Source organism: Megalops cyprinoides, chromosome 9 (assembly GCF_013368585.1).
Source record: "Megalops cyprinoides isolate fMegCyp1 chromosome 9, fMegCyp1.pri, whole genome shotgun sequence".
NCBI classification, from domain to species: domain Eukaryota; kingdom Metazoa; phylum Chordata; class Actinopteri; order Elopiformes; family Megalopidae; genus Megalops; species Megalops cyprinoides.
Window position 1 is genome coordinate 12,404,783 of NC_050591.1, and position 144,179 is coordinate 12,548,961.

At 41.4% G+C, this 144,179-nt stretch overlaps 3 protein-coding genes and 1 non-coding gene across 8 annotated transcripts; 1 reads left to right on the forward strand and 3 right to left on the reverse strand.

The window, feature by feature from the left end:
• Positions 1–5,021: 5,021 nt before the first annotated feature.
• Positions 5,022–51,501, reverse strand: LOC118782926 (metastasis-associated protein MTA1-like). Its single transcript, XM_036536550.1, has 20 exons — positions 51,289–51,501; positions 37,574–37,641; positions 36,112–36,205; positions 32,307–32,433; positions 30,732–30,795; positions 28,419–28,536; positions 26,397–26,499; positions 25,725–25,824; positions 24,324–24,512; positions 23,861–23,935; positions 23,070–23,128; positions 22,819–22,934; positions 22,011–22,162; positions 21,375–21,561; positions 20,200–20,286; positions 18,980–19,138; positions 18,433–18,468; positions 17,835–17,866; positions 12,022–12,176; positions 5,022–5,682 (listed from the first exon to the last, which is right to left on the reverse strand). The coding sequence occupies exons 1-20, from the start codon at positions 51,314–51,316 to the stop codon at positions 5,529–5,531; spliced, it is 2,103 nt and encodes a 700-aa protein (XP_036392443.1). The 5' UTR covers positions 51,317–51,501; the 3' UTR covers positions 5,022–5,528.
• A 4,228-nt stretch (positions 51,502–55,729) lies between these two features.
• Positions 55,730–67,171, reverse strand: yif1b (Yip1 interacting factor homolog B (S. cerevisiae)). 5 transcript variants are annotated; one of them, XM_036537361.1, is made up of 9 exons: positions 66,883–67,171; positions 65,070–65,115; positions 61,325–61,545; positions 60,226–60,330; positions 58,582–58,660; positions 58,242–58,299; positions 57,783–57,938; positions 56,800–56,893; positions 55,730–56,125 (listed from the first exon to the last, which is right to left on the reverse strand). In XM_036537361.1, the coding sequence occupies exons 2-9, from the start codon at positions 65,104–65,106 to the stop codon at positions 55,970–55,972; spliced, it is 906 nt and encodes a 301-aa protein (XP_036393254.1). In that variant the 5' UTR covers positions 65,107–65,115; positions 66,883–67,171; the 3' UTR covers positions 55,730–55,969. The 5 variants fall into 5 exon arrangements, with proteins under 5 accessions (XP_036393254.1, XP_036393252.1, XP_036393255.1 ...); XM_036537359.1 differs by having other exon boundaries at positions 65,061–65,115; XM_036537362.1 differs by lacking the exon at positions 65,070–65,115 and having other exon boundaries at positions 66,883–67,170.
• Positions 67,172–67,296: 125 nt separating this feature from the next.
• On the forward strand, positions 67,297–67,369 carry trnak-cuu. Its single transcript has one exon. It is a non-coding gene; the product is annotated as a tRNA-Lys (tRNA).
• Positions 67,370–70,917: 3,548 nt separating this feature from the next.
• Positions 70,918–92,766, reverse strand: si:ch211-136a13.1 (HHIP-like protein 1). The gene is made up of 11 exons (XM_036536582.1): positions 92,623–92,766; positions 90,627–90,635; positions 88,413–88,646; positions 83,004–83,650; positions 81,411–81,554; positions 74,998–75,326; positions 74,405–74,531; positions 73,864–74,009; positions 73,239–73,320; positions 72,121–72,203; positions 70,918–71,945 (listed from the first exon to the last, which is right to left on the reverse strand). The coding sequence occupies exons 1-11, from the start codon at positions 92,764–92,766 to the stop codon at positions 70,918–70,920; spliced, it is 2,973 nt and encodes a 990-aa protein (XP_036392475.1).
• Positions 92,767–144,179: the final 51,413 nt, after the last annotated feature.

The window sequence follows — 144,179 nt, forward strand, 5'->3', positions numbered from 1 at the left end:
TATAAGGCAAGCAACAACACTGGTCCTATATGTGCACTTTATAGACAGCCTCTGCCTTGAGCACCTATCGGCCAGCACACCATATTCATTCCATTGTCGATGCTAATGCCAAGTGTCTGGATAGCACAGATAGAAAGCTAGAATGTGATCACACTGCTACCACAGAAGGATACTGCTCCTTTTGTAAATAAACTATCACTGAGAAATGACATGCTGTTCGAACTCAGTGAATGAGGAATTACTACCCTGAATGTTCCCAAACAAACAAACAAACAAAAAATTGCTTGGCTGGGTGTGAGACAGAGGTTACTCAAAAATACCATCTAATTAGGTTCTGTCTAATTCATCCAGCCCAAGCTGAGTTTCACACCCAAAGATCAAATGACTCCCCCAGTCAAAGTGTTGCAAAATGGGGGCTGAGAGAAAAGGGAAGAAAAGACACTGAGGTATGCATGTCCACAAAATACTGTTTCACAGGATTTCACAGGCTTTTTCAGCATCATACACAGTTTGGGGTGATGAGAGATAATTAAATGAGTATCTCGAGAGTATTACTTCAATAGATTTTATGTGGGTATTAAATTAATCAGTGTAATGACAATGACTTAAAACTGCATCAAAATTATTTAAACTCCTGAAACTGTCACAGATACTGCTCCTGTCATGATTTTTTCATTCAGAACAGCCAAAACGTACATTCCAGGTGTTTGTGTATGATTCAGCATTCAGGACAAAAATAAAACCATCGGAATAATGACAGAAAGCAGCACTGCATTACATATTTGATAAATGGGAATATCTTACATTGAAGAAATTGCTGTAAGCATTTTGTAAATATTTTGTAAATATTAATCTGCCATAAAACTTCTCATTACAGTTCAATGTAATGTAATATACTGTACTTTTTGATGATCAAAAGCTGTTGTGAACAGGTACTTATGCTGTTTAGGCTGCATCATACTTAACACTACTTTTAAAGTAAAATGCCATTGATAAAAGAGGTATTATTTTCAAGATAAATAGAGTGAAAACAGGTAGAAGAGGTCTTTCAGTGTAGAGGAGATCTTTGGGAAATGGTAATATGAATGACCCTGTTCATATGTGGTAGACATATTTCATGACACATCTACTGATGGCTGTTTACTTTACCTCTACAACACTGCCTTGAAGACCTGAAAAACTCTTCATTCACAATATCTGGACAAAAAGCAAAATAAAGTGGAGAGGAAGACAGCTGCTCACTGGTAATCCACTTGCATCTCCTTTTGAGTGCTGCAGGTTTTAAACTGGCCAAGTAAACTCTGTTTATTTTCCATTGGCTGGTGAGAAATGGGCACCACAACTGACCCTGAAAATATGCTTTTTAAGGGTCATTTTGTAACATCTTGTGACGTTTGTGTCCCATAACTTTCAGACAGAATTTATTTGTGATAATTTGATAATTACAGCATGATAAATCTTTGATCACTGAATATCTTTCACATTTTCTACTTGTTCTTGGGTCCCTGTTGAATTTATTTATGTAAATTACAAGCCATCATCTATAATATACCCAATCAAGTTTTAAGTTTAATTGACATTGATTAACGTTAGACAAGAAAGAGTCATTCTTTCTCATTCATATTTGTATCATTCTGGCAAGATTACAATTGCCTCAGTGAAATCCCCCTCCACACACACACACGCACGCATGCATACATGTATGCACAAGCATGCAAACACACACATACACACACATACACACACACACACACACATACAACATACACACACCCCACCCCCTATCCCCTACATACACACTCCAAAAACAATGGTAAATGCTAAGAGATATTTAATGTCCAAGTAGACATGCCCATTGAGAACAAAGGTGGACACATTTCATGACCACATTAAAAAAAAAACATTTTAATTAAATGCATTTACATAAACTCGTGTCCTTTTAATTTACTGTCTAAGGGCAGACAAAAACACACTAATTCATGTTCCTGCTTCTTGGTTCCTGGTTTCTTACAAACCAGTGAAATTCCATTTACAAAATAGAAACCATAAAGGTTACATCTTTAAGCAAGATTTTTTAATGGAATTTTCCTGTTTGGCACATGAGGGGTAACAAATGGATTTTCTTTTTTATGCTTTCTTCCTCTTTATGCAATCCTGTTTTGGAATCACCAATTGTACATTAGGGTCATTCTACCATAACAACTTCACATGAGGGAACTTAGGTGTGCCAGATGACATCCTATGATACACTGGCACACAGCTAAAGGCTTTGTTTCTGCCCTGAAAGAGACACATTGAACAGGAATGCAGTAGGCGCTCACTGGAGGACTGACAGTACTCCACTGGTGCCAACTCAGAGGTGCCTGACAGTTCACTTTGTGCCTGAGGGTGGGTGTTGACACAAGGTGACCCTGGCCAACCCTATCCCCAGTGGAACAAAACCACTTTTCCCCACTGCTGTCCAGGTCATTGTCAGTAAATGACATGGTCAGTGTCAAACCTGGGACATAGGGCTCCAGCTCCTGGGTTCAAAGTGAACGCCTTGCTGACCGAGCCACTCGGAAACATAACAAATGCATCTTCAATGATAGCAGCTCATACAAATGGCAAAGAAACCACAAACATTTCAACTAAGTTCAAACACAATGAAAGTCTCCTTCATGAAAACCTACAGGACTCACAGGCAACAGCTTCCTACTCACACAGCATACTTGTGTACCATTACTGATCAAGATCATATGTTATTCTTACAGATGGACTATGCTTGGGTAGTATTTCATAAACACAACTTTCAGGTTTGAGAGAGAAAATAGGAACAGATAACATATACTAATTAAATCATAGCTAGTAAAAGAAAAAATAGTTAATACAAACAGGGCTGTCTATCACAGACAATAATTTGCCAATTTATGAAATGGGCTGGAATGCAACCCCTATGAAAAATGGTAAATATGAACAAAAAAAGGAGTATATTTCATATATGATGAAAATATGTCCAATAATACTACTGCAATACTGTAAAAAACACCAATTACTGGCCCTTTCATATGTGCAATATTAGGTATTATGGGTTTTAAATATCAGGTATTTGTGATTAACAGAAATCCAAAAGATTAACCCACTAAAGATAAAAAGATGATGAGTTACCCAAAGTTTCATAAAGATTTAAAACATACTTTACATTAACTTCAAGTGAGTTGCTTTTTCTGTTTGTTCACAAGTCATGCTCAACTCTAATTGGCTGAGGTGCTTAGTATAATCACAAATTCACTGTGTGTGAAAAGAACAATGATGCAACCTATAGGTAAGAGAAAATTTCAGTTCACAGGGAGTTGTCAGCAGGTCAGATATCCAATTATGTTTACCCTGACATATACTTTAATTTTTATGCTCAATTCAAACATGCAATTGAGCAGCACATCCAATGAAAGGTCTACTGCTTAGCTAGCTAATTTCCATACCGGGCTGTAGTGTAGGTCTAACGTTACGTTGTCATTCATCACTATCGATACCAGCCAGTATCCTGATTGCTGCATATATGGCTATCAATATTTGTAGTCATTCAGCTATATAGCACATCACAAACTAAAAAAAAACCCCTGATTTTCTTGGTATCTTTCAATACGTCATATTAGACTTACTAGCCTGTTATGCTAGGACTAAGGTTTTCACACAAACTGAATGCTCTTGGTCACTAATTAAGGATTTAATCATCAACAATTCTGAATAAAGTGAATTTTATTTTTATTTTGATAGTGTTGAATGATTTGAGCAGGGACTTCAATGTTAAGCTATTTTTGTCAGTATTGACTGTAAAAATTGATATCACATGAACTGATAGATTGATCTAATGCAAAACTTAAAGCAAAATAATCTAATAACTTTACTTGACTGACAAAATTGCACTGCATATATGAAAGTGATGATAATTGATTATTTGAAATTCAAAATATGATTCTTATATTTGTTTTGGTTCATATATTAATACACATTAGTACATGAAATTATTTCACAATGGAAACATGAACTTTATGCAGTAACAAACAAATTAACTACTGAGGTGGTGTAAGGTGGTATATGTGTATTTTCTGTCATTTTCTTTGCTGGAGATTTCATTCACTGTTTTGAGCACAATGAGAGTCCCAAAATTCAATCCCATTCCTCAACAATATAAACCAAATGGGTTTAACATACATTCACAGAAATAGTGTAAACAAGACAAAAAACTAGCAGGATACCTTTTCCAGGAAAATTACCTCACAAGAAAAGCATGTTCAGGTATTCAAGTGTTCAACCCAGACCACCGTCTTCACACTGCATCCTTGGACCAAAAACTCTGTAATATGTGAAACCTCTTGCTTATTCCTTGCTCATTCCATCCATTACAGTCGTCTGAGCTGTATGGCAACCAGTGACCTGGCTGTCTTTTCAAAATGTAGAGCGGGCCAAAGCAGATCCTGCCCTGCTTTAATTTCCTCTTCCAAGGAAAACCCCATTTCTGGCAGGGTTTGGATGTGACATGGCATGCAACCGTGTGTGTATCACCATGGCAACCGATGCCAAAGTACAGGATGTGCCCTACACTTTCAGTGGTAACAGCAAAAAATTGATGGGGATAGATGTACAGGTTTCAAATGCAGTAATACAAACACTGACAGTGACAACAGACAATTTCTGTAGAGCACTGAACTCCAGTACAATATGAATGCGAGAAGCAGCATTACATCGTAGGCATTGAACTGACAAAACCTTGATGACAGAGGCTATGGCCTGAAAATGCAACTGCTCTATGAGAGGTGCTGTGTGACAGTCTATTTTTAGGACAGGTTCAGACAAGAGGTATCTATAACGGACGAATGCATTTTTCGCACCAAAACAGGCTTGACCACGAATGTGCCGACACCTCCCTCCAAACATGAACCACTGAGAAAGCCTGTGAGATTTAGAGAGCATATTCTGTTGCCTTTCAGGTCACCAGACAACAGCTCTTTCCAAAATAGGCAAAGCATGATCAAAGGGAAGGGGGGGGGGGGTTCTTCAAAGAGGACAATCAATACAAAACAATCTTTCCCCGATATACAGGCAGGTTTGCCCCTGTCCTGGAACTCCATTCCCCAAAATTCCACTCCTGAGGCTTGGGCCATGTCACCCATTCACATCTTCCAGGGAAGTCTTAGCCAGCGGGGATTAGTGCCATATATTTTCTTAAACATACAGATATTTACATGTATCTCTACACAAATAATTTTACATTCTCTCCAACTTCATCAGAGGCGTCCAGAGGACAAATACTTCGGGCTGGAGTTGAGGTTACAAGAAGGGATATCCAACTCCAGTTTTAAGGTTTTTTGTCAAAACAAACAAACAACCAAAAACAGACCAAAAAAGAAAAAAAGCAGATGTTCTTCCCCACCAAACTCGAAACATGGTCTGGGGTGAGAGCTCAGGTCGGCCAGCTCCCGCTTCCCGGGGTGGGGAGAGGTGGGGGGGTGTGTCAAGAGCGCCCCGTATGGGGCTGGGCTTCCCGACTAATCCTCGATCACGATAGGCTCCTCGTTGACTGGCGGCCGCAGAGGTAGCGGCCGCTCTGGGTCCGAGCGGATGTGCTTGACGAAGATGGGCTTGTACGGCTGCCGGGCAGCCCTCTTGATGTCGAAGGACGGTAGCAGCTTGCGGACCTTTCTGCGTCAAACAGAGAAAACAGCAGGGTTATTGAGCACCGCACCGACAACAAACACGGGTTCCTCCACTACATTAACAAGTTACTATGCTGTTTGCATTATCAATGGGATGTGCATTGTCAGTTTGTTTTTGTGTGCATCCATGTCTCATCAACCAAAACAAGAGGCTATAAGATGATAGCTTGTGAAGTGTGAAGATGGGGACAAAATAATAACTTGTCAGACCAACACTTCAGTATATTACATGAATATTCAATTATGTTGCTGAGTTTGCTCTCAACCAGAATTTACTAGAACAGGAACCACCACTGAAGAAATTTTCATTTTTTAGATGTTACAACTGACAGACCAATCCTGACAAGTCAGTTCCTCGATTTTGCACATGAATTTGTATGATGAATTTGTATGAAACCTGCTGATAACTACTTGTTTTTGCATGTGCATGAAACAGCGTGGCAGTCATGTACTATAGGCTGCCAGTAGTATGGATACGACAGCACTCCTTAGTAAGTGTTAATTACAGATTTTCTCGACTGCTTAAACACAAAAAACTGGTTCCTGCAGCACAAAAACCCATACTCCTATGTCATTCCCAAAAACACACACACATTTCCCATAACCGTAAACACTATTCACCTGTTTCCACACGTTTCAATATTCAAAACTCTTTCTGCAGAACCTTACACATAAGTGGCCAAATAAATCATTCATTGCACTATATGTTCTTTCAGCAAACACATGCTCCTAATATAATTAACTCAAGTCATTACAACCTAAACTCAAAGACCACATCTTTCTCCAGGTGCACAATTGTTAGAATTGTTAACACACCAATCAGAATTGCAGGGTCAATAAATAAAACCTCCTGGAGGCAATGGTGGATGCCTGTGGTGATGTATCTGTGGAGTCTATCCAGGGTTGGATAAGGCACACAAGGGCATTTTTCCCACGCTGCCTGGTAAGAGCAAACATAATGTGTGATGTGTGACGCTACGGCCTGACCCAGACCTGAGACGAGATGATGAGAATGCTAATGCTGATGCTGAGTAACCTGTACATTTACTGCATTTGGAAATACAGTTAAGCTTTCGGAAATTGGGTATTTTACTGTGCATGGACTCTTCCTTACATGTTTTGTTAGTGTGACATTTCAAAAGTCAGGTTTTTGACCAAAACAGCATATACAGTAGTATTCCATTATCCACTAATGTACGTAAGAGGTATTTATTACAGTACTGTTTTGAATTTCTCTTGCCAGGGTGTTCCTGAAAGGGTTATCTGGATAGTCAATGCTGGGATTTTACCCAGTTCCAAATTATTTATCTGAAAACCTATTCTAAACATTTTGGTGGCATTGTTTTAAATTAATCCCTCCAGTGTGTCACATGCACTCATGTAGTCTGTGTTTTGACAGCTTGTGTGTGTTGTCTGAGGGCAAAGTTTGAATTGGGACCCAGAAGTTAGATGTTTCAGATTCAGATTTCAGATGTCATTTTATCATGCACTTGTGTACAGTCAAGAATGAAATAACGTTTTTCCTATACCAACAGTGTACATAAGTTAAGAAAGAGAATTTGAACAACATATATCTATGTACGCATACACACTGTACAAACAAGAAGTGTACTGTAAATTGTCTTTGAGTCTTAAAGCAGCATGTCTTTACAGTATATTTGGAGGGGAATAGCAGCTTGTACTGTCAATAAATTATCTTTATAATCTGTACAAAAAGTGCCAGGTACAGTGTGAAAAGGATTGCACTGGTGGAGAGAAGTGAACCATTAACCCCTATAGAGGAGTTGTGAATGATTCAGTGAGGGTTTTACGGGGGGGGGGGGGGGGGGGGGTGAGAGTGTTCATGATCCTCACAGCCTGGGGTATATAGCTGTTTAGAAGCACGGTGGTCCTGGTGCGGATGCTTCTGTATCTCTTCCCTGATGGCAGGAAGGAAAACAGGTTGTGGGAGTGGTGGTCAGGGTCCTTGGTGTTGCTGGAGGCTCTGCGGGCGCAGTGCTGGTTGAAGATCTCCAGCAGGGATGGGAGAGGGGCACCAATGATCTTCCCCGCTGTTCTCACTATCCTGTTCAGCTGTTTCTGTTCGGAGGTTGTGCAGCTTCCGAACGAGGCAGTGATACAGTAGGTCAGAACACTTTCAATGGTGCCCCTGCAGAAGGTGGTGAGGGCGGGAATGGGTAGGCTGGCCTTTTTGAGCCTCCAGAGGGGATGGAGCCGCTGTTGGGCCTTCTTGATGATGGCCATGGTGTTGGTGGTTGAGGACAGATCGTCCGCCAGGTGCACTCCCAGGAACTTGATGCTACTGACCCTCTCCACGGCTGCACCATCTATGGTCAGCAGAGGGTGGTGCACTGTGTGAGCCTTCCTGAAGTCGATGACCATTTCCTTGGTCTTGTTAACATTCAGGGAGGGGTTGTGTCTGTTGCACCATGCTGTCAGCTGCTCCACCTCCATCCTGTATGCTGACTCATCACCTTTGCTGATGAGACCCACAACTGTAGTATCATCAGCGAACTTGATGATGTGGTTGTTGCTGAATCGGGCAGTACAGTCGTGGGTCAGCAGGGTGAACAGCAGGGGATGCAGCCCTGGGGTGAGCCTGTGCTCACTGAAATGCTGCTTAATGTGTGGCTGCCAACTCTGACTGACTGCTGCCTTTGTGTCAGGAAGTCCAAGATCCAATTACAGATGCCAGTATCCACCTCCAGCGACCTCAGCTTTTCCACCAGTTTCTGTGGTATGATGGTGTTGAAGGCTGAGCCGAAGTCAATGAAGAGGAGTGTGGTGTACCCATCCCGCTTTTTCAGATAGGACAGGGTGAGGTGGAGGGTGGTGGATATTGCATCGTCTGTGGACCGGTTGGTTCTATAAGCGAACTGTAGTGGGTCCAGATTTGTGGGGAGACGGGTCCTAATGTGTTGCAAGACCAGTCGCTCGAAAAAAATTCGTATTCGAGTGAGAGCCACAGGACAGAAGTCCTTCATGCAGACTGGGTTGGGATTCTTGTAGGGGTTGACCGATTATCTGGTCATTAGATAATCTGGGCCAATATTTGCAAATATTTGATTATCCGTGATCGGTATATTTTTTTCTGAATTCCCGATTAAAAAAAACTTTTAAAAGCAATGCATGTTCTATCCCAACACATCTCCTCTGTCAGAAAAACTGCTACTGGTATGGCTAACATTCCACAAAATTCCCTCATTGGCCGAGACAAACAACGTTATCTGACCTTGACAATCAAACGTTTTCTCAGACCTGCTGCTGGAAACAAGGATGAAAGGCAAGTATCCAGTAAAAGGGTCGTTGTGCTCAAACCATGCCGTTAACCAAATTGCACTAGCCTAATTGGACCTTTTTGAAGCAGTGTAAGTAGTCTACGCTTAAGATAAAAAACAAGCTTGGAATATAAAAGACATAATGACTTGTAATAAGGACTAATTGGTGCACTTATGCTATAAGTTGCAACAGTTTGACACTGCACATTTAACAAATAGTAATGTATATTTATTCTTTCAAATGAAACATTCAAAGAAATTTACCAAAAGCACAGCCCTTCTGAATGAGAGTCATCATTTAAGCAACCGTTCACGTAATTAAACTTTAGCTTGCTTGCGGGTGCACTGTATGTCGGAACGTTGCGGCAAAGCTGAAAATACCCGTTTGCCGCTTTGATGTTTCTTCATTTGGATTCATCATCATCATGGAATTCGAGTTATTAAAATAAAAATTTGCAGCACACAGCTTGCACTTCACAGTATTTTGGCTAACTTTATCACAGTCCTTCAACATGGTACCCTACTTTTGTATGAGCTGTCCATTTTTCACATAAATGACTTATGAGCAAAAGGGCGCCTAAAATGTCCCCACGGACTCAGAAAAAGAGTGGATGCACAGGCTAGTTTTAAGGTTTGAAATTTCATACTTTATGGTGAAAATGAAGCCTAAATGATGCATCAATTTGCTTTATTTCTTACGCAATGATTGCCATCGTTCGCCTGATAATTGAATGCGTTTGAAATAGCGATAGGCATCTGCTGCCTAGTGGGCCTGTACAATATGAGGAAAATCTGCGATGTGTGATAACATTGTTCAATATTGTGATGACGATATGACTTGCGATAAATAAACAAATATTGAAGCATGCATATTAGCTCTACAGTTCTCTACAGTTCTATTAGCTCTACAGTTCCTGTCTTTCTGCTTTAATAGGTGCACTGCTAACATAGACCCCAAACATTGACTAGACTATGCCCATTGAATAAAGAAATGAAATAAATTATTTCGAACATGCTTTTATTGAACAAATTGCACATGAATACCCAACCAATTAAACAGAACAATAATTTAAATAAGACATTATAAGTATAAAAAATTAAAGTTTAATTTCCCCTGCTCCCATTAAAATATTTTCTTCTAAACCAGAGGTACCCAATTTCTTTTCTATGAAGGGCCAAAATTAATCTGGATGAAGGGTCACAGGCCAAAAATAAATGTTGATGTTATGTGAGATTACATTACATTAAAATGTATTATATTTTATAGAAAATAAATATTCAAAATCTAGAATAAAATTTCAAAATAATAAAAGCATTACTCTTTAATCTGCTTAACAGTAATTTTATTAATTTGCAGAGATGATTGTCAAAAACCTAAAACATCCATATGCTTATTATTGCGAGCATAAACATATTTAAAAGGAAAGACACCTTTCTGACAGAAAGTGCATGCAACTCAAGGTGCTTTACAAAATTAAGTTGAAAACAGCTGTATTGTCCACATTTGTAATCAAGAGTGGAAATGTGACTTCGACTTGAAAAATTGAAAAAAATATAAAGTTAAACATCATAGTGACAACACTGAATAACAAATCAATATTGGATATTAAGTTTACATTGAGCAGCGTATAAGTTACACATCATCACAAAATGCCCCCATATGGTAGCTAATGAGCCACAATATCAGCAAAATCACAAAAATATTAAAATATTTTTAATATTTTACAAAATGCCCCCATATGGTAGCTAATGAGCCACAATATCAACACGTATCAACAAATATTAGCTTCTCATTCACAGGGTCACTCGAAACGATTTGGTAGTTTTGTTTTATATAATAACGTTGGCTAACTAATAACACCAACAACAGATTATTGGTCGGAAATACAACAGAATCCGCTAACCAGGGCTGCCAGGTTTGGCATAATTGTTTTGCCTAATTGGTAGTGATTTCGCACTGATTTGTGTGACTGTAATGGCAATAGTCTGGTTTCCTTACTGAGATCGCGTCAACTTAACAAAATAAAACATGCATTTTAGCCATCAATTTCAACACTCGTTCCTGCACAGAAATAGCCACGGTTTGTTTCCACGGTTAGCAGTTTATTGTAATAAACATGTGGCAGAGTGTGGTGTTTTAGTGCTTTTTCCAAAGCTTTTTCCTAAGCGATCCCTAGTTTCTTGGGCACAGGTATGACGGTTGCGCTCTTTAGGCAGGTAGGCACTACTGCTTGGCTGAGGGAGATGTTAAAAATGTCTCTGAAGACATCCTTCAGCTGTTCTGCACAGTCCTTGAGAACGCATCCAGGTATGTTATCTGGACCAGCAGACTTTCAGGGATTAACAATAGAGAAAGCTCTCTTCACCGTCACTGGAGACAGTTGTAATACCTGTTCGCTGGGTGTGGGTGTCAATTTCTGTGCTGTGGTGTTATTAGAGGCCTCAAAATGCGTGTAAAAGTTATTGAATCTGTCTGGAAGGGAGGGGTCACTGTGGCATGTTTGAGGGGCTGGCTTGTAGTCTGTTATGGTACAGAAACCTTGCCACAAACGGCGTGTGTCCTTATTATGTGTAAAGTGACTGTTGAGATTCTGCCCATACTTCTTCTTTCCCTCTCTGATACCCTGGGACATATTATTTTTTGCCAGGCTGTACACTGCAGTGTCTCCAGATCTGAAAGCAGCATTTCGGATCTTCAACAGCAAGTGGACTCCCCAAGTCAGCCAGGGTTTTTGGTTGGTGCGCGTCTTGATGGTTTTCACAGCAGTCACATCCTCGATACACTTGTTAATGTAACCAATGACTCTGTGTATCACCCCTGAGTAGACCGCTCTATACAGATAACACATTTGCATGGATGGCATGGTTTTCTGTGGAAATTGTTCGTTTTTTCTGACCTTCTTTTCTGTTAGTGCTGCCCACTGAAGCTCCCAACAAGCCTCCCAGGGGTTAACAATAAAATTAAAACAAAATTAAAAAACGCCTTTCATCTGTTGCTGACCAGTTCTGTTTTGGTTCAAAGGAACGGCTCGTTCGGGGCCTCCTACCTTGTGTCACTGGTGGCCATGAAGAAGACATCGTCGGGGGCGTCGATCCAGTTCATACGGCGGCCCTTTATGGGCGGGAGAGATCCTTGCTTGAGCATGCGCTGGCTCCTCTCCCCGGGCTTGCCGTTCAGCAGGTAATTCTTATTCATTGAGGCCTGTGTGTGGGGACAGAGAGACAGCCTCACTAAGTAGTCAACAGGTGAAGTGACCCGAGTGTACTGCAAGTCCACTAGCGGAGCTTCAATCGGTGCCGTGGGTGCATAAATTCTGCAGTCACCGGCATTGGTAGCTTATATGATGATCACTTTTAAAGATATGTTCAACAAAGGTGTTAACCACAGTTTCTGGTGTATTTTAATCAAAGATTTTAATCGATAGTGCCCTCTAAAACTCACACACTGCAGAGGGAGAAATATGCTGCACTATGCTCTGTACCTGTAAACAAACAATGAATGCAACACTTCAAACCATTAAAAATTAGATAAAAAGTGTGGGATTTTATTCCGTTATCGTAGACTCTACAATTGACATTTCACACATGGACCAGTTCTCCTTATCCTTAACATACACTATATGGACAAAAGTATTTGGCCACACCTGTTTTTTTTTCTGTTCTTATGGACAGCTGTGATCAAGAATTGAGGGGTTTGAGATCAGATGATGAGTTCCTCAACATTGAAAGATTGGCCTTTGAACTGGCTGAGAAGGCTGGGACAAAAAGTATGTAGTAAAAAGTATGCAGGGGTGCGAGAGAGAAAAAGAAAGAGGGCATTTGATGAGGCACCTGACGAGCCTGTGCGAAAGCAGTCCTGATTTAAGGTGGAAACATATCTCACTGTGCTAGACGTATTCACAACACAGTTTGCAGAGCGATTTTCAGACACAAGATCTATGGCCAAGAAATATCAGGCGCTTAACCTGAAACACTTATTTAATTCCGAGTCAGTCCAAAGTACAGTAAGCCTATACTTGAGTTGGTAATATATTACAGTAGTGATGTTTCTGCTTCCGATGTTCCTGATGAATACTGCTCCTTTCGCGAAACGTGCGGAAGTCTGGAGATGGATGAGCTCTCCACTTCCAGGTTTTAGCCTTTCTTATAGCCAATGACATGGTTCGAGCGTTCCCACATCTGGCTACTCTTTACAAAATATATCTCACAATTCCTGTGAATAGCGCACCAGCAGAACATTCCTTCAGTTGCCTTAAACTCTTAAAAACCTACTTGCGTGCCACCATGGGTGAGGAGCGCCTCTCACAACTTTTAATTGAAAGAGAGTTAGCTGCATTTGGATGGTGGTCAAAAAGTTTGCAGGAATGAAATGTCGCAAGGTGAATTTGACAGGTTGATGTTGCTACAATTAATATGTTGAAAATTAAATCTGTTCTTTTTTTTTTCTTTACCTTTATCCTTTGTCCACAGTTCAGTTATTTGCACTTGGCGCATGATGATTATGGCTATGGCCTGCGTGTGCTGTAGCATATGTGTTTGTTATGTTTGCAGTAAATAAAGAAAACACACACGCACTAACAGATGGACATAATAAGCTAATAAAAATGTTGATTTCATGCAATTCACTGACTTTGAATTAGTGGATCATTGATTTCATTTCCCACCAATCAAATTGTCTAGCCTAAACTACGACTAAATTAGGGCAGCTGCAGTCGAGAAATAGCGTACTTCAGTGTGCAAACACGTTTTCCTTGGTAGTCTATAGACCATCAGGGACAGAAAGTGCGTAAAAAGAACACTCACTGTTCCACTGATTCTGATCATTTGCGCCCACCAGCAGGAAAGGCAAGCTCCGCCCCTGCGCAAATCTCCTGGTGAAGGTGACCAAGCTGCACAGTGCCTTATCTGGTTGAGCTCTGAGAACTGTGCACAAGCATCTCACTGAGGGGCGAATCCACTAAGAATGAATACAGAGTGCAGATCGCCTCAGTTTTTTACACCTCAGTTGTGATTGCTGCCTGTGAGGTCTTACAGGCTGACATACTCTGATATCAGGCACTCAGTCAAACTGCCCAAATCTTTAGCAGGGACAGTAGTGAGCAAAGACACAAACACAAACAGGGATGATACACACAACGGGGTTATAGAATTAGGCATCTTGCAAAGCTTAGTGGATGTTTTGTTTACTAATATTGAATTATTGTTTTTTTATTATGTTAATATGTAATATGCAAGTATATCTTCATTTTTTTCTGTCACTGATGTTTTATGTAATGACAAGCTTTAAGTCAGTAAAGCACTTTGCACAACTCGATTGTCGCTGGCTTGCAAGTGTAAGGTGGGAATGGGAGACGCCTGACAACATATGGACTGTGGCACACTAACTGCAGAAGAATGCCAAATGCAGAAGTAACAGTTGTTCGGAAAAGCCAGACACGAAATCCTACATTGCTGAAAGTAATTTATCAGTTGCAGTTATTGAATGCCTTCTTATGGTGGCAGGCTCAATATTGTGCCAATAGTGAGCCTAAACTGACAGCTACCATACTCATTGGCAACCTTGCATACTGCCAGTCTTAAGAAGTCCTTTGACAAAAAACCACGCTAATTATGAGTGGCAAGAAGATGATCTTTAGAGAGAGATGATCCTTTCTGTGGTACAGCATTACCAAATGGAATGTACAAACTTTACGAAAACTTTGTGATTTGGAAATTTAAGGCACATTTGAAGTTTCAGCCAGGTTATCTCCTTTACACAGCTTGGTATTTACTGAGGCAATTTTGGGTTCAGTACATTGTCCAAGGGTACAACAGTAGTGCTGTTACTTTTGGTTACAAGTCCTGCTCCTTACCATTATGCTACACTGCTGCCCCACATTAAGCCATTCTAATAACTTGCAATGGTAAACACACCCCAAACAGATACCGACTTTACCGCATTCCAATCCTCAAACAAATAGTAAAGAATGGTAAAGATGACAAAACACAAAGGCTGTATTTTTCAACACAGCCTACGCTCACAAAGTCTGACAAACAGGCAAAGTGTCAAAGTTAATGTCCCACACCTCAGACATAACAAAAAAGTGACGTCCAAACAATAGACACAATGAGACATGACATGGGAATATTCTTTCAAAATAATACAAAGAGATACTTTCAAAGCTCTAAATAGCACCCCAGTCTATATATATCCAGTTTACGTTAAATTTAACAAGAGAAACAAAATCCCATACAGGGTTTCTCTTGAACGTCTTCCTGCATTCTTCCTATTTGTTGCCTCGTCAAGCAGGAGTGCCAACAAAATGTCATGGTGTGACAAGGGCAGATTTTTCCCTCACAAGCCAGCACTCCCTTTTCAAAATAATCCACAGTTTTTTCAGTAATCATCTCCTGCAGCAAAATATTTTAAACATCATGCCCCATTACCTTTCATCGTTACTAAAGTAAACTGCCATTTTATTGCTTTTCAGGATGTCAGGCTTTGGCTCAGTTTCTGAACTGAATTGAGAAGTGCTGAATCTGAATTTGAATCGAAATAGGTGGCAGGATATAGAATTTGATTTTGAATTAGTGGAAATGGAATTTAATCCTGTGAAATTCAATACAATTCAAATGCCCTGTTCATTTCATTTATCTGCATGAAAATGTTTACTTTGATATATAAAAAAACAACTGTGCTATGTGGACATGCTCATTCTCATGCTTTGTGTCCAGGACAAAAAGGTCTCCAGAACTGCCACAATGAGAACACAGAGAAGAAAATAAATAAACAAATAAAGGTGTTGACAGGAATGAACAAATGTATGTGTTGACAGAAATTAACATTTATTTTAAATGTAGTCATGTAGCCATCTACATACATGTAACTATTTTTCATTTATTTATCCATGGGTTCCTCTGTTGATCATTTTTACATGGCTATTACCCCAGTAGTAGTAAACATGCAGTAGACCATTTTTGTTTAGGCACGAATCCCTCAAACAGATAATGTGGTGGTGCACATATGAACTGTATTAAAGCTGACTGCATAAAAGCCATGAATGAAGGCCATAAGTTCAGGTTGTAGTTCAGGGTTTGGCTACTGTGAACTTCTGAATCTCTGCAGGACTAAGCTAAGTACTACTTTTATATCTTGTGGTTATTACATTAAACTGTTGTATGCTGAAAATGTGCCACTTAGCACTGCAAGGATTCACTTAGTATCATATGTAGTAGCGTATTAACTCAGGTTTTGAATTACCTACATATTCAGACAATTACATTTTTAGACCTTTGCTTACAGTGTCCCAAGATAATTTCACTGAAATGTGGCCTAAAGACATGGCCCTTAAACTGTAACTCTTAACAGTGAGCAATTATGCATGTATTTTCAAATGAAACATAATTACCTGAAAGGGGAAATACATTGTCTGCTACTGTATAATGTGAAAGTGGGACATGTACACTACAGCTGGAGATAACCATAAGATAGATGGATGGATATAAACACGGGAACATGCAAGAAACATAGTGCTCATTAAGAGAGATATTTATTTGAATAATGAACTCCTTCAAGGTGACCCCCTTCCCCCATTTCCCACGTAACCTTTTCAGCTTGTTGGCAATGCGTCTGTTTCTCCCACCCAAGTTAATTGGACAGTAAAAGGACAATAAAAAGATTAATTCGATGGAGCTGGATGATCCACTTCCTCCCAAACATCCAGCTCTGCCCCATTCCACAGGCTGCAGCGAGAAGCACAAGGGCACCTTGTCTCTCAGCCTTGCCGTATGAAGACTCAGTCGTACAAAGATGCGGGAGTCTATCTGCACCAGTCATTCAAAGGAGACCCCTGGTGAAGGCCCTGTCACATCACTATTGCATATTGTGTCTGCTAATTATCCTTATTAGCTATGTACATCTAATCACATTCATTATGTGTGGAAGCTTTACTTCAGATGTTGTGTTGGTGTTGGTATTGGAATGGTACAGTTCTTCTATTGGGTAGTTTGTGTTGCACATGTGTGTTGGCCCAGATGCGCACTTGTGATTTTGGCCATGTGTTTGGGCACTGGCACTTGTTCATAGGTGGTGGGGTAATGTTTTGTGGAATTTTGTTGGATGTTGCATGTTTGTGTAATGTTGTGTGGACTTTTGTTGGATGCACTTTTTGATCGACTTTGGGAGTTCCTCTAGATAAAACTGTCTGCTGGATGTGGAAAAATGTAACTGCAATTTTAAATGTACTTACATCTTTTACCTCGCTCTGGATAGAGCATCTGCTAAGTGACAAAAATGTACATGTAAATTCTCTTTTCAATAACATGTCTGGCATTTTCTTCTCCAAATTCCACCCTTTCGTCAAAACTGAGAGAGTGCCATTGCCCTTGGAGTGAAAACCATGTCTCCTGAGGAACATGAATTGAACACGTTTCCATTTGTATTGCTTAGATTAATGATTGACTCTGAATTTCAGCATCTTAAGTAGAGCAATTTCATGACTGAATTTCACAAGATATTGGATTTCATATCTGAAATTCAATAAAGATGTATGTACATTTTCAATTAAACTGTATGCGCTTTCCTCAATTCAATTTCAAAATGTGAAAATTCAAATTCAAAATGTAAAAGTGACATACGGGGGTAGTCCAGAAAAGTAGGAGAACACTACTGCGACTCAGAATCCCTTCCATATAATGACATGATTGGCCCAAAAACCAGGAACGTGGCTATGGCATGCATTGTATTAGTATTTCACTCCAGAGGGAAAGAGTGGCAAGTGAAGCACGATTGACACTGACACTATTTTGATTCCATAACAGTCTTCCATTGGAACACTATAAACTACAGTCAAAATAAAGTATAACAGCATATAGTACTTACAGCTGGTCTTACTTGACTGTGGTTTGGAAACCCTGGAATGCAAAAGAAGAAATAGTCAGTATCGAATAGACAGCAAACCCAAATAAACCTGAGCAGTCAAATCCAGGCTAACCAGTTTTTGGATTTTCTCAAGTGGTCAAATCTGTGCCTATGTGCTGTTTACGTTAATGTTAAATGCCTTTAGTCCTGTTTAAACGTTGTGGGTTATCTGTGGGTGATTATTTTCAAATTTTCGGTGCCGTGGCTCCTATCCTTTCACCATGAAAATACTCGGCCTATGCATTTGAGCATTCTGTATATTTCCTTCTCTTCACATTAGTGACTACAAATCAGTTACACAGCAATTACACTATCTTAGGAGATCCTTTTTGAACATATTTTACTTCAGCTGAGGTGTCTGCTCTAAAAAGGCTCAGTCTTCATTGCATTGCTACCATTATCGGAGGCATTCAATACAGAACAGGGCCATGCATTTAATTTCTGTCATGCTTAATACAGGCTTATGTACATGTCAATTATAATGATAAAATGTAGTTTTTTTTTTAACAAATTAGCCCAAGAATGGATGCTTTAGAGGAGGCCAGGGATGGTATTTTACCTCGCAGCGGCATCAGCAGACGCTTCTTGATGTTTCCTATCAAGGAAGAACAAAGTACAGAATGGAAGTCCTAGATTTAGATTCATGAAGTACAATTTTTTGTAAAGCCTCTAAAGTGACTGATTCATGACACTTAATGCATTTAATATAAGTATGTGTTTTCTTATAAATGTATGGCAAATAAATAAATAAATTTGTTTCTAATTACCTTTATATGCACAAGGTATTCCAGATAATACTCTTGACCCTAAATACGGTCATATTCCTGAGTAAGATGTTTCATGCAACATGAAATATGACCACTGCCTTAATACTGATCAGAGTATTTCGAATAAGCTCTGTAAAGAAGAGGTGTGAATTTTCCCCTGAATTATCTCATTTGAGAGAATGGCTCAGAAGACCCTTCTGTGTTATCTGCAGTTTTCTTAGCACTTCTGCAAAGTGGCATATTGTGAATAACTGTCTCCTCGTGGCTGTAAAAATGAGAGGTTTCAGTGCTCTTATATGTCTGTGAAGAAAGTTTAAGGTGAGGAGGGGGGTTTCAGACCTTCCACCCCATTGTGCTGCTCGTAGCTGCGCTTGCCCAGGATGGTGGTGGAGCCGTGGTTGATGACCGGGACCACCTTGGCCAGGGTACCACCTCCGGCCTGCGAAGAGAGGCTTGAAGGCGCCTTGGATGACTCTGGCTTCACGTACGGGTGTGATTCTGAAGCATGGACGGACAGACAGGCAGACAGAGAGACAGACACACAGGGGCACAGCGGACATTAATCTAAGAATTGCTGAAAACTGCTGTTGAACCCATGTACAAAGCACTTTACCAAATTGGTTCCACAGGCATTCGACATATATGTCATTCGGAGAGGAGAATGTAAGCACTGAATAATACACTGGAAGGGAGGATTTGGCTCTTATAAAGAACCTTTCTCATATTACCTGCACTCACTGGGTGAGGGGCAGATGGCTGAAGTCTCTTATGGGGCATTAGCCTCCTTGTAATCTGAACCCTTCTAAGAATCACATATTTGAAATTACAGAGAAAAAGGCTCACTGATGAAAAGCCTTCTTTAGCTGAAGGGGTGAGCAAGCCTTTATGTAGACTCTCATGGCTTGAAGTAGTCAGGCGTATTTAGGGGGACACTCCTGCTTTTGACATCACCTCGAAGCACAGTTGTGACACCAGCCTCATGTCGGAAAGCCTGAACAAAAATGTTTGCATCTGAGGGGCTCCTAAGTGGCTCAGTTGTTAGAAGTGCTTGTTTCAAGCGCAGGATGAGCCCCTCAGTTTGATACCGGCCATGCCGTCAGCTGTCGAAGTCCAGGGGCCCACAGCAGAGGAAGATATTGGCTTTGTTTTGCCAGGGATATGGGGTGAGTATGTTGGCCAGGAATTTGTCCATCTTCTTGCTCACTAGCGACCCCTCCGGTAAGTCAGGTGCCTTTATGTGAGTCTGCATATAAAGCTGCACTTGAAGTGTCTTCCTCCGACTATTGTCTGTGCAAGCTTTGGCAGAGCGCACGTATTTATATGTGCCCTCCCAGATTGTCAGTGGGGGTTGCAGAAATGGGCATATTTATGACACAACCAGGCACTGAAAAATGGGAGAAAAAAATCACTGGGCATTCTAAACTTTACAAATAAAGTTTAAAAAGTCCGCATTTGAGGCTGGGGTGCTCTGGCCATCATCCCTGGACAAATTTTGCCAACACCACCCCTAATGCACAATGGCCATGCAAAGGCCTTGTGTAGAAAGATAAGTGACTCACCGAGGTACTTAACAATCATTTCCAGCGGCTTCCGCACGATGGGCTTCATTTTCACCGCCTGCCTGGCTGCCTCTGGTCTGGCTGAACCTGATTCACAATGAAATGAGAGTCAGACCCAAAGTAGCAGCAACACAGAAGAAAGGTTCAACTAAACTGAGCAAGCTTGACACCGGCAGAACCTCAAGGCACAACATTCCTGTCATACCCTTAAGTGAGGTATTTTTAGTAATATATCAACATCCGGGTTTGAGCATGACAGTAGGCTATTTTTTAGTTAAGGATCAGGCAGAACTTGTTCAGATGTGTTCTACCTGTTAAGACCTACAAACTTTTTTCAGTGCTTTTTTACAATTTATTAAAATAAAGGGAGCCACTCTCAGAGGGCACAGGGGAGAAGGTTATTATTGTGAAAATTACCTCTTTTATAATCAATGAAAAAAAATAAACCCTTTCATCAAACATTTTTATGATGTTTAACTTGCAGTGAATTATCAAAGACATCAGAGGGGTTTTCACTCTGATGGAGACTACTGAGCAACTAAAGCAGTGCTCACAATGTCAATGAATGCACAACCTGAATTGGACCAATCTGTAATCACGGTCAGTCTAATGGAGACCAGTTGGAATGCTTGCACAACAGGGGATAACATTCACCTGTAAACTGCACAACACTGGAGACATTTCACAGTCGCTGTGGCCACTTAGCAATGTGTATCTCTGGGACTAGGAAATAACACCAGTAGCGTGTTTAATTTCTTGTTTAGACCAGCTGGAATGAATGGTTATTCACTCTTATTGTTTGTAATCAAGGATTAGCTACACATTTTTCAATTGTGATTTGGAGAACCATGTACTCTGAACTTGTAGTGATTACAAGCACTACAAGTGACTCAGTACAAGGGTATCTACAAACTACTGAAGCAATAATTGTACTTCATCTGAGATAATCTGCATTAAAATGGTTGTTTTAAGTCATAAAGGTATACACTCTGTGCTAATGTCTTTGTTATCAGACAAGATGGACAACAACTAATGTAGATCAATTATTATTCAGATCAAATTTTTAGCACACTGCAAACTCTGCTTGGTACCAGTGATGGTTGCTTTTTTGTGAGTGGGATTGCTGCAGTTAGTTTGGGATTGTAATTTTGGATTAGTAGAGATGGCATCCTCACACTCTGCCTTGATGGCGGAACTGTTGATGGGTGTGAAGGGCCGGCGGGCAGCCCGGCGGGGCTGCAGGAGCGCCAGGCATAGGTGGCGGGCGATCTTGGTCAGCAAGGTGGTCTGGAGGTAGAAGGCCTGCTTGGTCTTCAGAGTGTACTTGGGATTGGTGTTCTTCACCCAGTAGCCGAATGGAGTCTGCAAAAAGTTAAGGGCCACCTATGACGTTTCAGCAAGCACGAGGGGACAGCAAGCTTTGCAGTACTGAAACAATGAAAGAGTCCTTTCAATGCACAAATGTCACCATGTTTCCTTATTGACTTTTTACGACAACATCAACCTTCACCCACATCAGCATCTAGGAGAGTATACCTTCAGTCTGAAATTAGCAAGTGTCTTAGCCAAAGAGGGAATGTTCTGCAACACCTGAGACATTGAAGGAACAGCACCGTGGCTTTCAATCAAAACACCTCCCAGAGGAGGAAGCTGGCCCTGTCATTGAAGTCACTCTTAAAGATCAGTGTTATCGCATCTAAGATCTGAGCCAGGAGCAGCTAACCAAACTATAAACCCATCCAAATATCTTCTATGCAGACAAAAAAAAGAAGCCTGATCTGAAATCAGTACTGGGCAATGTGTCGTTTTACCACACTGTTCCGGTTGGGGCCCGCCCTCTCCCCCTCGAGCCGCGTGGGCATCTTCAGTCCCCCGTACTTCTTCCAGTAATTCCAGCAGGTGGCGCACAGACGGCACTGCATGTTGGGGGGACCCCAGGAGTACCACTGATAACACTGGATCGCTGTTGGACAAGCACACCAACGCAAACATGACCAGAATATCAACAAAAACTTTGTCAGGTCATGTGAATGATAAAGAATGGATGTCAATTTCCTCATAGCTTCATCAACGTCTCACCACGTTCTACATGTTGATGTACTTGTTTCATGCACACAATCGTTCTGGGCAACATCCTGTGGTTTTATATATTTTTACTGGATCAATTTAGGTGGATGTCTTTAAATGACACATTTTAGTGTCACAAGTACTTCCCTCCAAGTGAATTGCTGAAACTGAATTTCTGTGGAAGTATTGAGCTTTAAGAAAACCAAAATTATTTGAGATGTGTCCAAGAAAGTAGCTGACATTACATGTCACGACACCTCCATCTGGAGAGAGTCATGCTAGTAACACTTTGGTTTCAGCAGTCCATTCTATGCAAAGTGTCTGATTACTAATTGGTACTGCCAGTCAATATTCAAATGTATCTAGGTTAGGACAATCCTGACACTGCCACACGGAAGGCCCTACAGTTCCACTGCTCCACTCTGTACATCCATTTGCACAGAGGGGTTGTGGCATATGCATAACAAATGCGTAACAAAATGGAAAAGGGACCCAATCCGATCACATTCTGCAGCAGTTTATCCAAATCGACACTTTAGGTGGTGCACTTACAGTAGCAGCTCTCACACGCCCACCCGGAGGAGCCCGCCTGGCCCTGGGACCCCGACCCGTTCACTAGGCCCGTCTTGTTGTTGCTGGTGCTGATCTGGTTGGGGTTTGGCTTGTTGCTAGGGGGAAGGAAAACGCAATCACTCGGATGAGCCAAGAACACCCTGGACTACAGAGTCCTGTTTCACAACTTGCATACATCACTGCGGTTTGGCATAGCCTGGCTGAATGCACCAAGCAGGGAGTGCACTTACTAGTTAGGGATGTAAACTTGCTTCAGTCGGCTCTCTGCCTCAGCAGCTTTTAAGCGCTTCTGTGGAAATGGGAGAAAGAATGGTCTTTGGTGATTTTACTGTTCCAGAACATATTGAGTTTACTATTGTACAAATTACTATTGTACAAATGAGTTGAGGGGATCAACACTCAACTTGAAACAGTGTGCAATTCTTGTGAACGTGGAATCTTCATGTAAAATTGTTTATTTTAAATTTATTAATTTGTATACATGACAAACATTTGGGTATTCATTAATTTGTTTTTACTTGGAATTTACTTGGAGTTTGTTGTTACATACAAATTTTGCAACTGCTCCAGGTACCATGTTTCAGCAAGATGTGTTTTTTTTAGCCATTCCAATAAAATTGTGCAACCAGAATTTATATATGAACAAAACAACCTATCACAGTTGAAATACATGAACATGACATACAATTCATTTTTAAATCTGGAACAAAACTGGTGGCTCTGTGTCTTTTATAAGCTTTGTCACTTTTTTGCGTAGAACATAATTAATTAATCTTAACTAACATTATAGATGAATAAGTCTCAATGAGTCTAGATAAAATGTATAAATTTTGCTTCAATAATGTCAAAATTCTTCCACCCAAATAGACATATAATATAACTGATATTTTTGTATTTTTCCATGTACATCAAATAGTTTCGTAATTTATTTCATAACTGCATGATGTATATTAATTTACATTTATGCAGAATTATATTATTATAATTACACAAATTCATGCACTAATTAACAAACACTGACCTGCTGGACATATCTGTCAGTTGTTTTCCACATGTAATAATACTCTATAATACTGGTTAGGGACTTCCAGGGCAGCTGAAAAAAGTCATATGTATAAGATACAACACAAATGGCATGCTAACAAACAACAGCTAAGATCAACAATGACGGCATATCTATGTTATGTGTGTTATAGATTGACAATGACATGAAAATACAGTGATGCAGTAAATGGATTCCACTCTTATATGCAAATGCCAGGCCCAGTTCCAATTATTCAAATTGCAACATTCACAAGGTATCATCTTTCATGTACGAGCTGTTGAAACCTGGAACAACTTTTGTAGTTCATTTGCCTAACAATAAGTAGGTTGAATTCTAAGTACTGGAAGTACAAAACTGCTTTTCTTGTATCATTGACCTCTCTGTTGAAATGGTATCCTGAAAGAGCCAATCAGAGTGCTCGCAGTTGTGCAGGACTTACAAAGTCCTGCCGGATGTCGCTGAAATCCTTGCCGTACTTCTCCAGCGCCTCCTCAAAGAGGCTGGCCTCCGACGCTGACCATTCCTCCATCTCGTCCCGGCACAAGACGGGCCCGCCCTGCGGCACTAGGGCAATGATGGCCTGGGACATGTCATAGGAAGTGGCATGGAGGGTGTCCATGGCATGGAACTGTCCAAGATGGGACACACAAGATGAAAGCAAGCTATGAGATGCCTATCAGACCAGAAAAAAATTAAAGTGAGAGGGATTACAGTACTTACTCTAATCATTAAAATCCACTAAAACTGTTATTGTAGTCCTCCCTACGCCATAACTATGTGCAACTTCCTATACTGTCAGGTATCACCATGTTTGGAATGTATATGTCAACGGATTTATGTCATGATTGATTTTATTCTACTTGCTACCTTTATGTGCTAACGTAGCTCACAGAAATGTTAACTACAAAGTAAACACAAAGACAAATAGGCGTAGACTCCGTTGGGACTAATAAAGTAAGCTTAAATGGTATTGAAAACGTTACTGACATACCCTTACTCACCTTTCATATTTGCATGTTGTTGTAGGGCTGGGTGATATATGGACCAAAAATCATAACTTGGTATTTTTAGGCTGAATCGCGATACATACGATCTCGTCTGAAAATATATCGATATACCCTAAAAAGTCGATATACCACCCAGCCCTATGTTGTTGATGGCAGCAGCATTTGAAAATGAATCACGAGTTGGATTCTGACCTGCACAGCAGTGCGCTGACACTGTTATACCCAAAGAAAAAAAAATGAAATTTTGCTAATTAAATACAAATAATAAAGACTTTCTTTGCCTTTTGTTAGATTTGCATGTACCTTTCCTCTGGCAGTTTAGCACTAGTTTAACACTGCTGAATTAGGATAAAAGTGATGTAAACCACCTGTTGATGTTCCAACTTTCACATCCAGTATGACTGGTCTCCTCAATATAATTACACCAATTTAATACTAAACCCTGACGCAAATCGAGCTATCCCATAGTTATTTTGTAAGGGAGTAGATCATGGCTAAGTTCCCAGCTTCTGATTTATGTCAAACCACAACCCATGTTTGCAATGAGATTTTTACAAATACAGTACCTCGCTAAGGTGTACAAAATTCATGCCCAAATGTGCTATTTAAGCGTGGAGCCTAGCTAAGTTCCCAGCTTCAAGTTTGAAGAAACAGTAGCTCTAACAACACTAATGTTTTCAGAAACAGGGGCTCTTGCTAAGGGAATGATTCTCTCTCAAGAAAAGGAGCTCTCGCACAGGGTAATGATACAGACAAAGGGGCTATAATGAGTGTCATGCCTCAGGAAAATGGGGTATTACCAGGGTATCATCTCTGGAGACAGAACCTCTTACCAGGGTAATGTCTCTGGATGCAGCTGCGGCGCTCATATGAAGGCTGGGCTGGCGGACAGAGCTGCTGCAGTCCAGGGCCCTGGCGAAGGTGCCCACCGAGCTGCAGAAATGAGTAATGAGGCCCCAGAAAGATTGTACAAGTGCTAAACAATGCATCTCATTCTGTCTTAAAATTTACCAACATACTACCATTCTATTATTCCTATTTTGAAGCTGATAGAGACTAAAATCTGACTCCGGGCTGGTGGGCAAGACCTTGATTTTACTTTACTTGATTTACAGTATAATATGAGTAATACAAGAAATGACATCATAGTACAGTATACATCATGCAAAATCATGTAATTCTTGTTTGATATGAGATATTATATAACTGTCACTTATCAAAGTCAGAGAGATGAATTTACTATTTTTCAGTCTTACAAATTCATATTCACATTTTTTTTTCTGCCAAGCAGGTAACTCAACAATGATATCCCACCTCACAAACTCATGGATTTGAGTCCAATTTGCTAAACCACTGCATCACATTGTTAAAAAATAAGCACACAAACCACAACCCTTGCTTGCAATGAGATTTTTACTGAGTATAGACAAATACAGTACCTTGCTAAGGTGTACAAAATTCATGCCTAAATATGCTGTTTAGGTTCAGAGCCAAGAGCTGCTTACCGTGCAATGACCAGAAACTGGTCGATCTGCTTGTCTGTTAGTGGACTCTCTGGTTCCCAGACCTTGGTCTCTAGCTCTGCCTGGTTCCTCCCATCATCTTCTCCTGCCAAAATAAGGACTGTTGTATCAAAAATCTCCTCTCTTGCTGTATCAGGACTGAGACTAAGTGGCGTACACTTGCGTGACTTCTGTTTCATGTTTGTTTTTGGTGCTGGACACCAGGGAGTTCCTCATCTTTGGCAGCAGAGGGAATAATCTAATTTTAAATTTGCTCTGGCATATTCATTACCACTTACAACAGCTGCTTTAAAAAGAGGGTCTGAGGATTCTTCTCCAGAAACAAAGAGAATTTTAGGGGATAAGCTGATGCTTGGCCACACACTGATGTTCCTATCCACAGACATACCAGTCAGGCTTCATGTTCTCTATTTTCCAGACAAAAATACAGCTGCAAAATTTCATATATAAAGCAAGCTGCACAAGTACCACTTACAGAAAGGCCAAGTACCACTAATGCAATGAGAGGCACAGTTTAGCAACCAGGGGTTAAGATCTTTTTTTTTTCAGACTGCACAACAAATCAGTGTTAGACATTCGTGACCTCATTTGCACAAATACCTCAATTCACTTTGTCTATAAACAGCATGAAAGAATCAGTCACGTCAAACGATCACAACCTTCAAAACATATTAATATAAGCCCATGCAAAATGCTCACACATTGTAGAAAAGGGCCACATGTCTTAGTCCTTGTTTGTGCACACAAGCCCCACGTCTCACAGATGCTTTGTTTACAACTTAGTTGAAACCTGCCCAAACCGGTCCTGCTGCTCCCCTTATCAGCAGGACCCCTGCAGGTTAACGCGGGGCACAGGCACACCCCCAAGGACGGCCCCCAGCTCACCATTTGCCCTCTGACCTGTCTGTATCCTTTGGCCACCAATAAGAACCCCAACAGGGCCAAGGATATGGGACAATATACAATGTATAGCTATCCCAGTGCAATGTACTTTGCAATATCGCCTGAATGCCTGCTTGTACATATCGTGCATAGATGGTAAATGTATATTTTATAATTGCTGTAATTGCATTATCATGTGGCATTGTATATTGCACATTCACAATATGATCCATCAATTCTTTTTGTTTTTGTATTTTTTGTTTTTCCTGAATCTTTCCAGGAAACCACACACACACAAATACACTCCACACATACCCCACGAAACCTTGAATAAAATTCTGAACCTGGAACCTGACTCCTGTGTCCTGACCGACACCCCACTGTGACAGCAACATTAGCCTGAACCTAATTCACGGGTGAAACTGCCCCCTCAGTTTCACACATAAAGGAATTAAGAGTCAAAATGTGATTCTCATAAATGGAGTGCACTCTACTTGGAGAGGTCCCATTCTTCTTTATTCTTGCATTTCTCCATGATCACAGATAGCAATGAAAAATGGTAATACATTACATTATTTAGCAGACACTCTTACCCAGAGCAACTTACATAGGGTTCTTTACAATGTTATCCTATTTATAGAGCTGGATATTTACTGAGGAAATTAAATTACTTTGAGTTAAGAACCTTGCCCAAGGGTACAGCAGCAGTGTCCTAGCAGGGATTGAACCACCAACCTTTTAGTCAAAAGTCTCATTCCTTAACCACTATGCTACACTGCTGCCCAGCCATGCACATGATTTTTGTAAAACTTATGAGAACATAATGTTAAACATCAAACACATGCTGAAATATTTCTAAAATATGAAATATGGTTTCAGCAATGCAAAATATGTTGTGCTTACATACAATTACATTATAGTATAGCACTGCAATGTACTTAATTATGCAATTTAAACAGGAGAACAGAAATTCAAGTGTATGACAATGGCAACATTTTAGACATTGAAAATATAGTGACACACATATTGATAGATAAAAATAGTGCTTACATTTTACACTTTCAGTACATTTTGGAAGGGTACAAATGTTTTTGTTTTTTTTTTGTTTATGCTGGGCCTCACCCTCGTTCAGCAGGTCAGTGATGTCTGCCTGAAACCGAGGTCCAACTCGAATCTCGCCTTTGTCGGCCAGAAGAGTCTTTTGCTGGGGATCATACACCAGGCAGTAGAAAAAACAGTCCTGCAATGAGAAAAAGACCAGGGAATAAATATGAGACATTTACACCCTAGTGCAGTGACACCTTTCCCATTCGCAACAGCTCCTAGGGCCCGCATTCTTTGCAGGAGTTAGGGCAGAGTGGATAGAGCCCTTATTCAGTCACAACAAACCTGGGAAACACCGCAGGATCAGTAAAGATATTCTGTCACCTGAGATGATCTGGCACTCCACACTTAGTGCTTTATGCTCTGTTACAGATTTGCTATGTTATCTCAGTTCTGGAGAAGGAAGTCAACTGTCTTTTTTTTTTTTTAAATCCAGTCTGTTAATCACATACTTGGCTCTTCAGACCACCATTGTTTTGCAACAACCAATCCTCCAGAGTCAAAGAATGACCCAGGCTATTCTGATCAAGAAGTTACTACAGTAGACAAGTGGCAGGCCCCCTTTACTGAAATTTGTTCAGTGTGGCATGATGCGGAAAGGCCAGAGTGCATGATCTAAGCAAATTTCTAGTCTTTGACATAATTTCCTTTTCCCCATGCACATAACACCCAGTGTCCACAGTGTCAGTATTAAACTGTTCATTGACATGTACACTGTTAGCTGGTGCTCATCTCCTTCTACATAACCCATCCAGTGGGATTGCTTTGCTTTGTTTGTCAGGCTTGAGCACTTGCAGCTAGTGGGGGAATCCAGCCTTTGTGAACTGTAGCGCCGTAGCCAATCCTCCACACCGAGCAGCATCTGAAACCATGTGACCAGACGCCTGGGGTGGGGGGGAGAGAAACCGAACCCGTGCAGAGAGGTGTCTGCTGCGGAAGAGGGAACCCCCGGCAGCAGGGAAGTGGAGCATCTCCCGGCGCCGTCTCCGGGGCCTCCAGCACTGCGCTATAAATAGCCGGGCGGATGGCCCGCCGCGGGTCGGCGGAGAGGAGCTACACAGCTGCCTGCCCCGCCGTGCAAAAAAACGTTTTGGAGTGGGGGCAGAGCGAGCATATGTCTGCAGAGGGGCCGCGACGGCGCCTTTGATCAAGGAGCCCTGAACGCTGAACACGCAGAACCTGGGGATTTCCTGATTTCTCTCTCCCTCCTTAACATCTGCCCCTTGGCAAAGCCTTCTTGGCATGGGATAGATTTTTTTACTGCTTGACAGTGAACCCTATGTGATAATAGAAAATATCCCATTGGGTTTATATGTACAATATGAAATACATAAAACATATATTTAGAAAATGTTATGTCCTTTACTTCATAGTTTTTCATTAATTTAATGCTTGGAACATACAACAAAACAGCAATTGAACAACTGAACTACCAAACTTTATATATCCAACAACCAGTAATTAACACCTTTGAAAATATTTTACATTTTAGGAACATATAAGTTACATGTATATTACATGTCTTATTGATATTTCAACACACAATACTTTTGATATGAGGCCACTGGCCAGAAAGACCAAATATGTTTTATGGTCGTTTATGTTTCCTGGAGTGTTCTCTCAGTGTGGTGTGTGTGATTGCATGTGTGCATGTGTGAGAAAGAGAAGAAGATACTCAGTCTTCATCCATTACTGAACACTCATGCCATTGCAACCATTCAATGGTCTTTCAAAACTTAGTAAGTAAAATGAATCAATATCTTTTTTTCTCTGGAAAATACCAAACACATATCAGATCCAACATGTGTACTGAGGCTTTGGAAGAGTAAACAAAATAGCCTGGTCCTCAGAAAGCCAAAATGTTGCTGTCAGAAATGTATTAAGACATGTGTATGAACAGTATCCACACAATTTAATATGGGATATTAGTACATCTGAGATCAATTACACCTTCTCCAGACGTGCTCCAAAAGTAGCACTTCTTTATGGCTGGATACATAAATATTTATGGAATGTATAAAAACAATTCTGTCAAGGTTTTCATGAACAACGCAATGAACTAATCAACAGAAATCATCTCCCGTGAGTAACGCACATCGTCAGTGTTTTTAAAATGGAAGTTCACTATAACGTGGTGAAGCAAATAACTAACAAAATTAAATCCTTTGGGAGATAAGCGGAAGTACTTCATGCGTGAGAAATTGTGAGATGAGAAATGATAACGCTCAAGAACAGAAGTGGCTTATCCTTGTTATGATAGTTACTATTAGTCTGGCTGCTGGCCTCACCGGCTGCAACCAGCTTGTGCTGGCTGGAGACCTGTATACATACCTCTTTCTCCAGATAAGAGAACAAGGCCTCCGTCTCGTTTAACAGAGTCACACAGCATTTTCCCCTATGGAGACAAACCCAGTGGTTATTGATGGAATGTTGTGCAACGCTATGTATTGAAAAGGGAAACAAATTCTGGAGCACAGAAAGACTGTGACAACAAAGTACAAAACAGATCTCGCATCTCATTCGAAGTCGTGTGAAAACTGGTTTCGCCTGCTTTTTCACAAATGACTGAGTAATGCTGATGTTATATGTTTGCATGCTTCCTCTACAGTTTACCCCCAGATACAGTTTGGGTATATTGTGATGCTTTACACTTTGTGCCAAATGCAAGGTCACCCACCGCTCTCAAAATCGCAGATTCATTCACAGGTACACTATTTATAAGGTTACGGAAAAGTAAACAAAATAAAACAAACCAAAAAGTGTTTGAAAAGAGGGTGGACCTCCACCACTTGTTTTCAGTTTGCCTTGACTGACAACGTCAAACATTTTATGTGCCTAATAATGTGGGGCGTAGCTGCTCTATTGCGGTTCTTATTTACGTATGCACAGAAATCACAGGAATCTTGTCACATGCAAGTCTTCATCCCCGGCGCCTGTGGCCAGGGTGTGGTGCCAATGTAAAATTCCATTCACTGGCACAGATTCAGCCGCTAAAATGATGCTCGAGAAAATGCACCGACTTGGTGAATGGGGGCCTGTGTGCGTCACGGTCAAAACCAGTTGCAAAATGCAGTTACCTCTAACTTGACATTTTGTCTTTCTAATAATGACATTTCTTTTAGTGCTTTGAACTCTGTCTTATCATGTACCGTACCAGTCAAAAGTTTGGAAACATCTGATTAAGGTAATGGGAAACACGCATTCAAAGAGACTTCATCTAGAGGCTTGTGCTTAAAGGCTTGAAATTAGTTTTTAATTAATTAGACAAATATAAATGGTGAAGTTGATGTCTATGTATAAATTTCCTTCCAAAAAATTTTAAATATAAAAATATATATTCTTAACAATATTTTCTTAAAATAAAAAAAAAAAAAATTAAAAAAATATTTTAATAAAATATAAGATTTAAGATAATGGATACAACATTTTAACACATTATAACACGTTTTTGGTCACTGCATATGTGTTATTTCATAGTTTTGATGTTTTTACTATCATTCTAAAATGTGTGAAAAAAAAGTAACAATAAAAAAAAGTGTGTACAGACTTTTTACTAGTACTATATATTCTCCAATGTGAAATAGAGTCAAAGAAAGCTACTGCATGATACACCACTGAAGTTCCAAAAGAGAGATTTCAGACCAAACCCCACTTGCTAATTGTGTCACTTTTGTGTACTTCTGCTTCAGTACAGCATCCTTCTCCACCCCATCTCCACCCTTGTTCCCTGTTTGACGTCCAAATGAGGGGGTCCACAACCTCGTCCTCTTATCCAGATGTGACCCCTTCCTCTATTCCTCCTCTATTTCAAACTAACCACAAATGACTACATGTGTACAATGGTGAGCACAATTGATATATTGATATATTAAGTGAAAATAATAGGGAAGGGGGTCAGTGCATTACCGTATGTGTGTGGCGGGAAGTGACTCCAGCTGTCGAGACAGAAAGAGCTCTCTGTGCTTCAGCTGGTGTCTCTGTTTATCACTCAGCTGCTGCAGGCTCTCCCCCTCCATCTCCTCTTCCAGGTCCTCTGTAATCAGAGAGAGTCCTCACAGTCCCCCTGTACACATACACATATACATCATAACACACAGTCCCTGTGTACTGCCACTCTCTCTCTCTCTCTCTCTCTCTCTCTCTCTCACACACACCACACAGTCCCTAAGTACTGTTATCCACACACACATATGTTATCATCTCACATACACCATCATCTTCATTATCATCATCACACAGTCACCCACATACATACACTTCACAAATAATTACATGCAGCGCCTTGTTCTCTTTCTCTCTCTCTCTCACACACACACACACACACACACATACACAGTCACCCTGTAACACCAGCCCCCCTAGAGTGGCATTCACACACTCAATGCAGTCCATTACTCTATTACACAGTCCCCAAACACTGACTCTCATACAGCTTGATTTATGTGCCAGGCGCTATCCAGTTTGTAGATGGAAATCAAACCATTGGAAAGGGGCCTGCATTTGAACATTCTAATCATGGCTTATGTTTAGCACAACACTGTTTTACTAAAGGAACCATTCACTGTAAAAAAAAAAATGTTCTATTTTTACATTACAACTCAATCTGACAAAGTAACAAACCTTTTGAAATGCCTGGTTTGGAACATGTTTCGATTCAACATTTTGTTTGGACACCTGACAAAACCATGACAAATCCAGAACCTGTTGTGGGTGTGATGTTATTCAACTGACAGGTTGTGTAAGTGTCTGTTTTTTTCCACTTCAGGTGAAGAACCAACGTACAGAATATTCTGAAAGTACCCCTTCCGGTGGTTAAATATGGCTGGCTCTTATAATATGGATGTTGGAAAGTGAAGCAGTAAACAGAGTTGATTATGTGGTCAGTAGGAGTCATGTGACTCGGAATTCTGTCATCTTCCACTGGAAGAGTGCCACGATAGCAATAGTAGGGGGTAGGAAGGAGGGAGGGACAGAGAGGAAAAAGAGAGAAAAAAGTGTGTATCACAGTGGAGGTCGGGTGATGAGGGGAGAGAGTAACCTAGTGTTTGCAGTGATGATGTAATGAATTCTCGCTCTCCCTCTGTGTCTGTCTTTCCCCCTTCCTGTCACGGCAGAGGGTTCATGGGGGACTGTGCTTTTTGCCAATGCACTACCCTGTCTGAACATGAAACAGAAAATGCAACTCCTGTGGCGTTTGTGTGAGATGAGCTGGTTCCAAAGCCACTGCAACATGAACGGACGGAGGGCCTAACAAAGTGCTGGTTCACAGTCCTCACACGCTGCGTTTTCCATATAGCCAGTCGCTTCCGTTCCTTCAAGTTTAGAGCACAATGGAGACCTGGCACAGAACCGACTTGAAGTGGCAGGAAGTGCTGGAAGGTGGCATGTCCCCACAAAGAGTTGGTGGACTCAAAGTGGCAGGAAACGCCAAGGGAGAACATTCCCCAGCCATGGGAAAGCTGAATCAGTTTGACAAAGTGTCTGCAGCTGGGAGGCAGACTCTGACACAGCGTCTGCACCCCATCACTGGCAGCGGGCCGAAATGACCCCGGCAGCTAACGCGGGGTGCCGGCCTTGCCAGGGCCTGGCGTGGCAGCTAGGCCGGGTTAAACAGCAGCCCACGGGTGGCCCCGTCCTGCATCCTGCCTTTTTAACAGTCATGTCGACAAAAGTGGCGCCCTCCTCCGTTTAGAGCGAGGGCAGACACAAACACTGCAAGCATTCCAGTGTTTTTGGGTTTTGGTTTCTGTCTGCTGACACAAACACATTTTTCAGAATTAGCCCGGAGGCTGTGGACCGCAAGAACTGCGATTCTTCAGTTTTGCAACACCCAGTGTGTGGAGTGTGCTTCCATCACAAGTGCATGCTTGACAGAATGATTTTTTTTCCTCAGACATGGAAACAAGGATGAAAAATCAACTGAACCTTGTCCTGAACAGAGATATGTGAGAACACCAGACCCTTCAGTAACATTCATCTAATTGGTTTTGGATGAAAAACCGTTGGTTAACAGCTGCGGGTAAATGTGATCCTTGAGGGCTCTGTCCAGTAGTTTCTCTGGGTCTTTGCCTAAGTCTGGCTTTTCAGAGCAAGAGCTAGGGCTGAACCAATCAAGCAGCTAATTAATTTAACAAAGTAATTAAGGATCCAGTTGGAACGAAAAGCTCAGCTTGGCAAAGGGGGGATCTCAAAGAAAACCTGCTAGTTTACAATCGGGCAAAATTCAAAGCCATTTTCAAATCAAGTGTTCAAAATCAAAAAAACATTATTTTTACATGTATTTGCACATTCAAAATACCACAGTCTAATAACTACCAATCCTGCTATGAGGCTTTGAACTAAAAGCATGTTATCACTGATAGCTATTATCATGATATAATCGTTGTAGGACCACAACAGGACAAAGCCCGGGCGATATTCTGTAAAAGACTGAGGTCCGACTGCCCTCTGCTTTCTGATGTCGCGCTTGATCTGCAGGAGTGGCCCCACCTACTTGACTGGGAGCGATGCGCCGGGTGCCCGTTTCCATGTGCACCTCCGAGCCCGCGAGCCTGTTTACACAGCTGAGAACGCGCAGGTTAAGAGCCTCGCTTGTCTGCGGCGTCCCACCTGGGAGCTCTGTCTGGCTTTGAGTGTAGGATGGTAACAGCTGAAGCGCTGCGAAGCGAGGTTGGGGGGGAGGGGGGGGGGGGTTGGCGGCAGGGGAGGAGCTTAGCAGATGCTGCTGGGACGCCGCCGGCCACCCTGGGCGGCAGATCTGAGCTGAAAGGGGATTACTGGCAGCAGCCCATTCGGTATCCCGGGGAGCTACAGGGCACTCCCACGCGGCGGATCTGCCAACAGGAATACCTGTGTCTTGTGTCTACTGGGCTGCATTTTTACTGGCAAACACACATACTGAAGCAGGATGTCAGTATGTGGTGGAATCTACATTCGTAAGAAGGAAACTGCTGTAACAAATTACGAGGTAACTAATTATTGAAAGTGTACTCAGGTAGTCTGTGTAGCAAGCGCTACATGGGATTGTAAAAAAAACCCTTACTATATCAACCATAAACATGCTTGTTCAAGTCAGATATGGCAAGGACTGACACCAACTGTCACAGACTTACGCTAGGGGTGCAGGTTCATGTAGGTCTGTGCCAATTTATTGGAGCTGTCATAAGCTAGTAACAAACATTCATGAATTCCACTGAATGTCATCCTCGAGTTGTCCAAGCTGCGTCCCTCCATAACTGACGTAAAACCGCAAAACGGCAATCATTTTCAAAGGGATGCAGTCTAAAAATTTCCATGAATACTAAGTTGGGCAAAAGCTGGTCCCTCTCAACCTTAAAACTCAGCCTTGTCTTGACCTGTCCATACAAGCTGCCAAAGCGTCTCTCCTCCTCCTGTACTTTGCTAGCCGTTACTCTCCAACCCACCCCACACCTGCATCCCTGTTGCTTCTCTCTTCTCCTAACACTAGTGGCGTGGGGCGGGGGTAGGATTTTATTTGACCTGTTATCCTAGTTGTTCCATTTTTCCATTCAATGACTTCAGTCAAGTAATTCAGACTTCAGCCAAGGCTGAAATCAGACCTATTACAGATCCCCCTTGCCCCACAACACGAAAATGTGTGAGACACGGCCACGGACCCCTCTTTCCTGCTCGCCCGGGCGCCACATCTGAACAGGTGCTCATGGCTGCGTGAGAGGAGGGGTGAACTCACTGGCATGTTTGTCGGCCAGAGCGATGAGATTGCTGGGAATGTCCCTCCTCCTGTAGAAGCACACCACCTTGGCCTCCACGTTTCCATTGGCCGTCTGCAAGAGGGAAAAGCAATTTAATTATTATATTAATTACTTAATTAGTTCATTAGCCTAATTAGCTAATCAGCAGTAAAGAATTACAGTGACTCATTTCCCAAAATGCACCAGACAGAAACATTTCTGGAGTACTGGACACAAATCAAATTTGTATAACAAATCATCAGTTGTGAAAAACCTTTGTGTGAATGTTAAAAAAGTCACATTAAGTAAAGGACTAGTGCAAGTAAGAGTAACAGTGGTTGTATTGAAAGTCAGCACATGACAGACTGCCCAGGAACAGTTCTGACACCCGTATTTGACTCCAACACCCCGCAGCCCTCGGGAAAGGTTGGCGCACTTCAGCTGATATGCCACATCCTTTGTTGCGCTAGGACAGCGGCTGGTTTGGCGTGCGGCGCAGGAAGTCTGTGCACACCATTGGCGAGCGGGCGCCGCCATTCCGATTCACATGAAGATTAATGCACGGATTGGGACCGGGTGGCACGAAGCCGGGAGGGCTCACCCAGCGGTCAATCCCTGTCAATTAAAACTCCACCAATCCATTGGCTGGACAAAGAGATGTTATCCATCTCCTGATCCATCCTCTGTTGACTTAACATGACAAAGCTATTGGCTTGGGTTACGCCACCTGATTTGAAAATCTTTAAGTGCGATAAATGCAAGGGTGGCAACAGCAGGTAGAATGTCCACCGAGACCAAGAAGTACTGCTTCTAATTCACCACAGTGAGTTTATGTCTTTAGCAATGATGCAAAGTATGTATCGCACATACTTTATGTTCTATATTTTCATTTGGAGATTCTCTTTTCCAGAGAGCCTTACAAAGCTCACAATTTCTGCATGTAATCCATGGATACAACCTCACATTTACTGAGGCAACGTGAGTTAAGTCCTTGCTCAACAGCAACACAGCACTGTCCCCACCTAGGAATCAAAGAAGCAGCCTGTAGGTTATGAGTCTTGCTGTTTACCACTACACCACGCTTGTCTTATATGTATATATCAATATACATATGTGGCGACATGTAGGAAATTACATTTTCCAGCATATTGATGGAAAGTGAAATATATATTTTGACTACACTGGATTGACATTGATTGGATTGACTGGATTGACACTGACATGATTTTTCTAGGAGAATAACTAGTTACTGGTTCTTTTCTGTTAATTACACACAGCATTACAATGAATGCGTGCTTTCAAAAGTCAAGCCATTAGAAAACTTTTGTGCAACCGTGGAACTTTCAGACAAATCCATCCAAGAAGAGTCACTGATATATTAGATCTCCTCTACACGGTTCAGTGGATTATGTACACTCGAAGAAAAATAAGGGCAACACACCACAGCAAAAAGCCATTTACCTTGTTGAGTTCCTCTATTCGTCTCACTGAATATGGATTGCTTGAGGAGTTTTCAAAGTAAACATAATCTGAAAGAAACAAGAGAGTATACACATTGAGCTGAGTTATGGTTATTGTCATTTGGATAAACAGACAAACAGATATGAGTGGAGCAGTGCAAATAATTATTTCAAGCTGTAGAATTAACTGTAAGAATTTGAGCTTTTGAGTTATGATGCACTGGAAAGCACATCTCCTTTTGTTTAAAAAGGAAACGTCAGAACTTCAGTGGTCTGCATTAACCAAAAAAAGCGTACAGTATGCCGTGCTATTAAACAAGGAAATCAAAGCTCCAAAAAAGCTTTCATTGATAAACTTGGAAAATCAGAAAGGACCTTGTTATCCTGACCTCTACAAATAATGCTGTGACCACAGCCCAGTCCAAAGCATATTAAGACTTTGCAGATACAAGACCTTGAATTTCTGTAACATCTATATCAATGCTATGCAGATGTACTGTTTTTTTTGTGGATATAGTGGGCTCAGAGAACTGGATGAGCCATCCACATGATTTAAAGATCAGTGCGTCTGTGCAGCATTGATCCAAAAACACAAACCCTCTGTGCTAACCACTGGTCTCAGTGGGATTGGCTCTGCAGGCATCACACTGCCATCTGTTTCCAGACCACCATCAGATGTTTTGGTGGAAACGCAGCCAAACCCCTGGAGTACTAGTCATGTAATCTAATTTGATATAAAGCTTTGGTGTATCTGTGATGTTACCCTTTATCTGGTGTAAAAAACAGAAAGAAGGTTGACTTGTCCAGTATGCCCACCTCAGTTCCACATATTGGAGGCCCTTTTCCCTTCTGAGTGCTAGACCATGGCAGATGATGGTAAACCCTCTCTAATACTCACTACAGGGGAAGGCCTGACTGTGGCTGAAAACATGTGCTCCACAAAATCCTGGTCATAGCACAAGGTGTACTAAACTAACAACGAGAGGGGTGGTAACTCCCCATATCAAGCAGCTGTTTTTACAGCTATTCAGAACAATTCAGTCAAAGGACTTTGTTGAAGTGTGCACCGACCACTGTGCAGACCCGACACATTCTATGGTCATCTGTGGGTGCTAGACAAGAAACCCTTCAATGTCACTGGCAAACACAAACAAAACATGCATAGCATGCCCACACAGGGTGGACAGATGTGGATTTTCCATTTCGCCAACAGCCTTCCATTCCAGATGAACCAGTTCTCCTTCAGATTATTTCATCCCTTATACTTGTTTAAGGAAGCTCTGATGCAAAAGCATAATGCTGGTGCAACTGGCATCACATCAGGTAGTATTATGTCACTGTATACGAAGTGTGAGCAAGTTTGATGCAATTCTCAATGATGCGCTTAAAATGTAAAAAAAACACATGCAACACACACTTTTAACCACATGTTAAATGATGAATGAAAAGTATAAGGAGCATATTTGTAAGGTATGTCAATGTGTATGTCATGTGTTACAAATGCTTAAATTATTGCCATTTATATATCTAATATAATAAGCATACTGAAGAGATTACTTTATAAGACATTTAATATTGCCCTACCTGCCGAAATATACTTTGGATTTAATTACTTAATGTTTTATTTGTACACATGATATTTATCACTTTTTTAATTGAAATGATTTTTCTCTCTAATCCAACAGTGTATTTGAGATCCGTTCCAGCCAATCTATTCCAGCTCCTTTCGTTGGCAAAACAAAGAGAGATTCAAAGAGAAACATACTAACACACCCAGCCTCACTGTGACATGAGGACAGAACAGACACCTTCATCAAATGTTCCGATCTTTCAGGTGATAGTAGCGCTGTGATCGCCAGGTCACGATGGACTGGCCTGTCTGGCCAGTCAGACAGTCAGACGCTATGCAACATCAATTGTTCTGCCTGACAAAAGGCAGGAAGAGGCAAGCTCGGTCCTTCGGCAAGGCCTCTTTCATAATTCACTCAGCAGACGTGAGCTTCAGTTATATCCCGATTCAACCATCTCATCCAAGTACAATACTGACAGGCAAGCATTGCAACACTGCTTTTTGATTATTAGCAAAGATTGAACTGATGTGCTACTTGGCAGCTCTTCAGCATTGTAGATTAGACAAAGGGTGTGCCATAGCGGTACTATGTATAGTGCACCTGGGAACATCTGTAATCCACTTAAAGGCAACATGTCCATTTCCAGTGAATAACTGTGGGAGCATGTGCTAAATGGGAGATTCATGAAAGGCAAGAGAAGGCAGACTCAAATCAAGCAAATATGATTCAGTAGGCGCTCCTGAAGAACACTATATGTACACAGAAAAGGGAGAAATTTACTGCATTATATACAATATTAGATACAATTTATCTTTTGGAAGGAGGAAAGGGGCACACAGAGCAGTTCAGGATATACCAACAATGTACACACATACCCTGAAAATATCAAAAGGGTGTAGATTGAATCAGTTTTGTGTAGACATTTCAGTGCTCCCTCTTTTTGCTGCCAGCAAGTAAATTATATTAAATTATAATAGAGGCCACACAATCTAATACTCTTCTTTTAAACAAAAGCAGTTTAGGTCAAAAGAGAAAAAAACTAACAAAAGAGATTGAAACGCTAACACTAATTATTGATGGCACTGATAATATATCAACAGATGTGTTAGATAAATTTGATGAAAAACAGAATGAACTTGAAGAACTTAATCAAGAAAGATGAAGTAATGCATATTTTAAAAATAAAGCAAAATGGATAGAGAAGGGGGGAAAATGTAACCAATTCTTTTTAAATCTTCAATACAGAAACACATCTAAAAAGAATATACAGAAACTAATCACAACTAATGGTGAAACTCTTGTGGCCCCAGCTGATATATTAAAAGAAGAAGAAAAATATTTTACAGAAATGTTTTCATTTCAGTCTCCACCACTGCCACTAAATGATGCTCAGTGCAAAGGCCAAAAAATCATGTAAAGCTTTCAAATAAACAAAGAGTCCTGTGAAGGCCTAATTACAAAAGATGAGCTCAGACAGGCAATAAAATCATTTCAGCCTGGGAAAACACCTGGCCTTGACAGCATCCCAGTTGAGGTGTATCAGACTTCTTACGATCAAATTAAAGAACCATTACTTACATGTTTTAATTATTCATAATTAAAGGGTAAGGGTGTACTGTCTGAGACCCAACAAGGTGGTTTAGTTTTGCTATTATTAAAACAAGAGACCAACGACCAATATAAAGACCCAGTCTATCTAACAAACTAGAGACCTCTTACACTTCAGTGTTGCAATGCTAAAATATTAGCAAAATGTATAGCCCATGGATGCAAAGCAGAGTGAAGAGTCACACTCGTGCAGATTCAAGAAGAGGTTGAGTCGGTGGATCATTTATTTTGGTACTGCCCCTTTGTGAACCCCTGTTCTGGACAGGGGTTCAGGGGCGATTGTCTCCATACTGTAGTCAGTTTACACTAGATTTGCCCACTGTGCTGTCGGCCAATCTAAGAAATGGCACCCAAATGATAGTTAAAATTATAATACTTTTGGGGAAAAATTTTATTTTTAAGTATTTTTAAATCTGTGGAGGCTTTGAGGACAGAGAGATTCAAACTCCTTGTAAAACATCACAGCACAATTGAGGGTTACATGGCACAGGAAAACAGTAGGCTAATTGTATATAAGGACAGATGCAAGGCACTGAGAGCAGCAGTAGGCTGGGAATAAGAACAACATATCCACGCATAGGTATGTGTGAATATTGATACATGATATGGATATGGGGTATAAGTATACTTACTGTCAAAAAAATAGAAGGAATGTGTAATTTATAAGCACAAACTGGAAAAGGCGTCATAAGTGGATCACAAAAATATGTCAAGTAGTAAAGAAGTGATTAGCTACAGGAAATATGGTGTGCCTGTAAGGGGGATTGGTAATGATGGTCTGTGAAAGGGAGGGGACTAGGGCATAACGAAAGAAGGAAATCAAAAAAGTATTGATTAATGTATTTCTTTCTGTTTTTTATTCTTTTTGCTTTTAAATGTATGTTTTTGTTTTGTTTTGTACATGGAGGGGGAGAGCGGTGACTAGAGAAGAGATTGGATTTGGGTGGAGGGATAGGTGGAGGTTCCTGTTTATTGCCTTTCTTCTTAAGCATTAATAAAGAGGTCCTCCAATGAGGGTTGTGGGGGGGGGGGGGGGGGGTGGGCAGGAAAAAAAGAAAATTATAACCCAATTTCATATAATATGATACAGTTTATTTTACATTTATTTAACACTGAATGACGCACAAAAATATCGGAGGAAGTCGCTGCTGTGCACACTGCCACAGCGAGCATGCATTGTATCAATGCAAGCAGTTTGTCTGGTACCACGAACAGACAGGTCGCACAAAATGTTGCTCCATTGGTTAAACACTGTGCCATTCCCTTTGGGCCGTTCATTTCTGAATTTAGATACAGAGCAGTTGAACAACTGTCCTTACGTGCCATGTTTGCCTAACACTCTTTAAGATAGTAACGGGCCCTTCTCTCCTATGGAGAATGAAAGCTGACTTATTTAAAAATATAAATAAATAAATACATAAATGGTGAAAATGAATGCACACATAAATTAATTAACATGTAAATGTTGCAGATACATGTAGAAATAAATCAATTAATGAATGTTGCTCATTTATTTCTGTATTTCTATTTTTATTTGTTTGTGTATTTCTACCCAAACCTTCTGTATTTTTATATCTACACTTCCCCTGGCCCAAGACACAAACATGAATACTACAGTTATTTTGTGTTTTGTTTTAAATTAATTAAAATATTTAGCAATGCTGTTCTGAAACACTGTAGAAAGCTATCTAGCTAACTGGAGTGGCAATCTAATGTGCAATTTCACATTGCTATGAACTTAGCAGTTAGTCAGTTAAACTGGTGTGAGCTGTATTCACAACACCTAGGAAAATTTGGTTTGGACCGCCAAAGGAGGATGGCTTGGCAGTGCACATCTTTCAGCAGCCTGAGGGAACACTAGAATGCTATGAGTGGGCGTGTACAAGGCTATTAAGCAACAAAATATTTGAAAATCTATTCCAAGGTATCCGTTGATACCGGTACATCTTAAAGTCGCATTTGTACACAGTGATGCAAAAAGCTGAAAATGTTGAACTTCTAGGCTTCTGAGAACAGACAGACTCCTCCCAATTCTGCATCTTTCTTGAATTTCAACTCTTGAAAATGAATAACTTATATCACATTGTTGTTCCTATGTTGCATCTGGTGTTAGCCTTGGGTGAGGCCACACAGGCAGAAATTGCCTGGGCTGATGGTTTGAATTGAATCTATGCGCAGGCAAGTACCAGCATAACCAAAAAACGGTTGCAAATAAAAAAAAAAACACACACACACACACACAAAGTGCTTGCCAAAGATAAATGGAACCTTCTGTTCCACAAAGTGGGACTTTCTGTAGCCGTATCTATGAGCATTTCAGCACTTTAAACACACATAAGGGAAGACCCTTTGTTCCAGGTGCTGTGGCCCTTCAAAATAAAGCATTTTCAACCTGGTCAAAAACATCAGTTTAGGTCGTTGCCATTATCAAACTGATATCATTCCCATGTTTCTCTTTAACCATAACAAATTTTCAACTTATGTCAAGCAAACATGTCTGTTACATTTAAGCTCCGCACATCATTTTTATTTTCCATAAACTAGCTTCAGATGACCTACACACAAGTTGGAAAATTCAACATACGCACTTGAAGAACAAAAGGATAACAGAAAATCCAGAATATTTATTCTGCATTAAGAGGCAGAATGTAAAATGAGAAAATATGTTTTTTTTATTAATCTTTGAAAGGAATCATCTGGAGTAAGAAATTTGTTCAATAAGAGAATGTCGAGCAATGCGCTTGCAATGCTGAAATAGGGAAAAATGAGAACTGTGTGGATTTTTTTTAAACGCTATCTGTGGACCTCACCTCCAATCAGCCACCTACTATACATCAGTGAAATGCTGCGGAACAGGTTGTATGTTGAACTCACCCCTGGTCCTTTGTGTCACAGACCCAATCGCAGTGTGGACTTACATTGCTCGGGAAACCATCGGACGCATTCTGCCGCTCTGCCTCAATGCCTTTTCCCTCTCAGGGAGAGTGTAGCCATTAAAAACAAATTTCAAACCAGTCTGAGCCACTCTTTGCATGTGTGAACAAGCCTGGTAATGCCATTGTGCTTGAACACTTGAGGATTCATACCACATTTACTGCTCTGGTAAGAAGTGCCATACTGTTTTTTTTTTTTTTTTTTTTTGTTTTTTTTTGTCATAAACATACTTTCAGAGTATCTGTAAATTAGACACCTTTACATAGCTGAGTTAATGTAATGCCTAAAATGTGTTAGGACACATACCTGCACAATTGTAAAGTTTAATTCTAGCTAAACGTTAAGACAATGTTTATATTTCTATTGATCAGTTGAGAAGGGTTTTATGTCGCGTAACAAATAATGTTGCATTGCATTAACGTTCATTAGCTGACTAGATATATGCATAAACAGTCATATGAATGCAAAGCTTAAAGTATTTATGAACAATTGCAAACATAAATAGTATATATGTGGGCAAAAGCCAAGATGATGTTATTTTAGTGAATTATAAAGCCTTAAAGTAAACAAAAATACTTGATCATAGTTAAAATTACTTATTGAAATTATTGAGCTCACCACTGAATTTCTAAACATCGTCAGTACAGGTGCAACTCTAAAGGCTGCATGATGATTAAATCTACATCTATTCAGATGGTGCCAAGTTGGCCTACATTTTGGACACTGAGACACAAACAATTTTAGAAGGAACTTTCTTGATGAGCGTAGGATATAAGGAGGGTAATATACAACGCATATACACAGAAAGGCCTTGAGACCTTGAGGAATTGACGGTAATGATCATCCAAGGCGCAAAGCACATTGGGTCATAGAGACACAGCTAATAACATAATTAAAGTAACCTGTTTGATACAGTATGTAAATCATCACCGACAGAATCTGGAAACTGAAGCCACTGTGTTTTAGTTTCTTCCTTTCCATTTCATGTCATTTGCTGTTGATGCCAGGCTACTGGACTGAACAGACAGTTGAGCTCAATAATAGCAGAACAAAAAATCTTGTAGACTTCACCTCGATAAGCTGGCACACACTCAGCCTCACGGCTTTGACCCGCGCTTGGGGGGTGCTGAGGGTTTATGCTAATTTGTTGAGCTGCCCCAGGATCCTGCAGGCAACGCTTCAACAGGAAATGCTGCACTCCATCACAAAATGTGCTTTACTATACACATTTTACATATAATTGCAGTTGCCCATTTTTACAAATAATTGCCGCTGTCAAAAATCAGTGCTCGTAGTGCAGTTCAACACAGCTCAAATGTAGTCCTTGCTAAAAATAATGGATATTGAAACCGGGGGTTTTGTTTGGCAATACCTACAGTATTTCCAGGTTTTCAGGGTGTTATGAATCCACATTTTGAATTATTCATTCAATAATATTGAACAAATACGTAACTTCTAAAGTGTTATAAACCACCAGGAATAAACCTTTATGCTTTATAAGAGGTTAACCTAATGCATAAGCACAACATCTTATGACATGTCATGTTCTTATGAATATCTTTCAGCCTGCCATCTGTAGTGAAACCATGAATACATAACACTTCCTATTCACACCCATCTAGGCAGTTGGTAGATGGCTCATATGCCATGACTCAACATTACACAAGGGGCATCCAGCAATAATACAATAACCCATATATTCTTCCTTGTTTAGGGGACCCATCTGAAAATATGACTCATGCCCGCTCCCTGACTCTGTCTGGACTGTGTCATTTTTCCATGGCATGGTCTGTACTGCCCATCATCTCGTGGGGCTACCAAAATGCCCATGCCAACCATAACAAGGAAGAAGCTGAGAGAATGACATAAGTTCACAGGTTAATTTTTACCATGTTTACTTTGTGTAGATCCACTGACATGCATCACATTTACATTAACGTATAAATTCATTATCTGCAGGCCAATAGGGAAGCCAGCATACCTCTGGTTTCACCTACTGGGGGTGGCAGAGTGCGGTTAAGAAGCTATATTTACAAAGATATATTAATAATAACATTGAAACAAAGCCTGAATAGGGCAGACTAACACCAATGATGGACCATCCATGTGACAGACAATGGACCAAACTAACTCATAACTCAGAAATGTCTAGCCTGTGTTCACCCTTGAACTCATCCATTACTGTAATTTATCAATGCAATGCCTAGAATCCTCAGAGTTCAGTGAGTCTGGATTGCAAAGAAAAAAATCAGCATTTTGGGATGGCCATCTCATCTCATTTGCATCTCATCAAATAACAAGCAGTCAATTTATCAGCACAATGACCTGCTACCAGTGCCTTAGATTCTCAGCCAGAACCAAAAATCACATTGACTGGCCACCAGACTGTAGCAGATTAAATATCTGACCATTGCAAAAATCCTGCCAATCAAACTTTTAACACATGACAACATGAAATGTAGTGCCAGTGTGTACATTGAAATACCCCTAGCATTACAGATGGAGCCATTTCTCAACATGGCATTGAGTCTCCAAGGTTAAGTGTCAGACGGTGGCCCTGGGGAATCCCAATGCTGCAGTCACTCTTTTACAAACTCATGTTTGCCTTTCTGTTAAAATGCCTGTTCTGCTCGTCACAAGACAAACCAGTTGCCTCTGGTCACAACTGTCAGCCCCCTTCTCAGATAGAGACAGTTCTTGCCAGGGACTGACATCTTTGCTAAAATTCAGCAACACACATTCACTTGAAAACCCCATTCCGTCAATTACTTTACTAACCAGCCAGACAGAAGCAGTCCAATTAGACAACTGTATAAACTGACTACACGGCCACACACAGCTCTGAGGAACATTGAAGGACCAAGATGGTGCTTTTGGGCTGCACAGCAAAATCTACACACCTCTCGTCACTGGCCCTCCATCTGTCCACAGTAATACCACATTAATATTTTTTTCCTCAAAAGCCTCGTATCATAACTCCCTCCATTGCCCCCACTAGATTTCAGTGCCTCTCCCACACTCGCCATCCCCTTATTGATATGCATGCATGTGGGTGTCTGTAGCTAAAAGACACAAAAGGCTCCAAATGTTGCCTGCCTTTGAATTAGCCAGATAATGACAAGGTTCACAGTGGCAAAGAAGGGCACTAATCATCAAACATCTGTCAAGTGGCAGACTTATGAGCACATTGGAAAGAGAGACAGGCGAATATGTTGTGAACAGCAAGCGAACACTTACTTGCAGCGCTGGGAGTTGAGCCAAACGGTAATGCATATAAGGATAAATGATGAAACGGCAAATAACTATGTTTAGAATTTAGTAACAGCATAAAATAAATATAAGTAAACCATATTGAAATCCAGACAAATTTTATGGCCGTTTTTCGCGGGAATTATTAACACCTAACACTCTTACACTCAAAGTAGCCTATGTTTAATTTCAGTGCAAAGCTTTATTCTCGCCATACCCACTTCTGTCGTAAAACTGAAGCCTGATACCCAGGAATGCCCCTACTTGCAGTCCCATACAGACAGTATGACACTGTTTTGATGTTACTCCTCTCCTGTTGCATTATTGTGTTAAATGGCGCATATTGTTCCCCCATCTGCGCACGGCTGATTCTTGGTACTTTCTTGGAAGAAACAAGGCAGGAATGATAGTAACAATCATAATAATTATGGATTGCTGTTGTTGTTTCCATTGTTATATTTTAGATATCCTTTAAATATTTTAATACAACCTAGTAACCACTAACGACGTTTTTACTATTCTGGTACAAAATTCATCACGATGTCTGTTCCTCTCTCTCTCTCTTTCCCTCCCTCTCTCTCTTTCCCCTCTCTCTCTCTCTCTCTCTCTCTCCCACACACACACACACACACACACACACACACGAAAACTACTACTCTTACAGAGTCAGACGGATTGAAAATCGTGCTTATAGTTACATACGCCACCAATGTCACCTCACACGAAAACGACACCATTAACTGCAAGGCGGTCGTGTCGAACTTTCTGGGCATTTGAGGATGGGGGTATGCATTTCTTTCTGTGCACATGAACATGAAGTTTTTCGTTGTTGTTTTGGTTTCTATAAAGCCAGCGAACTGCATCGCCACCGAAAACCCGAAGCGTTTCAATGAAACAAAATGATCAAGCTTCCAAACTTACCCACCTCCCACCCTGTACATGTTCGCTGCCATCTTCCACCTTGGCGGTAACAATAAACAAAATCTGACTGCCAAATGTTACAGAACACGAAGCGGCCGGACGATTTCGCTTTCTAACGGTGCCTGACTACCCATTGCATCAGCTTGACCCACCACCAAAAAAAATGCAGTTAAGCGGTTTCGCAGTTATTATGATTATTTTTATTATTCTGGAGGGGCGGGGACAGTTGTTATGTTTCATTCTACTACCCTTGCCTGTCTGTCCACGCAGAGTACCCCACGTTCTCTGTTCGCTTTATGCTAACGCTGACGTAAGATTCCAAGTCTAGCAGTCTTTACCCCGATTTAACCCTACCCTTCCCAGATAAGACTATTAGATATTTTAGATGCAAAAACAACACCCTCTTCTGATATGCCACATAAGAGAGCCATGGTGGCTGTATGAGGGGATACCGCCATTTTTAAAACAAACAAAAAAATAAATTAAAATACAATAACATAAAATTAAATAAATAAATTCAAATGACAGAGAGCGATGGAGGAGAAATCATCCTCCCAAGATGTCTTTAAACATAAGTTGCAAAGCTCACAGACGTGCTCATGACTTCATTGTATTCCTTATCCTTTCTGTTACGTAGCCTACAATATACAACAGTGTGTCCGTATAGCGGTAACATTATCAAAAGACAGCCTTGCAAATGTGTCAGTTAAGGACTAAGAGAATAACATAAAGCACTTTACGGCCTCTGATCTTTCAATTTTTAAAAGATAAGCCATATTTGAAATCCAGTGTCAAACACGTGGGCCTGCATTACGTATGAATATACTTAGCTTGCACATATAAACAAATTGGAAATTTAATTTTAAAAAATTGTGAAATTATGTGTAAAATTTGTAAAAATTATATCCAATTATATCCAATAAGTAAAATATTGCTACGTAAAAGTATAACATAAAACACCATTATTGTTCTTATCTTCATAAGAACAGCAAAAAAGATTGTGGCACAAGGAAACCAAAAAGAAAATAAAGCAATAGGCTATTTAATGATTGGACACGTCCAGGAATGACAGGGTCACCTGTAAATTGCTATTCATTTCTCTAAAAAAACATTTTTGCGCACCATCGATTTCTAGATTTAAAGATTTATTTCTAGATTTAAAGATTCTCTTAAGATTTCACAGGCGCCTTACCATTCGCAGAATAATCCCTTATAAAACGATTTTTTTAAATAAAAACATATCTGAATCCAAATATTACTCAACAAGTTTAGCCACATCGCAATTAAAGCAAACTCTGCAATGTCACGACCAAATATTATATTTTCATTTTCGACCATTTCGTATAATTAAAGCAAAGTAACAGTAAAATGTCATTTTATCAATGCCACGTACGCTATTCATGAAAACAGTGGTAAGATTTATTTTGTTCAAACTGGCCACGCTAATCCTATAAGAACAACACGAATCATTTCTACGTCTTTAAATACGATGTCTTATCTGGAGTGATAAGTTGCGGCTCACCAAATGTTGCGTAAATTATTATAAAGTGACCACACGTTTAACTCAATACTAGTCATCTCAGGATCGAAATGTTGTCAACCACTGCTTTAAAAGAAAGTAACTACCCTAGCAGCGAAGACAAACACGAAGCCAGCAGATCTTTGCCAAATCAAGCGAAGCTGAGGATGACGAGTAAAGGATAACGAGTAGAGGATAACGACGAAGGGATATCACAAGGAATAAGATAAAAGTGTGGCAGGGAAAGAGGGGAAATCCGAAATTATCCGTAATTTCGCGAATAAACGACCACATGAGTAATATTTTGAATCACCCTTTGGGTTTTATTAAGCAACAGCTAGCCTTCAACCTGTCCACTGTTCTTCTAACCCTCCAGTAATTTCGTAGAAGGTCAACAGCACGCGGGTAATAACTTGCATTCTGAATATTCTAGTTATCCTGATATTAATCAGAAGCTAATATTATAGGCTACAGTTATTCGGCGTTGCTTTAAACGAGAACAGGTAGTGTGGATTGGTGGTTAAGGAAGGGTTTAACCCCTTGCACAAAGATCTATGGTTCATGATTTGTCACAGTGGCGCCCCCTGGTGGGATTGTGTCCCATTCATTACGATTTAGTGCTACTCTGTTATTTAATTAATGGATATGGATAAGGCAAGTCTAAATCACACTTCAAAAGCAAAGTAAACGTTATGTAAATATTACAGCACTTATAATGTAAATGTCTCAAACTGTGTAAATATCCACACGATCCAGTCGATCGATTCTGATTTGTAGGATGGGACCAGTATGGGTCAACCGTAATATGTTGAATCCATAATTCGGCGGCTGTTTATTTGCCATCCCTATTGATAGACCTGACAAGGTTAGGGTGTGGATTTAATGTTGCTCATAGAAAATGTTTATAATTCAGCATCTAACAGGAAGTATTTAGAAATGTGAACGACAATTAACTTTGTGTTTGTGTGTGTGTGTCAGAGAAAGAGACTGTGTGTGATATATCGAGACAGTAAATTCTTTTAGTCATATCCATATTATCGTAACATTTCATGCTTGTCATTCAGATCGGTTAAATGTAAAGTCTTCACGATGAAAGGGTTCATAAATTTAAAACATCACAGACATCAAATACACAGGAGTTTCACATTTTTGCACTGCATTACCTCGTACGATAGCAGCTGTGAATGCGCTCCTGTCTAGCCGTCGCCATTAGGAGCACAGCACCAAGACTGCCAGAGCGATGCCCTCGTTTCACCCTGATCTTTTGTTATAAACGGTGGCACGATCGTTATATAACGGCGGCAGACTAGAAGACGGCTTTTATCCATCGTCAGTCCAGCCAGTGACATCCATTTTTTGTGATGGTGCATAACGCTGCTATCCTACTATAGTTTTCTGTTCTAATATAAAGGGAAATATTTCCAAAAGGGACTTGCGTTATTAAAATAGTTCGGCACTTGAAGAAAATCAGACATTTAAGTGTCACGAGAACTCTGTCAAACTGACTACTACGTCTAGACAGAAACAGTGAATTTGTTTACCCCGATACTGTTATTTGTTGTTTGAATAAAGCCCTTTCTAATCGGTAAACTGGGAACGCGCATGCAGCATCTACAGTTAGCTAGTAGGCTACTACACATTCGCTGGAGCACGGGCTTGATACATTGTAATGTCCCTCTGTGTGGTTCCGCCAGAAGAGAAGAAAAAAAGGGGGAAACAGTTACATCTACGCAACAATTGTACACGGAGGCTCTGGTTACTGTTTTAAAAGCATGAGCAAAACGAATTTTCGTCCATGGAAAAGTTGGGCAAGGCAAGAAATTTCTATTCAAAAAACTGCCAGCGGACCGCTAGCTTCACCCCTCCCCCTTTCCAAACCCCCGTGCAGTTTTGGAAGCATCCAAACTTACCCACCTCCAACCCTGTACATGTTTGCTGCCATCTTCCACACTTAAATATAAGTATACAAATATTATTTCTTTTATTTATTTTTTTTTTTTACAAAAATTCCGAACTTGAAAGGCTCTGAACTTAATTCCTTTTCCTTTTGTTGTATCCAATGGCACTATCGTTCTTCACCTGCTACAATATGCTACCCCGTTCGCTGCATTAAACACCGAACATGATTTTTTTTTACATGTTATTTATTTATTTATTTTTTTGCGTGTGTCTCTGTGTCCCACTGTCTTACCCCACTCTCTCCCCCTTCTCTCTCTGACGTCGAAACCATAATCTTCGACAATCTTGAATGCTTTAACCCCTTCCAAGCGTTAATCACAATCAGACCTCTATAATTTCCAAAATGTTATTCGAGGTAAACTAAAATAATACAATATAAGGTAAGAATATTTCGACAGCCATTACACTTATTTTTTATTGAGTATTGACGTGGCCCATTCTATGAACAACAGTTGCTAAATATGCAGCTATGCTTTCAGACCAAAAAAAAAAAAAAACACTGGATAAAGAATACATATGTATACGTGTGTATATATATATATATATATATATATATATATATATATATATATATATATATATACACACCTGCCTCCTTAACAATTATCCGCTCTACAGTTCTAAGTTCTCTCTATCCAACAACATAGCTGTTTCCCAGTTTCACAGCTGTCTCAACATCAGCATCGTGTAACTGCACGTTGCTGTAAGTGGGTAGATATGTAACTCCGTTTAGAATGAATCATACGATTTAAAGAAAAACTGGTAGAGAACATGTATATCTTTGTTTCATTGTAGGATTACGCCTGTGAGTTTTGACTTCACTTACTCGAGCACAAAAGACGTTCATGTGCTTCAGTTCATTTCATGACCCAAATTTGTGCACATGGGGTTAACTCGAGTCCCGCAGTTCACAATGACGTCCGTTATTCGGTGAGGTTCAAGCTGCAAACAACATATAGCTTACAATTGTTTATGGGGATATATAAGAATTACATAATAATCTATTTCTATGGAGCCAACATGGAGTTTCGTGTCACAGTTTCCTCGGTCAAAATATTGACTCTGCAAGCGTACTCCTAAAATAGAACAAAAGCCAGCCACGCCAAGTCATTACGGAAAGGAAAAAGACAGCGTGGATGAATATGATTATGGCCAAAAAGTAGTTAAATGGCCCTTTTCTTCATTGCAAGTGATGAGGCTGTGATCCGTCCGCGTCTATATGGAAATAAAGTAGTGCCCACTGGCACGGAGTCAATACTCATCCGGGTATCAATGTAGAAAAGCAACCGAGTATCCATTCAAATCTGCATGGTTTCTATTAGAGGGCGTGGCTACAGACCATCAGGAAAAGACCCCCCCCCCCCCCCCCCCCCCCCACACACACACACACACACACACACACAGGCACTCAATGCTGGCATACCATCATTACAGCTACTGCAGCACTAGAGATTGTGTAAGTTGTATCCATGTGTCACACAGAAAAATTTTGAGAACAGTTTCACAATATGTGTGTCTGTATCACCCCTGCTTTCTCACTTGAAGATATACAGGACAGTGAGTGATACTCCATCTTTATACAGAGTTCTGTAACGCAAAATGATTACACAAAACATGTTCTGTACCATTTAAAATACTTTGGAAGATCATTAATTTTGAATACAGTTGCCCCCTAGCACTCGCAATACACATTGCTTGAGTTTTATTACTTACCCTCAGATGTAACACGTTACATTACTGGCATTTACCAGACAGTCTTATCCAGAGATGTACATAGGTTATTATTATTATTTTACACGTTACCCATTGATATGGATGGCAATTCATTGTTGAGTACCTTGTCCAAGGGTACAACGACAGTTCCCCAGTGGAGAATTGAACTGGCAACCTTTCAGTGACAAGTCCTACTCCTTACCACTATGCTACACTGATGCCCCATAGATTGTACACTGTTTCAGCACCTCCTGCTGTCAAAGCCCGCTTAGTACATTAGGATGGCACACCTCTAATCCCTGTTCAAATGCCAATATAGGCGACTGGACACATAACAAAATTACAACGACAACTTCAAATCAGAGGAAACAGCATCAACAGACATTTCCTCATTATTTATTTTGCCACTTTGCTTTCAGGTATAAATACCATGTACAAAACATCATGGAGACATGTCACGATATTCACAGTTCATGTACAGAAAAATCACGGAACGCACTGGCAGAACCACAAATCATGACACTGCAGTTTTTTTTGTCTTTTTTTTATAGTATTTTCTTTTATGTTATAGCTCTTCTGGCCATTTACATTAGAAAGCAAATATGGGGGAAAAGTGAAGTGTTACTGAAAATAACAGACATGTACATGTATGCTGCTGTTTTGACTCGAATGTAAATTCCGGCAATTACTCTGCTGTGACCGCAAGAATTTAATTTTGCAGGTACAAGCTCATGTGGACGGAAAACATTTTGGTGATCACTAAGGTTAGTCGTACTTAGCAGAATCATCTGAGAAGGTGAAGCACATTATACTAGTTGCTTGGCAGCAACCTCATCCTGGACAACTTATCAATAGATATGTCCTGAGGTCCCTCTGGTTAATTTCCTTACTGGATGGTATGAAAGCAGTACCTCCTGACTGCAACCTCCTGGCCATAAGTCAAGTCCCCATGTCACAGGACTGCCCCTATCACCACATCAAACTTCATATAAAATGCCCCACATAGTAACCCTTGTGGTGGATGATGTAATGGATAAGCAATGGCATGCAGCTCAAGCATTTTCCACTGAAAAACAAACAGTGCCTTTCACTGCCAAATCTGTGCTGCGATCAAGAATATCACTTATCTGTCAAAAAACCCACCTTGATTTTAAGGCCGCACTACCAAAAATATCTGCCAAGCTAAAAAGTCTGCTGCTTTTGAAACAACTGTCAGTGCATGCAGCGATTTAAAGAATTCCTGTCAATTAGCGCTGCAATCCGAAGAGCAAGCCACGCATCTCCAAAGATTATGCATGTCCGGGGAAGCACCATTACTGTGGGGGTGGGAGATAATATACGGGCCAGGTAGCAAATTTGACCTCGAGCTCAGTTTCTGTGTGAAAGCATAAAATTGATGATTAGTAACTGGCTGCACACACTCCATGTTTACGTTAATTCTGGACTTTGATTTGCTTGATCTTATGAGTGGTTGGGCTAGAAAATAAGTGTCCAAAAAGATCAATGGAAGCACTTTTCAGCCACACCACTACCTTATTCTCTGCTGACCTCAGGTCTGTGATTGACAACTGATCACTTTCTGTGACCTGTAGAGCTCCGATTCAACTTTGCTACAGTACATAACAGTTTCAGTACATGTCATGTGAATTCAGCCGTTAAATGTATGGTGGCTGATAAAGAAATCCAGATTGCACTGGATTGAGCAAGTCGCTCACACTAAATCTACAGTTATCGGCTAGGCTACCTGCTGTGTACCCTTTCGACTGCTCTTTGTTCCAGGTGAACTCTTAATCACTTTTCAGATTTGAACCACCTATAATTTTTGATCATTTGAAAGCGCTTATTGGAGCAAAGGCACTGCACAGTCAAATCAAGTAACATTTACAGAAAATGAAAGGAAATTCTTTTGCAAGAGAATTTGATACTTCGAATCCTGTCTATGGCCTGGTTTTAACTCTGAATGGCAAACATTAGGAGAAGCTACATTGTTCTTTACTTTTTAGTAAATATTTTGTTCATTATAGCTTGAAATGGAACACTTTTCAGTCCAAGTAATTTTTTTGTTCATTATAGCTTGAAATCAAACACATTTCAGTCCAAAAAAAAAAAAAAAATCTCAAAACTATTCAGAGGCAGAACTGAAGACCTGAAGTCCATGTTATTAAAGAATGAGGAGAGACATTGGGGAAAACCACGCTATTGGCTTGTATATTGTTGTTTCACACTGTTGATTGCATTTTTTTGCCCTTTAGCAAGCTCAATCTCAGCACTTGTGTACTAAAATACTGTGATGAGTGTGAACACAATAATTCTTCCAGTATTTAAAAATCCATGGCAGGGCAAAATGAAGATGATCACACATTAAAAGGACGATTCTACCTTCATCTGGCTCACAAATGTTCAATGAACTGACAAGACTGATATGCTTTGTTTGTTAATTACATAACTTTAAAAAATATCAACTGTTGTGATGTCCAGTCAGGCAACTGGCACAGGTGTGCCTTCTTCCAGCGTTCACAGCTTTCCTTGTGAGATCATTAGAAGCCACCATCTGGACTCCAGCCTGTGTTACAGATCTCAGTCAAAATACATGAAAAAATTAACGAAAATAATTAATTACAAAACAAAAGCGATCACACTGTACATACTACACATGGAAAAAAAAAATCATCCAATGATTTACACTGAACATTTACATTATAAATCGAACATCATGGTACAAAATAAAAAGGGTTGAGATATTGTAGACTTGTGCTGTGAAACTCGGCAATGCTGCCTCTACGACGATGTTTGACTTCTTGCATGCTAGAGCCTTGTTTCTTGGGAATCAAGAAGGTGAGGGGAGAGTGTCTTTCTTTTTTTTGGTGGGGGGGTCTGGGGTTAGGGGTAGTGCCTTGTCGGTGTGTCCCTTCAGCCATCTATCTTATCTGACCAGGTGAAAGGTCAGCCAGTACATGAAGATCGGTTGCGCTGCTGCAATAGCCATGGTCAGGTACATCCGCAGCTGGTTCTTCGCCCCTCGGACCAGAACGCCTTCTGCTGCCGCTTCCGAAAGGATCTTCAGCCTCAGCGTGCGGATCTGTGGAACGACGGCAGCCAGGAGTTACCAACCACCCAAGTATGAAGGGCCAAGTATTCAGAAAGCTTCCACCACTGATTAACAAAATGTCATCTCTTGTTACTGTAATGCACTTGAGACTATTACATTTTTGTTTATAATGGTTTAATTAATATGAATCCTGTGTCAGAAGATCTAGATCATAAGGCCTGTATAAAAATGACTCCCCAGTATTTTTGTTTAATGCAGATACCGACTAAAGAACCACCCATCTGAAAAACCTGAGAGCTTTCTGTATGTATAGTTAATTGAGCCTGAGAATTTTTCCAGTCAGTTCAACTACTGACAGCACTCCCTGAACCAGTATCACTATTCTTCTCAGTTCTGCCTGCATGTTCTCTTTTAAACAGATCTGTCACGGAATAGGAATGCTGTCTCTTAAATGTGTATGAGGTACCAATGTACACTCATGTGCATGCACACAAACAGCTAATGGATAACTGATTCTCAGTTAAAGGGTGGGAGTGACTTCAACTCAGGCATCTACCAAATATATCACGTCAAGTATGTTGTGTCAAAGCTAAAAACAACAACAAAAAAAACATACAGTATTCCATTAAAAGTCTTTGACACAGGGTAATACAGAGGGACAGCAGGAGCCTTGCCTTGCCAGTGGTCAACCCCTCTTGACTCACCATAAACACAAAGATGGATGCACAGCACCAAAGCAGCATCAAGTAATACCCAGTCCTCCCAAACAGCAGCCCAGCCACAACTCCCACAATCATTCTGTGGAGAGATGGAAACAGGTCAGTCAACAGGCTGGTAAAGGAAAGACTAGGTTCGCTGAGGAGGGAAATGAGAACGAGGATGTGCTAAAGAGCATTTTGAAGAAGCTTCTTAAGATGGACTCAGATGGAGTTCAGACATCACTGTGCCTGGCTTGCTTTCATTCATTTTATCAAGTGTGTCCCAAGGCATGATATTGGATATGGGACTAAATCCTAATATATTCTACAACCTACTTAACCTAAAATTTAATTGCCAACCTGCATAATGTATATATGCTTGTGCCCTTCTATGCGCCCCCCTACTTTCTGGAATCGGCAACTGTATGCTAGGCTCATCTCATGGTGACAGCCACCGCACCTGTGCGGGAGAGCTGAAGTTAGACAAAGTAATTGTCCGATACACCTGTTGTAGCAAATGTCTACTTTTCACGCTGCAAGTCACCCAGCACGCTACAGCTGAGTGGTGCTCATTGGAGGATAGATGCTACTCTGCTAATCTAAGCAACCTGCACTTTCCTGGCAAAACATAGGGTGTCTGTGAGCAGTGAGATATACTGGGGACACCCTGGTGAAACTACGCCTAGTGGAATGAAGCCAATCTGTTCCTCTGCCCTGGGCCCCCTGTCATTGTTGGCTGATTTCAAGGCTGGGATCGAACCCAGGCTGTAGAGCTTGATACCTACTCACAGTGAGTGCCTTAACCACTGAAATACTTGGGAGCCCCTGGCTTTAATTAACTATATACAGTTAAGTATCCAGAGAAGCAAAAGGCTTGCCATTTGGTACATTCAAAGATAATTACTTCTCTAGTAAATGCTAGACAACATATTTCAATCAAAGACTTGATACAAGACAAAGGAGCGCACTAAAGGAAGCCCCTGACTTACCCCACGTACTTGTACCCAGAGAAGGCGATGAGGTCGATGGTGGTGAGGTCCGTGTTGACAGTGACCAGATAAAGGCTGAGTAAAGTGGCCAGGACCTCGATGATAAGCCACACCAGGGCCGAGCTGGCCTGCATGCCCAGGATCTCTGGGGTAAACCTGCACGCACACACCAGGGGACGGCGAGACAAAGCTAAGCATTAGCGACACAGTACAAATAAGCTCCTTTTCAAAAACAGCAGGCACGACTGTTTACACTGCACTGCTTTTCAAAAAGCAATTTCTGAAGAAGAGTAACACTGAGATGACGACGAAATGAAAGCGCGTAGCAAGTTATCTTAAGGAAAAAACAAGTGCTCCTTCTGAGAACGGCAACTACACAGATACCAAGCTTACAAGACAAGACATTGCCTTGATCTTGTTGCGTTGGAGTCATGTATTAGCCCGGTCTGGTGTGCTTACCTATTCTGAGTTCCCAGCGCTAAACCTGCCACCAGGATGTAAGTGATGAAAGCCATTGCTGTCAAAAGAGCAGGAAAAAGAAATTTAGAGGAATTGAAAAACCAAGCAGGGACTGATTCACTGTAGCTCTGTGTTATAAAACTAGCACTTAATTTAAAAGAATCTCTGCTAAAACAACAACTTGGGCCTATAGATTAAAAAAAAACATTTTGGATAAATATGCTTGAATCCACATAACACATCTTATCAAAATAATTAATCAGGAATATAATCTAAACCATGCTGGGCAAATGGACTCCTGAAAACTGGAGAGCACTGCAGTTCAAACTCACGTCATTACCTGGAATGTAGAGGTCGGGGGCGTTGATATCAAATCGGGGAGCCACTGGGGTGTCTTGCTGGTAACTCACCTCCCAGTTCTGAAGATCAAAATGCAGAGAGACCTCATTTACAGAAACAGGTTGGTGAAATCAGCCAGAAGCCAGCACACATGTGAATATCACAGGGTGTGCATCAGAGAAGACATGGGCATGGCACCAGCATTTTCTGCTTGAGGGAAAACACTGTAAACACTATAATCCTACAATCCCCACTGTATTATATGGTGCATGCTTGTTTCTTCTTTGCTATGAAGCATGCAAGACTTTAATTGTTAAACTTCATTGCCAGGGGCATCTACTCTCAGTCATTGAAACACCTATCCAAATTCCTGAACTAGCAAAAAATATACAAACACTGCTCAACATTTTAGGCACTAACACTGACGGAGCACCACTTTCAAAATGTGACTAGGCTCTGATATATCACTAGCTCATTACGCAGCCACATCACCATCAATCAACATACATAACTGCAACTTTTTCATGTGAATATAATAAGGGATCGATGTAAGTCTTACAGTCATTTCACAGTGGCTAGTGTACATTAATTCACCACCGATAAAAAGGAGAATTTTGTTGCAAGTACTGTTTGTCAACGGTAACACTGGCTCTGCTATTCAATAACAGCAATTAATTTGTCGAACATGACAGCACAGCTTACTGGTGTTTTTTTTGGTGCATAGTTACCTAAGTGAGCTAACAAAAGAAACAGAAGTGAATGAGTTTATTCAAAACTATTAACATCTGCCCCTGAACCATTGGGCATCTGCCACTGAATTCTTTCAAACCGCATAACATGCGGCATTGTCTGAAGTCAATCCACAGCATTGCAGCAGATTAGTTACCAAAGCAGGGTGTGCAGGAAAGCCTGGCTGGCACATACGCTAAGGAAAGAGACATGGCACACTTAGTTGCACTTCTCTTTATCTGCTGTTGCTGACTGTTTCACTTAGAATGCTGTTTTCAAGTTTACCATGGAGGTTATTTAATCAGTGTATAATTTAAAATGCCAAATCATGCCTGGATGAGGATATCGGTAAACGAGAGAAGGTGATGCAACGCAATGAAAAAGGATGTTTACATTCTCTGGAGCCACCAGTACAATTTTGCTTGTAGAGTTGAAATTGTTTTCTCACAACCTAGCTTTAATACACTTGCAAATAACGTTACAGATACCAGGAAGATTTAAATCAAACCAGTGCCTGTTTCAACAGCATCTATTCTTGCAGCTAGATATTTACAGACAGAAAAAGTGCTCCAGAATAAATCACACATAACGCTTAATGCTAATTACATCTCTCTAAGGCTGCAGTAGTTGCTAACTCAGCATGTAGGAAATATAATGCAATCACATAGAGACCTTTTAAAAAGACCTGTAGCCTTTCTTCCCCCTTAGACCAGGAATGTCAGTAATGCAGAGGCCTATGTTCCTGAAAACTTTGCAGACGGTGGATATGATTTCAGCTCTGGATACCATTTCAGTGGCCCCGACCCACGTCTATTCTCAGAAGGCTCTCTGGAAAGAATGTGTGTATCCCCTGCTAGCAGGAAAAAAAACGTTACTACTGAGATTATTACATAAACTCACAGACAAGCGGTACTACCTGGTGCATGTAAGGGAAGACGAGGAGGCCCAGCTTTTTGCCCACGTAAACAGTGTCCACCGCAAAGTAGTACTTCAACTTGGATATGGGGATGAAGCGGTCAAGCTGCAGAGTTCAGGAAAGAAACCTTTGATATTTTGCGGATGACACAGCATACATTCCACATGCACCGAAATAGGCCGTTACGCCTACTATGCATACAACTGGTCTCAATACAAATTGCATAAAAAAATGGCACACAAAACATAATCTGACTCTAGTTTCTCACAAAGAACATACAGTAATTTCTAATATAAATGAAGGTAACAATGGTACTGGAGTTTCCTGAGCCTCTAAACCAACTTTTGTCCTGGCTGCTTTGAAAACACAGCCAATGGTGTACTCACACTGGATTCAGTTTAATAGTTAAAGGTTTCTGGATGAAATGCGACAGAGGCATCTGTGTCACTCCAGGACCAGGATTACCTTTCCTCTGCCCATAATGCGGAACTAATTCTCAGCGGAACTCATCCAGATCCAGGCCTGTTATTTGTGTATTAGAAAGCAACAGAAATTCAGGAGCCAAAGACCAGGTTTTTCCAGATAAACATTAGTTATGTACGTATCAAAAAGGCCAGGGGTAATTCAACCTTGAAAAAGTTCAAACTGAGTTAATCTGAAGGCTCGCGTAGCCGAATTAGCACTCCTGTGGAGAAGAGTGTTGCACACTTCCCACCGGTCTGCAGGTCTCTCTCTGCCTGCATTCACAAACGTCTGAGGTTGATCTAATTTATACTTCACTCATACTTCAATTACTTTATTGGCTGAAGTTCACAGCTGATGTATTGTTCAATGAATGTTGTAGCTGTGTTCATTAGTTTGTGAGTGTTTACAATTTCACCATGTAAAACAGCACTTCACATCACCCTGATGAGAGCTTAGACTAAAATGCTCTGGTTATCTTTTTTTTTTTTAAAATATTGCTTTACCCAGTAGAAGGTCTCTGACTGTGGCCAAATTGTGTGCTTCTGAACGGCAGCTGATGACAGTACTGGCATCATGCTTTGCCCTTTCATTCAGCAAGCACTATATATTCCTCAGAGGGTGAACTTAACCTTACATTTTTGTCGACCATTTCTTTCCCTTGGCTAGCCAGACTGCTCCCGTAGGCCATGGCGAGGTTGGACATGGGGTCCGACAGCAAGGCCTGGCCTGGGTAGCCCATCCCTGGCGTTTCCTGGCCCCTGTAGCCAGGGGGCCGTGCCCCCGCGCTGGTGTCGTCAAAGAGCTGGGTGTGGTCCACCGCGTCTGACACCTGGTTCCTCATTCTGACTTTGGGCTCTGTGGACGGAGGTCACAGAAACACATACTCACCGGGAAGCATCTGAGCTGGGACGAAACTCCAACAGCCGAGATGCAGACGATGCCGGCAAGCACAGTGACGCTGCTGCTATGGTGTTATGGACTTCAGAGCAGAAGGTAAAGGGCTCAAGGGCAAAGCCGTAGCAAATTGGAATCAAGGGGCTCTCAGTCGACACAGAACACAAATGTCAACAGACAAAGGGCGAGTGTCAATAGACAATTCACAAACACGCAATGTGGGGAGAATGCTGCGCTCTCAGGACATCCATCAGCCACTATACTCGACCACAAACGCTCTCAACCCACAAAAGGAACACAAAAACTATTTTTCCCCCACACTGAACCATAGATGCATTTTTTTTTACCCTCAGTAGAAGAATGATCACATTCTGACCCAGTTAGCACAAGGTGAGCACAAGGCTGTGCAAGGGTTGCCAAATCCTCATGTGATCAATATCATTTCATTCGTCTATCTTCAAAAGGGCACCTGGAGAAGCATTTTTGAAGGGCAGCTTATTGATAGGTACCAAAATGTTTTTTACAACCTACTGGCCTATATTACCCAAAACCAGACACAGTGAAAAATACTAATAGAGTTTGCGGTATGGTTGTTCAGAATCCTCTCACTGTTCAACTGTTTCTCTTGCCATTGTATTGGCCTGCCGACATTCTCGGCCTTCAACAGTTTCCCCAACCAAGACGATATGTTGCTAATTTTAACTAAACTAGTCATTGAGGCAAAGATTTTAAACAGACTGATGTGTTTCAGACATAACCACATTCAGTCAAAATGGCTATGTTTCCAGCAAACAGACAGATTATTCATTCTGGGAGAAATGCTGGATCTCTGGCAATGAACCCACAGAAAACAAAGTCGCACATCCACAGTGACGGTCACAAGGAAGTTACATCTGCATTCCAGTTTCGATTTTGCAATTATTCTGCAAAGGAAAAAAGAAGTATAGAACCTAAATATCTGCATCCAGCTAGACTGCATTCTGTGAGTTTAGCCAAACTGACCCCAAGTAGGTTCTGGAGGTTACAAAAGCAATACTCTGAACCAGGAATGAGAAAAACAAACAGGAAACAAATTTTTGATCATTTCTTTTTATCCTCGATATTCAACCACATCAAGCACTTTTCTCCAAGCAGTTTTATGTATAACGTTTCTGTGAGAATGCCTTGCTTAATGTTCAAGCAATTGATTAATGCCAAATAATCAAGAATGCTGTCACATTTCAAAACTGTCTACACTTTATAGCAGTAAAATATACCACACTGGAAGTGGTGCAGATGTGAAGATGCACAGCTTGTGGAAAGACTTCAGATTTGTACGCCCAAGCATAAGGGCGAAGACTGAAAAAAAAGTGATATGCAAAACAGTCAATTTACCATTTTACCAGTCATATGTCCATTCTGTGCTCCATACATGGGCGCATTTTCATAGTTTGAAAATATTTCATCCAGCCAATGTGAGCAGCGTCTTCGTTAATGTTCAGTGTCAAACATGTGGCAGCGTGCTGTGCCTGTGATTAATGTTATGAAACCAAACTGCAGGACCAACAAGCAGTAACATTTGACAGGCGGCTCTCTCCACAGCACATCCATCGAGGCAATGCCTTTCGGTAATGCATGTGCAAACATGACCTACTCAGCTCAGTTCTGAACACTCCTCCCTGGGAAACCTTAAAGAGCGCAGGGCTACAATTCCTACAAGACATAGGTTTTCAGAGGAAATCTTCAGATCAACAATAAGGAATGCTCAAATGATGATGCACCGCACATGTAATGTGAATGAATACTGAACAACAAATCATCATAATAATGAATATCCTGGTCCGTCCCCAATACTACAGATTTTCTTTCTTTCCCTGCACTTTGCAACCAGTATATGTAAGCTTTACCCGATGTAGTGATCTAACTTTGGTAAGCTTCATTAGCCCTTCTAAGGCCTTGATGCTTACTAAATCATGTCAAAAGCATTCGCTCTTTAGTCCTTGGTTTATGCATAAACGCCTCATGTAAGCCTCTCAGCTCACACAGGGAAAAGGCTGATGAGCTTGTTGGGAGATAATGATGTAGTGGATCTGTGACAGCCAGAGGTTTACTGCATTCATCATTTCCTTCACAGGCATCACAGCCTGCTTTATTTAATCTTCTCAACATTAGTGCCCACTTTGTCTTTATCTCCAGGAGCTGAGGAAGCTGGACCTGAGAAAGTCTTGTGCAAGGGTAGCTGCGTACCACGCAGGTCAGAGAACTGTCATCGCAGAGGTGCGGCTAGCTGGAAAGGCTAGAGCCAGGGTGATGTCCATACTATTGTGTCCTTATTTCAAGGGGCAGTCTGGTTTCACAATGTCTGCTATGCTAAAAATGCCATTACCTTCCTGCGATGTATGCCCTAAATATCTAGGGCCTCACAAATGCCATATGCCCAGATGATGTAGCGTTTTCACAAGTGTCAATCAATAGGTAGACTCTCTTCCCCGCGGATTCTAAATTAGGGCAGACCAAAAGAGGGTGGTCGGTCTAGGATACACTAAAAATAGTCCTCGGCAAACTACTGAGCTCAGACCCTTCAACCTTTTCTTACCTGACGACACAGACAGATATTCCAAAACGAAAGAAAATTCTCTGCGGATTGTACTTCCTGGTAGAAGGCAGTACTCCGGTACTCACGCATACAATCACAATGAAATCGCAGCCAGGACTACAGATTAATCAAACCAGATAATTGTGCTTCATGTGAATGTAGAGTGGATTGCTAGAGCCAACCAGCTACGTAGCTAGTTGGCTACATAAATCACTTCGCTTCGTAATATATTAACCTAGCTATTAGGGCTTCTTCATTTAGCTATCGTTAATTAATCTTGATATGGGGACACCTCAACTAAAATATGCTAACGTTAGCCAAACTGTCGTGTAATAAACCGCACAGATTTAGCTAACAACAGCTATCAAACTAGATAACATTAATTCAATGATATAAATTTAAAAAAAATGATCTATTAGATAAGGTTAGTTTGTCTACATTAGCTATCTAATGCTGGCTAATTTAGCAATCGCCTGTAGGTATAGAATCGTGTTAGCTATCTAAGTTAGCTAACTAATGTTAGCGAAGCAGCATTAGTCAAGGCAGAAATGAAATACTGGTGTATCATTAGTTCTAATGAACATCATGTTAGTTTCACAGTTGGCTATCAAGGTAGCTAGCCAGGCTAATGGGCCCCTTTTAAACAAAACAATGGGTTACCTAGGTAGCTAGCGGGCTGTAATGGTAGCTACATAGGTTTGCTACTTAGATAACTCTTAGCAAGCTAGCTTCCTTCGGTGCTAGTTAACGTCATCAATGTAGCCCGGTAGTTAGTCCTGGAGAGCTAGCTCGCTAGCAGACGTCTGTCTAGTGTAGCAAGCTACCAAGATTTCCATTGAAGTGCCATGCAGTTGATTATAATAAAACACATAAAAAATTCATTTTAAACTTTGTGACGTACGTAACTTACGCTGTCTGAACCCACTCGGGGTCGCCGAGTAATCCATTTTGGTTAACTGGAACAATATAAACCCAATCAAATATCAGTAACGTTATGATAGGTACACGTAACTTTGTACAAAGACAGGAAACCATTCAAACTGGGCTCGCCCTGCCCCTTTAAAACAATATTAGCGCACCCTCTTAGGTCAGACGGGTGGCCAATCAAAGCACAACAAAGTATGAAAAGGCGTTACAGTTCAAATTATTAACCAATAGAAATAGAGTACATGATGTTTCCTTGAAGTGACTGGATATCGTAACTAGGAACGCGGCAGATTGACACTGAGCATAACAGTAAACGTAAAAGTTGATCGTACGTGAGAAAACGTATCCAATCAGAAAACGACAATACACTGTATGGGCGTCGTTAAAAAAAACGATCGACGATCCATTTATTTGTAAAAAAAAAAAAAAAAACAAAACATTATTTTCTGGATTGGGGTGACAGGTATGCCATTCACCACATTATGGATTAGCCCGGTACTTATGTGTGTATACACCAGTCCAATGTAATTTAGCAGCAATTATTTCGGGAGCTTTTCGCAACAAGGGGCTCTAGGTCACAACCTTGTACACGCACACGGATCAAGAACACACAGGAATATATAATACGCTACGTGCGCGAGAATCTTATTAGTTGAGTAGGTTGTAAAAAATGCGAACTCAGCTGTGTGCAGCTGTGCAGCTTTTGATCGTTCATGTACGGACAAAAGCTGCAGTGTGTCAAAAAACGACGGGAGCATAGTAAAACAGCGTCGCCGCTCTGACCCGACAGAACAACGGATGGTTCAGTAGGATAGCTGCTCTGTCCCCCAGTAACTTACAGTAAATACAAATACACAACACTTTACTAATATGTGGAAACAAACAATATTTTAACGCAAATAGATATGTGAAGTTACATATTTAAACCGTGATACTTATAGGAATGGGGATCTTGATCAGTCTTTCAGTGTTAAGTGTACAGTTTCTCAGAAGTAAGTTCCAGAATACGAACAGATCTGCCTTCTGCAATTTTACTGTAAAATGATTTGTTTGTGTTAAGAGTTTCCGTCATTTAACAGCGAGCATCCTTATAAATACTTTTAAATGCAGCGTGGGTACGTTTATGTAGAATAAGAAAGACTATTCCAAAAGAATAGATTCCAAGTCGCACATAGAATCGCACATTTCACTGTCAGCATGCACTCCAACTAAGCGTGGAAGCTACGCTAGCACCGCCACTTTTGAGGAGCAAAATGTAGCTAGGTCCAGTCAAGGTCCATGCACGGTGTCTTAGCCGAAGAATTAGCTGGCTAGGTAACATGCCAGACAAAATCACAGCATTGACGCCAGTGATATTTGTCCTTCCCGGAAAAGTTTAGCTAGACACGGTATTAGGAGGCTGGCAATAGGAGACCGATTTACCTGGTTAGCCTGCTAGCTAGCCAGTGTCACGTAACGTTAGCTAGTAAAATGCATCACCGTTTTCAGAATGTAGTTGCGATTTTAGCAATGAATGCATACTTCAGAATGCTACGAGCAAGCTAACTAACTGAGTTGTGTCATGCTACCTATGTAACTTGATGCAAGCGACAAGGTAGCCAGCTCGTTTTCACAACTCAGTACATCTTGTATGACGTTAGCTAGAACAGGGAGACCTACATCGTCACTGGCTACTTTTAGCATGCTATTGTTATCTATAACATTAATCAAGGCAATAAAAGAAGGGCTTAGACCCACGTTAAAATACATATTGTATACATACAGTATCATTTATTTCATGCTATATTGTTACGTACCTTGTTTGTACTTGTTTTCCAATTTCTATAGTAAAGCGCAGGTCGCTTGCTCAGACGCTTACATGATACAAGTCTATAGACAAGTAGCTAAATTTATAACACTGATGTTATGTAGCCATCTTGCTCATCTGAAATTCGTTTGTCACACCGAATAATACTGCTTCATAGCTATCTTAATTGTGAAATTGTTGCCACCTAAACTGGTATATGTGAGGCGATCAAAGACGAAGGGTAGCTAGGTAGTTAGCTTGTGGAATCAGGTCTTTAGAATTATGTAATGACGTAACTAAATCTCCTGCCTGGGTTTGTGCGGAGTAATTCCAGGATTGCCACATTCAATGCGCAGAAATCGGAGTAAATTGACACACTTTTAATTTTTAGGTAATATATGCGTGTGCAGGTGCTAGAGTAAGAGCCCGGCTAGCTCAGTCGGTAGAGCATGAGACTCTTAATCTCAGGGTCGTGGGTTCGAGCCCCACGTTGGGCGGATGTATGTTTTGTCCGTACGTTTATGAAATAATATGCCAGGTTTGCTAGCTCACTGAGCGTCGCTGAAACTAATGTAAACATAGAAATTTATGCTTTCCATGTGGGTGGGCCTAACTAAAGCGCTTTTGGACACATAAATAACTAGGTACTATATAAGAGTAAAATGAAGATATACACTAAAATAACAAGAATAAAAGAGAGAAGTATAGAAATAATAATTTCAGTGAAAATAAACGAGTGTAATAATAACTAGATGTTGGTCGAGGGTTTGAGGGAAGTTAGTGGACCTAATGACTTTATGCTTGTGTTTATTATTATCATTGCAGGTATTATTCTTACTGTTTGTGCAATGTGTATACTTTTGATAATTTTTCGGAGAACGGAGACATCTAGTGGGGAAAATGATTTTTAGCCAAGGTGTGAGATATTCGTGCAGAAGTTATCTTACGGTCACTGTGAAAATATTGCTCGAACCATCTTTCTTATTCTGACATAGAGAGGTTTCTTGTTTTAGAGAAAGGAGTTTCTTTAAAGAACATCAGTGCTGTCATATGAAGCATCTATATATTTTAAGTCAGAAAGTTCATCTTTTTTCTTCTTGTACCATTGGTTTGGGTAATTCTTTACTCCTAGTCTTTATATATAACACTAACTTTTTGTGCAATGTTGTGTTGGTGTATACAAAATCCAAAGCCCAGTCTCTTTTGACCTGCATTGTCTTCCCTTTGGACATTATTGATGTGACTCCTAGATGTTTAAATCTCAATACCTCTCAGGGATTGTCCTTGGGCACCAGCTTTCAGGTCCCCAAAGTCCCTTGTTACTCACTTGGGGAGTGACAGTATGCAGACCCACTGAGCAGACCTTTATCTGGTAGATCTTTCCTTATGAATGTGTGAAGCCTCATCTGTTCAGCCTTAGAAAACCCTGGCAGGGCATCACGGGTCAGGAATCCAGTGTATCCCATTTAGTGTCACATTGCTGCCAGGGTATGTGGACTCACTGACTTCCCCCAAGTCTGCTCTTTCCATTGTCACTTCTCTCCTGGCAGTGGAAATCGGTTTTGTGACATATTATATAGCTTTTTAAGCCAAGAATTTCACCATCTTTGGAGTTACTGATTTTTTTTTTCATTGATGTTGTTTTTGAGTCTCTGATAGAAAGGTGATGTCACAAAGTCTTTAAGGCACTTGAACAGTCTCAAGTTTCTGACTGTTATCTTTATGTGTAAAGTCACTTTCATCATGATACTAAAATAGTATGCATTATAATAAAGGAATACTCCTTTTAACACCTGGTCAGTGCCACCTAGTCCTTCACGGTCTTCTTCCAGCTTATAAAACTAAGCCCAAAATATTATCATGTGACCGTATCTGATAGAATGTGATTTGCAATGGAAAACATTTTTTAGGAGACATTGGGTCCCTGTTAAATATGGATTCACTTCAGCTCACATTGAAATTACAGTGGAAATTTACAGGTATTCAATCAGGCACAACACTTTACTGATGCTGAATGAGTAACATGAGAATAGCCTCTTTCACATGATAGGTTGATTGTGTTGCTCCATAATATTCGGGACACAGTTCCAAAGATTTGATTTTCTTGTTTTACTTTTTCAGTTTATCAATTACAAAGGCACCCGGTGCCTTAGGAGTACACAGTGTGCAAACAGTAGGTCAGCTTTTACAATAAAGCAAACAATGTCCAGCATTTTCTTCATTAGTTATGTCTTCTTTTTTATATAATCCAAAAGCAAACATTTCCATATGTACACAAGGATTTCATCAAAGCCTTGCTCCCAGTTGACACTGATAGATATATGTTTGAATACTTCTGGCCAATGGCCTTTGAGCTGATGTACTGGTGAGTGAGGAATGTCCCAGCCTCAGTTTGCCTAATTATTAATGTTAGTATTATTTTATTCCAAAATACTGAGTAGTGAAATGGTCCAATTGCTTAATTAAGCAGTGCCAGAGTAACAGATACTTTATGAGTTATGCGCATGAAATGTGGAATTAATGAGGTGAAAACATTAAAAATAACTCTCCAAGTGTCTTATTCATATTCTTATTCAACATTTAGTACCCAGGAAAAAATCAATTATAATTTGTAAATATGTCATTTTTGATGTCATCCATTCAGTTCTTACCAGCTGCAATGACAGGTCTAGACAATTAAATTGTGTTGGCTACACATAGATTTTCACTAGCTGCATATACTTTATTGCTAGCTGCAGTTGCAGTTAGATAGTAACAATTAAAATGTTAGTAACTGAAATCGGAAATTACATTGTTGATGCCTGTATATACATTTTTGGTATACACAACAGAATCATTGATATCGTTAAGTTGCCATTGAAGTTGCAGTTGATGTGAAAACTCCATATCACCAAAAAGCAACTTCAATCTGAAATACAGTTTTTAACATATGAATATACATTCTTGCTAGAAACAACTGAATGGTTAATATCTTTATCTGCAGTTAAAGCTAAAAATTGTACTGCAACGAGTTAAAGTAGCATGAGTAAGAATTGAATTGATATAATAGTTACAAAGAACTGAATTATTCATGTTAAGGTTTTATTAGTTGTAAATAATTATTATTAATGGTAAACTGGTATTAAATGTTGAAATTTCTTTCCTGCGGAGGTCCAGAAATAGTTTAGCTTTCATTATTGTTTTTACTCCATGGCCAACAGAGAGCACTCCTGCAATAAGGAAATATACATCTTCCTATGAGGTAAAAGGGGCAGTTTCTGACTTGAAATCATATCAAAATTATGTGTGTGTGTGTGTATGTTGGGGGGGGGGGGTTCAAACGTCTACTTTTTTGTGAGAGACAGACACACAATTTTTTATACTAGGAAGAAATAATTATAATAGTTATTAGATGAAAGTGTCCCTAATATTTTTTATTTTCATTTGGGGTCATTTGTCCCTGTTTTAAATGGTGCTTTCTAGCACTTTAATTCAGTTTTTAATTTAGTGCTTTTCCTTTTTACATGAAAGCTGAGCTACTTAAAATTTGATTGGATGTTGATGTTGATATGATGTGATGTGATGAAAAGCATGTTATTTCTTTTAAAAATAACAATTAATCCCAGCATTTCAAAATCAGATCCTGGAAAAGTGTTTAGTTGGAAGGTCCAAGGCCACGTTAAATGTATACTCTAGAAAAGTAGAGTTAAAGCTTAGTAAGTCTAACATGACACCTCCTAAATTAATGTAGTTGAAGATACCCCTGAGATTAATGGGAGATGTTGTCTGAAGGGCATGGCTAGGTATGTTACTCTGGTATATTGGCACTGGAATTTAAGATTGTAATATCTGAACCCTAATTTGAGACATTCCATAGATTTCACAAGCCTGACATATGGTAGGCTGAAAAAAACAACATACCTCTAAAGTTGCTAATTATTCTGAACAGGTTTAAGACAAATTGAAGGTTTAAAGGTAAGTTTGCAGCCTCCCTTATGTCAAGTTTGCAAGCCTCCACCAGGGGGCAGTAGGCAGCAACAGAGGCCTGGCACTGTGGACCTGGCACTCAGCTCTCCCCATACTCATCGTAGCCGCATACCACTCCCACGTCCTCCTGGTGCGAGCAGTTGTGCTTGCCAATCTTGGCCCGCTTGCACTCCAGCAGCGTCTTCTCCGTGCCCTCGCACTCCACGTCGTCCAGGAGGATGCTGAGGCCGTTGCCAGCGCCCATCTCGGCCCGCTTAGCCACCCGGAGAGCCACGGGGAAGCCCAGCTGCCGGCACACCACAGTGGCTGCCTTGCTGTTGAACAGGTCGTCGCACACCGTGCCCCACTCCCCCTTTATGAAGATCTCCACCCGGCCCCGGTCGGTCAGGTTCTGCGTGTTGACCAGGCGCACCGCTCCCATCCGGGACTTGCGGCGCCGCTGCCTGCCGTACTTGGAGCCCTGGCCCTTCTTGTGGACCCGGTTCTCCTTCAGCCCGTCTGACGAGTTCAGCTTGTCACCTTGGCCCTTCAAGGTCTTCTCCCGGGGCTTGGGGAGGGTAAAGTTGGGCCTCTGCGTCTTGAAGGTGGGCTTTGGGGTGGAGACCCAGTGCAGGGGTCTCGGGGTGGTCTGCGGGCCTTTCGGGTATGCCCCCGTGACCCTCTTGGCAGTTGTGGGAGGCTGTCGGGTGATGGGGCGTGCTGTGGGTCGGGGATACCTCCCACTGCCTGGAGTCTGGGGGACTCGGGCTGAAGCAGTGGTGGGGCCCACAGCGGGGACGGTGTAGGGGACTGCAGGGGTTGAAGTGGCATGCGCCCACGGTGCAGAGGTTGGGAGCCCTGGCCTTGCCGTGGTCACCTGGTTCCACCTCCCTGTCACCGGCGGGCTTGCTGTCGTGGCCAGCCTTCGAGGCCACCTTGGGGTGGTGGGGCCAGAAGGCCCCATCCTCGCTTTGCTTGTCATTCTTGCAGACGCGGTGGCAGTGAGAGGTCTGGCGGTGGTCTTCTTTACAGCCGGGGTGGGTGTCTTCGCAGGCCGGGCCGTAGTGGTCTTTGCCTTTGGGGTGGTGGGGGGTGCCGTTGTGGTGGTTTTCTTGTGCATCACATACTCTGAGGAAAGGTCAGCAGAAGCAGCATCCAATCATATTTTTTCAATGGCACAGAGCATGCCTGCACGTACTAGTGGTCATATACCAGCAGTCATATGCCCGTGACTGTATGACTCGATATTAGTATGACTCATTGTGTGCGTAGGAAAAAACCCAGAGTTCATAGTGTGGCTTACCTTCCTTGGGGTTGAAATGAATTAGCTTGCCTTTCACTTTGACAGGAGTTGGCTTGAAGCTACACTTGCCTGGAGGTGCTCTCCTGGGCAGGGAAGACCAATTTATTGCACATGCTCATTATTGCCTTCCTTTATCACTCATGCTAATTAAGGTTCCATAATTGGTATTATTATTCCTCTACATTATGACCATGTTAATTATCCCTGTGCATAATGTGTTTATTGCCACATTTAAGGACAGTTTTCTAAACATTTACAGTTATCGTTAGCATACATAGGGGTGGCAGTGTAGCATAGTGGTTGCCGGTTTTATTCCCTGCTGGAATAAAACCGGCAATTCACTGCTGTTGTACCCTTGGGAAAAGTACTTAACCCAAAATTTCCCCAGTAAATATCCAGCTGTATAAATGAGTAACATAAAAACTGTAACATATGTAAGTTGCTCTGGATAAGAATATCTACCAAAGGGCAAAAATGTAATATAAATTTGAGATCAGTATGACATTTTAGGGAAAAGGCCACTAAATATTTTAAAAGCATGCCTCTGGAGAAGTCCTTTGGTGGAGGCACACCAAATCCACCCTAGGTGCTTCTTTATAAATTATTTTGTATCCACAAAAGTTCAATTCACCATCCATATTGGATAAAGTGGATTTTAGTCTTAGTATATTTTTTCATATTTTCTTTTACACACTATGCCAATGATCATTATAAATCACAACTTCCTCGATTTTGACAGCAGTTAGATATAGCAATATGCAACCTGTAACAGAAAAGCTTCAACCTATTGTTTTGATTAGTTAGAGCAACCTAGGTTAAGCTCCAAGATCCAGGTAGCATATAGTGTGGTTCACCTTGGAATCAAACCCTTTTGGTCTGAAGCCCGAAGTACATTTTGGCATTGCTGCCCAAAAATATTCATGTAGTTTTGGTTCGATAAGACATAAAAGTGCTTGAGCACAGAAACCTGCTGACATTATGATATTTTCTGAGATGACAGGAAAAGGCCACACACTCATGCATGGTCAGAATCATAACACCAATCCATGTGTTATGCCACAGTATGCCTGAATTATTCATCACTTTTGTGATTGCACCACATAAAAGGTCTTTCTTACCTGGAGGGGTCTACTATCTTATACACAACCCCTGCTCGGGCAGCAGCACTGGGCACACCAGTTGACAGGAAGTACAGTTCTCCTGGAAAAAAGGGAAAACAATAAAATAAGGGCAAACGTATGCAGCCACTTCTTTAAGAAAGAAAGAAAACTGTGGTGATTACTGAACTCCTATAGGAGTGTTCTAGTGACATTCACCCTCTACAGTCATCCAAATAAGTCACCACAAACAGCAAGGCAATGCCACCCCGATGCGTTTGATGATGGCACTTCAGACACTGTGCCACATGTTTGCCAATAAAATGCCCAAGAGGAACGACCTAAAGTTTTTTTTTCTTCCATTAAATAATTTATTGGGTTGGCCAGCTGGTTGATCCACATTCTACCAAGCCATGCCTCTGCAAGTCTAACCACATGGGTACATAAGGCTAAGGAGAACCAGGGCTTGTTAACTTAAAATCTTAGCATGAACAAAGAGTTGAAATGACCTGTTACAAATGACAAGAGAAAGCAAGTCCTAACTAACCTACAGTAGCTCTGTTTTTCACTGTGGGATGGTTTTCTGCATGCTGCATTGCATCTCCCCAACATAACAGTGGAGCACGTGTGTAGTAGTCAAGGTTACCTGCCTCGTCTTCAGCGAAAGAGATGATGTACTTGTAGTAGCTGTTGATGAGCTTGGGGAAGTTGCACGTCTGGCCCTTGCCCATGCAGATCTCATTGTACTGCCAGTTCCCGGTGATTGAGTTCTCCTTGAGGGACATGAGGCGTCTACAAGGGAAAGGAACGCATCACACAGAGGCTTTAATTAGGGCCTTTGGCTGCCACTGCTGTGCTGTGGTTAAGCAGTTGGGCTTGTCCCCTTAAGACTGCAGGATCTTTTCAGCTGTGGGTCACTGCTATTGTAACCTCAAGCATGTTACTTGACCTGAATCACTCCCATGAATATGCATAACTATAAATAGACAATATATAAATTACCTTGGAGAAGGAAACCTGACAAAAAATGATAATAACATTTTTTTCTCGCATTAGCTCATCCAGTGATGCAACAGATACTTGAATTAGGAGCTAGGAGCACCTCTGGCACTCAAGGGCCAGTGTTGCCTGTTTTCTCAATTTCCTTTCAGATAGAGTAGCTCAAAGACAAAAGCTGGACCACCTACCCACTCATGAAGTCCCCAAAAATGTAGAGTCCATTGAGATTGGGCATCTCACAGCCTCTGTAGATGTACCCTCCAGTCACAGACTTCCCCACTTTATGGGGATAAGCGTAAATTGGCAGGATGTCATCTGAGGGAAAAAAAAAACTTAAAGCACCGCTGTCACCTTCTCTGAAATGCACCGTTCATTGAAAAGCATCACCTCCATCATGTTTTCCCCGATCACCTTATGTGAGTTGTTGCTGATATGTGGGAGGCCTTTTGTGGTGTAGGAAATGCTATACACTGGAAAAGTATTGCATTTTCTGTTTTAACTTTAGCGCCTGTGCTGAGTTCAAAGCTTAGCATAAAGCACAGCTTCTTAGTTACAACGCATATCCACATTTAATCACAAGATTACATCTTGCATGTTGCCTTTTTTCAAGTATAATTTGATTTTGTCTGATGAGTAAATCCCATCATATCCTGTGGTTATAATGGAACGGAGTACGTTTAAGATGTAACAAGTTTAAACCTATAATTAAGATTCCAACTGTTTAACTGCTAAATGGAGCTCTGCCACCTTAAAAAACCGTCAGCATGTCAGGTGCTCTTACCGAGAGAGGAGTTTTTACACAGCTGTTTATCGTAGCAGGAAAAGCCCTCCTTCGCCCTCCAGCCGTAATTTCCGCCTTTGACAATGAGGTCCACCTCTTCGTACTTGTTCTGCCCCACATCCCCACAGAACATGCGGCCGCGCCCCTTTCCTGAGACGGGGTCGCCCCGGTCGATGGAGCAGCGCCACATGTTCCGGACCCCGTAGGCGTAGATCTCGGGCAGGGCCCCCTCCACCCCCATGAAGGGGTTGTCCGGGGGCACACTGTAGGGGGCGCCGTCGTCGTTGTTGTCAACGTCCACTCGCAGCACCTTTCCCAGCAGGGTGGACCTGCGTTGGACAGAGGTCAAGCTTGTACCTTGTCTGGTCAACTATTGAAACTTGGTCATGTGGCGTTTCTAATACTGTTGACCCCTTACATGGCTATTTGCCTGTGTTGTACTCTGGCTCACTTGTCTCTTTGGATAAAAGCATCTGCCATGACTAAATGTAATTGTAAATGTAAATGTCAAGTAATTAGTGACGGATGGCAAGAGGATGGCTAGAAAGGCTCTGCTAAACAAACCCAATGACTGCTAAAGCTTTGTGTCCGTATCGCAAAGACCAAGACTCATTTCTCAGAGTCAGAGCAAATCAAAGAGGTACATAATGTGGACAACTGCTGTCAAACTCTCTATTAGTTTATCCAGAAACGATTGTTCCCCAATAATGTTTTTACTCAAACTAAGAGAGCACACGGGCAGCAGGTACACTTGGAGGAGGCCCAGTGGACAAAACGGTGTAGCTCCATCAATACCCTTAGTCTGCAGCTTTTAGATCCAGGGACGGATGTCCGGCTTCCGGATGCCACCTGCTGTGTTCATCAAGCATGAACGGGATGCTCTGTTTTGAAGCGGGCACTCCTCCCTCCAGAGCCTGCCCGCCCGCCTCCCCTTCCCTCTGCTGTGTCCCCAAGCCACCATGTGACTGCTAACCCTGCTTCACGCTGCATGGTGGAGGGTTGGCGAGGACAAAGCATTGCAGTGTACGGTGACAGGCTCTCTCCCTCCCTCCGCTTGCACATGCCAGCACCGTTAGCGGTGCGCAATGTCAATATTAGCCTTGGCACAGGCCCGAACCCTCACATCCAACGCCTCGCTGTCAGTGCGATCTCTGTGTGCTTGCCAGGGGTGCTCGTCAAGCGGCCCTCGGCCCCTCTCTTCTCCTGAGAAGCGTTGAAAGAGATATTTCCCGCCACGACTGTTAAAAGGGCCTCTGAGACCACATGCTCTGGTCACCTGCTTTTGAAGATCCGGAAAAGACCGTGTTGGCAGCATATCCAGCTGCTCTGAAGCCAGCTGCACTTTGACAATCGCATCTTTCAAGAGCACCATTGTGTGAACTTAGGATCAAATAACATAAACAGTTCCTAGTTTTGCTTGACTTAGCCATTTTTAGCTACTACTGCTGATTTAGCTGATTTATGACTATGGATATAAAGAGCTCTTAACAAAACTGCGTAACAGAGTAACAGGTCTAGCAAATGCAAGCTGATTTATGATAAAACAGTGCACAAGTTGTCTTCTGTATCAAACTATCTGTCATATATTGCAACAAGTCAGTTATGACCACTTCCATTTGTGATATTTAATGCATACAGGACAATATGCAGTATGCAATTCACTACATATGCAACAATGTTCTATGTCATATTTTTCTCAGAAGACCACCTCACACTGGGTAGTAATTACAGCTGTTTTTACTGAATCTCTGTGCTAAGTAAGCAAACCTTCAGAAGGGAGAAACCACAGTGAGATCCTTTGCCCTAGGCGTGCCAAATCACATGCTAGTGACAGATTTTCCACCACAGAGCAATCCAGGAATTTCTTCCTGGCATTGCTGGAGGTGTAGTGTAGATTTTATCATCAAGTGATAACCCTGGCTAGGTTCCATTTTTTTTCACATTTTGGTTGGGGTTAGGATTAGGTTTGAGCTGTCTGATCCCAGATCGGTTTTTAGGCACAGAAAGTAAGCAGTGCATTACTGCATTAAATCACTTTTTTTTAGGATTTTTAGAAATCAGCAGATTGCAGCCAGACAAACATGACCATGCATGTCTATCGTGGTTAATTCTGCCCATGTCATGTCAATTTATGTTGGGGTGAATAAAACTGTTACTGCATATAATGCAATACAAGAATCCGTGATAATTGCTGACTAAATGAATGTGTCTCCTAATGATCCAAATCTTCAGGACACACCAAAAGAATGCCATACTATAAGATATTGCACAATCAGTTTCTCATAACAGGAGTGCCAAAATTTGCCTGCTTCTGTTTCATAGAAGCCCACTCTATGGCATCACTATGGGACAAAGAAAAGCGTCTTTGTCATGTGTAAATTAACAACAAAATCTGGGTGGCCCAGAGCTTTCTTCCCTTGCCACAATTCAGGAGTCAAATCTAAACATTGTAAATATTGTTAAAATGAGTTGACATATAGCCATGCACATGGATCTGTGCATGCGTTGATTCCCCTTCCCTTTTTTCTCTGGCCATCTATACTATACTTTTTTGCCTAGGATTTGCACCTACGCCTCCAATCATGACACTGAATGTACATTTTACACATGTAAATCACCACATGCCACGCATGTAAGGGGTGTGGCTCATGTCTGTCTGTGGGAAAGGGCGAGGGAAAAACAGCCATGCCTGTAGAATACAGAAAGAACCGACACACCTGAGCAAGTGTGACATAAAGAGCTTTGTCAAGGGCGTCGGCTGAAAAAGACCTCTCTCATCCACAACCTGAAAACCCTACAGTCTGTGGTGCTCTGAAGGGGAACAGTATAGTGGTTCATTTCGCCTTTGTTGTTTTGGTTTATTGTTTTTTATTGGCGGACCGTTGAGGGCGAGCCCACAAAGACTTTTTGGTTGTTTTGTTTCGTTCTTCGACTCTCGGCTGCCATTCAATAAACACTGGCTTGCAGACTAGAAAACTTCAATTCCTGCCTCCGGCCTGATCACTCTCAAACTCTCAAAATGTTCAAATACACCAAAGGTCAGCATGTTCTGCATATAATAGTTGTTATAATAGGGCTTTCAGAGATTTCTTATTTTGCCATATGGACGATGGCATAAATCAAGACATTAAGTTACTGATTTACGTGTGTGGACAGAATTTGTTCTGATGATTTGAAATCATTCATTTATAAGAATCAAAGAGACCTGGGCAAATGAGATTGTCGTACGTGAACTGCACTGTACACACAAAACAAACATTTGCAGTCCTTTGATGAAGTATGTGGCCTAGACCTCCAGTATGGTTTTGTGACACCATTGTTCATTTAAGAACATTAAAGATGTCACTGAGAGGAACAATTCTTAGGCAGCAGAGTCACTTTTGCTAATTGCGCCATCTGTGCCTGAATAATAGGACTTAATCAGCATCTCAAACACAGAGTATGGAAAATCAGTTAAAAACGGCACTAATTATCAGGTTTTGCTTTTGCTGTTGAAAATTCCATGTGGGAAATGTAACTGAATATGTATGAAAGCATTGTTTCATGTGCTAAATAAACTAATTTTATCAGTGTGATCCATTTCTCTGCACCTAAACACAACATTTGGAGCACCCACTAATTACACAAATTGCTTTTGCTGTGGTGTTGCTATCCATTTCATATTGTAGGAGGCAAAAATGCTTATAGGAATCATAAATAGAACCAAAGAGTACATTTGTTGCTTTCAGTGCATAGATGGGTCAGGGTTTAAATCTATCTGGGAACTGAGACAAATATACTTCCACACAGAGCTCAGAAGTAGTATTAATGTTGAGGATATTGTTCTTTTGTCATATACGTTCCATTACTTCAGCCAAACCATTTTTGGAGAGGGTGTCTGTATCACTCCTTCTGCGGTCAGCATTTTAAATCAGTGAAAAGGGGAGTGAATGAAATGGTTGACGAGCTTAACTCCACAAGCTGCCTGCCAGAACAATAGTATGTAAAGCCCGTAGATCACTGTGTCAATTTGACCACGGCATTTGGAATGCGGCCTCTTTGCAATGTGTTGCTTGAGACATTATTCAGTCTCCGATCTTGCGGCGGGTCAATATTTGTTTAGTCTGTTCAATTCTCAGACGCACAGCCACGATGACGAGGCCAGAAATGCTTGGCTTCTCCGAGACATCCACCCCGGCTGACGATTGAAAGCCCTCGGCCTTGGGCGTGACTGTTGATAGCTACGCTATGTGGGCGCAGTCGTGACATCGTAACATGTCCCATTGTCCCTTTCACAGAAAAGAAGTGGAGGGAGGAATGAAGCTATTCTGCATTCAGCAGAATGCAGGCAATTTCTTAAACAAGGCAAGAAAAAACTGCATCAATAAACATATTAAAGCACACCCAACGAGTTCTGGGTTGTGCTTGGAAATTATTAAAAGCATAATCATTTCTACATACCACACAAACCTCACATTCATACCTGAAATATGTTATGAGCCACCTTGGAGGAAAGATCTGAGTGTCTGAAAAACAATAAAACAACTAAAAATTAGGGTAACTATCTGACTGACATACATGTTTTTTACTAAATGACTGCATTCTACTGGCTGATTTGTGCTGGAGGATTTCTGGAATGTTGTGCTTAAAGGCAAATCAGAATTATACCTTTTAAAATGGATTATTAGTAGTTCAATTGTCTGCTCACTCAATTTACAAACTGACAAGTGGTAATTTAATCTTAAAACGCCTAAGTTATAAGGTAGAAGGCAAGGGCAATTACTATCTGATACAGAGCTGTCAGACACGAGCCCTGTTAAATATTACCCTTGGCCTAGTGCTGCACACACACACACACACACACAAAAGACCAGCTCGCTATGGATGGAACTTGACGTGTTTGTACTCGTACTTGACGTGAATCTGCTGGTGTGCTCCCCTGGTTTCACTGACATTGCTGCATTGCTGTCAGCAAAGCATTCTGTGATACACGGCCACCCTGTAAATGATTCTTGTGTGTAAAACAGAATACCAAAATAACCCCTAGCCGCTGGGATGGCCCATGTGACAGGTGACAGAAGTGCCACTCTGCAGAGATATAAAGGCTGTCACGCTTGGGGGGAAATCGGCCAGACATTATTTCACCTTTCGAGCATTTATATTTGGTGGCCTCACAAACATTCAGCCTGAAGACCTGTGTACATTTCCCCAGACAGGCGCTGCAGCTGAAAATATTCACCTTGGCACTGATGGGTGAGTTTCCTCCTGGCACGGAGGAAATAGCGGTGCCCCGCGAGTCTACAAAGTGGCACTGAGCCACCCAAAGAGTCACAACAACCCCAGCCTCAAGCCTCTACAGACTTTGGCTGTTGAACCGGCAAGAGGGAGAAAAGAGCAAATCATAAACATTTCTCTACTTTGACCATCAACAGAAAATTCTTTGTTGCTTTATTATTTGTTGCTTCTTATTCTAAGTACAAGAGATGTGATCAGCTCTTGAAGATCAATGTTGTATGTATACCTGTTTGCCATGCTCCCACTTGAAGCTAATGGTGATGTAATGTTCTAGTGGAAAATAAATATGTGGAAATAATAATAAGTGGAAAATTAAATATACAACCCTTCCAAACAGGCGATACATTTCTGAAAATATCCCACATATATTAGAAAATACTTTAAGCAGTGCTACTGTCACTTTTAGGGTTTTGTATATGATATATTAAATTGTACAGATTGTAATCCGTACTCTGTATAAAAAGTTTACATGAAAAATCTTATACAACCATGGTGGTAAATTATGTATGTGCTTTCACACACCCTACATTTTGATGAATACATAAAATATATTCCTAATATTCCGGACTTCATGTTTTACAATATGTGGTCATACATAACTTCAATATGTACTTTGAGGGGTATGATGGCATTTTGTTAAAGAAAGAGAGTGTTGTTAGTGTGCTCTAAGAGATGATGCTCTGGTTTACCAGCATCTGTCCAGTCTGGGCTGCGCCTGCGGACACCAAGCTTACTGTCACAGTATCGTCTAACATTCAGTTGCGAGACAGCCTCTGCCGTCTATTCACACTAGAGGGCACTGCAGCAGAGACAGCAACACTGGTTCTGCTTAGAATTATAGTGCTGCTTAGGATTGTAAGAGCCATTTTTTAAAAGATGTTTCAGTGGCTTTGCTGCAAGCTCATCTATGTTGAATCTGGTGGGCTGCATGATTGTTTGTAAGCTAAGCACAAATGGCTTTGTGGAGACAGCCTGGGGGAATGGCCTGGCATTTGTTTGCTTTTCAGTAATATTTAGTTTATTTAGGCATCTGGATAAACTCTGACCCACCGAGCTGTCAAGTTCAAAACAAAACTCTATTATTTGTTTTTAAAAATTGCTGAGGACATGCTGCCATCACATTGTGTAAAAGCACTTACTTATTCTGTGAGTTTCCAAACTTGCCAAAGGGGTCTCCACCCCTGCCCCCATCTCCTATGAAGATGTAGAGGTAGCCATCATGTCCAAAGAGGAGCTGTCCGCCGTTGTGATTGGAAGCTGGCTCCACAACTTCCAAGAGAATTCTGCAAAAAGAAACACAGGGCTCTTTGTCGTTTCAGTTTTCACCGGAAGAGTACCACAGAGGCACCTGACGAAAAGGGTTAAAACACATTGACCGTGTTGACTAATCCTTGATGAAAAAGAAATATATGTTCACATATGTTAACAGAGTTTAAAGAACATACATGGCAGAAAGATCATTTTCTACACTTTCCCATGTGGCAAATCTTTTTTCGAAATGTCTGGAATCATGTTTTATATATTCTGGTTTTTCATAAAGGATTTTCTGGTGTTAAAATGGCTAAATCATTGTACTTACCCAGAATATAACTGTAGATGCCGGTTTCCTCATAGGACCTTACTGATTAAAAGGAAAAGAATAGGCCACACACTAATATCTCCAGTGTTTTCAGTTTTTGGGAAACCCATCCCTAGTTTTTAGGAATTTATGTATTTTCCCTTTTCAGTTTGTTTAGATTTTATTTATTTCTTTTTATTTTTTTGAATTTGAAATTAAAAACAAATACTGGAGACTTTAACCAAGACGCAAGTGTTAGGCCTATTATTTTATTTTTGGGGTTCCTGCTAAAAGCAATGATAGATGAAAATTTGGACACATCCATCTGTCTGGCCAAATGGACATTCTGGCAGTAGAGAGCAAGCGTTTTATAATTACTGTTTCCCCTCTATTGTATTACACACATAAAGAATCTGAAAGTTTAGTTTAGACCTATAAAGTTCAGGGAGGTGCATTTCAATGAGATTTTCTCAACCCTTTAAAGGAAATATCTCAGCATGCCATTTCCCATGAGTGAAGAAGCTATGTGGATGTTTATGGTCTGGGCCTCAAGGATTGGGAGAGGCAAAAGTTTACATGGAAATGACAGAAACTGCAGGACAGAGAAAGTCATTTCCTCCCTCCACCCTGACATTAAAAGCAAACACGCATAAGTTTCTTTATATACCCTGTCGATGTTTCAGTCCATATAAGTTCCTCCTGTGAGGCAGACCTAATAAGTCAAAAATAAGATGTTGGCATGGGAAGTATAGTTTTGTTAGATAATGAAGTGTGGTAAAGACACTCTTGGCCTTACACCAAGTAAGGAAGGTCAGTTTCCTAAGGACAAGCTGATAAATGCTATGCATGTACAATAAAATAGTTTTTACATTTTTTGGTGTAATCTTCTGGTGAACCACTCCCTTTGGGTATATATCAGACTGGTTATTTGTGATTTTAGTGTAGACTAAACTAAACCCAAGGGAGCTCTGAGGTACAGAAACCTCAAAGATGAGTCATCATTTCCTGGGTGACATGAAAGCTTAGGGTATTTTTAAGCTTCTCCAAGTAAAATATACTGCTGTTTGGAATATCTGCCTAGGCTCATGCATACTGACAGATCAGATCAACATTGTGACACCATGCGGCAGGTCGAATTGAGCGGCCCACTCTCTCCGCGCCCGGATATAGTTACCTCTCTGAGGAGTGATCAAGCATGTTCATATCGGTCGAGGACAGCGTGAACTCACTGATGCGGATCCTCTCCTCCTTCTTGACTGCGATCGAGTAGTACACGTAGGCCTTGCGGACAACGGCAAAGCGTGGGTGCAGGGCCAGGCAGAGGAAGCCCCTCTCATCCCCAGCCCACGGAGAGGTTAGCACAGCGCGCGTCAGGTTGAGGAAGGGCCGGTCCACGCGTGAACCATTGGGCAGGTACACCCAGACGAAGCCCAGCTGCTCGGCGACAAAGAAGCGGTGCGTGCCGTCGTCTGCGTGCACCATGGCCACCGGGTTGCGCAGGCCGTTGGCCACCTCCTGCAGGCAGAGCTGCAGACAGCCTTCAGGATCCGCCTGCATTGTGCCCAGGTTGGCATTCAGCTCGGCGTTGGTGAGCACGTTGGGGTAGCAGTACTCAGGGTCCTTGAGCTCCAGGAAGGCGCAGAACCGCTTCTGGTCGTCCTCGATCCCAACGGTGGCGTTGTTGTCCGTCAGGAGGCTGAGGACGTAGCGGCACTGATGCCAGAAGTCACCGCAGTAGTTGCTGCACAGGCCTGGCAGCTCCCTCATGGGCGTGTTGGCATCTTCCGCGTCGTACAAGTGGGCCGAGTACGGAGAGCATTCCTAGAGGAAGAGAGGAAGAAAGATGAATCCTTATTTCCCTCTGTTAACCGCCACCAGCAGACGGTACTTGGAGTAGAAGAAATCCTGGACTTTGCGGACTGTGTTGTTCTGAGCAAGAATAAATCCTGTGAGCCAATGTGGTTAGCCTGCCATCCCACGTAATGCCAGGTCTGTGTTTACCCTGTCGAGCTGCACTGTCAAACAGCTGCTCTCCGCTACTTCAGCGATCGACTTCTGAGAGAGAAACTTGTGATCGAGCACGTCGTCTTTTGGAGAAAACTTTCCAACATTCACCAGCTGGTAATAGCTATTTGCGTTGCGAATAGTGTATATTTAAAGTCCTCTTGGATGATATAATCCCTCATTAGGTCCAGGCCACATAATCCACACCCCTCTCACTATGTTGGTAGGCCGCTGGAACTGTGTGGCAAGGATGTAGAGGTACAAACCGTAACCATGATTGGACACAAATGTGGAGCCTGTTCCACCCCATTACAGGAATTGGCATAATGGCATAATGGTACCACAGTTTAGGCAGACGTGGCACCTTCTCAGAGGCTCTAATGAGGCCTCTAATGACGGGTGAGAAAACTCATCCATCCTTTTGCAAAACGCTCTAAAATTTAGCACAACATCCCTTAAAGACTATAACAGGCAATTCAAGGTTGAAACTAGAGGCAGCCAATTACATGCAGCGTGTAAAGGATTTTTTTACTTTAACCAGCTTTTTCTAGCAATAGCTGGATAATTTAAGAGCTAATCTTGTGTTCTGGAAAAAAAAGTTTCTTCCACATCAGTGCTTGATCCAAGCTGACCCATTTCTTTGATATTCTCCCCTGTTCATTACCCATTATTTTCATGCCCCATTTTTTTTTAAATCAAGGTTACCGGGAAAGTCAGGAAAGATAAATGACCGTAGCCATTGAAACTCCCTATCCAGAACACCTAAAACAACTTTCCCATGCATATGAAAAGCTTAAGTACTTGGCGGGAAAGCACTGGATGCCATCCCACATTACAGTTAAAACCTAAAATTGCAATTAGCTATCAGAAAAGGAGGGTCTGGAGGTGTGTGTGTGTGACCTTATGAGCATGGGTAGATGGCTCTGCCCCAGAGCTGAGCTGGCATGACGGTAATGTAAAGATGTTAGCCAGCGCTAATTTGAACACCCTAGGACGACAGACTACTTTCCATCATCCAGGGGTTCTAATTTGAAACAGAAGGTGATCTTAGACATGAGAGCATCACAGAAACATGCTGGATGATGGTGGCTGGACATTAGTTAATTGAGTTCAACAGTCAACGTCAATCTGTAATGGGACAACAGTTTCATACGTCCATATACTATGCAGTATGTTTAATAAAACTGCTCATTGTGCAGTTGTTATATCCACATCTTTACAGCCCATCATTTTCCCACAGATTAAGTGAGGGGACTGCCCTTCTACCAGCCATATGAAAAAACATAGAAACAAACATGAAAGCATATGTTTACCAATAATCACGAGTACGCTTCTTTCATAAACCTCATCACAGCCCCTGCCAGATGTTCCTTCATAGTGAAGGATTAATGACGTTACAGTCTGAATCAAGCGTGACCACAGCTATACGTGTGTGTGTGTGTGTGTATAAAGATACATATGTATCAACATAAAGACAAGGGCTTGCTCTTCCTCCACTCACTCTCTGTGAGAATTATTATTCAGCTCCCTGTCAGCAGCTCATGGCTTCTCCAGCCTCCGCTTCCTAGGTGTCCCTTTTTGAGAGGTTTCCACACACAAGCGCTTCTCTGTTTCTGGCGGGCTGCGCTCCCTTTGTGGCATCGCTTTAACGCATTTATTGCACTGAGCTAAGACATAATTAATTCGTATCTGTCAGTAAAACTGTGTCAGCCATAATTAGTAGCCCCGGCCTAATTAGCATCTCCTTTGAACTTGTGGTGCTCAGTTGTGGCTTCAACTGCATAGTCTGGGGTTAAAATAGTAGCAGCTCTCTCATGACAGCTAGAATTTATTTTTTATTATTTATTATTATTGTTCCTTTCTTTTTCTCAATTTGTCAACTTGCTGTAGTGGCCTGATGCTACACCTGCCGCCGTTGTCTCTGGCTCTCCTGGCCATGACAGATGAAGAGCGGAGACCGGAGAATGTGTCTGCTGCGCCAACAGTGGCCCTGGAATTTTCCCTCACCTTAGCTCGACTTTTATGCCCTGTTTGTGTGGTTTATGGACAAACGCTAATTTGGGGGCTTTTGCTGAAGCGATTGAGACCTCAGTGACAGCCGCCGTCTGGGAACCATTGTTCCAACGTGGCTTTTGTTCGTGGAAATAGAAACCAGATGCCGTGACAGCCTCTTGGTCTGCAGGGATTCTGCATGTGCCATTTGAGCTTCTCTTCTGAAAGCGCTCAGAGCATCAGTGCATTATGCTGGCGACATCTTAGGCTAATTGGGAGTGAGGTTGGCAACTTGCGCAGAACAACTTATTGTGGTGGCGGTAACAGTTTATATTAAGATCCACAAATAAAATAGGAGCTAATAAGATTAGCTGGTGTGAGTGCACACACACACACACGTACACACATGCGCATGCACACACACACACACCAACAAATACCGAAAAAAGACAGTAAAACTGTTAAATATATGGTGCAGAGAAAAGTGCCACATAAACTTGTGTAGGACTGCGCATCTGCGTTTCCTGTGTGACTCACCAAAGCCAACAGAAATACCCTCAAAGAAACCTCCGCAAAGCCTTTCCCCCTCCAAAGGTTGGAGGCTGAGAATAAAAACTGCGCGCTGGCCACAGCTGAGAAGCCCAGCCGGTCCCTCCTCCAAGCTCCGTGTACCCACCCACCGGCACCGTAAACACTCCGACCTGGGAGCGAGTGCCCCAGCTGACGTCCCCCAGTCTCGGAGAGCCATTCCCATAGCTGCACGTCTCCTGCTGCTTGGCTCCCAAATGCAGCATTTTGAAAAAGGGGACCAGGGGAAACGGCTGAAACTCAAGCGGAGCAGAATCAATATTTGCGCTCGTGCGCCCACGTCACCACCGGCCTGCGCGTCGCTGGCCCTCGGCTCTTCACCTTGCCTGTGGAAACTCGATACATGCTGTTCCTTGGAAAGTGGGAGGGAACAGATATTTGGCCAGTCAATGACCCTCTGATAGACTACAGGCAGCCCCTTTAAGCTGCGATAAATGTCCCAACAAAGCCGGCCTTTGACGTGAGCTTCCCCCCCCCCCAGAGGAGCCAAAATGGCACCGCGTCTCCCCTGGAGCCAGCCTTATCGCTTGCAGAGCTCATGTTCCAGTCAGTGCCGGGCAAAACTTAGCTGAGGGCAGGAGCTCATGATCTGCATTACTCATCAGAAAAGCAACTCCATTCGGGATATTTGCGTTGCGGGTCTGCGGTTTGGGGCCCAATTGCCATCATTGAATGGTAATTACCATCGCTGATGGTTCCGCAAGATGAGTGGCTCTTCGAGAGCCCTTACATAGCAGGGCACCGCTGTCTCGTTCCAATTCTGTACATTTCTGAAGGTAGGCCAGGGTTGCAATTACAATGATGATGAGGCGTTGAATGAGCTCACTTCCAGTAAACACTGGTTTGAGCAGCGGGGAGACTGTTTTATTTCCCTCATAATTGAGAACATGGCCACATGGAGACCTACCAGAGCCTTTCTACCCCAATGCTTTGTTGACCAAACTGGAAGCATTATGGATCCATTACGTTTCTCATTTCATCTTTGACTCTTTGACTTTGCTACACTATGAAACCCATAGGAATGTGTACATTGCAGTCACATGGGCAAAAGTAATGAACTCCTTTAAGGGGTACCAGATGCCAAATGGAAGTTCTGAGACAAAATCTAATTAAATTACAGTTGCAAGAAGAAGGTACCCACAAGGCATTGCTACCAAATGTTGCAGTCTTGGCTATGAGACATATTGCTTTAGTGTACAGTGCCAGCTAAATAGTGTGGGAGAATACAAAAACAGTTGAGACAGAACTGTACTGTAATCAGCATGAAAAGGATGACACACAACCTAAGAGACAAAAATATGCAAATTGAAATGTTAAGACAAATAACTGGAGGGTTGGGAAGACTTGAGGAGGCTATTATTGAGTGATATGCATGATTTGCAAGTGTTCCTTATGATCATTTTAAATACATTTAATGTGATGCCATTACCTTTGTAATCTCTGTGCAGTTAACATTAATATTTTCATTACAGCAGGAAGATCAGCATGTTGTAATGTTGGGATTCTTTCCTACAATCAGAACCATTTCATGCCACACTGTCTCTTTGTTATAATTAATATCACTTAATGTGAATGAAAGGGAAATGCTACTGATTGATGCAATTGGATAAAAATGCAACCAGCAGCAACAGTTGTTTATCCAGCAAAATTACACACATTAACAAGAACAGGTTTGGTTAGTTTGGTAACTTTTGGTAGGTTGCTTTCGGTAAAAGGTTCAGCAGTTGAGAGGTAACTTTTAGCTCCACCGTATTTCAAGCTCACAAGACTATGGTTCACTAGAAGCATTCCGGTGTTTTCCCAGTGAAGTCTGGTGAAATGAAAAGGTGAAAATAAAATGAAATGAAGAAGCTGGACTAAGGGATCCTCTGGAAAGCCATCAGTGCGCACCATAGAAACAAACACCCCTTCGGCTTGTATAAGTGGTCCTTTGCCCCAATCCAATTCTCCAGCGTGACCTGAGGTCGAACCGCAAGCGTTCCGAGCGGGAATAACTTACCTGGCAGAGAATGCTGCGGATGTACTTCCCGCATGTGACGTACCCCGAGTAATCGAAGTAGTCCATGATCTGGTAGTACCTCTGGGATATCAGGTCATCCTTCTCCACGTCGCAGCAGCCGAACTTGGCGTACTCCTTGCAGAAGGTCAGGGGCTCCTGCGGCTGGAAGGGGGGCTTGTAATCCAGGCACTGCGGGTGGGAGTCCCCCAGCCAGGGGGCGCACAGGAGCAGCAGCCAGCAGCAGCAGCGTGGAAGGACCCTCCGCAGAATCGCCCTGCTCATCGCAGCGCTGATCTCAGGTCAGCAGGCTTCACCGACGCTAGCAGGCACGGCTGCTTGGAGGTGTGGGGGGAATGCCTGTGTGTTTGTGTGTGTGTATGCGAGCACACGTCTGTGTGAGTTCTCCCCCCCCCAGCACTTTCCGGCACTGTTTGCTTTGGAAACCCCTCTCGCTGGTCCCGGGCGCGGGCTTCGCCAGGCAGAAAATCGTCCACGATGCAAAGTAAGGGGGCCTTTCATTAAGCAGCCCAGCCACTCTTCCACGTGCTCCTTCCTCCCACCCCTCCACTCCCTCCCCTTATTCCTCTCTCTCTCTCTCACTATCCCTGCCTCTCTCTTGCGCTCTCTGTCTCCTCTCTCTCCTCCCTCTCTCTCATACAGGGTTGCTCCTTCTCTCCTGCTCCCTTTCTCTCCTCCCTCTTTTCTCTCTGTCTCTCTCTCTCTCCCTCCTCTTTCTCCCTTCCAATCTTACCCACTCAGACACACGCATTCCTTCCCATTGCGCCCTGTCTGTATCACCAAGCTGTGGCAACCCTCCCCCCCACATTCCCTCTCTGTCTCTCTCCCCCCCATGCTGTCTGACACACTCATCCCTTCACACCCCTCCTCCCCTCTGACACACTCAGGAGGGTAAAGTTTGTATGCATGTGTCTGTGTCTGTGTGTGTGTGTGTGTATATGTGGGGGGGCCAGACACATGAGCTGGGACGTGTGCTGGAAGGCTGGAGCAATGGTTTCACATCACAGAGATCACACATACTTCACAAAATGTGCTGTATGTTATTGTGCTAAAGAATATAAAAAGTACATCTCTTTCAGAAAGTGACACGGAGTACACAAGAACTTTGCCTTTTATGGCCACTTTTGTATGGTGTATTTAATTTCACACACAGTAGAAGTGTAAATTTGACTACATGTAAAATGCATTGTCAAATACATGCAGAAACAATACACACATGAAAGTGACCATGATTTATATCATACATTACATGGGTGTATGTTGTATATTTATTGTATCATGTAATGTATGGACCATACCTTGACAAGGCAATGAAACAGTTTCTTAAATTCTGGATTGAACCCAAACATATTTTCTCTTTCGTAACAGTTGGTTTTCTCACTAGGAATGGTAGCTAGGCTACTGGTGCGCTTCCATCCGAAGTTTGGCTACTCAGGCTTCACTCCAGGGAGTCCATAAATACCATAGTGACATCTGTCTCTCATTAAGAACTAGCCCTAAGCACATAGCACAGGACAGGCACTTCATCATACTGCATCTAGGGAGCCGTAGAAATAATAATGTGATCTTAAGGATAATGATGACGATAATGATGATGATATAATCAGATATTTTGCTTCCTAAATCCAAATCACATTTGTCCACTATGTTTATGTTTCTTTTTAGAAGATACTTTGCATACATCTGTCCTAAAGGTTTTGCTGATCGATTGACCAATCGATTGAATGATTCTTATGAATGGGGCACTGGTGATTTCCAGTTGTTTTAGACTTGGGATAGACCGGAGGAGCTGGAGTAAAATCCGCAGCGGTACAATGACACAGCTCAAACAGACAGGAGCACATATGCGCAGAATATAGTGGAGTGTAAGTCATTTAATAGGTACCTGTCCATTCCGCACGTCCCTCTTCAATCAAGTGGGTGTGAAGAGAGCAAACGCAAGTCGCCATAAATCACCCGCACTCCGCTCCTCCTATTCCCAGACTAGAGAGCGCGCTGTATGTGCTGACCTCGGCTAAGAAAACCGCGGAATCACCGAGTTGTTCTCTTGAAAAGCAGCATCAAGGAAAAAAAAAAAAAAAAAAAAAAAAAAAAAATATATATATATATATATATATATATATATATATATATATATATATATATATATATATATATATTTTTTTTTTTTTTTTTTTTTTTTAAATATACCTTCTAAATAAATGGTAAATACGGCTATACACACATACAAGTAAACGTCATACACTCGGACGCTTTTTTTCTGCAACATGCAGCTCTCGTATTGCTAATACTCTTCATACACTTATTGTTTTGGCATTTGTGTTTGTATATTTATATGACACACACAAATCTGTAGTTTGCTCTCTTTCCCTTCGACAGGATGTCGCTCTCTTTCTTCGACTGGTTGCCCACTAGTGTTCTAGAACCTCTTTAAACGTAGAAACCGACTTCCTCTCTATCGCTGACAGATGTTGCCGGTTGAGACATAACGGTCAGCGCCCGTTCATTTATCTGGAATTTGTGATCGCTCCTAGTTTATCTCAGCCGAAGCCTGGGGCTCAGCAGGGTTCGCGCGTTCACCTCTTTTAAACTTACAGACCTGGACCCATTTCGATCTGTGAACAAAACCAGCCACGGCTTTATCTGCTTACTGCACTCTGGAGGAATGCAGTATATGGTGCGCGCTGTACAGTCATACATCACTGGAGTCACAATAAAGAACTCCTAGGGTGGTATGTCGCTCACTGAATGTCCTATGGCACATTGCCAATGGTTATTTACTCGAACTGTAGCAGAGGCTTATTTCACCTAAGACCAAAAGTGACGGCTGCACTCAGATGCCGAACAAGCAGCCTGGGTTCGGTAAATCTTGACAAACCCCTTTGAATCCGAAATGAGTACAGATAGAGACGGCTTCTCGAAAGTGTCAGAGGAAAACGGATACCATATTCAACCACATCGACCTCTTCAAACCGCTGCCTGAGATGTTCGCTTAGCCTGAAGGAGTGTCGGCTCATATTATTTTAAAAAAGACGGGCGTGGGTTGTGGTTTAAAGATCCTTGCAGTTAAATCCCGTTTGGCTGAATCAGCGTGAGACCACGTGAAGCCAGGCATGACGGCGCTAAGCAGAAAAGGGCGAAGTGAGTAATGAACAGATGACAGCAAGCATCCTCAGGTCTATAAGATTTATAGTCTATTGTTAGGAGAAGAACCATCTGAAACATTAAACACACACACACGCACGCACACGCACGCACACACACGCACGAGACCGAGAGAGAGATCACACCACGTTGCATTCATCAGCGCTTGTGTTATAATTTGGTAAAGTAAGTATAGTAAATCAAGACTCTGAAGTGCTTTGTAATCTGAGGTCATTATTATTGGCAACTGTCTATTTTGTGCTGCAGGTTACAAAACGTATTCACTGATTGTGTAGAAAGCAAAACTACAACTCCAGGTTACTGTAAACCTGGGCAGTGAAATGGAATGAAAACAGGGAGCCCTCATGTGGCACGAGACTGCATTGCAGAGCTGTTTTACTATAAATACTGAGCAATGCGAAAAGTTCTTTTCTAGCGTTTCTCAATCCTGCTCCTGGAGGCCCACTGTCCTGCATATCTTCTATCTATCCTTGCTCCAAACACACCTGATTGAAATTAGTGCACATGTTCTTGATTAATTCAGGTGGGCTCAGCTAATCAAAAGTGCCACTGAAGAGTTCAGTCATGTAGGCAGAGCAGGGAAAGATGGAAAACGTGCAGAGTAGGGGGCCCCCAGGAGCAGGATTGACAATCAGTGTATTAGATTCAGTGAATGTTAATTTAGCCCAGGAATCATATTAAATTTCTCAAAACCCTTTACAATCCTACCGTCTCATATCTTTGGTATTGGGTGAGGTTAAAATAATAAAAATCAAAATATATTAAAGTAGCTGTGTGTCCTATCATCTATAAATATAGTGTTGTCCATATGCAGTGGCTTCAGAAAGTATTCAAACCCCTTCACTTTTTGCACACTTTGTTGTGTTAGGCACTTAATCTAAAATGGATTAAATTACTTTTGGCCATCAATCCACACACAATAACCATGATGACAAAGCAAAACATTTTTGGAACTTTTGCAAATTCATTAAAATTCAAAACCTGACATATGTCATTTACGTCACAATTCAGACAGTTTATTCAGTACTTTGGCAGCAATCACAGCTTTGAGGCTTATTGGGTAAGTCTGTACGAGCTTCACACACCTGGATTTGGGCAGTTTCTCCCATTCTTCCTGGCAGATCCTCTCAAGCTCAGTCAGATTGGATGGGGAGCGTCTGTGAGCTGCCATCTTCAGGTCTCTCCACAGATGTTTCATGGGGTTCAAGTCCGGACTTTGGCTGGGCCACTCAAGGACATTCAGACACTTCTCCTGAAGCCAGCGTTATCTTAGCTGTATGCTTCGGTTCATTGTTGAGCTGAAAGTTGAACCTTCCCCCATTCTGAGATTGTGTACGCTCTGGAGCAGATTTTTACTAATATGCAAAAAAATGTTTTTGCTTCATCATTATGGGTTATTTTGTGTAGATTGACAAACATGAGCATTGAGAAAAGCCAGAGGGCTGAAACGTCTGCTCTGTTATCTGTATTTATTAATAAAAGCAGCTCCTTTTTTCTGAGTGACTGAAAGACTTTGACTCAGAGTGTGAAACCTTTATTCTTCTACAACTGGTTTTTACCCACCTGTCCTAAAGTCTACATCTGAGCTCAACAATATCCTCCTCCCTCTAGATTGACAACCAAAAATACATTTAATCCATTTTTAGATTAAGTGTATAACACAACAAAGTGGGCAAAAAGTGACGGGGTTTGAATACTTACCAAAGCTATTGTATATGAATGACAGAAAAAAACAGCCATCACGTATAACAAGTTATGGCCAAAGAATTTAGGACAAAATAGTACAAAAAAGACATTCAGTCCACTTCCAGTAAGAAGAAACTGCTTTTAAGAAGAAATCTCAATGGACTGGTGGAGTAAAAGTAAAGGGGAAAGTGCACTCAAGTGCACTTCAAAACCTAAAATAAAAGCCCACACACACTCTATATATAAACCTAAAGCATTTTGAGTTTTGATGTTTAATGTGAGTGATTTGTTATTTTGGCAGTGCTGGTAATGCAGTAAATATGACAATTTAGGTGCCTAGGCATGTGCCAAGTTACAAGCTGACGCAAAGACTCAATTCCCTACCCCCCACATCCTCTTCCAGCACACTTTCACCGCCTCAGTGTTGAGTGGCCTTTAACAATGAAGACAACGAGCCTGTTAATTTCACGCTCGACTGGACTCCCGTCTTGATACCTGGAGCTTTTGCAGGAGGAGTCACCCAGTCAACCGTAGAAAGACGCTCTGCGAGGGCAATGAGCTCAATCGGAGGTCATCCCATTTAAGAACACAGGTGCGGGTTGGGTTTGCATTTTGTACTTTAAAGAGTTACAGAAAACATAAGTGTAGTAGCAACATAGCAACAATTTCATATTCTCCACAATTCTAAGCTGTGAAATAGTGTGGTAAGATGGAAGCCACTTATCTCAAAGAAGAACATCCAGTCTCGTCTGAATTATGCAAGAAGATACTCTGGATCTCCTGTTGCCAGGTGGAAAAAAAGTTTTGTGGTCTGACGAGACTAAGGTAGAACTATTTGGCCTTAGTTCCAAAAGATGCATTGGATGCAAAGCTACCACTGCCCATCAGCCTAAGAGCACAGTCCCTGCTTTCAAGCATGGTGGTGGCAGCGTCATGCTATAGGAGTGTTTCTCTTCAGCAGGGACAGGAGCTCTGGTGAGGATGGAGGGGGTAAATGAACAGTGCCAAAATACTGAAAGATTTAAGAGGAAAACCTGCTACCCTCTGCAAAAAAAGTTGATGATATGGAAGAATTTTACCTTTCAGCATGACTATGACCCAAAGCACACAGCTTAATCCAGTGGAATGGTAGAAAAAAGGAAAATCAATTGAAATCTTTGGACTGACCTGAAGAGCGCTGCTCATAAGCAGTCTGCTCGCAATTTAAATGAACTTTAACTCTGCTGCATAGAAGACTGGGGCAAAATAGCAAAATCTACATGACTACAAAACAGACTCACTGCAGTTATCAAAGCAAAAGGTGCTTCCACCAAGGGTGTGACTTATGCAACCAAGACATTTTTAATTTTAATACTTTTCTGACAAACTGAGGAATTTGTTTTTCACTCAGATATTGATGGTTACAATGTGCAAATAAAACTAAAAAAAGAACTCTGGCTTCACTTGTCTTGATTTCAGCCTTTAAGACTACAAAAGCTCAAATTTTGGAAGGGTGTGTAGACTTTCTACATCCACTGTAAGTCTCTTTTTCCTTTAAGGTATTACAGTGCAATGGTTGAGATGTCTGTGACCCCATAATTCAAGCTAACTATATGCTCTGAGCATGTTCCCATTCAGGATTCCATTTTGGATAGGATGCATACAATGATGTTCTTCACAACAGAGAGACGTATTTCAACAATTTTACAGACACAATTTTTCATAATATGTTGCAAATAGACTAATGTGCATGTGTATTTTTACATGGAATGTATAGAGATGCATAGCAGAGATGCAGAGGCTTGCTTGTTTAGCCCTTTGTGAACCATGCAGGGGCATTCCCTGTGTCGCATTTGCACAAAGTCTCTGAGGACACTCAATTGGCTTGATCGCAGATGGCTAATCAAGCACAGCTGAGCGCCTTTGATAAAAATACCCCAAACATTACATAACATGCACCCCCTCTTCTGTTGAACAAGCATGCATGCGGCAAAACATCCTGCGTGTCCTATGGGACTGATAAGTGTCTGCTTCCACAGCAGCATCAAGGCCATTTCAACTGCAGTGCAGCTGCAAAGATTAGCTTTGCCCCATTCACCATGCAGTTCCTGCTGTCCGGCATCAGAGTGGTCAGGGGGGGCAGTGTGGAGCTGGCGGAGAGGTTTTGGGATTGTCTCTAAATGTGATAAGCTTTCAGATACAGAAGGTGGAAAGCAAAATGCTTTGCACTCACTATTCATCGTAATTTATTTTTTTAAAAAAACTTTAAAACAACTGAAAAGATCTTAAGAAAACAGCCCCAAATAATTGGATTTTGAAAACATCATAATAACAGAGTCATATGAATATGGCCACTACAGGATGTTAATTTTAAATAGTGTCATCTTAGAAAAAAGGGTGGGGGTAGGGTTATGGGTTACAGCTTTGCTTTATTAATTGTTCTTTATGGTCAATGAGGCTAATTTATGTCTTTGTTGGCAAATTGTCCTACCACTTCATTCACAGGGAGCGTAATGCATATAGCCCCATAAATTCCTTTAAGCTGTACAGAATACTAAAGTAAAGAGCATCATGATTATACATTCAGCTGGTTCATCCTAGCCATATGATTGTACTAACATTTACCAGTATAAAATTGTTACTACACCCTCTGAAAAAATTAGTGCAGGTTCAAAATGGGTACACAAAACAGCTCAAAAGAAGAAAAAGATTCTGAATTAATCATCAGTGAGGACATATCCCTGCAATTGCTCAACACAAGAAAATAAGGCAACTGAGCTGTTAAATCATTCACAGAGATAGCATGAAATGGTTTTGCTTTGCACTGAGATGTAGCACACCTGTCTGAGTCAATGCTATACTGGTGTGTGTGTTGTGGGAGGTACAGGGCGGGGAGTTTAATTGTGCCATTGCCTACTTGCTGGTCTGGATCCTCCAGAGAAAGACCCATTTCTGAACAATAAATATAGAACTCCTAATTCGGTGCTCCTCATAAAGGCAGTTTGGATGCATGCCAGTGTTTGATGCCCATATTGGTCAATACTCTGTACATCATTCAAAAGCAGTGCTTTTTTCAAACATAGCTGCTATGATTCTGAAACATCAAGTAGTCTTGCTTAATGTGTGCCTCTTTTCAGCGCACTGTGTTGGATTGGATAGAATTACAACAATAAAAAAAACAGCCTATAAGTTCTGTATCTACGGGGTCACCTCTCTGGCTGGTATCATCGTCCCTCTGCTGGGGAGTGGCAGAGGTGGAACATCACAGCCTATGATGTATCCAATTTGAAATGAGCTAAATACAAATTACAGAAAGAGAAAGATATGTGTGCCAAGTCTGCAGCTTTGTGCAGATGTGGTTCAAGGAACTTAATTGGCAGTTGGTTCAAATCTCAAAGAGGAATTTCAACCTTAATTGCTTCCGCTAATACCCGTGTGAGGGGCTGAATCACATTCGGATGAGGTTAGCTGTGTTCAGAATGTTCCGTTGTGTCTGTGACTTTATTAGATTCAACTTGTACTCCCGTTTTGCCTCTCTGGGTAAGACTCTCTTGTAAATAACCAAATGGTATATGGTGAAAACAAAGGGTTGATATATGGCAGCCGTGTATTGCATGCACTACTCTATATACTAGTCAATACTACATCTCTTGGGGCTGAAAAATGGCAGTTTTAAGACTCCAATTGAACATATAGAAAGAACTTGCTGAAATGCACATGCACACACCTTCTTGATTTAATGCAAGTACCTTAGCATGGCATGCTGCTTGAATTTATAGCACAATATGATTTTGAGCCCCAGAGAAAAACATGAAATGCAGCAGTACAGTTTGGCCTTTGTCAACATGAGAAACTACTGCGACCTGTGAGCTACTTCATAGTGGTGACACCGAATACACTCTGGCCTTCTGTGGTTTGGCAACACAGGAAAACAAAACCATGCCACAAAGTACAGTAATCTACATCAACCATGAGCCTGCTGGAAACAGTGGTATGTTGACATCTAAATGAAAAATGACAAATCCTCTTTTATAGAATGTTTAAATACAGCTTACTGTTTCATTTACGCTCTGTGCATGCATATAGATTATGTGAGGTTACATAATACTGACATTACATAACTATAATTCAGACAGTAAATTCATTCAGAAGTGCTTGTGCCATTTACCAAGGTGTACCAAGCTATCACTGGATGTAAAACTGGGAAATATTATTTCTGACAATGTCAGTATTCAAGGTTTTCCCTATTAGAAACATCAGTTGTGAACTTGTTCATTTGTTTTATATTTGAAAAATACCAAAAGCAACAGCTTTCAGTTACTCATTTAATTGTTAAGAAAGGTGGTAAACACATCATAAAGGTAAACATACATACATAAGATATTTGAATTTGAATGCATTAAAAATAAGTATGTAAAAATACTTCTATTTTCAAGCCATTAATTTATCTGCAAGGATGTGTAAAAAGAATAGTCTTTATGTAAGCATTTAAAGCAGTGACATACCTATAACAATTATCAAGAATTGCAAATATAGGCATTCAAAATATTAACAATTAATAAAAGGTTTGCCATTTAAAAAATAATTCGCAGCAGTGAGTGTGAATTATTTTCTCTGGAAAATCGATAGTACTCTTAACATCAATTAACCAACTAAATGTTGGCTTAAATACATCACAGACATCATGTTTAGACATTATGCATGTCAGTCATTTCACAATGATTTCAAGCGCAACTGCATTGTTTTCTGAGTTATTGCCACACTGATAATAAATAAGGATGAAGTCCTAATGTCATGGTATCTATTACAAGGCAGGCTTTTCTTGGCAGTATTTTCAATGAACAAAGTCTGAATGCTGAGGTCAAGGTTCTTACATGCATTAAAGCTCAGCAAACTAATGGTAAAACAAAATATCCAAACATTGACTGAAAATACAAGAAAACAATTGTCTTTTATCAGGACATCTCTGATGTTCTTGCATCACATATATTAGAATTATTTTGACTCATTTATATATATATTTTTTTACCTTTTCATTGGTTATGTACAGCGTGCATGTTCAAAGAAGCCACAAATGGCAAGAATTACAAATAAAAATATAGATACTACTTTGCTGGTATATCTAAACATGCTTCTTGCGTCTATACCCTGTTAGAGAATTTTTATCCAAAGTAACTACTGTATGTAAAGGCTGAAGAGAAAAGACAACCACGGTTTTAATACAATTGAATTATGGAATCACTTGGCAAATCAATGCCTTTCAGAGTGGCGTGGTTTGTAGTATCTTTCAAAAAGACACATTAGCATTATTACAGAAATCACTTATTGCACACCATCTGAATGGCAAGGGATATAACAATATGTGACAAGAATATTTTCTTGGAGAGTAGGTTTGGTTTCACGCAACACTTTCAGTAAGACAATCATTATTTACCTGAATACAAGATGAGAAACTAATGGCATTACTTTTAGGGTGAGGACCCTTGTGCAGCCCACACTTTGGCAAATTCTAGTTTTGCATCTCAATCCATAAATTGCATCAGTTCTAATTCTGTCACAATGATTGGTCAATAAGCACAACTCCTAAATTTGTCTCATAGCAGAAATCCGTTCACTTGCCATGACATATATTTGGCATGTCTCTCTAATATTCCCTGTTTTACTTTTTGAAACTCAAAAAACCCAAAATACCTTTACAGTTATGAATAACAACAGGGTATAAGGTTATGTTGGCTGGATATGTGGCTCACCTACCCCCATAAATCAGCAACATTGGCTGCTCGTATGAGTACAGAGGAAATTTTTCATCAGACCGCAAAACCACTAATGTGATGAGAGAAACACTGTTTGATGTGCTCAGCTAATCCAAAGGGAGGTGGGTGGTGCTAAAGGTGCACTTTCCTCTGCTGAACTCTGTGGTGAGAGTCATCTGTGCTCAGTGCAGTCTGGGATGACTCCAGCATCCCTAAGCATGATAGATGCACTGAAACTTTACAGCAAAAACTTGTCAAACCATGTCACTGATTGCAAATCTATCAATAGGTCTCATTATGTACATATCTCAAAAATGTACATAATTACAGAAAGCAGTTTATGACATACTTTACTTATGTATTAAAGTAATTAAAGTACAGATTTATTTGTAAAATATGGGACATTTTGTTTTTTTACATTTTTGAATTCATATATTAAAATATGTCATGTTTTACAATGCCAGCTTACATTGGAAACAGAAACTTTATGTAGTTTGTCTGGGTAGAGATGTATATTAATCACTGAAGCTGTGGTGTTCTGAAAATGAATGCTGTAAGCTACAAATATTAATTTTTATGAAGCACGTCATTCCAATGCAGGGGAAAAGTGCTTCAAGTGAGGCCAATTTCTTCATATATTGCACTAATTTTAGCCCCCCTCCCTCCACCCCTGAAAACAGTGTTTCACTCCTAAGTTGTGCTTTGTTCTTAGTTATAATGTATATTATAATAAACAGCCACACACATCTGGATTACACATTATTGCATAGTACCTGGATGCCAACCAACTCAAATAGATCTGCTACAGAAGCAAAATAAATGTGCTGATTTCATAGGCATTATTCCATTTCATCCAGGTCCATCTGCCTTTCGTGGTGGTCCACTGTTGACTTTCAGTGCTTGTTAGCATCTTCCCATCAAGATGTGGCCTAGAGTGGGGCAATGTTTTCAAAGCGTTTTTCTCCTCGGCGTCTGTCGCTTTGTAAGAAAGCTCTGTTTCTATCTGCTCAGGGAGCTGCTAAGATCATAACTAACTAACCCTCCCAACCCCACCCCAGCACACCCCTGCCCAAACCTCAGACGAGGTTGTGAAGTTTGTTTTCATTTGCTGAAGTTGCAGATGCGATCTATTCAAGGACGCGGCCCTCTTCTCCCGTGGGTGACTGTCGCCTTTGATGCTGCATCCCAGCATCTCTGATGCCGACACTCTTCTTCAAAAAAAAAAAAACACAAAAACACATTGTGCTGGAGCACCAAGGAGTCTGGGTATTGCTATAATGAGCCTTGTCCAGGGGCTGTGCTCCAGTGTACCTTTGGATCCTCAGAGTCTGGAACGGCAAGCACAAACAAGACAAATGGATAAGGAGGACAAACTCAGTCTCTGAAGCCCCCAGAACATCCAGTGAGAGGATCAGATTGTCTTGTGGTGCCATAGCAACATAACATGCTCTCATCTCTTGCAACGAGTCTGCTGTGCGGCAAATGCTAATTTGGTGTGTGATAAAAGCCTCATTGAGAATTCAGGAGTGCTGGAAAAGGACAAACAGGGTCTTGATCTGAGACTTTGTGTCACTAATTAAAGGAGCTACTTTGCAAAATCCTTGGCATGGTGGAACACCCACTCAAGCCCTGTATATTTGTCCAGCACACATAAATTTGCAAAATACTGCACAGTCTATAATACATATCTACATTATATGGACAAAAGTATTCGGACGCCTGACCATTACATTGTAATGACATTGTGTTCAAATACATATACTTTAATATGGAGTTGGTCCCCCTTTTGCAGTTATAACAGCTTCCACACTTCTTGGAAGGCTTTCCAAAAGATTTTGGAGTGTTTCTGTGGGAATTTGTGCCCATTCATTCTGTAGAGCATTTATGAGGTCAGGCACTGATGTTGGACGAGAAGGCCTGGCTCGCAATCTCCGTTCCAGTTCATCCCAAAGGTGCTCGATGGGGTTGAGGTCAGGGCTCTGTGCGGGCCAGTCAAGTTCTTCCACACCGAATTCATCAAACCATGTCTTTATAGTCCTTGCTTTGTGCACTGGGGCACAGTCATGTTGGAATAGAAAAGGACCTTCCCCAAACTGTTGCCACAAAGTTGGAAGCATAGCATTGTCCAAAATGTCTTGGCATGCTGAAACATTAAGATTGCCCTTCACTGGAGATAAGGGGCCTAGCCCAAACCCTGAAAAACAGGTGCGGCCAAACACTTTTGTCCATATTGTGTATAACAGTTCATGCAAAACTACACATCACAGGAATAGCGATTGCATATAGATTTTTTGAACTGTTAAATTCCCTATAAATAATTCATAAAGGGCAGGGCTCCCATGAACAGTATTTATAATGAAATTCTGGATGGGTCCTTTTCACAACACAGACCTAAAGCTGTCCCTTTGTGACAAAAAGCTTTCATAAAAAATCTTTTTACATGGATTACTTCATGTCACAAGAGTGACCGTCACTAACAGATGTATGTCTATATGCACGGGGGTAATGGTGTTGTCCCCCTGAGTGGACTCATTGAAAAGACCCACTCAAGGAAAACAGTGATTTAAATGTTCCCAGTATACATGTCTCTCTAAATATTTGAGTAATTTCGGTTGCTCTGTATACAGGCTACTGGAGCAAAAGAGATGCAGACCTTTCCATGACATCCAGCCTTTTCCCATAAGCAATATGCCAGTAAAGATCTTGCATACATCTCAACTGCACAAACAAATTCCATGCCTGCAAGAGGACATAACATTTATAACCAGTGGCATCAAACATTAGAGGGCCTGCATTATAACAGACCAAAAGAGAATGTATACCATGCTATGACGCACAGCCACAGTTCTAAACTCAATTTAACCTTACATAGTAACAGCTATGCTATCCTTGCTGATTTCTTGCTCCAGGCTCATGACTCCTCCCCCCCACATAACAGGGGAGAAACACATGTGCTGTGAGGTCCATGGGGGCAAACAGGCAGGAACACAGCATCCCATGGCAAGTGAAAAGCAGATGCTGAGGCATGCAGGTGGTCAAGCACTCGGGGTAGTGATGGTGGTGATGGGGGGTGTTTTGTACTTTGTGGCGTGTGATAAAATAATTTCACTCCCTTCGGGGGGCCTGGCCCATGAAGTAAATCAGATGTATTGTACAAACATATAGATGTTGGTGGAGAGAGGGTTCCCCTTGATCACCTATTCTATAGTCCATTAAAAAATTAATAAAACAAATGTGCACTCCAACCACACCAGCAGTGCATACTAATAAAATTTCCCACCAAGAGTAGGGCTATATTTCAGATCAATTGATATTGCAATTGTTTTACTTGTAATCTATTGCAGTATACACAAATTGAGTTGATGGTGATGCTTTAATAGCGTGTTGGTGGGTGATCTGTTAAATTTTGCCTTTGTATGGGGAAGGTGAAACCTGCTGAACACTATCAGTTCCTGCTTCTTAATACTTTCACTTATTCACCTGGGCAGTCATACAAAGTTAAAGTAAAGACTTATTTAATCTAATCACATTTGTTGATCTCCTGTCAGGTATTTTAATGTGCACAGAATTTGAACAGGATTTGTGAGTTTGTTGATTTTTTGGGGTTGATATAAAGAGCTGCTGAGCCCTTCTAGAATAAACAGTAATGAACAGATCACTGTAGAGGAAGTAACCTTGAAGGCACCTTTGCTATCTGCGCAAAACATATACGAAGTATATAAATAAATGTCATCCACAAGAAGTCTTACAGAAAATCCTATTACCCTCCCATTATATGAACTGGCTTTGGGTAGGCTTAGCATTTTTTGTCTGTGTTCATAATCTCTGTAATTTTTGCCTCAAAGGGAACTCTCTCATCTCTGTGCTCCAAGGGAAACACAAAAAACTGCTGCTTTTTGCTTTGATGAGGAAGATGGGAAATTAGCTGCCACGCAATACCTCTGCAACAGTACTACGGTGTGGGGGCATGGGTGTGCGGGAGGTGGCAGTTGTGGGGTGGGGGGATGCATAGATGTTGGGTTGGGCTGAGTGGGATCATCATAAAACAACCACCACACCCATTGGCAATGCAGTGTAGCACAGTGGTAAAGAGCAGGGCTTGTAACCAAAAGGTCACTGGTTCGATTCCCCACTGGGGCACTGCTGCTGTACCCTTGGGCAAGGTACTTAACCCAGAATCTCCTCAGTAAATATCCCCCTGTATAAATTGATAACATGTAAGAATTGTAACCTACATAACTTGCTATGGTTAACAGTGTCTCCTAAATGATAATAATGTAATGTAGTGCTAGCGAGATATGGCAGAACGCACCTGTGAATCCAAGGCCTCCAATGATTGGTGTGGCAGCTTGTCCGGCACAGGCCTGACTGTGGTCCCTGTGCCCATGTGGAGAGTGAGAGAGCACCAGCCCGTGGGCATGCGTTCGCTGGGGGTGGCCGGTGGGTGCCTGTGCCCTCGCTGAGCCCTCAGCAAAGCACACAGCAGCAGGTGGGGCGATGCGGGGCTTTGGCAGATGGCTGATGCCCAACAGCCCAGCGAAATACCAAAGCCTCACGCGCCAGTTCCCGGAAAAGGGTGAGAGACTGGCCGCAGCTTACAGAACAATCTGCAATCAGCTGCAAGCTGAGAGGAAGATCGTTTTGCCTGTGATCAGCTGGATCTGCAGGGCTTTGGTTTTAAAATAAATATGCCGACATGAATCATTTCTTTCTCTCATGAAAAATTTGTGAAGCCTATATAATAAGGTCTTCAATTATTTAAAAAGGATTCCCAGCTCTATCCCTATCATTTTTCCACAAAGTAGGATCTACAGACCTTCTCTTGTTACCTGGTGCATTTTTATGCAGCTTATTTAGTTTCTATTTATTATTGAAAAAAAGAAACAGATTTATGAATATTGCTATAAGCAAGTCATCTTTTCAAACTGAAGACACTGTGTTATGTAGTCTGTGTGATTAGTCAGTTTTCCCCCATCCAAATCCTCAAACAACACTTAGTTCTTTGATATTGTTTAACAGCATGGGTAGGACTAAATCTGCTTTTTAAACTCAGAAATACATTTGAGGAATGTCTTTTCTCCTTAGGCTGGCGAATCATATCCACAAGGTTGTTATGGCAACTCACTGGGCTTCTGAATAGACAGAGAACTGTCTCTTTCCAAATTTGTTGCAGACTGACTGCTCCGCAGCCCATTTCAAGGACAAAAGGGGTACGGCAGTGATGCTATCAGCAGTGCAGTCCTGTGAATTTGTCAGCAGGAGAACTTGAACACAGTCTTGGGCACAGCAGTGTGTAACAGCAAGGGAGCTGGGTAATCGGGGAGAAGCCCAGTGCATCCATTACTAATGTCTGACTTTCGCCATCCTTTGATGGGCACCAACTGGTTGCTCCACAGCTTTTTATGACTGTGAACTAAGCTGCTGATGCTTGCTGCTCTAGACAGCCAAGAAACTGTTGCAGAGTTGCTCGGAGTCAGAGTGTACAAAGGTGTATAAAGTTGTCCTTTGGTTATGGGATCAGTTTCTGGCCACTGCAACAACAGATGCTTATGCGTATTGCTTTTATGGTTTTAACCCATAATGGATGGGGGAGAGTGTAATGAATTATGTGTCCTATGATCATTAAGATAGGCTTGCCCAGAGAACTGCAGGCATAACCTGTCTGTGCTGGGAAATCAACTGCCACAACCATCAAAAATGTTGGGAATGTTTTTTTTTCTTTGATTTGTGTTCCCACACAATGCCAGGTATTGCAGCACTGTGCTAACATGATTGGCTACGAAGCACAGTTGGGTCCACTCCCTGCTTTCAGAAGGACACAGGAACAACAGGAAGCAGAGCGTGAGTATGAATCATGCGTAATGCTAACCTTGACCATATTCAGGGAATGGGTTGGCTCTTAAAAAATTTAAAATGGTTATGAAATCCTAACATAGGCAGAACAAGGGACCCGTAGGTAAGCAAGTGAGAAGGTCCCAAGATCATCAGGAGCTCAGAAGACTGCTATACTTTCCTATGCTGGAAATGACTGGTCCGTCTGACACGGCAGTATTGCATCACCCAGTGACTGGGCAGCATTTTCTGCCCAGCTGAATGCAGTAAGATCTCAGAGATTGACTACAATCCTTCACTAATCCTTTAGTCTATCCTTCAGATTGGAAAACAGAAGTAGTTTTACATAATGACAGGCTTATATTGAAAGGGGGGGTTTGAAGTCTCTATGCTAGCATCAACTGTATTGAGATTCTTGATGAAGATCTCACCAATGGTTTAGCTGCACAATGATCAAAAGCAGCAAGGAATGTAACTGTTACCTCTCCCATAATAAATAAGGAACCAGGCTAAACTCCCAATTGGCCATTTTGTTACTGTCGGACATTCTATTAAGACAACTGGGTCCGGAAAGTTGTACGGACTTGCCTGAATGGAGAGGAAGCAGGGATATGCTTTTGAACATAGCATTGTGCTACTTTAAAAAAGAAGTGTGAGGCTGGTAAGGTATGTACATTCGGAAAGCGGGGAGGGGGCTGTGTGCTTGTAGACTAAGGGATCTTAAAAGGTACAGGCACAGACCACCGCCACAACGACGATGTTGCCGATGGTGGCGATGACAGCGATCCACAGCCAGATGGCGTCGGAGGAGAACTTGCCCTCCTCCTCTGGCTCGGGTGGCCGGGAGAAGTTGGTGTGGAGGTTGGAGGTGGAGGTCTGGAGGGACGTGTTGCCATTATATGGGGAATCCATGAAGGCCCCACTCACTGCCGGAAAATGCTGAGGGAAAGAAGTGGTGGAACGTGAGCTCAATCAAACAGGATCCCACCCAGAGATTTTTATTTTGTAGCAAGCAGAGCGTGTAAGAGTAGAGGTGGTTCCATCCTTTTGCAATACTTTTCATCCTCAACTCTGTCACAAAGGTCTCACATTTTTACATTCTTGAATCATTTTCCATTAAGTTCCTACATTTCATAGAACGCATGACAAAACTTGAAAAAAATAATGCTTTCTAAAATCCTGACAATGAATCCAGCTTCAACACAAAACACACTATATTTAGCCTGAGTAGGTGCCAGAGTTCTGGCAAAGTTTGGTTGTGTGTGTGTGTGTGTGTGTGTGTGTGTGTGTGTGGGTATGGGTGCACACGTGCGTGGTCTGTGTATGCACTCACACCAAACCATCCTCGCACTGCTACGTGCTACACAGTGATTTGTTATGAAGGGCACTACAGCGCGTAACATGTGGTTGATCACGGACAGGGCAAATGGGAAGAGGGATGAGGAGAGTTAGACTCACGCGGCGCATCTGGAGACTCCTGCTCGGTTGTTTACCACACAGCGACACAGCAATGGAATGTCACATCTGGACTACATCTCGCACACCGTAACTCACCTCAACCCCTTACAGACATCCTTCACTGTTCTAACAAACGCAACTTGCACACTGCCCTGTTATCGAATCGACCAGTATTTATAAAAGTGCTTCAGAAAAAGTAGGGCAGGCAGTGCTTGTGAAAGTGATGCTTGTTTAAACATGAAAAATTAGTAGTCATAAAGGACCAATTCCCAACTAGAAAAAATTGAGAATGGTAAACAGTTTGGCAGGTAATACTTACAGACATCTGATTTGACATAAGAAGCTTACATTTGGATCACAGAGTGTGCATGTTTACAGTAAAGTTATTCATAGCAAGAGAGGCATTCCTCTGTTCATAAATGTCAATCAGTTATTAGGTAAAGTATAAGTAAAGTGGAATGAAGGGATACATAATCCGGCTCATGATTTTCAATTCTATTACAATTTCAACCTGAAACTCCTAGATTTGGATTCACTTTTATCATTGTTAATTTTGCATACATAACATTATTGCCATTTTACCATTTCTCATCAATGGCAATTTATATAAGTTACAATTTTATCCATTGACAGAGGAGAATGGTGGGTTAGGTACTTTGCTCAAGGGTACAACAGCAGAGACTCAAACCAGCAAAATTTCAGTTATTAGCCCTACTCCTTACCACTACACCACACTGCTGCTACAATTGTCTTCAGAAGTGATATTTGATTATCTCTGCAGTTCTTCAGCACATCACTTTCAGCTATGTTACAATAATAACTCCATCTTAAATGTCAAATAATTTTGACTGCTCTTTATCAAATTTATTCACATGTAGCACCTGCGCTACCATATGTTACTGTTTCTAAAAATGTTGTATTGTATATAATTTACAAGTAATTTGAAATGTATTCTATGTGTAATGAGTCACAAATATTTGTACTGCAAAATTTATATTTTTCATATTGTCATATTCATCCCCTTTTTGGTAACATAATTTAACATGCATTCATTTTCCATATCAAAACTGCTGAACAGGTTCAAAACATAAGCATCATTTTTTAAAAAGAAAATAAAACTCATGATGTCAGCTATTCAAACAATGTTGAGCCAGTGTAAAGGGGTCAGTCTTCCTTTTTAGCGTTTGATATCTGGCTCAGCCGATAAGAACCCATCAATACGATACCTCATCTACAAGGGTGAAATCTCATTCGCCCCCGATCCAACACCACCCCCCAGCCCCCCTCCCCCCCAAAAGTGGCATATGGTGCACCAAGGCAGGTAATACAGGTGCCTCTTTGCGTCAGCAGTCTCCCACTCACACCTCATTGCCTGGCTGTCTCCTTGGCGACAGCGCCGATCCATCAGAGCGGGGGCTCGCTCATCATTCTCCGTGCCCATCTGTCAGTGATAACAGGCGGGGACACAGTGGGGACCGCCTGTGCCCCTCCACCACCCCCCGCCGCACCGCAGCGCCTCCCTCGCCTCTTATCACTGCTTCCTGTAAGAACGAACTAAAGTCACAGCGTTCAGTACCCATGCAGTCTCGATGCTTCACTCACAGGAGTGGGAAAGGCCACTCATTGGGTCGTATAGTGCCGTACCATCCTGCACTCAGGCTCTTATTTCCTGATCAATGTCGACAAGAAGTCACATCAGCCACGGTCCTGAGTATAATTAACTCTAATTTTAATGGGCCCACAACCATCCAGGGCCTTATAAAAGAGATTTTATCAAAAATGATTTTGGTCATACACATCCCCAAAGAAGACACTTAATGACCAAACTTATTGTAGATGATTCAGAAAGTTTCGCGAAAAATAGTTGTGATGGAAGGAGGACAGCGCGGTGGTGAAAAAAGTACAACGGCTTGCAAGGAAAGTGTCTCTTATGTCTGAGCTAGGAGGAACTCCACGGCCCGGACATTGAGATCAGAATGTATTGCTGTTAAATACCTCCCTCGCAAAAAAACGCTTGCAGTTTGGGTGCTGATGTATATAGTGCTGTTCTCTGACAAAAGACGCTTTTTAGGGTATGGAGTGCAGCCAAGCCAAAATGGATTCTTTGGGCCTTTAACAAAGCAGATGGGGATCGATTGGTGATGAAGCCGCCGCGTCGATTGCAGACCGCCGCTTTGGCTGATCTGTACCCCTTCCCCGGTTACTTTTTCGCAGCTCGAGCTCATAGACCCTTCAGCAGGAGACACATTCCGCTGTGAGGCCACTGGACTCTAGATGAAGGCTCTGCAGCAGCGCAGAAAATCATTCTGACTGACCCACAGCGAGTTCTGTCAAGCCCTTTGGGCCTCTGTACAACCCACTCCATGGTAGATGACACTTGAGGCTCATCAATACCGATAGCGTTTCACCAGAGTAATTAATGCTCTCTAACGAGGCTAATTCAAAGGCAAACTTTGACTTGGGGCCTGGATAACGTAGCTGACAGGCTTCTGTTCCATGCTGCTGGGAAGAGGCATACTGAGGAGCTGATCTGAGAAGATGTCACACTTCATTATGTCAAAATGCGGATACATAGACTGTGGCCAATCCAGCGGTGCCCTGTGACAAGGGCAATGCCGTGTCACACGTGTCACTGTCCCTAAAAATGCATTCCATACGGACAGGTGATAAAAAGCCACTTTGTCGTCCACAGGTGGTCCCTTCCTTTGTTTAATGAAATCATATACTTCTTCTTATAGGTACAACATAAATATTATTAAACAGTTTTACTGTGGAAAAAAACATGTCCACAAACAATACCACCTTTGTTAAATTTGACCACTTGACCACCACCGTAACAACAATGAAACTTTTGTTATAATTATCTGATTATTCTCTTCAGGAAAAATCTGAATGGTCATTATTATCTTATGACCACCCACCAAGTATGGAGTAACATTTTAGTGAGCAAGCACGCATTCACTTTATACTCCAACTATGTTTATCTTCATATCCCAAAGTTCAAGAACAAGCCAACAATATGAACTATTTCTGCTGTGATATCTAACTCTTATATGCAGTACAATATCATTCATTCATAAATTAGTTTTATACTGCCTCATGATAATGAATGATACTTATACCAGGTCAATGGCAACTGGGCTATAATCATTGGGTTGCCTTACATCAGGCTATGGTTCTAGCCTTTTTCATGTTTAAGTCTCTTTTCAGAATGGTTTAATCAGAAACAATGATGATCTGAGAAGCATCTAAGGAAAGAACACAGGCTCCCTGTCCCAACTGACAACAACTTCTAATATGTTTGAAGTAGAAGTGTTAACTTCCTCCAATAGTTACTTGGATTTCTTGACACATAAACCAATCTGCACACCTGTTATAACATCTTGTTGTGTTATGTTATGGTTGACTTTATGGTGGTCCCTGACACAGGTTTCTAACCAGTCATAGGTTTTGTGTGAAGAGGACAATATTCATGGCTACTGCTCTCTTTCCTGGCACACAGAGATGATGACAGGTAAGATAAATAGCTTGGCACCCTCTTTGATGGATAATGCAATGTAATACTGCAATCTAGTAATGCTCTTTAGCAAAGAGACCTAGGTTACATGACTATTACAGACACATTACATTAACAAAGCAAAAATGTATACATCTTCCCCTTTTGTACATGAAGTACAGAGGCCACCATTAATCATAATATCCTGTCTCATTTAACCATGGTACCCTGTCATATTCATTCACCCATATTTTTCTCACATTCATTATGGTGAGAAATAAATGTTTCTGAAGTGCAAAGAAGCGAGAGTGTTTTTGTATTGCAACACCAATCACACCAATCACAGAATACCAAGAGATCAATCAACCATTTCATTTCACTGCTCCTGTTCTGATTTTCATGTTTTGCAAAACAGCCAAAATCCCATTTGCCTGTGTTCACAAACTGCATAACATCAAAACAGTCAGACCCACTTCAGTGAAATGGATCAACGTTTCTGCAGTAATGTGGATTCAGATTCTGTTTTGAAGTGTGAAAATGCATGTGGCATTTGGATTTGGCTGTTGCCTGGTTTCTACTGTTCAATGGAATTTGCGAGATCAAACGTCGGAAGATCTCAAATGGAACAGAGGCCCTACCTCACCTCTCTGATTCTTACGGCTTAGCGATATCCTGCAAAAACTCCTTTTAAGATAATCCTCAGAATGGCAAATCATATTAATGTCAATTCCAGAAGGTGCAACTCTGAGTGTAAGTTGAAAGTAGCCATTTAGATCTATTTAATAACGTAACACTAAGGCTTAACAACAGCAAGGCAACATATATGAATGAAACATTTTGATCAAGATATTATAAACTTCTAAAATAAATATGATTAATTGCCATTCCTCTGTTAAGTGGCGTTGTATAGCGAAATAAACTTAAATTATGAATACTGCCCAGCTGATATGGTACAAGAAGTCAAATGCAACTCGGGCTTTTTGGAATAATTTATGACTAACTTGGCGGAACTTGTTTTTAGTACATTTCCATGAGCCTTTTAATATGTATATTTAATTAACGTCCTGAGATATTTCCCAGAATAAAAGAAGCTTTTTAAAGATTGTGTAAGAGTGTTTCAAGTGAAAAATAAAATCTGGTTTTGTCACAGCAGGAAACACCAGGTATGTTTTTAGTTCCATGAAGGGAAATGACACAGGTAATAAAGCCATGGCAAGGATGCAGACAAACAACAGATAATGCAATTTACATTTGAAATAAAGTCTGGATTCACAGTTCAAGGCACCTTGAAGCATAATTGCTTTTATTCACAGAATAGCATTTTAAAGTGAAAGTAGGATGCAATGTGACTATAATTTAGTCATGCTTACCCCTCTAAGCTCAGTGACACTCACCAGTGAACATTGCCTGTGGTTTTCAGGAAACTTGGAAAACCAATCTTATATGTGCACATACATTGTGTACATAAATTTATCTCTTCAAATAACAGTGTCTGCTTTTTAGGCAGAAATTTAGAGTGTCTGACCTGACCCCAGAGGGTTGTTGATTCAATCCCTAGCAGGATCATACCAAAGACTAAAAAGTGTACCTCCTGGCATTCTGATAGGCAGAAGGGATAGACTGAGGGTACCCTGCAGCAATCGTCCTGTGCAAAGTGTATACTTGTATATCAAACTGTCCTACCACATAAACTGGGAGCTCTGACCCCATGAGCCACCATTCACTGTGTGAGTCAGGCTCCATTGGTTTAAAAGACTGTGCTGTTGAACTGTTGATAATATCTGTAACGCTAATTAAGAAAACATTACAAAGGAGTTCCACGTAAAAAAGTAAATTACTATAATTAGAACAAATCCCTATAATTCAACTTTCTATAATGTCGAATTACTATAATGTGCCTAGTTTGCATTTTTCTTTTTCCGTGTAAAAGAAAATTATTGTTTATTCACTACATCTGTGACAAAGCTTCCTAATTAAGGATGCAAACAACTTTGTTATAACAAGGAATCGCTACACTAAATTCAAGCTTGGCAATGATTCAGTCTCTATCCACAAGATATCCCGGTGTTCTGCTAATGATACACTAGCGCAGAATGATACTTGACCAAAGGTAAACCACGAAAAAAAACAAGTTGTAAGTCTATGATCTATGCAGGCATGTCACTGCATGATGTTCTAAAGCAATGAAACAAAAATTCAGGGATCAACTATGTATTGTTTCAAACCATGTTGTCAACTGTAAGAATAAAATTTTCTATGATGGAATCTTCTGGAAATTTTTTAAATTACATTACATTACAATCATTTAGCAGACGTTCTTATCCAGAGCGACTTCCAGCACAAAGGAACAGAAGTGTATCCACCCAAGCTGAATGAGCAACAGTGTCAGATCAGACTAACAACATTATCTTTTCTTCTGAAAGGAACCATCAAAATAAAATACTGAAGACTTTACACTAGCATCTTAGATGCATCAGCTCAAACAGTGTGTTGTCACCCACTCAAACTGGAGCCAGCTCCTCACTACACTTAGGCTGACCGCCTCAGCTAAGGCATTCACACATAACCACGAACAGCTATTCTAGAGGTGTCAGCCCTCAAGTTTGGTCTTGCCAAATGTCGTGGGGGCATCCAGGCCACAATATCTCAACACGACATTAACCCTTTTCCCATTCCGGTGAGACCAATCCATAACTCACACTTCAGGCTTCCCCTACACCCAATGCATGCTGAATATATTCCCTGGTAGGCAATCAAAAGAATGCAAAGGACCGATACTGCAGCTGTGGTTCTAAATCCCATTCCTGCCGCCACACTTCCAGAGTGATTGCAATTCAATATCTCCAGTGTCCACGCTGGCAACGTGTGTGCACACGGAGTGGAAACACAATGAATATTTGATACTGACTCCAACATAACTTTGCATAACCAATTGCCTGGAGACCCTGGGAAGTGCAGCCAATTTGTCAGTGAAGCCAAGAGTCCATGGGAGCTGTGTTACCCCTCCAGGAACACGGAGTTCAAAGACAGAAATCAACTTAAGAATGTACTGCTGAGCCCTGAATCTTGGAAGCTGTTTCAGATTCCACCCAGCAAATACAGTATGCATTTTACTACCCTGTCGCATTCGGGTACAGATTTCCCATGCTGCTTTGTGCGATATCTTGAGACCAGAAACAAAAGAATTGCTAACAACTGCATCTAACTTCAACAAGGAAAACATGATTAAATGACAGGGTTAGAAGCAAAGCAGCATATTCCTTTAGTTACACTATTCTGTTCTGATATTATGGTAAGCAGATCAGTACACTAATGACTCGTGAGCTGAAAACTCACAACTGATGCAAATATACTTCATTAAATCCGATTAGACACCACTATGTTGGAACATTACTCCAAAAAAAGTCACACCGCTCCATTTCACTTGAAAAAAAAGATAAGAAATAAAAGCAGCAATACAAATTGCCTCCCTGTAATTGTTTCCCTGATACAAATTCAGAACAGGAAGCGGCAGTTTAACAAAATGTTACTATTTCAAATGCAGAGGTACTAAGGAGATCCAAGTAGGAGCAAATCCAGACAGTGGCCATGGGACAAAGGGGACGGGAGAGACGGGGACAGGGACCGCGTGGAGGCAGGCAGAAGGGGAGAGGGTAGGAGAAGTGGGAGAGTACCTTTAGTCGTCCGCGTTGTTCCTTGTGCTGGAGCACCCGAGGGTTTGTGTGTGTGCGGGCTCCAGGGGGAGTGGGGGTTTAAAGCAGGACACGCCAGAGAGAGCGGGCCGCGAGCTGATTGGAGCAGGGAGAGGGAATGGGTGGGGTGGGTGCATGCGTTTGCAGAGGGATTGCTGCAAACAGATTAGGGTCAGCTTCTGATGATGCTGTTCAAGAGCGCTTTGTGCTAAAGCTCGGGACGGCCACATCATAAGACGTGATGTGCCCAACCAGACCACTGATCACATATTGATGGCTCAGAGCCCCCACTTATGTATCCTATTGTCGGAAGCCAACATGTGAAATGATATGATTATGATTCCACTAATGGATAAGGCCACTAGCACGACTGTCTTTACATGCAAATCCATTTGTTTCACATGCAAATCCATGGGATTTTAGCTCTCATAAACAAAGAAGGTTCAAATTCAGCAAGATGATGTTTCAAGAGGTTCTTGCTTTTATTCAGTGTTTTCTGAGTGAAATTTCCCTCTGAGATAGAAAAAATAAGTGATGATAAAACCCTTAAGCTGTAAGTTTATACTGTCCCACAGGATTTTAAAAAATTCATTGTAAAGGCTGCTCTGTGGTAATCACAGTCATAATCCTCCTGAGTACCTTGATGCCACAGCTAACATGCAAATATCTCAGAAATCATAACCAGATTAAGTTGATATCAGCCCTCATCAAACCCCTAGAGCCATTTAGGGATATCAGTGCCTTACTCTGCCTTCCTCCACCCAAAAACACACACACAAACACACACACAACTGAATTGTAAACATAATGAATTTTTAACAGGAGAGATTTAAAGTTTGTATGGGAAAGCCTACTTGTTAAACAATGAGGAGGCTTTTTCAAATATTTTACCAAGCTTAACGTTCCTCTATCTGTCAGGATGGTGCAGACTGTTACTGAGACAGCTGGTTTTGTGTCCCTAGTCACAGTTAAACCATTGGTGGCTTTTCAGAGGTCTTAACCCTTACCCTAACCCTAACCATAAATCCCAGTTTAAAAAAAAAAAAAAACTCTTCCTCATCACATGCTTTGTCAATGCAGAGGATGCATCTTCTGACTCTCCAGCATTTTGCTGTCAAATTAACTGCCTTACTGACACTGAAATAGCCAAGCTCATCTACACACTTTTTGGGGAAAAAAAAAACACAACACGGCAGGCAGATGTTTCTGTCTACAACATCTGTCTTTGTTTTTGGTGAGCCGAAGCGCAATCATGGTTCAGTTGAGCTTGCGTTAAGGCTGGTTGGCAGACGTGCACCGCGGGGGAGTAGGGAGATACAGCTTTTATGCGGCTCAAAAAACAGACTTTGGAATTAGGAGGTTAGTCACCGATCAGGTTCAGTCATTTCCATTCAGTTTGATAAATACTGCATGGTCCCCAGCGCTGGCAAAGCAATGCCCCACTTAAAGAGAGATCAGTTGCATCTTGCTTCATAGCTGCAAAATGAAAATAAAATTTAAAAAAAACTGTGCGGATCTTAATGCAATTAACAGACATTTCGCTAGTCATCAGTTCATTAACAAGGTAGTTGCACCATTTTCTTCCCTTCCTGGCATGAACTGTGGCATTTACCTCATGCAATCTCCGCAGGGGGCAAGGCAGGACAGGCATAACAAGATCAGTGTTTTGCTTTGCATAATGCTCTGTGCGTGTGTGCACAAGTATTCACATGTTCTGAATCCTCCATCCATGCCCCAGTTCATCCAATCCAACTTTTCAGCAGATCAGGCTTGTTTATACCCTTATGGAGACAGTTGACGATTTTCTGGTAATCTGCACGACAGGACAGTTACGATGTTTCGAAGTGAGAAGACAAAGGGAAGCCCCACTCTCCTCTCATGGTAGCAGAATGAACTGGTGGTAAAGAGCAAAGCTTGTAACACAAAGGCTGCTGGGTTGCTGATTCTCAAGCAGGCCACTGCTGCCGTACCCTTCGGCAAAGTACTTAACCAAACCGCCTCAGCAAATATCCAACTCTATAAATGGGTAACGTGTAAGAATTGTAAGCTCTGTAAGTGGCTCTGGATATGAGTGTCAGCTAAGCAAGTGCAATGAAATACACCCTCCACCAGCAGCTTTCAGTTCTGAGCCATGCTCAGCTTCGGTTCACTCGTGTTTGCCTTTTATGGCCCTTGAAACCCACACTCCCCCTTTGTGTGTGCGCGGGTGACATTAACTGCCCTGGTCCCACCATGCAGGTGTAGCAGAGCTGAAGTTAATAGCTTGTGTGAGTCCTGCATAAAAGTCTTGGTAGCGGGTAGCAGGTAGCCGAGCAGTAGTTACGTCACTCCCTGAGACCTGGTTAACTAGCGTTGTTGCCGACAGGCTAGGGGCAATTTGCCTTTAGCTCAACTGGCAACGACGCTAGCTGTAAGGGGTTGGCAGCGAGCAGTGAGAGCCCCGGTTCGAAACTCTCTCGCTCGCTGACCCCCATACCATTTAATACACAACGCAGCGGGATCCCACCCGTTGCACATGGCGCTACCAAGTTCTGTCATACGAGTGACCACTTTCCCCCTGCTACAGAGGGGAGAGAATGCATACTTCATTAATTACCGACAAGGTCGCTGTGGGGAGTCTATATTAATCTGACCACCCACGCCGAGTCACTGGTGGAAAGAGCTGATGCAGGCAGGAGGTACACTGCAGTCCCCGGAGCTAGGCCACGGGGGCCATGTTTTAAATAACAGCTGGTGATGGCTTCCCGTGCTGCAATGACCGGGATCCAGGGCGTTCTCTCTGCTGGCCTGTTAGCCACCCTGTGGACTCTATCATTCCCAATGTCACTTTTCACTGCTTCCTTCACAGCATAGGGTTAAAGAGGGCTGAAGGCTTCATTTAACTCCCTAGGACACTCTGGGAACATCTAACTTTGTGGGAGGGGGGGGAGGGGTTGGTTCAGCTCACTCCACAGTCTCCTAAACACTTCGAAGAAGATGGGGTTTTTTTGCCCACTTACTCTTAATAGAGCTACATGTCAGATGACAGATAGTTAGTTTCCAGTGTGATGGGTCCCTAAAATGGCAGGGTCCATGCAATTCAATCTCGTATGGCCAACCATGCCCAAAACCAATGATCACATTTTGCCAGTTATATTCACTTCTGACTGTACAACGTGTGATGGATCTGAGAGCATCATCAGCAAGCTACAGTGAAGACTGAGACTGCCTAAAGTGACAGGTGCTCTCTGTCAAACAAGTAAAAGGAGAAGAATGACAGTCATCAATCCTTTGACATTCCCATTCATCACCCCAGTGCACTGACAGGTTCACAAATGATTGTAATGCTTGTCTTGAAAATTACCGGCTGCAGAGCAGGAAAAAGACACCCATTTTCTGATTGTTTCATTTGTATCGTATGGGCGCTAAATAATTAGTAGCTTTGATGCTTGTGTGGCAATGGGTCCTGGTCATGGGAAACTGTGGCCTTGCATCCTAGCCAGGACATTGCTGTTAAACGCACAGACCCAAGAAAAAGCTACTTTAGTTCGATTTCTCCAGCAAAAGGAAATATATAGGTCATAGAAAAATGCTGCAGAATTCCAGTGGTGTCTGTTGATCAAATGAATACATAATGCAAATCACATCCCATCCTGCTTACAACACTTAACTTGAAAAATTGCAGCTTTCTGGATGCTGAACATTTAAATTCACATCTTTGCTAACAAAGTTAGGCAGTAAGAAGAGGGCAGTGATGGTTGGTGGTTAGTTGATCATTGGTCTACATGGCAAACATGGTTATTTTAAATCATTCTGTTTATATCATTCTGTATCATTCCGTGCACATGTATAGCAGATTGTGTATTTCACATTGCAAATGAGCATCAGGTTTAAACTGCAGTTCAAGCTCTCCAACATTTCGGAAAAAGAAGAAAGCAAAAATGTGACAAGCAGTTGCCCTTTTTCAGTGTTTTGATCGAAGGTCCCAGAATAACAACCCACACGATCGTGTTCTTCAAGGATGCTGAACCAAGATCGCAATTGCTGGGCTCTGTCCTTAAAAATGAAATGGTTTCCTGCCATGTCACCGAGAACTTCTTGGAGAAATAGCTACAGATAAAACAGTCCTTCAGGACCTGGGTCAGTTCTCCTGGCCATGGTAGCCAAGGAACAAGAACATGGGATGCTGTACAGCTTCAGTCTGTTAGCCCCCTTGCAGGCTGAGTCCCTCATACTGTAAAGGGACCGACCCGTTTTAACATTATGTGAGACTCTGGAATAACATAGTAGAGATTCAGGCATAAGGCACTGGAGAATTCTGGAGAAACAGATTCCCCTAATACATCTCTCATTTAAACAATGGCCTAAATATTTCCCGAGATCCTCCGAGAGGCAGAGAACAGAATTCCATCCATTACTCCACTCCCTTCAGATTATCTGACACGTGGAAGGATGATCCTATTCTCTTACGAGGGAGAAAATCACGGTTGATCCTTTTTTTTCCACACTGGTCTTTGTCATATCTCAAGCAGGGCTCATACTGCAGTTATGTAACCGAGTTCATCTGCTTTTTGGGCTCATCCCATATCAATCTAGCAAGTTCACCATCCCGGGTCCCCTCGGGCTGCGCATTTGTCCAGTGACCTCATAAAAGAACGAGAAAATTCAATTCCTCTGCCATTGCTTCGTTCCTGAAAACGGACAAGATCGGTCGACCTCGTCTGGGTGAGCACTCAGAGAAAGAATGACAAGTATAACTGTACAACAAGCTCCCATCGCGTAGATGGATTAGTGACTTGCTAGCAAAGCTCAGTAGGCAATATCAACTATCAAGATGGAGGGGACTTGTTTATTCAATCTTAGCAATGTCTTCAGTGCAATAGAACCATTTTATTGCACTTCACAGTTCCCCAGCTGGAGCTTCTGCAATAGTTTCCTTCCCATCACAAGGGGGGGGGTTAGAATGAATTTCCCGTAAACAACTATGTTGATTTAGCTGTAATTGCCCAAATGGGGCATATGTGTAATGGCTCTTTTTTCCATATGACTGCGTATGGAATGTAAAAGAAAAACAAGTGAAAAAAAGACTCCCATTTTCCTCATATTACTATAACTCCTTTGATGTCAAACAGGGAAATAACATGGAGTAAAAAAAAAAAAAAGCCTCCCAAATTAGTGGGATAATCGCCTCTCTAACCGCCTTTAGTGCAATTCGTTTTCATTTACGGCCAAATTGAAAATGGCCTTGGTTCCGTTCCCAGAATATTAATGACATTGACCCAGAGTTGAGCTTGGTAATGATGAAGTCTCTCGGGTACCTGAGGATATTAGTGATCGGAACAGCTGAGTCACTGCGACTGGCACCACGAGATACCAGATGCACCGAGACGCCAAATTGTGGCTGTGATGCAGAGCCGTACCCGGAGCAACCCAAGATTTAAGTCAACATGACATATCGATCCCTCTGAGAGCGCCGAGGGGAAGGGCTCTCAATGCAAAAGCCTCTCTGCTTAAAGACACTTACTTTCCGTAAACAGGATCACATGGGCTGTACATTGCAGAGGGTACAGAGACAAGTGACCGCTATTCGCACATGACAAGTTGTCAGAGTGAGATGATCCCAGCATACAATTGCCGATTCCAATACAGGGTTACATACAGGGAGGAAAAGCATGAAAAACCATGCTTAAAGGTGTCCTGCAGTCCAACAGCAAGCTGTCTAAAGTGGTAATGTGCTGGCAAGCCCATCCATTGTGGGCAGCCTGAGTTCAGCTCTTGGCATGGATGCAAGATGCAATGAAGATCAAGGAGGTCTCTCAGCTAAAGGGCCCTGATCATGGGACAGGTAATGAGTGGCATCAATTGAAAGGCAACACTAAGACTGAGCTGCTGGTGCTTTCTTTAGAGATCATAACTTATTTATGATGTGGCAGCTTTATTGATTCTTTATCTGCTCGTTACACCTAGAGCATACATGTAAGGCTTCTCAGGAGCTGGCAGTGCTCTATGGTGATGTCTCCTCAGGAAAACATAGTTGGGAAGTTGATGAAATGTAATTTAACATGGCTATGTGGTGTAATGTGTTACCTTCTTAACTGTGCACAAAATCAAAATACCTGTTGCAGAGAAATCAAACTGGATTCCAGAGGGCGGCACTTCCAATATGCAAAGATTTTAAACTCTTTCCCCAGGGATTTAATTAGTCTGATTTTCCTGTGCATTTCCAAAACTGCACTGCAATAAATATATTTTATGAGTGCTGGAATATAACCACAATTTAACCAATAACAGCATCCATATGACCATCCAGGAATTACTTTTGATGCTGATCCTCTGTGCATTTCAAGACTAAATGACTTTAAATAAAACAGGCTGTAAAATATTAAAAGAAGGAAATGGGCTTACTATAAACACAGACCAGCTTTAAAAAGCCGCTCAAGAAAAACCATCAAACAGCTGCTGCGAACAGAATAACATTTGTCTCCCTTGTCACACTAAAGGGAGATATAATGCACCCACTCGGCTGTTTCGTTCTCAGTCTGGTGAGTCTATCCAAAGAGAAATTTAGCGTAATTCCAGTAGTAAAAAAGTTTAAAGTACTGATCAATGAAAAGTTTCCTGCCAAGACATTAATGTCACAAAAATCCCGACTGTGACCACAAGAGCCCCCGCTTAGTTTCTGCATTAGCCGCCATGAGTTACTCCAGCGAGCAATTTCCATATTCCATTAACATTTGCATATTCCACCCATTTTTGTTCTCCAGTCTTCTTCAGCTGCAATGTGACTCATTTAGTTGCATTATTAATGCTTCACCCCTCCCTGGTCCTTGGAGCGACGAAGAATTATATGCTAGGCTTGGAGAAATTAAAAGACGGGCTTCTGGTCCAATGGCTCTGTGCTTATCAGCGACAATGATGTACTCCCCATCTGTTCCAGGGACTGGCCAGGGAGGGCCAAAAGGGAACATGCTCTTCAACTGCCCAGCCACAGTCTACCAGCCTGCTTGGCTGCAGCTGGATAGCTTAACCACAAATAACATTTAACAAGACCTGGGAGCCATTTATACTAGAGGGTTAAATCAGAGTCACCATCAATTAGCATTTCTTTTCTGGTTCAGGATTTTGAGGCACAGCTCTAAAATGTTGACATTTTAAACAGGGCTGTGACACAAGACATTTCACGCCCATTGCTGTCAGTGATTTAATCTGTAGCAACAGTGCTACAGAATCTTGTGCTGAGGCTTTTGCTGAAGACAGAATGAAGTATGCAAATGAATTTACGCCACCGGGCAGCTCCTCCCACTGGAGAGTGAGACCCTTATGTAAACTCTCCTTGAGCCCCCCATTGGTGGTTACCGTAACAATGAGCTTCAACGACATCACTGCAATTATGCCTCCTTCTTGTTTTCTGAAGTTTGTGGCTGTAGAATCAGTGTTCTGCAAGTTCAAGAGAGGAAGCCAACACATATCTGAGAAAACTGAATGGCATCCCATGTTTCTCCTGAGGTTTTGAAAGTAATAATAGGAATGCAGCCAAAACAAAAAGCTTTCTGACTCTGGTAACAGAACAATATCTCTACACACAAAAAGAGCTTTCTTTTGAAGTACCTCAACAAGTGTGAATGGTGACACTGCAGTTCCGGCTGCTAGTAAGGATTTGGAAGAGATGGGTACACCTTTGTGACAACGTAACTGAGCATTGACAGGGTTTCAGCTGCTGCTTCCCGGAATGACCAACAGGCGGCCTCACAACTTCCTGTCAGGGTTCTTGGCTGCTGCTTCCTGGGACAGCCACCGGATGGCCTTACTTCCTGTTTGTTCCTGACCTCATTAAGTTAATTTGTTTTACCTGTGTTACGTTAGTCACCTGTGTTACCTGTTATTTAAGCCCTGCCTTTTCCCTTGATTGTTTCTCAGTCTTCAGTTGCCATGCCACTCATGTGCCAAGCCTGCTTTTTGCTTCTCAAGCCTTCAGTAAAGAAAACTTTGTTTTCTTGGAACTGGCCTTTGTGTCTGAGTGATCTCTGCAATTGGATTAACCCTGCTCCTTGTAACAGGGCATGATGTTGGACCAACGTGGAATCATCACATGCCTGCCACCTTGCAGGGAGACCATTTCTCACTTTACCAGACAAGGACATTGTGACAGGCCAATGTGGCTTGCGCGACAAGATCTACTTTGGTTCAGCGGTGACAGGACTCTTTATCAGAGCCCTGCCTGCATGCTCCCAAACCCCAAGCCTGCACGTTCCATCTCCGACAACTTCTCAGATAAAGCTGGAAAAAAAACGAAGCTGGTTTTATCACATCCTAGCACAGAGATACAGGTGCTCTGATAGCACTGGCCTACAGTGACAGATAATACACTATTCTCTTTGCCATGTCTGAAAAAAATGCATTTCATGAAAGATGTGGAAGTGGTCTGTGTTCTTATGTAAGATTTTGGTTTAAGCACACAAGCATTTATTTCAACTTTGGCCTGCATTCAGTTCACATTTGTCCTTAACACTGACCAACAATCAAATAATCATCATGTACACAGTTTGGCAAGTTCAGCAATCATCAAAATGTATTAAAATAGTTGTGTAAATGCAAGTCACACGTGCATTTATTTGTCAACATTAAGGACAATTTAAACAGTTCATTGAATCAAAGCCTTACTTTGTATTTGTTTATTTGTGTCCATACCTGATCTACAAATGGAAATGAAATGCTTCAAAGCCTCTCCCTCCACTGTGTGATTTTGTAAGACTAGTGCTGTAAGTACAATAAAATGTTCATCTGGTGAAAATATGCATTCGAGAGAAATAGGGGTGACACATAGGGGTAATTCATTACTTGAAACGCGCTTCAATTCGGTTTTCCATTTCGACTGGAATTAGGCCCAAGGGTCTTAAACCTTGGGGCCCTTTTTTTCCAGTGGTGCATAGGAAGCAATGCTCTAAAACAGGTCACAGAGCAACAGTGATAGCACGAATGCTGAGAAACCATGCAACGAAATGTCAGTTTCCGGCAAAAGCCTCAAAATGATCAGAGGGCATCATTATCACCGCTCCAATATACCTTTTCATTTCCAAAGCCATAATGCCGCAATTCTGATATGAGCAGGCATTCATTTTCTATTCATTTCCTGAGCATGGCTCAGATATAGTTCTGAAATGATGCATTACAGGAATGCAATTTTACCTTCTTCAGAAAAGAACAGATGCTTGCCTCATGCACGCCAGTGCCCTACTTTAAGACCCTAATTAACATTCTGTCACTTGGTAATTAACTGCCCAGAGAAAGGAAGATGGTAATTAAATATCTATTAGCCAGTGCTTATCTGCAATAATATTTAATCATATTCACATGGATGTATGGTAAAAGAGGAGATTGCCAACACTATCCTCCCACACTGTCCCGTAACTATGAGCCTCTGGTACCTTGAATCAGTTACACTCACAATTATATATTACTGAAATCAGAGTATTTTAAATTGGCAAACGACATTACACAAAAGAACAATAAAAAAATGCTTGATACATCATTCAATATCAATCATACTTGCATGTTCAGTAAAATCAGTACTTTTATAGAAATGATATTTCATACATGTGTTTTAAAACTCCTGACTGAAATAGTAAATTAAGACCCAGGACTGGAATAAAAACCTGACTGGGTGAACATGCCATATCCCTCACATGCTTCAGTCCACATATATCTGGACAGCTGTTATTTCAAAACATACTCATGCAGATTTTCACATCTATATCTAAGAGAGAGTGAAGGAAGTTCAAGATGAGATCAGTACATTCTGAGGGCCAAATATAACCCCTTCCCCTAGTTCCAGACGAATACGAAATTCATGACTTCATACTCTGGAAAAGAAGGGCGAAAGAAATGAATAATATAAGTGATTTTTAAACATGGTCTAATGATTCTCTCCTTGAGTAATGAGGCTACTCTAGAGCAGCCCGCTGGCTTGACACGATACATTGAGATGAACTAAGGATGCAGACGCAAGACTCTGGTGACCTCTGTTTAGCGCCATACCATTATGAATTATGCCTCGGGACATTTGGAGTAGTCGTTCTGTCTCACTTAATCTTCAGATCCATTTAAGTAACCTCATGCTGGGGGCATTAACTGTACTCCTCAGGGTTGACCCCAGTTTTCTTGTCTATTGGTAGATGTTCTGACTTGGGAGTTCAATTACCCATGAGGTATTTGATGCGCCAGTTACATGTGTGACTTAATCACTTGTGATGGACTGGCTCATTAATATTAACAACATCCATACTGCTGTTAGCAACATTATGAGCGGTAGCTCAAGGGAAGCCCTCTCTGTTCCACCTTTTACAATCTGTGATTACTCCAAAAGAGTGAGTTGCTACATTTATGTTGGGTATTTTGATTGCAGGGATCAGGAGTTGTAAAACAGCTTGTGCATTGAATAACGATTTTCTTTCTTGAGCTGTGCTTTGTGGGTGCACTCTATTAATTACTAGACATTTTTGCATGCCAGAAAGCATTTGACAAGGCAGCCCTCCCTTGCAGACATAAAAGAGAGCAACCTTTTTAGAATTCACCTCTAAATTATAAAGTATTAAGCGTTAAAAAGTAAGTCCTTCAACAGTGTGCCAACACCCTCCCACACCATTTTGCCAACAATACATATCATTAAAGCCCCTCCAACCCCCCCCCAACCCCCCCCACTCCCCAACACCCCAAATTTCTTCCAAACCCCATCTGAGTGTTCAGGGATCACACTGGGGATATCCTGTTTCAGTAGCATTATGGGGAATGCGAGTGATTCAGTGCAAAGCACAATCATTCCTCAAGGGTCAGCCCCACGGTGACCGCTCATTCGCTTTCGCCCAGCCGAGTTGACATGAGCAATTAGGGTGCGTCACCCAGCTGAGAGTAACAGCCGCCACTCTCTCCCGGGGGCCAGAGCTCCATGGGGGAAACTCGCTGCGAGTGACCCCCATCCGCAATGTCTTTGCGTCTGCTTTAAAAAGCACCTGGGGTGGTAAAATAAAAAATAAAGCGAGAAAAATTGTCTAGTTGGGCGCGCCGTCAGTTTCAAATCACCTTTGTAATGGCCACTGGACGTCTAACAAAACAGTATCATGGGTTCAATTTCAAAATTATATTGATCCTTCCCAGGAGCCACTGTTTAGACAGACACGATAAATGAAAGCTATGAGGCGCAGTGCGGATGGCTTTGCAAAGAGAAACTCTGTAATGTGCCCTTTCAGACTGGAGCCATGCAGAAAGAAATGATCTTGAAACAAAGATGAAGACCAGTTGCCCTGGATAAACACCCAGCACACCCTCCGATGTTCAGCCCTCTGGTGTTCAGTCAGGTGTTCCTTTCCTGGCTTTCAGGAGAACATCACATGCATTCTGTTACATCCTCCCTACACAGCCTTCTTGCTCTGCAAATTTGCCTGTTTGAATAGCGAATTTTGTAATTGCCTTTCAGACTGTCAAAAGACTTTGAGAATTTGTCTACTTTTACCCATTCTGTGAGCGGGGAAAATTCACTATTATGTAGGTAAATTGCTTTCCTGTAAATTGTTTTCCTTTGTCAACAGCATTATGTAAGTTGTGGCCTTGGAAAGGAAGGCAGGAAACAGCAGAAGATGTGTTTGGAAACGTGTGATGCTTTCAAAGTGACAGAAAGAAAAAATTGTGTGAAAGACCCTGGTTTATGACAGGAAACCAGGAAACGCTGTTTTGAATCCAATGTTGAATTGGATTGTTTTGAATCTAATCTAATGTTGAATTTAATTGTTTTGTAATGTAATGCAATCTGGATACCTGCAATTGTCTTACCTCTTCATCCAAATTTCTCATTCTCTTCCTGCGAGACATGTTTTTTCAAACAGTGAGATGCTAAGTGCGGGTCATTAAAATTTCATCAGCTTCAATTTTCATACTCATTTGCAACTAGTTTTGTACAGAGTGTTCAAAGGAACAAGTGATACATAAAGGAGGGAACCAAAGAGGAGGAAACAGTAGTTTTGGTATTGCTGTCCTTCATCCATGTTTGTTAACTCAAGAGCTCACAACTAAAATAATGGATATACTGTATTTACCTGTAACTTCTGGAAGGAGAGTTCTGTTATAATTGCCAGTGATGGACACTCAGTACAAAAATACTGCCAATCCTGATTGCAAGGTTATAGCCATGTCTTGGCAGCCACCCCTTATTCTCATATTGTTGTATTGATTCCTGGCATTCATTTAATTTCTAAGTCAGATATAGCAGAAAGATAATAAATAGTAAAATTGTTGGAGAGTAGCTTTAGCAATACACAAGCACTATACCAAACAATATATCGTATACAATACACAGCACAAATGTATTATTTTTGGCACAACAAATAACTTTTTCTTATACTTGACCCGAAAACAACGCACAGACCCAACCGACGTTTCACTAAATATATAAAAAAAAAACATATAAAACATATAAAAACCAGTCCATAGAATTTTGTACTCCTGCTGCCTGCCTCTTGCAGCTTGAACGCGTATGTAGGCTATTGTGTTTCTTTGATTTTAACTCGCTGGTTAGTCCTGCTTTTCAAGACAATCCTTCAAAATGTCAGTATAATCACTATTTATGAACATGTAAGAACTGCTACTAATGTTAACTCTACATCCCCATTAAAGAAATATACTGGTTGACAGTTCAAATGAGTGTTACATTAGCCGCGCTACAAAGCTTAATTCACCAAAGATTTTGTTAACACATCGAGACTGACTACATTCTCGATGCAAATTAGGTCGAGGAGAGGGGTAGAAAAAATGATCTTGAGAAAACTGCAGCCGTCAATCAGTGTGCCATTTAAAGCAGGGGAATTCAAACCGAAAATACTGCGCAACCCTCCTCAATTGCGCTGACGGAAGGTGCTGGGCGAAAGGTTGTGGGACACGACTTAAGTTGCGCAACGTTTTGCCTTTAGAAGTCACCCCAGGTGTGTCCACCTGTCACGAAAGAACCACGACCGGAGGTTATTTAGAGAAACTCACATAGTTACAACATGACGTGAGCTATAAATACCTCAGACACAAGAAAAAAAATGCCCAAATGATATCTGCTTTAAAGAGCAGCCAGTGCCACACCAAATACCGGCGCGAATATTAATCATTACTTCCTTAGGTGGTGAGGGAGGGGATCGGGAAGACTTGTGTTCTTGCATCCTCCACACTTTCCCCTCTTCTTTCAGAAATCTTACCTGCCTGTTTCTGTGAGACAGTGTACTTCTTTCTCATTGTAAGAGAATTCTTATGTAAACGTTGGCAACACTTCGATGCGCCCTACTATGCGTGATACATGTGTGCTTCAGTGAGCATCCCCCCGTTCGTACTAGCGCAGTAGCGTTTTCACAGAAAGAAAAACAAAAAATAAAACAACAACAATAAACAAATTTTTGCCCCCGTGAAACACATATTTCTTAAGAAAGTTGTGTGTTAATTTTCTCTCATTCTTGCCCCCTCACTGTGTATAATTTTAGTATTGGCCATGCGTGCCGGCACAGACCGGAGTTCCCAAATTGTTGTCTTCCACCTGCGAAGCTAACGCATTGCCTATTTTGTCAGGAACTGGATTTAAAAATACAGCGAAACATTGCATGACAACTGAAATAAACTTGTGATTCGCTCGTACCAGTAATCACACAACAGCTAATCATGTACACTTTGCACATCCTTCCCAACCACTATCTATATAAGTATTCGGACATAAAAGAGGTAGGGTAGAAGATGGCATTCTTACCTGCGCAGCCATCAGGGATAACTCCATCTTTGCCCTTTCCAATGTCGGCAGGGTCGACAAAATTACACGATGGTTTTAATAATTGGGGGCAAATAGTGCGTGGATAAATTTCAGCTGGGTTTCACCATTGGTTATGTACAGCTTCGCTGCTCGAGCGCTGTTGCTTCTTTGCCTCAGTCTACGCACTTAACTGTGAAGGGTTTTTTCCCCAGCCGGAATGAAGTCCCGCTGCAGGCGTACAATGCAACCTTGCAGAATTATTGATGCAAGTTTTTCTTTTGACCGTTCAGCTCTTTGACACTTTCACTCGCCTGCAACTTCCACTCGGCAGACTTTGTTTAGCTGCTTTATGAAAGCACAATGTACTATTTTCAATCATTTGCTGTCCCGGATTAAAATAATTTAAAAGAATGTTGGTGGGAATCTACAATGTGCAACGTCTCCGTCATTCAAACGTAAATGAAATATGAACATGGTGTTCCTGGGGCAGCTTTTCAAAACACATTTCATAAATGACGTACAGCCTTCACCAGGCTATATGTATTTATTGTTTTAAGGTCCGTGAAACAGCAATCCTCAAAGTTTCCTTGATGACACATCGAGCATACTCACAACAGTCTCAAATTCAAATGGCTTCCGTACAAATGTTTTCGGATTTTTCCTGTTTGTGGAGTATTGTGCTGGTCTAGTTAAAAGCAAAAGTCAATGAAAATAGTTAATGAAGTTAATAGCCAAAATAAACATTTACCGAACGATGTCTTCATACTGCGGGATATTGGCTGGGCTGGGCATCGGTTCAATAAAGGGTAAATGTAATTTGCTGTTGGTTGATGGGAATGTCTAGTTCCAATTTTATAGACTAATGTTTCAACATATAATGTTCAACAAACATTCTTTAAGCAAAAATTAATGACATGTTACTGTATAATCTCTTAACAGATATCAAAACATATTTAAGTAGAATTTCTAGGAAATATGTTCTGCCTCTTCATTTCTACATATTAGTAAAATGGCTGCATGAAAATGCAATTATGGTGAGGCTATAAATGGTTGATATCAAAGTGCTTTCTCTGTTCTCACACTGTACATACTTCTTGACATCACTTTGAAATGACTTTGGTTTGTGGAAAGATACAATTAATACAGTGAACCTGTGTCTTTTTTCCCTTTTCCAATTTATGGACCCTATAAAAGCCTTTTGTACTTAAGGTTTCAAAGCCAGCTTTAACTCTGGAGGCCCAGGAACCCTTAAGTGTGACAGTTGCTAACAAAATAACCTTGAGCTGACACAAAGATCTGCAGGACCTCTGGCGGAGAAGGATTTATGATGGAATCCAAACGCCCCGGTATGAGATTTCAAACAAGAAATGCTGTGTAACCAAAAAAGGTACCAAGTGCTGGAATTTGCAATTCAAAGTAAAGAGCAAGCGATTGATTTCCAAAAGTAATATTTACTTGTATGAGGCAGGATTTGTCATCAAAATTCAGTCTATGTGAAAGAATTTATTGTAGCATAATAGTACTAACAATATGATTATTAATGATTACTCCAATCACATGATATTACAGAGGCTGTGAAAAAGAAGCTCTAATTACAATGAGGGACTACTTGTTAATTGAAGTGTGCATGTAATTAGTCATCGATATTGCTGAGATAGACACTCCACTGGCTGCATCCACTGAAACCAGTGAATTGTCACTAAGCTGAGGTAAACTGACTGCACTGGTAGGGAGGGCATTCTGTCACATTAGTTCAGCTGTTTAATTCAGTTCAATAATCCTGTAGTGCAGGTATGCATTTGGTAGCCATTTAGTTGTAGAGACTGATCTCACAAGAAAATGGCAAAAATAACTGATAAAAGTATGTTTGTAAACACAAGGTAACCTGAATATTAGCATGTGCATAACATGCTGGGTGTAGCATGCCATTACATTACCTGGCTATAAAGTGGGATGTCACAATCTAGATCTTATTGTGGGACAGTTTGAACTGAAGATATGTCTTTCTACATCATCACAGTGAGTACTTGTCACTGGAGAACAGCTAGCTGGGGTATTTTCAATAAATGTAACATTGCTAGTTAGCTAGCATGTTTTTTGTTTGTGAAGTATTATCTTATCTATTGAACTATTGTAAATGTTAAAGACAACAACAAACACCTCATTAGTTGCAGGAGGATTATGAGCAGGAGCTGTTTAGTTGGTTGTTCCATAACTTAGAAATAGTGCGAGTGTTATGTGTAGGAAAACTAATATTTAAAAAAAAACAAAGACATATACCAGAAAAGTAAGAGGCTGTAAATCTAAAAATTTTATCACATACCAAAATAAAGCAATTCATTGCAAAGTTGGGCAAAGTTTAATAAGTAGCCTGTATGAGGTTGTCTGAATGTAGCTTAAAAGCTATTGGAGGAAATAGGGTTTATTTTTGATTAAGAAAACACAGCCGAAGTACATCAATCAACTAAAAATAAACACAGAGAACAATACAGGTATAATATTATAATGAGTGCCAAAATATGCATGTTGTTTCCTATTAGCTTAGATGTGAACTGTGCCAGCAGCGTGTTATGCATCTGTACTCCTCTCCCATGACAACTACGAGGCAATGAGCCTTCACCTTTACAAAAATATAAGGACAATTTAATGCATGATTATGCCATTATACTTTAATATAGAATAATCTTCATGTAGAATATTAAGGACTCCCACTGGATGTTTTTGTGAGGACATGCCAACAACTGCACCTACACTCACACTGTATTTCATGAGGTAGGAGTGGCAGGCAGTCGCCATCTCACTCTTATGACTCACAGTAGCTCCAGAATGAATCAACCAGAAGCTGTCAACTTCTACAATGTGGCTGCTAGGGCAACTTATCTTAAAACACTTGCCCACAGCCCCACATACTATTAATAGGATCCTTGCTTCCTTAAGCAATAAAAGTCATATGCCAAATGCTTGCATTGTCTGGCAACTTAATGGCTAACTCTCTGCAATGTTAAGACTCTGCCCGCTAAATAATAGTGCAGTCGAGTAGGCCTTTCGACTCCAGTATAAAACAATCTTGATGTTTTACACTGATGTTCACTAAAATGTGTCTTTTGAAAGCAGTTGTAGTTTGGCACTTTAACTATTGTGAGCACAGTATACAAGACATCACTCAGCATACAGACAGTGCACACTGGCCTTCACACAGCTGTGATGGTCAATCACATAATATCCTGCAAAACAGAGTCAATGGCATTTCAAGTTTGGCCTCTCCACAGTTGAGTGTACCAGTCATCAGCTCCTGGAAGAGCCAAGAGAAGGAAAGTGCTTGAGAAAAAAAAATGTTTGGATGGAAGATGTTCTTCCATTCATAACCTGAAAACAGTTTAGCTTTACTGTTACTGGGTTTAGAATCTGTCTGCTCCCTGAAAGATTCTCCCTTTAATGAAAAACCAGGTCCTCTAATCTTTATTCTTGAATTGGACAGCATTTACTCGGAGGGTCATGCCCAACCGAAGCTCAGGCTGTCATATTTAAGAACCTTTATGTTACATAAATGTCAGTAATCCAGGTTCTCAGTGTGGCTAAACCCGCATGTACAGTATAATCTGCTTGTCAAGTAAAACCTCAAGAGATTCACAGAGAATGCAGCTGTGTGACAAATGATTGACTTTGTGTGGGAGCAATCTCTACACAGTGGGGTTAATACATTAGCGCATATGCAAGTGCATGCAACACTTTGGTGTACCAATTAGGGAACTCAGCTTGTAGCCAGAGTGTTGCAAAGTGATGTCTCAGGTGGGGTGATGCATTGCTCCATTAAGCAAGGAACTTGATTTGTATTGGTAACATTCACCTGTAACCCTTGAGTTGCAGGCCCAGCTCTTTAGCACAACACTACATGACTGTATGAAAAACACTCCTATCAACATGACAGTCTAAAACAATCAAGTCAATAAATTTTGAGAATCCAGAAGACAGGGGTGCTTTTAACATTGACTGCTTCAGAGGCTCAGATCATTAAAATTTAGGCCACAACAAACAGGCTAACGATACGTTGAGTTTGACCCAGAGACATATAAGCAATATGACATGATGGAGACATCAGCAAGTTATGTGCATCAGTAGAACAACCTGCTGATAGGACGGAAAGTTGTTATTCTCTCTATCTAGAGCTGCAGATGAGACCTTAATTCTTCCTGAGATGGATCGCAGAAGCCAGACAGACTCACGGTGATACAATTATCTCAGCGTCCCAAATTCATTTACAAGGAATTTATTTTAACCTGACTGAACATGCCATCAGTGCTCTTTGATTGCCTCATCAGGGTAATGAGGGGCAAAGAGTAGCTTAGGGTGTCTTTGCTTGCAAAATGAGTCCAATCTTCATTGCTGTTATATCCAAATAACAATAATAATACACAAATGTAGTCATCACTAATGCTCTGTTTTACATTTTGAACAGCTAGTGGCCTTTAAAGGCAATTAAAATGGCATTAAATGATTCACATGGTGCAAAACCTTAGACTCATCCTTCAAAGACTAAGGCCCAGACTCATTCTAATCATAAAATACTTTGTCCTTATCTTTGAGAAACCAATTTGAACACTTAATGTTTCCAATTATAACAAAACATTTTAATTCCGTTCAGTAACTGCCAAACTCATGATGCTAGGCAAGCATGGAAAAATAGTAACATGTGCTTAGGGCTCTTTCTCAAAGTCAGTGACAATGTCCATTGCTGTTAGGCTGAATACAGTCCTAGGTATGTTGGGGCAAGCTCACTTTGATGAAGCATTTAGATTTAAGTCACTGGTTTGACCAACTTTCTTGTGTTTTTTTTCTGTTTATGTCCGTCTTGTAACCATTTCAGGTTCCATTTCATGCTCAGGCCTAACAGTATTAGATCAGGTCATGCTGATTGCTATTTAACATGTTTAAAATGTGATTATTGTTGAATGGCTTGACATTAAACAAATATGGCTATGGCAAACAAATGCCTTGCCTCATAAAACAAAAAGCTACTGACTCACATTTGTCCCTGTTGAAAGAGGGAAAATTGCGGTATGGTTCACATACATCCTTGTGGCACCAGAAAAATGTGTCAAATGTTACAAGGCTTTTCTTTAAGGTAACATTCTGTCTCATAATTTCACTGATTTTACACTTAACGAGGAGCATGCAAGCAGTTGGCACAGTCAGTCCATACAATCTCTTTCCCTCAGCTCATGCACTAAAAATGCACATCGAGGACTTGTCACTTCATATTCGGCCATTCCAGGTAAAGTGACAGTAGGGTGCGTAATCTGGCTGGACGAACCTAATGATGAGTGAACCACCGTCAAATAGTTTGTGTCACCACTCCCTGGCAGTGCATTAATTTTATTTAGCTCCTAAGCACTGTAAATGTACCCTCAGAGGTCAGTTTAGAAAATGAACAGGTTAGACTAACTCCGTTGTGTTTATGTACTTGCCGGTGGCACAGGGAATACCGGGGTAGAAATCAAGCGATGCCAAATGCCAAGTCTAGTGTCTGCATTGTGAAATGTGAGGTTATAAACTGTCTCTTAAACTGAAGTTTAAGAAAAAAACTTGACTCTCTTGGCTAACTTTCAGCTGATATCTGAAAGGGGCAGAACTCCTGTCTACTGCAGTGCCACAAACCTTCAAAGACTTGGACATTTACAGTTTGAAAGAAATGGTGCTTGCAGTTTTGAAAAAGTGGGATTATCGACCAATAATGCTTCCTTCAAGGCTTTATTCAACCATAAATCCAAACATCTGTCCTATCGACACAGTGCTGATATTTATGAACTGAAATCACTTGAATACAAAATCTTTAACTGAAGCTTCAATGTCAGTACAGAGCAAAGCCTCTGTAAGAGGGAGAGGATATGTTTAGCTGTGATCTATAACTTTGATCTAGGGATTGTTTTATCGCAGTTAATTCCCATCATTCTTGTAATGTGTCTGCTACCTCAGACAGCCATTAGAGAAGACAAAAGCCAAATTAATTAAAACCCACACTGAGCACTATCGGTTTGTGTGAAGAGGGCATTACCTCCTCACAGTCTGAGTCCTCTACTTTGTATTAAGATGGATGTAACTACTTTTAATTGCTTGCTCTCTCACATTTATTCATCTGCATGTCTAGGGTTTCTGACACTTGATTAATGCAAAATCAATCTGAGATCAGCTGTCAGTGCATACCAAATGCACAGCGATGGCAGAGTTTTAAAGAGCAGACTTAGATGTTTTCAGCAGTCACCTAACACCTCTGCTCTCATGGGTTTGCTCTTATTTCTTGTGCTGTTTTTGCCATTTCAAGGAGTCCATTGATGGGGGAATGGGCATGATCTTTGTCAGCTGATATGCTTTCAGTTAATTGTTGACAGTTGACTGTTTTGCCCATCATTTTTAATTTGCTCCTTTCTTTTTCTGTCAGTCTACATTCAGTGTGACTTCAGACCTGTGCTCACAGAATTTATTTTAAGCATATCAATTGTCCATCACCGGTAAGTGCGCCAAATTTGAGCAAATTTGGATGATTCTGACAAGTTATGTGAGGAAGGAAGAAAAACAGAAAGAAGAAGAGAGCAATTAGAATTGTCAAAATCATCAGTCTTTCAACCATTCAATCTTGACTAACAACAGCAGATTGAAAAAAACCAGTTTGTTCTTTCGTGTATTGAACTCATACTCCATATGCATGTCATTTTTTTCTTTCTGGCCTGCTTGTGCTTGCACTTGTAGGGAGGATGTTACTGGAAACCTGGACCTTAGGGTATTTGCATGACTAAATGTTTGACTGTGAGAATAACATGAGTAATGGTTCTACAATATGTGGGACATTGCAGGAAAGTGGGGTGGGAGGAGGCTTATGTGTTGAATAAATTATCACATGCAACAGCAGCTGAGCACTAACGGAAGCTAACATATTTCAGTTTTTCTTGACCCCTCGGCTCAATAAACATTCAAGTCTTTGCACGCCAGCTTTCCCGGGACACACACTCGAGCACATGCTAGGGGTCCCAGCGCTCCCTCTCACGGCACGTCATTTCAAACCTCTCCTGTCACATGCAGCATGATCCAAGTGGAGCACGTAATTAAAAGGGGAAACATTTAACTAGGGCTGATGTTCAATTTAAGCTCAAAATATTATTTGAATGGTGCATTGGGCGCTGGCTGCCCAGCCAATATTGCATTTAATGCACAATTGGCGAACCAGGATGAAGCCTCTGATGCAAAATTAAGTAGTACCACGATGTTACGCACCTCTGTGTGTGTACATATGCCATACTTATGCCATACATATCTTCTTTGGAAGCACTTGGATTCGACCGCTGCTCCTCGACCACCAAGGGAAGGGCCATTTATAATCTCACGAATGGCCATAATCTCACATACATGTCAAGAACCACTTGTTCCACAGTTTCTGCTACATCGAAAACTCCCAAGACACCCTCGGCGTGCAAAGGACTGCGTGCAGAGGGCAGAGTTAATATAAATGAGAAAATAATGGATCCGTGTAACACCACACTAGCATGGGTGTGCAGCACAGCGCATGTAGTTTTGTGACTTCCACTGGCATGCAAGGGGATCAAAGTAACCCCACAAGATCGAAGATAACATATAATGTTCTCACACTTTTAAGATCACAGCAGTAACGTGACAGTGTTTTCAGTTAGCTGTCATGTTCTGAACGGTTGCTCTCACCAAATAGCTATTTATTTCCGCTCACCAGCCAGTTCTTTCAAGGCAAGCACTTGCTCTAGATGGCAGTGTAGAGCAATGGCAAGGAAAATTATTTGGTAACCAGCAGTCTGGACACTTGAGCAGGACACACAACCAGAGTTTCTTAAGTAATCATAACTATATAAAACAATTACATACAACCATATATACATATGGTTATAGCTACATACATATATACATATGTATGGTTAACATATAACCACATATATATATGGTTATATAGCTGATGTCTCCATCATGCCATATTGCTGTAACCAAGCTAACTATTGACTCAGAGTAGAGAACAAAGCATGCAAGACGTTGAAATAAATATATAAAATGTGTGGTTTACATCACACTTATTGGTCAATGACCTCTTACTTATAAGAGCATTCAGCAGGAAATTTTCACCTCGACCTGTTAGTGATATGGTAATTCCTGTAGATTGGGGGAAAAAATAGGGCGAGGGTTGTTACATTCCTGGATTTGGTAACACCTCTCTATATGGGATGTGCCAGTGTGACCGTGCAATCACAGGCCTTTGACTGATGTTGGAATGCTGCTGCCCTGTACAGTAGGTGGCCAGGGTTTGCCTCCCAGCTCCAGCAATGAGGCTTTTTAGTTCCCCTTGAAACCTCAGTTCAAACCTAACCCTGTAACTTTTAAGAGAAGCTAGGATTAATCAGAACTCTACCACTGATAGAGGTGGCTGACAGCAGCAGTCCCTGTAGGAATATGCTCCTGATTTACCCATGAAAACAGCTTTTCTGGTTGCGTAACCAAAGACAGTCCTGGAAGTGGGTCTGCTTTTAGTTTCCTACCCTTTCTGCTACATCTTCATGATCCCACAGCAGAACATGTCAGTCAAGAAGCTTATATGGGAGAATCTTTTCCCTAGCAGCCCACAGTTCCCATAATTTATCATAATTTATTGTACAGAACCAGACATTTAAACCTCCTGCTGCTAAAGAGGCAGACTCCCACTGCCTTTACATTTCATGATAGTGTGGTGAGGCATTTACACAGTTTTCCCTGCTGTTGATCTCTGGCAGTAAAAGGAATACTGCAACAAGTTAATAAATAATGAGGCCTTTAACTGTCCCAGCAAACAGCTCCATTTCACAGGCAGGAGAGGCCTGTGCTGGCGAAATCTGCAAGAGAATCTGCACCTCTTCACAACAGCACATCTCCAGCACCAATGGCAGTGATTTGTGTCCCAGGGGTGCAATTACATTGCTGAAGGCTTCGTAATAAAAGCCACGCCTCCACACATTCCAATTACTGGTGGAAGGACTCACGCGGCATGGCATGTCACAGTCAGCTCTTGTCTGTTTGGTGTTGCGGAAGGACTCGGAGCCGTGGGAGGGATGGAGCAGATTTAATAACAACGAATGCAAGTCTGTGGCAAGATTTGAGTTGTTCCCTAGCAGCGGCATGACAAGGTATACATATTTAATCTGCGCTGGTAATGTTTTTTAAACCCTCTGAAAAAACAAAAAAGTTAAGTTTCAAAGAAGTTGGATGCCCCACCAAACATAATTCCTGCGTTTTTGCATTTTATACTCCATTTTTGGTTTACACATATTCAAAGATAATGGGAGGTTGAAATACTGACGTCTTTCAGAAACGACCCAAGGGATCTTTCATATCTGGTTTGGTGGAAAATGCTATTTCAGGATACCCGTGGCAATTTAAAGGAAAGGAATCACAAATCTATTACCATAGTTCAGGTGAAAGTTCCACCAAGAATACAAATGGGATTCAGAAGAAAGTTAGATTTGTTGCATTTTTATGTCCCAGTGGGGAGCACAGCATGTTTATTGGGATGTTTTTTGGTCTAAAAAACCCCAGAATGTCAGTTTGTTTGTCTTTTTTTGTTCATGACATGACAGCTTGGTTTGTAGATGCTGCCACTGGCTTAAAAAAGTGCAGGTCAAAAGGGAAACCTGTTTGAATCCTCTGAATGACTTTCTGTGACTCACGTCACAGTTGTGTGCTGCCCCCAGATTCACGTGTTTCTCTTCTGTTATTCTTCATCTACTTGTGGCTCTGCTTCACTGACCACTGCAGGAAGATGGAGCTGGAAGGCAAATCTTAGCGCAATGAAGATTTCCATGCATTTTGTGGGTGTGGTTTGGTTTGTGTCATGCTGCCCATCTGTTGATCCATGTTGGACAAAAGTGGTGGGGAAAGCAAGGCCCAGAAGAAGGAGGGGGGTCAGGGAAGGTCGCTGCCAGGTCCCTACTTTCAAATCTCTTCAAGGCCCAAATAAACTGGATATTTTTAAAAAACATTTTTGAATATATGAAATTATCTAATGACTTGGTAGTCTGGAATGGTGATAGAACAATGGCCTAATGGTAACAACTTTTGCTTTTTAACATGCAACTTGGGATTTTATCTTGCATAGAATGGTCTCATTTTCTTCCATGGGGCCTTTGATAGCTCTCGATTGCACTGAGGAAGCCCAGAGCAGCACTGAAAAATATATGCAAAGTCTAAATGCTAAGAAAGGATGACATAAAGGTCCCAGCAGCTTCCTAGCAGCATGTATAACAATCCCAGCAAATTGTTCTGTGAAGAAATGATGTAGAAAATACAGACGAGGGAGGGGGCTAGGGGCTGTGTTTTTCCACTATGCAACACTGCAGCAGAATCCTACACAGCTAATGTTATCAACATAGGTGTCATGGGAATTTACCACCTGTGCAGATGGGATTTTTCCCCGGGATCGCTGAAGCTAGAACAACATTTGGTGAATGCAAATCAGGATGCAAAACCATGTTGTGAAAAATTCTACTCTTTTTTTTTTCATTGGCACAATTTAAACTCAGGTTAGAGTGGCTGGCTGAAAAACGCCATTATGGCATGATAGCACTGTATCTGTGTTGTCAGTGGTAGCGCTCAACAGAGTCAACAGAGAGAGCTGCTCTAGGTCTCGTAACCATCTGGATGACACGATCAGTTACAAGATCTGTCATTCACGTCAGCACCCGAAGAACAAGACTGAACCCTATTAGCTCCTTTGCCAAAATGAACACCCCTCATGAATGAGTAATATGAATGTGGATATATGTTGAAAAATATCAAAATACATGAAATGTACACCATACATTACAACTGTATCAATTATTGTCTCTTTCATATGGAATTGTATGACTATTAGTTGTAATATCCATTTCATTTACAACATATACTGTTGTACAATGTATATATAAATCACATACAGTGAACTTTTATAAGTTCTGAATTCTTGTAAGACTTATTGACGTGTGAATCAACTGCAGACATTGATCAAACACTGAGACAGAATCATACCTATACTAAGACTGCTTAAATAGTCTAAAAATCAAACAGTCTTCTTAATTAATCATTTTGGACTCACTCACATAAAGTAAAATGTGAAATTATTGCTTTATGTTTGAAAACATTTTGCTATAGAAATTGACTGCGATGTAGGATTGTTGCCTACATAGCACTAGTAATTCCTTACATGACACGTATAATCAAGGAGACATATTTTATTTATTCAAGGACTGTATAAATATGCTGCATTAGCAAATTAGCAAATAAAATTTTATAGAACATAAACATCTGTTAATCTATCAAATGTGAAATTATAGGACACATCGAAGAGTTTGTCACTAAATCATGGTCACATTTTGTTGTTATGAAAAATGACAACCTCCTTTGTTTTAGATGCACATTTGATTTAAATGCAATCACTCTTTTGGATGGATAGTGACATTTCCCTGAGAAAAGCAAAGGCTACAACTTATGTACGCTTTCTTTTTGGAGTCAGGAGTTCTGAGCATTGAGACTGCACTAAAGAACTGCACTAAAAGCGCTTACCTTTTTCACGCATCAGCAGTAAAAATAAAGGTACTCTCTTTATTCCTGGGCAGCCTTTTATGTCCCGCAATGGCCTCTGGGAGGTATCGTGAGAAAGGGGAGTGGAAAGTATTTGACCTGAGACACCCCTGTGATGTCTGCGATCGTTCCCAGCATGACAGTAGGCGACAAGCATTTGGTGAACTGTGGCATCTGAACAGGTTATCAGTGCGATTTTGAGGGCTGAGTTTACAGGTGACCTCTCAAAAACCATGGAGATGCTGGAGTCAACCAGACGTCAAGAGGGGACTGCGCTGCTATGGCCAAGGAAGCTGAAAACAATATACAATGTGACCTAAGAAAAGCTCACTGGTCGCCTCCTGTATCACTAGTGTGATAGCGTGCATAACTACACACAGTGCCATTAACCACCCCAACCTCCCCTCCTCCCACTCCACACACACGCACACACACGTGCGCTTGGCTGCCGAGGCACTGGCAGCTTATTGGCCACAGGCAGCATTTAACATGCGACGGGATCCATGAGGCAGAAGAAGAGTCATGTAAGCCAGTGGTAAATCCTCACTTTTCCTCCTACGCTCTTTTATTCCTCGTTGCTGAGTTGGGGACTGGGGGAGGGGGGTAGTAGCAGATGGGGGGAGGCTGCCTTAAGGGTTAATCTGAACTTGAGGTACACCCATCCTCCCCCCCTCCCCTCGATGAGCAGATAATCACAGGACAAGTCCCCGTGTAGCAGGCACGCAACTTCCTCTGTATTGCACTTTGTCCTGTTATCGCTGGCGAAGCCTCTCTGAAGGCTTCAGATGGAGAACGCTGTCGCTTCTCCTCAGATCAGATCCCCACACAGCATGCAGAGCTGACAATTCAACCCTCTCTGATTCAGGTGTCCAGGGTAGGGGTGGGGGGTTGGCAGGCAGGTCAAACAATCGCAGGTTGGTGGAAAAAAAGGTGTAGTGGCAGGGTTATAAAGTTCTACAATGACCAAGAGCTTTTAAAAAACTTGATGGCCATCATCTGTAATGAAATAGTGAGCTGGCAAAATCCTGCGGATATATGAGGCACTGACAATACAGCACAAATACAAGAAATTCATACCTGAATGGACAAAATTATTTTGCTTGAGAATTTCTTCTAGTTCCTAGCTAGTACCAAATCAGAGTTGTTCCACTTGGATGTCTTTCAGTTCTCTGTCTTCTTTAAAGGGGAATATTTTGTAGAATTTATTTTTCATTGTGTTGCTAATGAAACATTCTGACACTTATTGCTGACAAGCTGACAACAGGTGATGTGTGCCAGAGGTTAGACTGTTAGCCAAAAATGTTTAAACCAAGTGCGCAACTTTGCTAAATGTGACACAGTGCAAATATATGACATCACCTGGTACAACGCTCACATGACAGGTGCAGAAGAGTGAGAAAACAGGTTACATGACTGGGCTTCTACCTCCCAATCACACTCAGATCTAACCAGACATTAACTTGAAGTGCTTCAATCAATATCAGCCTGTGTAATACATTATGATAAAATGTTAGCTATCTAAATCAGAATCTGCTAGGGGAATGAATGATGACTCAGTCCATAGTTCAATGCAGAAATAAACCCTATGTGGACTTTAAAGATGGAAGCAGCCATGTGATGCAGTGGTTAAGTAGGACCTTAACTTGTGACCCTGCTGTCACACCACTGCTGAACCCTTAAGCAGCTGAACTGAATCAGCAAATTCCAGCTACGTACAGGAACTGCATGGCACATTGATTGTCAGTCAACTTTCATTATTTAAAAAACAGGCAAGAAGACATCTGAAAAAGAAGGAAAATAAATAAGGAAGATGCAATTATAACTGAAGCACCTTTAGCTTATAAGAATCACATCCATCCAAAATGATTTCATTCTTATATGCAGTTCAATCGATCAATCAAATTTCATTTGTTTGAAATCAATCTGATATTTTACTGTTAACCACTGAGGTGCCATGAGCACTGGCATAATGTGGTCCAATTTTTTGTGCTCTCTATAACATACTTACAGCCACATTTTGAATGAGGTGCAGGGGATTTGCAAGTGGAATTGTAAAAACAGAGATGTAATAAATGAATGGACTTGTTTTTCTGTGTCTCTCACAGGGAAAATGTCTTTTTTTGTTAATATTTCATGGCTAAAAGGTACTGGTCCTTATTTTTTTATTTTTCTTTTTTGTACTGGTTTGAAAAGAGGCCTGGGTCAATTGCAGCTGCAACATTTTTGACAGACTTGAGGTGACAGTCATGAACAAGCAAAAAACTTGCCAAAGTGCTTTGAGAGTTTTTGGGCCCAGGACTATACGTTTTATTTTGCCTCCATTCAGAAACAGGAAGTCAGATATCAGCCAAAGTTTTATGTCTCTGAGACACCAGGCTTCCCTGAGATATAAAACCGTATAAATGAAAATGAATGAATGTCTCCAAGCAGTAGCATGGAGAAAAAGAAACAAAAGAGTATGGGTTCAAAGACTGTTGGATGGCGTACTTGACTTTAAAAAGCTTTGAGGTGTTTTCATTGAGTTGTATGGACTAAACATTGTCAGATAGGTATGACAGATAGGTTGACTTGCATCCAGGTGTTTTTTCTCAAAATATTTTATGTGCTAGATACTTTGGTAATTATCACTCAATAACAACAAACTTTTCTACCCCTGCGAAGAGCGAGACACTCAGCAATGCATTGTCCGTTTAGATCTGCTCAAGCGACCTCTGATGCAATTACTCCGCGCTCCACGTACACTGTGTAAAATGGAACGCCAGTGTTTCAGGGTCTCATTTGTGTCAGTACAAATTACCCTCCATAGCAGCAGAGGCAGCGATGGGCAGGTCTGTTGCAGGGATCATAGCACCAAGCAAACGGAGCATTGGAAATAACATTATATCAGATATTAATATTGTACAGCTGTTAAATAAATGAGAGAGTAAAATGAAAGGTCATCTGTAAGCAAAATAATTTATAACTTTATGTAATTTATAATACAACTAACACATGGTAGAAGTTTAAAGTAACAAAAAAACATAATGTTTGAAACTGAAAATCTTACTTCGATGATTCACAAATTTTTTGTATTTTGTTCGCACCAGTACTGAGTCTGAATGCTAATTCTACAGTGCAATACACCGTGAAGGTGAGAAACGAGTGTTCTCTAGACATCATTACCTTAGTAATTTTATGTAATTTATAATACAACTAGCACATGGTAGAAGTTAAACAAATAACATTTGAAATTAAGAATCTGATCTTGATGATTCACTAATTTTTCACATTTTGTGCGCTACAGTACTAAGTCTGAATGCTAATTCTACGGTGCAATACACCATGAAGGTGAGAAAAAAGTGTTCTTTAGACATCATTACCTTTTTTAATCAGACACTATTGTAAACTCACTGTAAGAAGTGGCAATAAGACAAAGTACAGTCTGACATGCTGCAATGTGCATATGCATCAGTGGCTCCCCCCACCACCTCTCCCATTGAGGACAGGTAGGTTGCTCCTACAGCAGTGGCACTCCTGAAGAGACACCATGCTCGGTGCTTCTGTGTGCAGGCCCCTCGGTGTTCCGGGGGGCAGGAGGCATGAGAGAGGAGCAGATGACGGGATTGGTGCAGGGCAGAATTGCGCCGCAGGTTATTGCAGGAGGGGGCTACCGGCCCCGGATGCGAGCCGTTGGGCCCGGCGGAGCGTAAAAACCATGTGACGTCGCACGGCTGACGGTTTCCTAGCAGCCGCCCTCCAGATGCGTTGAGCAGGAAGGCATCTAACCTTTGACCCCAAAAGTGTGGTGGAAAGCCTTCTGGCAAGCTGACCTGGTCCCAGTTCGGTCTGGGACTGGTGGATCCTCTGGGGCACTTTGGGGGACTCCCTCCTGCAACTCACCCCCAGCCCACGTCCCCCAACCCCTCCTCCCCACACACACTCACACACCCATGCACGCACACACACACACACACACACACAGACAAATACGTGGTTACACTTGGTCCAGTGGGTTAAAGCAGTGCCGGCGGGCTGAGGGCTGAGTGGAGCTGACGCCCATCTGTCACACAGGAGCTGGAGGAGGGCAAACAGAGGCAGGGAAGGGGAACAAAGGAACTAATGAGCTTGGCTGTCTTTTTGTCCTTTCAAGAAATTATTTTTAATGATTAGAGAAAGTTCCTTATGAGTTGTGGTAATGATTATGATGATGATGACAATGAGGACTGTATAAATATGTTGTAGATGTAAATGTGTTTTTTATATATTTGAATTTGAAGTACGGCCATTTCTCAAATAATAATAAGTTTAATAAAATGTACACATCCATTTAATTAATTTATGGATCCATTTGTAAAATTAAAGGGGATGTTGAAGTGTGGGCACACATTCAGCCTAAAACCATTCAATGAGCTGGAAGGCAGAGCAGAAAAGAGATTTTCCTTGCTTGAAATGTGTTTCTGAAACTTCCTTAAGCTGGTAGACTCTGGTATAATGCTGGTGAGGAATTTTTTGAAATGTTTATGTTTATTGGAGTCACTTGGATGTACGTTTGAAAAGGCTTTTTTGTGCAGATATGCAGACATGCACAAGATCACGTGCGCATTTCAAGACACAATTAAGATTTGTGTCAATAACTTCCCGTCAGTTATAAACACTTTGCTGATTTAGTGCTTTTACCATCTGCTAGAGCAGTCATATAATAATTCTCTTGATCTATTGATCTCCAGTTTTTTGGCTCATCCATGAAGATTGTTCTCTAACAACCTCCATGTAAAGCAACACGGGCTGGCAGAATTGTATAGCCACCTTTGTTTAATTTTCAGGATACGATTCATTGATCTCTGTACGATGAACACACAGGCATTTTAAGAGCTGATTAGATTAGATTAGATTCAACTTTATTGTCATTGTGCAGAGTACAGGTACAAAGCCAGTGAAATGCAGTTAGCATCTAACCAGAAGTGTAAAAGAATAGTATTATTTACAGAAAGTGCAGTTAATTACTCCGGTATAAATGATGCTATATCTTACAGTATGTACAGTGTTATTAACAGTGGAGAGCAACATATATATAGATTATTATATATGTATAATATATTAAATGTGTTATACATAGGGGGTGAAGTGGACAGAGTTGGAAAGGGGAGTGTATATATAAGGATTGTATGTACAGTATAGACAAGCTATGGTTGTATGTACAATAAAAATAATGGCAATCTGAAACAGCTTGAAGCAGTGCAAATATAAAAGTACTGAGACAGTGCAGTAATGAGTGCAATAATGCTTAGCGCTGTGGTGTGGAGTTCAGCAGGGTCACAGCCTCAGGGAAGAAGCACTTCCTGAGCCTGCTGGTGCGGGAGCGGAGTC

Bases quoted from the DNA above. Each gene is read 5' to 3' on its own strand.
- LOC118782926 (XM_036536550.1), bottom strand. From the start codon at position 51,316: ATGGCAGCAAACATGTACAGGGTTGGAG. The intron at 32,434-36,111 runs GTGAGTTCACCC...CTCTGATTACAG, and splicing joins TCTGGCCGACAAACATGCCA to AGGACCTGGAAGAGGAGATG. The intron at 25,825-26,396 runs GTAAGCAGCTCT...TCATTTCTGCAG, and splicing joins CAGTTTCTGGTCATTGCACG to CTCGGTGGGCACCTTCGCCA.
- yif1b (XM_036537359.1), bottom strand. From the start codon at position 65,106: ATGGATTACTCGGCGACCCCGAGTGGGTTCAGACAGCGTAAGTTAC. The intron at 61,546-65,060 runs GTACGTCACAAA...CTCCGTCCACAG, and splicing joins GTTCAGACAGCGTAAGTTAC to AGCCCAAAGTCAGAATGAGG. The intron at 58,661-60,225 runs GTAGTACCGCTT...TTTGATCTTCAG, and splicing joins TCTTCCCTTACATGCACCAG to AACTGGGAGGTGAGTTACCA.
- si:ch211-136a13.1 (XM_036536582.1), bottom strand. From the start codon at position 92,766: ATGGCAGCTCACAGACGCTCCCCATCCAATCTGACTGAGCTTGAGAGG. The intron at 74,010-74,404 runs GTAGGTGGTCCA...TTTCCCTTGTAG, and splicing joins TTTGGGGACTTCATGAGTGG to ACGCCTCATGTCCCTCAAGG. The intron at 72,204-73,238 runs GTAAGAAAGACC...TTCCCTGCCCAG, and splicing joins AAGATAGTAGACCCCTCCAG to GAGAGCACCTCCAGGCAAGT.